Here is a 134929-nt window from a genome sequence, read left to right as displayed (position 1 = left end):
GGAACTGGTTCTCTGCTTCTGTTGTGGATTCCGTGGATTGAACTCAGGACATCAGACTTCCCAGAAAATGCTTTTCTTTTATTCACTAAACATCTCACTAGCTGAGGACCCAGCTTTTTAAACATAGTTCTGTCCATTGAGACTTTCTAGCATCACACCATGAAAGTAAACACACTCAAGATAATATTAAAGTTTCCCAGCATGCTTACCCTCTGTACCTAATAGTGATGGTGTCCTCATTCATGGTTATTAGCTGCTGGGTCTGCTAGGAGATTGATGGTGATAAAACATGCCTAGTGTATTTTCTTTTTCTCTTTTTGTTTTTTCCAGTTACTTGGAGTAAGAGCAAAAGGATGAACCAAATAAGATGAGCCAAATCACCCTTAGACACATCAGAGTTAGAGTTTAACATAGAGCTTGCTCCTCCTCAGTTTGTCAAAGGCCACCTGTGTTTCATTTGTGCTCATGAATCATTTCCCTTTTCTGAAATACAGAGGTCAAGTGACCAAGCACATTAGGTAGGAGACCATGGGATATGCCCCTTACATCACACGTCACTGGGCTGAGATAAATGACAGTTTTCTAAATAAAACCAGTTACCAGTTTTAAAAGGTAGCTTGCATTAGTAATCCCAGTACTTGAGTGACTGAGACAGGAGGGTTGCCAACTGGGCTATTACGAAACCCTGCGTCAAAAAAGATGGGAGCTGGAGCCCACAGTTAAGAGCACACACTGCCCTGACGGAGGACTGGAGTTGTTCTCCACACCCATATTGTTCAAAACCACCTGTAAGTTTCAGTTCAGGGAACCTCGTACCTCTGGCCTGCTCTGCAAGCACTGGTACTGTGTGCACATAGCCACATGCACACAAGTGATTTTAAAGTGAACATTTCAGTGTAGATAGAGCCTACTTTTTAGTGAACAGACTTACAGATCCTGTCTGCAAAACATCTACACAGAGAGACACACCTATTTTCTTGATTGAAATTAATATTAAGCAGGAACAAGGATAGCACGTTGTTTCTCTCCAGAAATTACTGAGTGATTCTTTTGTAGACAGGTATGCTAATAAAATAAGTATGTTTTATACCAAGTCTTTTTAGATTCTGACTTAGTCTCTACAGTTTAGGGGCTGAGGGGTTTAGATGTGTTGATAGAGTGCTCGGCCAGCATTCATGATCCACTGCACCATACAAACTGACCGTGGTGAGCTATGGGGAGGGGAGATGGAGAGTTGGGATCACCAGCACCCAAGTACAAAGCTAGATGTAGTAGCATACATATCTAATCTCTGTACCCTGTACAAAAGCAAGAGGTTAGGCACCAGAGAATTCCTGGAAACTCATAGGGCAGCTAGCTTAAAGCTAACAGAAGTAAGAAACCCTGTCACAAAGTAGGAGGTGAGTGAGGACTGACACCCAAGATTGTCTTCTGACACGAATATGCACACACAAGGAAACTGGCTGTAACGGCACATGTCTGTAATCCTAGCATTTAGGAATGGAGACAGGAAGACGGGGAGTTGCAGATTTGAGGACAGCCTGGGTTACATGAGACCCTGTTCAGAATTTAACCCATTCTTCACCAGCAGATCTACTTAGCACAAGTCAGTCCCTGAAGACCCAGAAATACTTTAATTCAAAACACCTTAGGACATTCAGGTTTTTTTAATTGTTGGTTAAACATATAAAAAGGAACCAGGCACTGATGATTTATGAAAATGAAACAACACTGAGGCAAATGTTACCAATCTTTAAATATTAAACATACAGAACAAACCAGTTATTTGCTTGTACCCACTCAGAGTGTTGACCATGAATACACAGTAATAATAATTTTTTGTCGGGAAGTGTCTTTAAGTCAGAAGACTTGGGGTATTACTGTCTGCAGTCAGTGAAGGTCACCTCAGTGGAGATCCTGAAACGAATCCTTGACCCACAGAAGGATTAAAAAAAATCCTATGATAAAACAAGACACCTGTGAAGAAATTTCTTGGAAAGTAAAAACCAGGTATGTGTGCATAGTCCTAAGTGATTTTTGTCAGTTACACTCTTATGACCTGAACAATAACTTAAAATACTCCTAGCACAGTGCTTCAGTTGAAAGTAAAGAGCAATGCATGAGTAGTAGCCAATTACTTTTAAACTCAAGCTAGAATTTCTGTTGCTGGAGGGAAAAGTAACTTGGCTGTTGAAAGAATAGAGATGTGTCAGCCTCAGGGAGGGCTCATTCCTCCTCTGTCTGAACTGCATTTCAGGCGTCACCAAGAACTTTACAAACTCCCCAGGGATGCCTTGCTGGGAAGCCCTGACCACTACTAAGATTCTTTTGTGCAATCTCAAGTAAACAGGTCCTATCTTCCTCCCCTCTGCATCCCTGACTGACTACTCAGCCTGGGACTAAAGTCCCAAGTAAATCTGGCCGGTTAGCTCCCTGTCTGCAGTGCTTATATCATTTGTAGACTGAGGTTCCTTGGTGTCTGCTACCTAAGAATAGCATGATGTAGTGATGTTCTGTGGCAGTGAAGTTGTTTCCAAAAAGGAGTAGGGTGCTTGGTCATCTCTCACTTGGAATGGCCTGGAGTTGAAGCACGGTGAGACACCATCTCACAGAGCTGGCTTTTGCCTTGATTCATTTGCATATGAACAACTTGTCATTTGTTTGAGGGGCTCAATTCACAGGCCAAGGTCCTGAATACAAGTTCCTGCCAAATAGGGTGTTCTTGGGGCTTAGCAGTCAGCTCAGAAGACTGGAGAAAAGGCAAGAGGTACACAAGTTGTCCAAGCCCTGTCTACACAAGCTTTCCCACAGAAAAGAAACTGGAGATAGGCAGTGCACATCTCTAATTGAAGCACTCCAGACACTGAAACAGGAGGTTAAAATTTTGAGACCATCCTAGGCTGCTGACCCTGTCTCCAAAATAAAGTGCAGACAGAAGAACTGAAACATCATACCTCACTTCTAGACTTCCAACTTCCTGGACCTTGTCCCAAAGGACTTGCATCAAAAGATGCTTGACTGCAAATTCAAAGCTTTGCTGCTGCTTATGTCTTGCTACAAGCCCTGTTCCTCAGAACTCTGTCCCTGCAGCCAGGCTGATCCTATAAACTGACACTAGACAGCAGTCCTATTTACATGTAGTTAACAAGAAAATACATTAGAAAGGGGGTCTTTGTCTAGCATCTAAGAGTCAGTAGTAAAGATAAAACTCCTGTTTATGACATGTCCATTTCAAACATAAGCCAGAGATGTTAAAAAGTGACAAGTGTCAATCAGACATTTTCTCTTCTGTTTGGGACTACCCACCAATATGCAGTTTTCACCTCCATTTGCCAGAATACCAAATTGAGAGAATAGCATCCCATGGAAGATTCGATGGGAGGGAGTGTCAATCCTTGCTATAGAGCTTGGCTGAGCCTCCTATAGCCAGGAGAGGTTTTATATCCCTGTGTATGCTGTTCACTGACCACCAAGGTCGTGTACCAGTCTCTTCCCCAGCACCCTGGAAATGAACACTGCCCGAAGTAGACCAATGGTCTAGCTAATTTGGAACTGTAGAGGCTGAAGCACAGAGCCTCTGTGTACAACGTAGTAGCTGCTTTAAACTGATGCACAGGTCAAAGCCATCCTGTAGTGCGAGTCCAAAGAAGCCACACAGCCATCTGCAACAGGCATGGGACTACATTCTCGGCTCCCTCGAGGAAGGAGACTGACCACCAGACACTCAGTTTAGGCCCAGCCCTTGAAACTTGGCAGTGTCTGTACACACAAAGTAAGTCCGCAGCTCCCCTTTGCCTTTGACGTTGATCAGCCCACGGCACTCACAAGAGTATCCCAGTCCCTGGAGGATGGTGCATGTCTCTTCCGTAACCTAAAATGACAAAGAGCCCTGTCTTCAGAGATGAAAGGAATGGCTAACGAGCAGTATGTCTGTTGTCTTCCTGATAATGTTGACCAGAACCATACAGCCAAGTGATGGAAGGGCCAGGTCCTAGAGCAGGATACCTCCTCTGGGGATTTCTTTTCCCCAGTCAATCCTTCCCAATGGACCTTTACCTGGATTTTCCCGAGCTCTCCAGTGCTCTCCATGCGGCTGGCAACATTGACTGTGTTTCCCCAGATGTCATACTGAGGCTTGCGTGCTCCAATTACTCCAGCAATCACAGGCCCATGGTTTATGCCTTAAGATGGTGTACAGTTAGCTATTTATAGTGATATTGAGGGAGCTCACAGAAAGGGGTAACAGCACTGAGGGGGTGCAAGTTCCTTTGGAACTATTCTTTCCAAGGCATGAAAGGCCCCAGCTGTCTCTTGTCCATACTCTGGACTCGTTTATTCTTAACCTAGTATCTGCTAATTTCCCCTTTTAACAAAAAGAAATAGGCTTTAAGTGCCTGCCCTTAAAGCTAACTATGACTAGCTAGATTTAATAGATTTGTTTTATTCTCTGTATTTTAAGATCATTTATTTTCAGCCATGATTTTGGCCCTACATTTTATAGTTAAATATTATTAAAAATTATAAAGGTAAGGGTTAGTGGTTGGCAAGATGGTACACCCAGTAAAGATGCCACCAAATCTGATGACCTGAGTTGAATTTCCAGAACCCACAGAATGAAAACCAACTTCTGTAAACTGTTCTCTGACCTCCACACATGCACTGTGTGTGTCACACCAAATAAGTGTAATTTAAAATTGTTGAATAAAAGGGGGTTGGAGAGGGGAGGTAGCTCAGTTTGTCACACAAACATGAGGACCTGAGTTGGATCCCCAGTGCCCCATGTAAAAAATGTGATGACACACACCTGTAACCTAGTGTTGGGGGTATGGATGCAGGCAGATATCTTGGACTCACTGGCCCACCAGCCTAACTAACCTCTTTAGCAAGCTCCAAGCTCCAGAGACACAGTCAGGAAATGAGTTACCCCTCCCCGAAGTAACTACATGAGATATGCAAGGGAGGTCAGTGTTAATGGTAACATCAGAGGGTCTGCTAAAACCTCATGGCAGAGGGAGGGCCCAGGACACCCTTCAACCAGGAGGTGTGGGCAAGTCTGAGCTCTTGTTTTTGGCCCTCACCAACTCGGAGGCGGAAGGAATTGAAGGAGTGCCTGTTGATTCCATCCAGCTTGCTCATCAGGGCCATGCTAAACTCTACCAAGACACCGATGTGCACATGCTTCCGCTCCAGGTCCTGAAAGACATGGGTTACATAACCTACTCTATGCAGCCTGAGGGCACGCACACACCCATGGGAAAGGGGTTCCTGTCCCTCCTAGGGGTTTCCAAGCTATGCCACAAAAGGCCTCTGCCACCTGACACAACCTTTAAAAGATGACAGAACTGGGGATGGCCTGTAGTATTTCCTTTGACGTGGGCCTGGAGTACCTGGTTCTCGTGTCCTGAGGGGGCACTGAGCCCTGCGGCAGCCATGTAAGTGCTGCCAATGGTCTTGATCTTCTCCACACCACTGAACTTGGGCTTCAGCAGCAGCTGCAAAACAAACAGAAGCTGCAGTATCCCTGGGGCTTAGAAGTGGAAGAGGGCCCTCCTCCCACCCTCGATACAATCTGAGTTCCTGGCTGCAGGTGAGAACATGGTTCCCATCGTCTTCTCGTCCTTTCCCTTGTATTCTGATCCTTTTCAGAGCACCATTTACTTAGAGGTGGGTTAGTATCCCCCATAAAGTTCAGTCCAAACCAACTTCCTGTTAGAGTTGACAGCACCAGCTTAGCCCTAATCAAAATTGATCTGGAAGGACTGAAATCTACCTGTTAGCATCTGCCCAGTAGAGATTTAATAAAAGTTTGCTTAATAAATAAGTTTGTCTCTTGGTATTTAACGGCCTACACTTCCCAGCTGGTTGGCTTCATGTTTTGTTTAGCTGCTATTTTCTCTGACAGGACTAAGGATCAAGTCAGAGCCTCACAGATAGCTGAGGTTGCATATTACCACTGAGCCTCCACCCTCCTCTTGCGACCACACAGGTAGCAGACTGGCCAGGCTATACCTCGTCAAAATCAGCGATGATCTCATTCAGCAGGCGAAGGCACTCCAGTCCTTCTTTGTTGACATCACACTCGGTGTAGAACACTTTGAAGTCCGGAACGGATGCAAACATGACACAGACACAGTCATAAGACTGATGGTACCAGTCCTGCAGCAGGGCAGAGGAGAAACAACACTAACCAGGGGCGCAAGTGCTGGTGGGGAGGGTCAGTCCAGGTGGTTGGCTGTGTGGGCTGTGACCTTGTGACTGCAGCTAAGGCAGAAGTCTAGTCAGGAGGTGGTTTTATGCTGAGTTGTCATTGGGCCTGTTTCCTACATTATTAGAAAGGCTCTGCCATATGCACCTCTTGGAGGTACAGACACCTCCGCATGTTTTTCCAGAATGGAAGTGAAGGCCAAGGAGGTGAGGCATCTTGTCCGCAACCCCCACCCCGGTGGCTGGCTGTAGACCTCTTACATGACTGCAAGCCTGCCTTTATACCTAGCAATCTCTCGGGGGGAGGGGTTACTTTTAAATAGCCCATGCTTTACTAGCACAGGGTAGCTCTTCCCACAGACTCCCTGCCCTTCATGTACCTCGGCTGCTTTGTCACCAATGAAGTGGGCAGCCACATGTGCTGGCAGCACATTTTCTAGGAGGAGGCGGTTCACATTCTCCATTGTTTCAAACTCCTCATGCTCCTTCTTGAACTTCTTCTTCCACAGACAGTCCAAGCGGCAGTAGTAGTCAATCTGCAAACCAGGAAGCCAATGTCATACCTGTGACACAACATCCAGACCTGGGACCTAGGGTGCTGGGCCAGCCTACCTCCAGTGCTGCCCACCCCACCCAGCCCAGTGTAGAACAAGACCAGCACCTTCATAAAAGGCCTCTGCCATGTTGGTATCTCAGACCCCATCCTCCCCCTGTACTGTCTGCTCAGCAGAGGCTGGGCAAGGGAGCCTACACACCTGTCTAGACAGCAAGATGAGGGTGGCATAGAACAGGATCAGGTAGAAGTTGATCATGGTCTTCAGGTCTCTCTCTAAACAACTGCTGGGGGAGGGGGCAGTCACCTGAGCCCCCAGAGCATGGGTGTGACTGTGCGTGCTTTGTGCAGCAGACAGGAGCAGATGTATCCTAAAGGGGGTAGGAAGTAAACAGTTGCAGCTGTGTAGGGAAGAAACCTCAGCAAAGGGACTTACGGGTCACTCCACAAGGCCCATCTGCTGAGTGAGGGTCCTTGTGAGTAGTGAGAACAGCCACTGTAGACTGTCGTAAGAACCTGGCCAGAGAAAGGCAGATAATTTTTTCCAGGTCCTCGAGCTTCTAACCACATGGGATGCAAGAGAGGTCCTTTCCTCAGTCCAAAGCGGTGAGGGCTGCACTTCACAGGACTGTACCCGCCCAGGAGGCAACAGACATCGGCACTTCTGACACTGATGATCCAGGCCACAGCTCATACTAAGCTGGCTCAGGGCTCCCTTCTCACCCCTTCACTGACCCAGGGCTTCCCCAAGAACCCATCAATAAGCCAAACCCAGCTCTGACTGCTAAGATCCAGAGCCTGAACCAGTCACTATCCCTCTGCAGAGCAGGAACTACACCATTTGCCCAGTGGCTGGTCCAGTGGGACGATGGACAGAGACACACCCTGCTCTGGGCAGGCGCTAAGTGAAAACAAACCAGCTTGCGGTAGTGGGCTACAGAAAGACACAGCAAGTCAGGCCCTACCTGTGTGTACCGTTGGTCTCGGTGCTGTTGCCTGAGACATGCCAGCATGGGTAGAGGTTGAAGAGCAGCAGGTAGGCCACCAAGGCCACTGTCAGCAACATGGCCTTCAGTTCCAGGCTCATCCGCAGGAAAACAGAACATGCAATGAAGCCCAGGATGCAGCTGCAGGCGTAATACTGTAGGTGGGGACAATGTCCTGTGTCAGTCACCAGGAGGCATGCCTGGAGCAGGCTAGCATTAACAGTCCACTGAGGCCAAGTGTCTGTACCAGCCTTGACCCTCTGCTCTCCTTCCAGCAGAGATCCACAGGGAAGCTGATGGTGACTTCTTGTTTTACCACTTCTCTTGACTTGTGCTTCTGCAGGCAACAGACCTTGCTTTATGTCAGCTGCCCTGAGCCTATCTCTTCATTCCTTTAAGGTCTCAACCTCTCTAAAGTGCAGGAAATGTGACCCAAAGACATCCTCTAGTGCAACTGCTGGTCTCCACTCCTGCCTACCCCAAGACTTAGAGCAAACAGCCAAGACCTAGTTTCTTGTTTCCCTGGCATTGGGGCAGGCAGGAACACGTTTGGCTACCTGGACCTGGCCTTCTAAGGATATGCTAAAAGACACTGAACCCCATTCTTCCTCTCCACAGTCTCAAGACTCAGGCTTCAAACCATGAGCTGTCCATTCTGGCCAGAGTAGACCAATAGAACCAGTAGCTCCAGAGGATTAAGCTGGGTGCTGGGGGAAGCCAGGATAGCATACTTACCGGAAGGAGTTCACATGGGGTCCCAACTCTGTTCCTTGCAGCCAGTGGGTTTGTCTCATTGTCTCCAAGCTGCTCTGGGCCTGGGTTAAACGTCAGTGGCTGAGGGGAGACAGGTTGCCACTAGAGTATATACAGGGACTCATCTGCCAGGCCCAAGGGAGTTGACCCAAGACAACTATGAGCACCAAAGGTAGCCTGTGGCTGGGTGCTGGGCTCTGCATTGAGCCCAGTGAGTGGCCGTGTCCACAGCAACCACCAAGTATGGAGTACCTGGGGTGGGGAGGGATACAGAGCAGAGGGTTGGAGCAGCAGCAGCCCAGGCAGGCGTGGGAAAAAGTTGGGGTAAGCCCTCTCAGGAGCCCCCTTCTTCTGGCCCTGAGAGACAGGCATGGGAGCACTCTCTTTGGACTGCAGAGTTCAATATCTGCAGCACTGTGGAGCTCTCTGCTGCAAGATCTTACAGGCTGCTCTGCAGCTACCAGCATATGACTTGGATCGGAGGGCAAGACATCCCTTACTTACAAAAACGAGTCCCAAAGCGGGTGGGAAGGAGGAGCCGGCTCCCAACACATACCTGCAGAGTTTCTGCATGCTTCAAGCCCTCCCTTGAAGTTGGTAAGGAGCTCAAAGCCTGCCCTGGGGACCTCAAGAGATCACTACAGAGCTATGAGGGAGTCACACTAGATGGAGCTGTTCAGGTAACAAGACTGGGATTCTGGAATCTGGGTTCCCCAGGTCAAAGGTCATTCCTTTCCCCCAGGAGATAATGTCCTTGGCACACACACAGCCATGCTGGCGCTTGCTGTCCTGGCCCCATAACTCACCATGTTGATGACGGCAACAGTCAGTAAGCTGCCAACCGTCAGCACAACCAGGGGAAGCCTGAGCAGGGGCTGCGTCTCCACGCTCTCCGAGATGGCCCGGAGTGTGCTTCGGGCGGGAAAGCACCTCTAGGGAGAGGGAAAGTCATGCAAAACAGCAGCTGGGACCAAGGACAGCCTCATTCAGGAAAGACGGATGGCACTAACCAGCCTGGGAGGCTGAGGACTTGGGGACAAGCTGTAGGGACTCAGTTATCCTGGAGGGAAGATAGGGTACCCGATGGCTGCCCAGAGCAAGGCTGCTGGGAGGGAGGGGTTATAGGGAAGAGGATGAGTCCACTGAACTCGGTCGGTCGGGCTCACTCACCGAGAACTCAATAGCAAAGCAGAAGCTTAGAACCAGCCCCAGTAGGCAGGCCACCAGCCCAAAGGACACGCCCAGAGTTGCCATCCTGGAAAAGAGGGAAAACTTGAGACCAGGTTCCTTCTACCAGTCCCAATTCTACAGCTCATGGTCACCTGTCCCTCCCCAGTGAATATTCTTTATCTAGCAAAGAAGACATTGGAAGAAAAAAAAAAAAGAAGAATCCAAATGTCCCACAAACAACAACCATGAAGGTCAAGGTTGTCATCCAAGTGTATAAGAAGTGAGTCACATCATGAGCCTCTGGAACTGCCTGACACATAAAACACAAACGCATCAGTACAGAGGGATGGAGAGATTGCTCAGTGGTTAGGAACACTTGTTGCTCTTGCAAAAGGATCCAGATCCAGTTCCCAGCACCCACATGGTAGTAGCCAGCCACCTACAACTCCAGTTCCAGGTGACTGGACACCCTCCTCTGAAGGCCTCAGGCACCAAGCACACATGTGGTACAAATACATACATGTAGACAAAACACACATAAACTCAATAAAAAGTATGTTTCCCATATATAATTTTTCACTTAGTTTGGTTTTGATACAGGTCCTTACAGCCCTGGTCAACCTGGAACTTACTGTGTGGGCCAGGCTGGCCTCAAACTTGCAGCAACCCTCTGCCAGCGTGCTGTGGAATCACAGGCCCAGGTCACCATACCTGGTTCCTATTTTAGCCTTTGTGTGTGTGTGTGTGTGTGTGTGTGTGTGTGTGTGTGTGTGTGTGTGTGTGTGTGTGTGTAGGCACCTGCATGTCATAACATGCATATAGAGGTTAAAGGATAACCATGAGGGGTGGGTAGCAATGATTGAGCTCAAGCTGTCAGGTTTGATGGCAGGTGCCTTCATCTGCAGAGCCATCTCACTGCGCTACTAAGCACAGCACCCTACTAAGCACAGCACCTACTAAGCACATCCACAGAGGCAGCTGTGCTTGTTTCAACTGCCCTCCGGAAGCTATTTGTGGCTAAGCTTGTTCCTTCTGGCCCTAGCCCCTTTGTCCCTGTCCACCCAGAACCCGAAGCAAGTATTTCAGGGCTTTGGAGTCCAGGCTAGATGCCACTGTCTCTGCCTCACTTCCCCACCTGAAAGAAGGACTGGCAGAGGCCACTGTTTCCAGAGGCCAAGACCACCCAGATAACAAGATTTGGCAGGAGACAGAGGAACCTGGCAAAGTTTCACATTCAGTCTCAAGGAAGGGCTCGGAACTCCAACTTTGGGGCCATCCCCCTGCTCCAGCGGTGAGGGACCCATAGCTGAAGTCCCTGCTAACCACAAAGCACACCTGGCCAGTTTTTGCTGGGTCACCAGTCACCACCCTCTAACCCATTGCCCATCTACCCCACCACAGGCTGACCTGGGCATCACTAGGAGGTGGACAAGCAGGATGCAGACGAAGACAAGGCTGGCACAGGCGAAGTCATAGCGAGCCCGGGGGATGGGCACCAGGCGGTACTGGAGGAGGGGAGGTGACATGACTGTGAGAGACAGCTATTGGCAGGGTCCCTTCTGTACCCCACCCCAAGTTCATATTCTAACATAAAATGCCTGCCACCTCTCCTGGAGTTCAAGGTGGCACTGCACACAGTCATTTATTTACCCACCAGCATTATATAATTCCTCTCTACATGGGCAATGCCCTGCACCCCACGAGGCTTTTGCTTTCATTTCTCAGGCCCCATGGACAGGAACCAAGCCTGACGTGAGGCTTTAACTGGACCTGACCTCACCCCTTACCAAAAAGTATTATCTGGCCTTGAGCCCTGACAAGTAGGGCTTCCCTCCATATGGTGTCGCTTTGTTAGCTCAGCATGTTCTCACAGCAGGGGAAACAGAGACTCAGGCCATGTGACCCATAGGCAGGGGAAGGCTCCTCCACTCATTTCCCCCTAGCTTCGCTCAGATCCCCAGGGAGAAGGGTCCCTCCCTCATTCCTGGACACCAGGCTCTGAAGACCGGGACCCTACCCAGCATCCATAGCCTAAAGCTAAGGACAACCAGCTTAGAGCCTCCAGCTCGCAGCCTCCTATCTCAGCCACCTGGCTGGCCACTTGGGGAAAAGGCAGATTCGACCCTGGCATGGGCCCAAGGCTTGCAGGGAGCCACGAGTTGCTCTAGACCTACGCAGTCACTAGAGCACAAAACGTGTCACAGCAGCAGGCTGGCGGTCCTACAGGTATATAACCAGGAGACTGAATTTGGGGTGTCGTTCTCCTGAAAGCCTAAGCACTCACTTGCCCCAAACCTCAGAGACAAATCTCTAGGGTGATGTCACGAAAAGGGGTGAAGTCAAGAGAAAGAGCCACAAACGGGACCGCACAGAACCCCATCCACCCCAACATCTTAGTGCAAGATCCCCAGAGGGCTCCCCACCCTGTGGGATTTGCTGAACCCATCAGTTCATACCACACTCACCCACCCACCCACCAGGCCTAGGCCTGTTCTCCTGTGGTGGCTGTCCCCCATCCTCACCTCACGCTCAAAGCCCTTCTCCAGGAAGATGGGACCAAAGGTATGGAAGTCATCAGACTTGGAGCAGCAGGGCCTGGGGGAACGGCAGCACAATGCACCCACAGAGCCCGAGAGAGCCACACCCTTAGAGGCAGCCCCAGTGTAAGGGGGGGTGGGGAGCTACTGGTCAGAGCCAGTTCTCAATACCCATCATGAGGGGAGCGGCCCTGCCATGGAAGGAAGGAGGTAGGGTCACAGGCCTCACCTGGTGGAGCTGAGCCCCTCAATGGCTGACAGCATCTCGTCATCACAGTCATCTTCCAAGCGCCCCTTGGGGGATGCACTCCTAGAATTAGAGCCCCAGCCTCATCACCCCAAGGGCCCACTTGCCCGGAGGCCAGCGTGTGGACAGTAGACTCACCAGTGGGGTCCCTGAGTTCATGAAGCCAGGAGATACTAAGTGAAAGGCCAGCAGTCCCTAACCCCCAGACCAAGGCCACCACTTCTGGACAGGACCAGCATAGAAGCCAGAGAAACACCTTTCCTCACCACCAACAAACACACAGCAACTCACTAACCCAGCCCTGGGGTAAGCATACAGCAGGCATTCCACCGCAGCCATTCAAAGAACCTGTAACTTGGAAGTCCTGCACCAAGAGAAGACAAACCCAAGGAGGTCCGGCCTGGGCCTGTAGGAGCTGCTCCAGACAGAGATTGCTCGGGGCACCTGCCTGGCACAGCTCCACCCGGTGAGCAGTGTGTAGGGAGGGCAGTGTACTTACCTATCAGGGGCACGGTGGCGACGCAGAGGAATGGTCTGAGAGTAGGGAAAGGGAAACGGTAATCAATCCCTGAACACTGACCCTCATTCACCATACGACTGGAAGAAGGACCAGGAGAGTCTAGGATATCCCAGGCCCCAGTGGAGCATTCGCCAAATACCCCAGTCCAGAAGGGAGGCTTGGCAGAAACTACCCACAATGCAGCTAAAGGAGCAAGGCTGGGACAGCACCTTTGTACCCTGCCCCTTCTCAGAAGGATCCTAACCCAGGAACCAGGTGGGAGGGGGCCTACCCTCTGCCTCCGTCCGTTGGGGATGGGGGTCTCGCTGCTGCTCACACTCTCCCGGTGGTTGAGGTGTGCAAAGGGCCGTGCTGCCCCCCAGGACTCCAGATAGCGGGTGACACGCACTGAAGCCCGCATCTTCAGAGTCGCATCTCCCTTGGGCTTGGGCAGGTGGTGGCTGGGTGGGGGCGGCTGCTGACTCTGCAATCACAGACATGACCTGTCCCACCTGTTCCCCTCCCGACCAGCCCTGGCATGCACGTGGAGCCCTGGCTAGTCTGGGAAAGGGAAAAGTGAGCCTATAGTGTTCTTCGAGCACGGGCTGGCCTGGGCCCTAGCTGAAGCTCTCATTTTTCATCCCTGTCCCAAGCCAGGAAGAGGCTGATGGCCAAACAGCTCAAGCTCAGTCCCTCTCGAGGAAAGGGGTAATCGGAAGCCCTGCTCTGCCCACCCACATGTGGCTCACACATGCTCCTTCTAGTGAGAGCTGAGGGAGAAAGATGTGTGCTGGCCTAAACCCAGAGACACAGCCACCAAGGCGCAGCAGGCCCACTCCAGGGCAGCCTTTGAAGGACTGCCACACCCAGCTTCAAGTTCTGCTTCACAAGCTTGCTGGATCCAGCACATGCTGGAATCTCAGTGGCTTAGCCAGACCCTGAGTGAGGGTCCAGGTCTACCTTCTGCCCTTGTACCTCTGAGCCCCAAGTCCCACTTAACACATGGCTGGGCCCAGACAGGGTGGCCAGGTATAGCAGGAAACAAGAGAGGAAAAGAAAGAGCCCGAGGTCATCAGACACTCGAATAGGCCACCTTGTGTCTGCTAAGACTCTTGTCTCTCCTACTCAGACACTTTCCCTCAGAGCCCGTCTCCTCATCTTGCCAACATCAGTAGGCAGCAGCCCACCTACAGCTTCAGACCCTGGCCAAAGCGTAATGGCAAATTTACTGGAAACTTCTAGCATCTCCAGGGACAGAAACCTCATTAAACCTTTACCGCCCACCATCTTTCTCTGTCCAGGACCAGAATGTGTAGTTCCACCCTTGGAAGCCCTAGGGTCCATTCAGAGGACAGCCAGGCCACACAGTGAGCAAGAGCAAGGTCTGGAGGTGAGGACCTTCCTCTGAGGCTCCTCTACTGCTAATAACTCTGGTCACATGCTGGCTGGAGACAGGGACGAAGAGAAACTCCCAGAGTCCCCTCTAAACTGCCAGCTACATAAAGGAACAGAGCTGGAGAGAGGGACCAGGTGGGGCGACAGTTTCACACTGCCAGTGGCACACACATGCTGCTGCCTCTCTGGAGCTTGGCTGGAGTCTGGCCAGCATCCTGCAATTCTACTGGCTCAGTCCAGCAGCCCTGGGGGTGGGCTTTGGAACTATATCTGCAGATGTCTTTGAGGTTGGGGCTTTATCCATTTCAAAGCCACCACGTGCATGCTCAGAGCAGAGCTGGGTGGTCCACAGGCTAGAGGGCCCGTGGTCCTTGGCAGCACAGAATGAAATAAACAAGGACGAGGATAAATAAACGGGAGCACGTGGCAGGCCGGAAGGCCAGGATGCAGGGATTCTCCTGTGTGCAGTTGCTGCCCTGGGGACATCAGCAAGATAAGGGGGACATGAAGGAGCCACGGCAGAAAGTGCAGGCTAGGTGGGCTTGTAGGATGCCCGAAGGCCAGGACCAGATGAGGTGGAAGAAGCCCCTGCCAGCATTCTTGAGCAAACTCCAGGATAATTCAGGAGGTCAAGAGCACAGACAGCAAAAAGCAGGAGGCTGCATGGAGAGATCAGCAGACAAACGCAGCTGCCTCTCCAGTTGGGCAACCAGGGAAAGATGGGCTCTGGGAGAAGAGGCAATGTGAGCCAGCCACCTAAGAGCCCCAGACCTGTCACTCCAGGAGCTGGCTGCCTGGCTATCACTGCTTCCCTGAGTCTTCACAGGGGTTCCTGACTCCTGCAATTAACCTCATGGAACTGCGCTAACTGTGCCTGGGGTTGCTGACACAACTCTTGCTCCTACACCTTACAGAAACACAAAGAGGCTGTTCCTTGATGCCTGAAAGTTCCCAGTTCAGGGAAGTACCCTCCTGTTTTGAGCTAGTCTCTACCACCTCAACAGTCTTGAGTGTCAGTGGCTAGTAGTTGGGACCCTGTTCCCAGGCTGCCCAGCCCCCACCCCCCCCCAAGCCCTCGTACCCGGGGGTCAATCACCAAGTAGGTTCGGATGTTCATCTCTTTCAGATAGGGGTCTCGCTGCTCCCCGTGCCCATCCTCCACCTCGTATGCCTTGTCCAGGTGATTCAGTGTCGCCTCTGTGATGTGCACCCGGCTGAGGAGACACACGTCAGATAAAGCAGCATGGTCCAGGAACCCGCTTGGGGGGGACACATAGCAGGTGGGGCTGGCTCCACCCCCTGCCTCTACACCCAGTTCTGATCATCATGGCCTCTGTCCCTACGCTGCTGAAACTCACCCAGGGACCCCAGCTGCCTCCATCCTGTTGGCCAGGGACACATCATGGGACCACACGTCATACTGCCACTTGCGGAGCCCGATGACCCCACACAGCACATTCCCGGAGTGAATGCCCACACGCATGCTGATGTCCACTCCTGTGGCCTCGCGTACCTGCCTGGAGCAGAGACGTCTGTCACCTACCGCTGCTTCAGAACCTCACTGGGGGTCTTGGGGATGGCAGGGCACCAGGGAGGGAGACAGAGCTTTCTCAAAAAGCCCAAGCATCCCGCTCCTGGGAGCGTGCAAGCTCATATCCAGGTCTCTAAGACTGAGGGTGTCACTTAGGCTGATAGACCTCATTCTGTCCCTGATGTTCCTTGCCTAGCAGCCCCGGTTGGCTCTGATGAGGCTACCAGGATATAAGTAGGGGGTGCTGAGCCCTACCCAAGACCCAGCATAGACAAGGACTCTGGGGGCTTCTCTATCCCAACTACAGGAATAAGAGCCTCACTCAGTACAAGGAGCCTCTAGGGTATCGTCTCCCAGAATGAGGCACCCAACCCACCTCCGAGCATGACCAGAGCTCTGTACTCCTCGGGCAAGCTGGTGGTAGAGACACAGGCCCACCAGCACCTTTGTCCACCACTAGCACTGGGGGTGAGCTGAAGCCACTCAGGCTAGACCCAGCAGAAGCAAAGCTGTCTCCATACAATGCAGAGTAGAGACCTGCTGGGTCACATAGTAGGCAATCTGCGCTGTGGACTCTTACCACCTGGTGCTGGGTCACATAGTAGGTGGTCTGCACTGTGGACTCTTACCACCTGGGGACAGTTCTGGAGGCACAGCAAAGTGGTATTGGATTGGTATTTCCTCTGCTGCTTGGACAGGCCACCTCACCTACCACCTCATGGTCCTTTCACCCGTCACGCCCCTGAGCACCTCACCGCCACATTGATAACAGCAGGACCCAGAAGAATCAGGTCGCCCTGTTGCTGGAGAGTGAGTTCTCTGGCACCAGAAGTTTCTCAGATGAACGGGAAGCAGACAGGATCCTGGAGCTGGACTTTGCCTCTGAAAGGCCTTCCTGCTATCTGCCCTAAGCAGCTCCTGCTGTCTCAGTCCTTGGCAGGGAGGGGTAAAGTCCAGCTTAGCTTTTTATTTTACATATCTTTGGAGACAGGGTCTCTCTAAATGTCCTAGAAATTGCTATTTAGACCAGGTTAGCCTCAAACTCATCCTGCCTCTGCCTCCTCAGTGCTAGGATTAAAGGTGTGCACCTCCATGCCTGGCCTAGCTTCAATTTTTTTTTTTTTTTTAAGATACTTCTAGGACTTGAAGTCACAGGTGGACCCAGAGGAAGAGAGGCCCACAGGAGCTGAAGGTCCTCCATACAGCATGCTGTGGGAATCCAGGTAAGCTCCACTCCCCACCCCCACCCCCACACCTCAGTTTGTAGTTTGGCAGGGGACATCATCCTGTGCCCTGGCCCATCTGCACCTACTTAATAGCCTCACATATATCCAGACCCATCTTCACACAGTTGCGGGCATGGGTGGGCAGCGACACAGGCAGGCCTGACACGCAGTAGTAGCAGTCACCCAGGATCTTGATTCGCATGCACTCGTTGGCCTGCAGGGTAAGCGAGCAAGGGGGCGTGCTCAGGGCAAGCCTGGGGTTAGCCGGATTCCTCCCCAGGAGGAGTGGAGCACCTTCAATTCTGGCCCAGCGGGGGGAGGGCAAGGACCGGGAGAGAGCTAACCAGGAACCCAGGTGAAAGCAAGGCTGGGTAAGGGCAGTGCAGGAAGGACTGACTGTCTTTGTTTGTCCATGCACTGTTTCTGCATCTACTGTATTCCTGGCCAGGTAGCGGGACATCATGGCAAACCACGGATTTAAATCCCGCTTCTGTGGAATGCATGTGCTGGCTGGAGGTTGGAACTAACTCAATACAACTGGGAGATGCACCCAGAAGATAAGACACTGGAAAAAAGTCTATGGGCCCAGGAGACCAGAGCCCACACAGCCCTAGAGAATCCCAACAGGTATGTGCAAAGGCTCCAAGGCGAGGAACCTACTTAAAATCAAACTAGGGCAACCAGTGTGGCCAAATCAGAGTAAGTCAGGCAGGAATTGTAGCAGGCATCCTATGCAGAGACCAGGAGGAGTTAAACTGAGGACGCTATGTTGCTAGGCCTAGGGGCAGGGAAGAGCAGAGAGGGAAAGTGTAGGGGGGAGCCAACCAAGGGTGAGAGTGGGCCCCCACAGGAGCGTTCAGGGAAGGTGGGTCTTGGATGGAAGTCAGCAGTCCCACAGTGCTGAAGCCACCAGTCCTCTCAGACCCCCAGCAGGGGTCACATGGAGGAGTCTGGTGCAAACACCAGTGTTTGCTTAGCATTTTCCTGCTCATCCCACTATCCCAGGTGCCCGGGCCGCCTGCTCTCTGGCTCTCACAGGGAGGAGTGCAGGGCTGGAGCAATGACATCTAAGTTCCCTCCCCCGGGGATGAGGGCCGACTGTGCCAAGCCAGCCCGTCTCCGAGTGCAGCCGGTGTTTAGCAGGCGTCTGATCCTTCTGCACCGCCCTTGAAAGCACATAGCTCGTGGGCCGTGAATGCCAGAAGGGCAGCCCCAGTCACACGGCTCAGCAGCAACATTCAGGAACCACAGAGAGATTTGGTAAAGGATGAAAAGTCACTCCCATGTCGTACTTCCCAGGCTTCTCAGCACTGGAAGGACAGACCCCACTCTTTGCCTAGCCCACTGTGTCCTTATCTGTCCCCTCACACTCTGTTCTGCACACACTGAACTTCATTCATGCCCTGAGGCTGAGCTTTGTGTCTGCTCCAGGTCTGTTCCCCTGCCCCACAGGCTTCCTTCCCAGAGTCTGTCTGCCCCCACCCCCCTCAAATGGGATCTCACTATGCAGTCTTGGCTGGCCCGGAACTTGCTATGTAGACCAGACTGTCCTCAGACCCACAGGGATTAGTTTGCCTCCGTGTCCCAAGTGTTGGGATTAAAGGCCTGTGCCACTGCGTTTTTTATGAAGGCTTCTCAAGTTCTCTTCTGTGCACAGTTCACCTAGAAATTGTCAAGCTGAGACTCTGAGGGATGCCAGGCATTCTGGCTACTTGCAGATCCCCAGGTAAGGGCAAAACTGCCAGGCTAGAAGCCATCCCCTGCAGGTCGCAAGTCTAAGTCCCCATCTGAGCTTCTGGACCCATAAATACCCTAGGTGTGCACTCTGTAACCCGTTCTCCTCCTGCTGAGGTGGGAACAAGTTTCTGTACCTTGGCATGCCACTCGCATGGAGTACTTGAGAAAACCACCTACTACCAAGACACTAAAATTCAGCCCCAGCCTCCACCCACCCCACCCCCCACCCACTCTCTGCTCACCTTGGCAATCTGGTCAAACTTCCCAAACAGCTCGTTGAGCACCACCACCAGCTCCTTGGGAGAGCAGTCGCTGGCCAGTCGCGTGAAACCCACGATGTCTGCATACAAGATGCTAGTGCAGGCGGACAGGACTCGGATCAGATCCCTGGGAGGTGGCTCTGCCTCTCCCCACTTCCACCCCAAAGGTCAGGAGAGGTACTGCCAGCCAGCTTGATCCATCCTAGTCCCAGAGTCTCCCACTACAGCTAGACAGAGCAGACCATCAGCTGGCATCGTTCAGCTCCCAGCATCCTTCACTCTCCCTGGACCTGCACCCAGGGAGTCAAGAGACCTGAACTCCTAAAACACAGTTTGCCCTTCCTTCCGATCTGCCCCAGGCCCTTGAAGAAGCACAGGTGAGAGAGCTGGACAGTGGCTCCTGACCTTCCTAAAGCCAGGACTCTTTCATAAGTTTCTCATGTTGTGGTGACCCCCAGCCATAAAATCATTTTTGGTGTTATTTCATCATAACTGCGATTTTGCTACTGCTATGAATTGTAATGTAAATATTTGTGTTTTCCAGTGGTCTTAGGTGACCTCCCCCAAAGGGGTCGAGACCCATGGGTTGAGAACCACTAATGCTGAGGTTCCAGGGGGTGGGAGGTAATGGCCCTCAGGCCTCACAATGTTCCATGGTCTGTAAGATCCCAGGCAGATCAATGCAACCCTGGCTGATGCTAATAGATGTCTGCTGGATTATAACGCTGGCCCTCAGGCAGAGACCCAGGTGGAACTCAAAGTAACCACCCTACACCTCACAAGAGATCCTACACCCTAATTAGTAAGGGCAGGTAAGGCCAGGAAGCACCTGATCACCAGCCTTGGGGTCTTTACCTTCTTTAGGAAGAACCATCAGAAAGATCCTCTCTGCAGTGTCCAGTTAGTTCCCGTGGACTGCTATCATTTTGGAGGGACACTGGGCTTTCTCACCCCAATACCACCCTAGACCTTTAATAGCCTTGATCTAATCCTCTCCCAGAAGAAACAAGAAGCTGAGGCCCAAGGAAGGGTCAATCCTGTCTAGACTGAAGCTCCCTACAAAGCACTATCTCCCTAAAACCAGGAGAGTGGTGGCCAAATCCCCAGAGGACACGCACTGTGCATTTGCGAAGCCCTACCCACCTGACATTCTGGTGCCGCTTGACATAGAGGCTATGAAAGTTGTTGTCAGGCATGTAGTGGCGGTCACCGCCCTCTTTGAGGCGCTCAATGATGGCCAGCTTCATGCCCATGGAGATGTGAGCTGGGAGCACTGAAAGCAGCAGATTCTCCTGAGCGTGGGAGGGCAGAGCAGTGGGAGAATTTGCGGAGGTAAGCAGAGTCTCAAGAGCCCTAAGCTAGCCACCTACGAGTTATTCTTCCCACAAGTTCTGCCCAGGAGGCCACTGTTTCCTGCTAGGTTATATCAACATTGCATGATGGAGTACACGCCCTCCCTGTCTCCAAAGCTCCCAGGACCAAAATCTGCAAGGGATCAGTCACATGGGCTGCATGGGCAACACTCAGCCCAGTGAAGGATGGGCTAGGTGGGGTATATAGCAGTTAGGGGGTGGGAGAGAGGATGCCGGTTCCTACCTGCTGGCGCTTCTCCACACGAAGCTTCCGACGGATCTGGATGCACTTGACGGTGTAGATGAAAAGATCCCTCGAAGCATCCTGCAGCTGGTGCTTGTGGAAGGCACCCGTGAAGTTCCCACCCAGGAGGATAACAGCGTTGGCCAGGAGCTGAGGGCAGCCAAGCGCAAGGTTCGGCACAACCCAGCCGGTACATTTGCTCACTACTTAACCCCACAGAGGACATGGTGGCATCTATCCCGTTGCCTGACTTAAACACTCCTTAGGCTGTCATTTGTCCAGGGTTAGACAGAAAACTGAAGCCCAGACAGTGACTGGTCCCTAACGAGTTGCTGTGACCACAGGACCAGGACCTGAGCCTTCTACCCTTCCAGACATGCCCTGGTTATTAAGAGTCCAGGGATGTTAAGTATTTCCAAGTGAGGTGGTCACTTCACTGAGCCGTGAACCCAGCCACAGAAGGCACAGCACGTAGCTGGCATCCCAGAACTCGTCTCCAGGAAGTGGACATCTAGGCCAGTCAGAAGAAAGACACATCTCTACACCACAGTGACATGAATGGGGGGGTACACATTCACTCAACAGAGTCACCGACACCTGGACTAGGATGCTATCAGCCTAGGTCCAGGCCCTGGGGACTGTCACTCAGCGTAGGATCTTACCACAGCAGGGTCCTGAGCAGTATCTAGGGCCTGAGTCCACAGAATATAGCATAGACCAGAAGTTAAGACAGACAGGACAGGGACCTGCCTATAGCCACCTGCCTGGAAACACGGTCTCAAATCTCAAGCAGAACCTGCTCCCACCCGGCCTGTGCCGCTCTCACCTGTAGCCCCAGCTGTGTACTGGACATGGATGTCTCGAAGGCTCTTGTCACAGCTCCAAACACCAGGAGGTGGGAGACAGTGGAGGCCACGCCCACCGCGATGGCTGCCCTTGTGCTGAGAGGCAGCAGAGCATACACCACAAAGACGATGAACAGGAAGAAAGGCACCTGGGGACAGGGCACCCAGAGAGTCACATGACCCAGAACCCTTATCTGAATGTCACCTGGGATGCCCCCAACCTGGAACCTCTCAACTCTCCCCTACACAGTGACAGACACATAGCAGGACAGGAGGACTTTGTTCGTCATCTGAATACTGAGTTACTGTGTGTCAGAGCCCTCGGTTGTTGGCCTGGTAACTGCTGGATGGGGCCGGGTTGTTACCTCCCACAGGCAGTGTAGCCCCACTCCCCTGGCCCTTCAGTCTATGATTTCCTGAACCTGACCCCACCCAACCTCAGCGAAAGGAACCGGCTGTGATCAGAGTGTGTTGTGCTACCTCATGGCGACTGAGTCTTCAGGCAGACTGGTGCAACTCAACCCCAAGGTTCAAGCTGGTTGAGAAAGGTTGCCTGCCTTTACCTGGGATGGCTAGCCTAGTAAGTGAGCAGCCATCTCAGCCTCCACTTGGGGACAGTAGAAGAAAGCAGAGTCCAAAGTGTCCAAGCTGCTAAGGTCAACACAACTTGGCTCTCCCTGGCACACCAACCCAGTGATGCCTTTCACCTCCTTGAGTTGGAATTCTGTCATCTCTAACCAAACAGGTTCTATCCAAAATGCTAGGTACTCAAGGGGGCACTCCTCTGAGAAGAGGGACAACTTAGGGCCATCTGAAATCCAGCACAATAGTCTGCAGGGAGGGCCACGGCTACAGGCTGCACTGGCCCACTCTCATGGATCACTGTCACGAGTGGGCAGAAGGTGCCAACTGCATGTTCCAGACACTGGTACCCAAGCCCAGTGATATCAGCTCCCACCATTACCTGCTCCCATTCGTAGGCTTTGTTCTCCAAGGAATCCCACATCAGCACGGAGCCTAGTGTCATGAGGCAAGCCCAGGTGAGCAGAGCCAAGGCCTGCAGCCACCGCCGTACCAGACACTCAACATATACCAGCACATAGAGAGCCACAAACAGCGTCAGCATGAAGAATGCAGTGCCCAGGACAGCCTGGTGTCTGCGGAGATCCTGGGTAGAGCAAACACACACAGAGTATCCAGACTTTCTCCAATAAAGCACCCATTCCTTCAGGAAGTCTACCCAAAATCATGGCGAGCACCTTCCATACAGCAGTGTTAGGCTCTCCTGACACCTGGGTCCCCCCACAACCTCAACCCTGTGTGCACTCCCATTTCTGCTTGCTAGAACTGCCTTCCTCAGTCACTGTAGCAGCTTAGTAACCCCCACCCTGCCCTAAGAGACCACAGGAGCCAGAACCAGGCTGTTCTCAGACAAAGCCTTGCTTAAGTGCCTGGAGGAGAAGAATGTATGCCTGAGGATTGGCTTTGGGGGAACACAAAGAACTGGTATGCCACACAGTGGCAGCACTGGAGTAGAGATGGGGAGAAGGGTCCAGAAGACAAAGGTACCCAGAGATCTTGGATTCCCCCACAGAGCCCAAGCATCATGAGGATGAAGGCACCACCAGCCTCTGGCAAGCAACAGGAAAGGGGTATCTAGGTTGTAGCTGTGAGGACCTGTTGTCCCTTTCCACTCCCCAAAGGGCACTGGCTTCCTGACAGCCTCTAATATTAGTTCAGGAACTTCCGATTGCATTTACTACAATCAGCAAGAAAATGAAGATAAACAAAAAACAGGTTCTCAGTCATACTGGACACATGCTGAGGGACCAACAGCTGTACGAGCTAGTGACTGCAGCAAAGCAAGGGCACAGGTCAGGAGCAGAGCCCGTTATATCTGTCCTGTGCCCGGCCTGGAGAGATGGCTCAGTGGTTAAGAGCACTGGCTGCTCTTCCAGAGGTCCTGAGTCCAATTTCCTACAACCATATGGTGGCTCACAACCATCTGTAATGAGATCTGATGCCCTCTTCTGGAATGTGTGAAGAGAGATTACTCATAAGCATAAAAACAAGCAAACATATATTTTTTAAAAAAAGATTCTATGCCAGCACTTAGGAGGATGTGAATTCAAGGCCAGTCTGGGTTACATAATACTACCTGGTCTATACATACATACATACATACATACGTACATACATATGTACATATACACATAAATGAGAAAAGAGGAAGAAGAGGATAATGAGAAGGAAGGAAGAAAAAGGAAGAGGAAGAAGAGAAAAGGAGAAGAAAAGGGGGGAAGAAAAAGAAGACGAGGAAGAAAAAAATTCTGAGATCATAAATTCAGCGGAATACAGAGATTGATTGGTGATGTCTGCCGTGGTCAGATAAGGGAAGTAACATACAAACTTGGATTTAGACTTGTTTTTGTTTGTTTGTTTGGGTTATTTTTGTTTCTTGTTTTTGTTTTTGTTTTTAAGATTTATTTATTTTATGTTTATAAGTACACTATAGCTGTCTTCAGACACACCAGAAGAGGGCATCAGATCCCATTACAGATGGTTGTGAACCACCATGTGGTCGCTGGAAATTGAACTCAGGACCTCTGGAAAAGCAGTCAATGCTCTTAACCACTGAGCCATCTCTCTAGTCCCCCCCTTCCCCCTTTTTGGGTTTTTTTGAGACAATGTTTCTCTGTATAGTCCTGGCTGTCCTGAAAGTCTCTCTGTACATTAGGCTGGCCTTGAACTCGTAGAGATAGATCTGCTTCCTCCTCCCAAGTGCTGGAGTTAAAGGCATGCACCACAACCACCGAGTTGTCTTGAACAATCTTTAACAGATTGAATTTCATGGTGAAAAAATTGAGAGTGATTTCTTTAGCACAATTAATATAATAGCTAAAGTCAACACCAGACTCAAGATCAAATTCAAATGGACTTGCTTTCAACCCACCTAGCAGTTCACAAAGGAAAAAGATGAAGCTCCAGGCAGGCATCAACATGAAGAAGCTTTCCTATCAGAGCAAGAAGGCTTGGTGCCACTGCCAAGGGCCTTACCTCATGGCTGAAAGCGATGCTGATAAGGGCAATGCAGGTAGCCACAGCCACCAGGAGGAGCAAGAGCAGCAGTGGCCCGTGCTGGCTGGTGAGCCGGTACTTCTCATAGAGCGCTGCCTGGTTGGGGCCTTCATCACCCTCATTTAGGAAGTAGCGTCCCTTGGCTGGCATCCTCTTCTCCAGTGGCTTGCTCCAGCAGCCTGCTCAGGAGCCCCACAGTCTGAGATGCATCTGTCAACTGATGCTTTTGTATGTGGCCTAGGCTTCTACCCTTCCTGAGGGTTGCAGGCAGAACTGGACAGAGGTACCCAGAGCCTGGAGTTCCATGAGCATGTGGCACCTGCTCCAACCACTGGGTCCTGCTCACTGGTGTCTTCAAGGTGTCTAGGATGAGCTGACAGAAACTTCCAGGTCCTCAGATCTGTGGAGACAAAGCAGACCAAAAACATTTAATGTCTTGGGCCAAGTTAGGGAAGGACTGGCATGAGGGAAGGTGGGGCCAGATGAGGTCTTCCTAGAACTACAGTTTAACACAGTACCTGGGCATATGTAAATTCAAAGTCATTAAAAACGGAATTATGAAAGCCAAGTATGGTGGCACACAAGGGACTGAGGCAGGAGGATTCTGAGTTTGAAGACAGTCTGGACTATATATAACAAGACCCTGTCTAATTTCCACGCCACCCCCCAACCACACGGTCACTTTCTAGGGGCCACATGTGCACCTTACTTGTGGCTACTATGGTGGATGGCACAGACCACAGTACCTTTATCACCCTGGAGACTGGCACAGTACACTGCCACTCAAAGCCTAGGTAAGCCACTTCCTGTTTGGTGACTGACTTTTCAGCATTGTGTGCATGGTGTGAGGCCAGGCCCTGTGCATTTCTTTTTTGAATTATTCTTTAACGATCTCCACAGAGCTCCTGGCTCACTCTTCCAGATCAGATGAGCCTGGTGTGGAATCTGATCCAACCTCTACTTTGTTCCCAGGGTCCCTGTGTGAACAGCACACTCTGGATGCCTGGGCTCGGTCTGTGTCTTCAGATTCAGAGAGTCCCAAACTAAGATCCAGCAAGCCTAGGATTTAAGGAGAGTCTCAGGATCCAGATGGTTTGGAGACACTAAGAAGCTGCAGGCTCAGCTTCCACACTGCTGGCTTCTACCAGGGCAACCCCTATACTAATGCCCTAGAGCAGCTGTGAGCCACTCAACGTGGTCTAAGAACTGAATTTAGGCCCTCTGTAAGAGCCTCAAATACCCTTTGCTGAGGATTGGTTCTAATGCTTCGGATTAATCCAGCCCCCCAAAATTGGGCATCTGCATGTTCAAACCCTGAAGGTCCTTGTCCCCAATTGGTTTTTGATCAGTCAACAAAGAGCCAACAGCCAGTGACTGGGCAGGTAGACTGAGTTTGTGTGAGCTAGGAACTGGGAAAAAGGAAGGAGGGGAGTCGTCATGATTCAGAGGGAGAATGTAGGCGAGAAGGAATTCCGCTGCCCCTGGAAGGGCTGCCCAGAAGTGTCTCGGATAGCAAAGACTAGAGAGCTGCCCAGAATGAGCCAGGACAACTAAGACAAAATAAATAATTAGAGAGCGTTAAGCCAAGAGTACTGGAGGGAAAGGTGTTCTAGCTGCAGGGAGGATTAGAACTGCTCAGTCTTTGAGCTGGTAAAAGCATTTAAAATTAACTGGCACGTGTGTGTGTGTGTGTGTGTGTGTGTGTGTGTGTGTGTGTGTGTGCTCGAGTGTACCTTTCATTTGTGAATCCAGAGAGCTCTGGTGGGTGGTTGGGAGCTCAGCCTGCTGGGAGCACAAAGTGGTTTAACTAAACTCACCGCTACAGCTCTAAACCACTAGGCCAGCTCTCCAGCCCCAGATGAGTTTTCTTGTAAATTGTTTCTGTTTGAGATAGGGTTTCTCTATCAGCATGGCTGTCCTGGAACTCACTCTGTAGACCAGGGTAGACTCAAACTCAGATCCCCTTGCCTCTGCCTCCCAAGTGTTAGGATTAAAGGAGTGTGCCACCACCGCCAGGCCTGAGACAAGTTTTCGTATAGGGACCCATAGACAGAAGTTTTTCTTGGTACAAGGAGTTGAACCTGGAGCCTCACACATGCTAGGCACTGTCACTGAGCCTTCAACTCATTCTGTAGCCCAAGCAGTCCTTAAACCTGCCATCCTCCTGCCTTATCCTCCTGTACAGCTGGGATGCACCAACATGCCTGGCCCACCAACATAGATTTATGAAGTTTGCAAAACCTACCTCGCAGGACAGAAAGTAGCATCTGGGAGGGACAAGGCAGCCTTTCCTGCAGATGGACTCCGGCTATCAGTGACAGGCCTAACACCATCCACCCATCAACACAACTGTGTATTCCCAAAGGGCCTCTTAGGCAGCCTGTGATGTGCCAGCCCAGGCTACCTGCTTGTGGTGCAGGCTGGTATAGCTTTTCTTGGTTGTCAACTTGACTACATCTGGATTCATCTAAACCCCAAGCAGCCAGGTAGACCTGTGAGGAATTTGTCTTAATTAAATTGTCTGGAGCAGGAAGACACTCCTTTAATCTGGACTTTTAAAAATAATTTCTTAATGGATTCGTTTTATTGTATGTGCATTGGTGTTTTGCCTGCATCTATATCTGTGTGAAGGTGTCAGATCCTCTGGAACTGGAGTTACAGACAGTTATGAGCCTCCATGTGGGTGCTGGGAACTGAACCCAGGTCCTTTGGAAGAGCAGCCAAAGGACCTCTTAACTGCTCCAGCCCCACATCTTCTAATGACAGCCGATATAAAGGGCACAGACGAAGGAAGCTCTGCTCTTTGCCTGCTGGCCCTCATTCTCACTGGCAAGTCCATTCCTTACCGGCACTAGAGCCTCCTTCAGGATTCCAGAATGTTCTGAAGTCCAGCTGAGACATCCAGCCTTGTGGACTAAGCAACTACTGAACTCCACTGATAGCCAGCCACTGGTGGACAGTTGGACCACAGCCTGTAAGCCATTCTAATAAATCACGTGTGTGTGTGTGTGTGTGTGTGTGTGTGTGTGTGTGCGCGCGTGCGCGCGCGCGCGCATGAGAAAGAGTACATGTATACATGGAATCTATTCCAATCAGTTCTATTCCTCTGAAGCAGTGGTTCTCAACCTTCCAAACACTGCAACCCTTTAATATATTTCTTCATGTTGTCGCTATTTCATAACTGCAATTTTACTACTATTATGAATTGTAATGAAAGGGTCATTGGACCCCCAAGGAGTCGCACCCCACAGGTTGAGAACCCTGACTAATCCACTGGCTAACTCCCCACCTCCTGACCTCCAAGAGGAGAAATGACTTTAAAACAGAGCGACCACACACAGACTCCACCTGGAGACAGCTGCTCTCTTCCTCCAGAAGCCCCACATAGAAGAGCCATCTCACACCAGGCATCTGATCTGCTGAGCCTCAGACTTGGGATAACAGGGTGGAGGGAACAAGGCAGGCAGCCTGCTGGTCATGGCAAAACTTCAGGAGGTCACAAAGGGCACAAATGGCCAGCTGCCAATCAAAGCTTCAAAGAAAGGTGTCCAGAAGAGAACAAAGTCTTCAGTGGCTTCAAGCCCAGGGTCCCTGGAAGCCCACTGTTAAGGGCCCTGGACACTGTTCCAGCTCTCTCCCTCTCTGACTTTATAGCACAGGCCCAGACACAGAATGGGAAAGGCCTAAGTCTAAGGCAGAGGGGAAGCTCCTATACCCAAGCAGCTGTCCGTAGGCCCCAATCTAGCCAGGGGTCCTCCCAAGTATGCACACTGCAGATTGCTACCTAGGAGAATACTGGCTCCTACAGGCTGGCAGTTCAGGTCTGTTAGCATCAACTCTTCTATATCTGGGCAGGCCAGTCTCAAATCTGCAGGAAGTGCTAAGTAAACACCGTCTGTGCCCAGATCTGTGCTGTGGGCTGCAGAACAGGACCAGGCCCTGAGCAGTACCCAGCCAGGGAGGACTGAAGAAGCTCTGAATTCACTGCCCACACATTCACACCATCTCCAAACAAATGCAGAGCTGAGCTCAGAGAGGCCAGGTAGCTAACATCACACACTGGAGGTGCGCGCCAGAAGAGCTGAGATTCAAACCACAGCTCCTGGGCCCTGGCTTCTCCACTGCCACTCTAGGGGACTAACCCAAATGCCACAAGCACACAAACAGCAGTCTTGCCTGACCCTCTGGTTCAGTGCCAAACACCAGTGGGCTGGGATTGCTGGGCTGAAAAACCCCAGACACCAATGGTCGAGACAGATCTCCTGAGACGCTACTCTAAGCACAGCCAGGCTCAAGCTCCACACAGGCACATCCCTCGTCTGGTCCCAGACACTACCAGTCTCTCCAAGCAGAGCCAGGTTGAGGAGCTGTGGCAAGAGCACCTTCCCCCGCCCCGGGCCCATGGGAAATCAGGCCTGGCAAGCATTTTTATTTGCGAATTTAATTAGGCCACTTCCTGGGCAACAGAAGCCCACGATGGAAGCAGACAATCGGATGCATCAGACTCAAGGATTCGGCCCACCCAAGGCTCCCGTTCAGCTTCTGGAACAGCTGGGCAGAGAAAAGCAGGCCTACAGCTGGAAGCCAAGTTTCCCTCTGGCTTGCTGAGAACACCAGAAATCCAGCAGCAGCCGCTGTTTCCCCAGACAGAGTTCTATCCTGAGTCAGTTCCAAGGCTAGACCTAGATACACCGCACCGGGACAGGGTTCAAGGTTCCTCCTTCCAACCACTGCATTCACTGGCTACTGTGAACTCTCGGCCATGGATCCCTCGAAATCCCTGCAGCTGAACCAAGGAAACAGTCCAGTGGGCAAAAAAATTAGCCGTGTGGGCACAAGGACCTGAGTTTAAGTGTAAAAAGTGGGATGTGGACTTGCACACTCCTGTAAACCCAACACTGAGGGCCGGGCACAGACAAGTGGCTCTCTGGGGCTCTGTGACTGCCGGCCTAAGTCAAAAAACAAAGTGCTCCATGCTCAGTGAGAGATCCTGTCCTGAATTTGAGCCCTCACCTGTAGGCCTACTGATTCTATTTCCAGAATGTGGGACATGTACCACCAAGAGGCTCAATCATTGCCATGGTCACAAAGCTAACGAGACAGAAATCTATGACTTGAACGCAGGCCATTTCTCACCCTGCCATTCTTTCTCACAGAACTAACAACCAGAAAGCCATACGTAATACCTCAAAGTGCCACCCCCTTTCCTGTCCCTATCCTGTAAGGCCAGGATATCACTATGTTTAAAAAGGGTTAAGTGGAGGTCATGAGATACTTCCTTCTGCCCTACAAGCAACAGAATCCAGGAGGGGTACCTCATCCAGGAAGCCCTCTGAGGCGCATACTTATTCTTTTCCGGTACTCCAGGCAGAGCCGGGACCTCCTCACCAATCCTGACTAGTGGTGTCCATGTTCCTGAGTAAGACAGCGACAGGAGGCATGAGGCCGGGCACAAAGCTGTGCTTTCGGGCTGCTTGGGAGACCCACCCCCCAATGGAAGACAGCAGCATGTTTTTAAACACCCCTACGTGTACCCACTTCCTTACCTAGACAGAGCCAGCAGGAACCCCAGTCCAGCTTCCTCAGCAAGAGCAGAGCTGCAGAAGGCTTGGGGCCCTGGTGTCCTCAGAAAAGGGAAGTGGGGGCCTTGAGGCATGAGAGGCCGCTGGGAGGAAGAGAGGCCCCACCAGGCCCCGGCCCCACCCAGCCTGGCAATCTACTCTTGCCACACCCACAACAGACCCTGTTCCCTTCCCAGGCCTTGGTGGAGCCACTGTGGCGCATCTTCAACAGACTCTTCAGTGCTGAGAATGTCTCACACCAAGCCATCTCTTCCAAAAGAGCCTGAATCTCATGTGTATGCGACTAGAAGATCAACAACACCCAGGGAATCCCAGGACCAAGTGATCCCTTTCTACGGCCTCTCTTCTTGTGCCTCCATTGCCAGCTTGGTCATGGCCGCAGAACCCTGAGGACCATGGCGTTCTCTCCAGCCCAGCATCTGTTGGTCAGACCCCAGCTTCTTCACTGGACCCAGACAGGATATGCTTTTCTGTCTGTCCTACAGAAGGTCCCAGCAAGTCTTTTGAAATAATGGCAAGTGTAAGCCTGGAACAGCTCAGGGTGGGGATACAGGGCCTTTGAGTGAGCGAGCAAAGCAGAGAAAGCAGCCATCAGCCAAAAGGCACGAACATAAGGGCGGAGGAGCAGAGGAACGTGGCCTGCTGCACTACACAGCTCCCGTGTGTTGAGTCCAGAAGCTCTGGACTTGTTGGTGGAGGGGCAATGTTGCTCATACTTTGGAAGGACCCTAACGTCCTCTGGATGGATAAGAGGTCTACAGAGTTGCAAGTCTGCTAGGCCAAGCTTGCAAGGAAAAGGAATATGTGAGTCCTAAGCTAGGAGCCAAACTAGACTGAGACGTCCTTCAAGACCAAAGCCGAGCACTGAGGCCCAATCTAGAGGGGTTACTGTGGTAGGATGAGGCTCCAGTGTGCCTTTCACCCACCTCCATCTCCTGAGGAGAGCCTGCCAAGCCCCAGGCAGAGCAGTCATTAGAGACTTCAATGCAACTAGCTTCAGCCTCCTGTTTCTTCCATGGCCCCAGCTGTGGTCCAGTCTGTCACACCCGTCCCCATTTGCTGTGTGGTTATGGGAAAGGTCCCGGCCTAAGTTGGGCCTCAATTTCCCCTCTTTGAAAAAAAAGCAGTATGTCAGTCCTGTGAGGTCTCAGTGTTACCTGGGCTCTGCTGGGCCTGGGGTAGAAGGCACCTCACTTGGTGAAGAATCTGAAGGCTGAAAACAAACCGGGGGCAGGCTGGGAAAAAGTGGTCCTGGCATTGCAATCCTCCCTTTCTCCCACTGCCAAACAGGAACCAGCATCCTCATCCTCTCCCACACCCTTGCGGCTTTTCTCCATGTGTGGGTCAGGGAGGGTTTGGGAAGCCTGTGGAGGCGGGGAGAAAGCACTGCATCTCGTTGCAAATGGAGTTACAGGTGGCCATGAGCCACCAGATATAGGAACTAAATTCCCGTCCTCTGGAAGAGCAGCAGAGGGCCCTTAACCACTGAACCATCCCTCCACATACCAATTGCTGGTAACAAGATCTTATTGTGTTGCTCAAACTGTTTCAAACTCCAGATCCTTCTGCCTCAGGTTCAGACATGCTGACCACTGAGGTCGCAGGAGTGAGCTAGCACTGTTAAAATGCACACGCAACAGGTATGTCTGCCAATCTGCTGAGGGCTGGTGGATCTGCCCTGAATTGAGTACCCTGCTGGTCATTCATTTGTTCCTTCACTGATTCCCTTGGCACACATGCCAAAAACAGTAAGAATACCTGAATGCCAGGCACCAGACCTGAGCCAGCAGAAGCTGCCCAGAACAAGCTCCAGGAAACAAAGGACGCAGGACCTCCATACCATGTCTGCTGAGACTGCACAAAGAGGAATGTGCTTGCTAACTGACACATGGCCAGCAGGGCTTCCCAAGGAGCATCAACTTTGCCCCCACCTCTTCTTTTCTTATTTTTTTTCACACTTATTTATTTACTTTGTTAGGTATGAGGACAACTTGGGGGAACATCTTTCACCACATGGATCCCGGGATTAAACCTAAATCATCTGTCTTGGTGACAAGTACCTCTACCCACTGGGCCATCTTCCTGGCCCTGTCCCCACCCTTCCATTACTCATGATTCTTTCTTTTAAACGTTGCCATCCACAGTTTAGGATGGAAACTTTCACACCCACGCAGAGCAGAGTTCTGATCCCCTTTCCCTTGATAAGGTTAAGAACAGAAAGGGGCGGTCTGGCTGGCCTCCGGGACCGGACCGCATTGGTTGACAGGCCCAGCCCACACAGCAGTCCGGGAGGCTGCCTGCTGGCTTCATGCTTTCTTTGCACAAGGCCCCACCCAGCCTGAGTTGCTGTAGTGCATAGAGAAAAGAGAAAAGCTGTTTCCCCAATAATCTAGAGGGCAGCAAAAATGAGCGCGTAAGCCTTTAATGAGGGCAGAGGGCTGGCCAGAGTCTCAATCAACACAGGATGAGTCCTGAAGAGCGCGGGAGGCTGCAAGCACTCCCCTGTCAACACGGGCATAGCCAAGGCCTGCCTTCCTTTCCTTCCTTCTTTCTTTTTTCTTTTCTTTCTTTTTTCTTTTCTTTCTTTCTTTCTTTCTTTCTTCATTTCTTTCTCTTTTCTTTCCCTCCCTTCCTTTCTCTTTCTTTCCTTCTTTCTTTCTTCATTTCTTTCTCTTTTCTTTCCCTCCCTTCCTTTCTCTTTCTTTACTTCTTTCTATCTTCATTTATTTCTTGCTTTCTTTCCTTCCCTCCATCTTTCTTTCTTGCTTGCTTTCTTTTCTTCCCTCCATCTTTCTTTCTTGCTTTCTTTCTTTCTTTCTTTCTTTCTTTCTTGCTTGCTTGCTTGCTTTCTTTCTGTTTCTTTGTTTGTTTCCACCCTCCAAGACAGGGTTCCTCTGTGTTTTCTTTATGCAGCCCTGGCTGTCCTGGAACTCACTCTCTAAAACAGGCTGACCTCAAACTCAGAGATCCACCTGCCTCTGCCTCCTGAGTGCTGGGATTAGAAACATGCACCACCATCACGAGGATGCCTAAGGTCCTCCTAACATGATTCAAACTCAAGAGTCATAAAAACTGACAGATTAAAATACTTAGATAAACAAAATTCACTATGTGATTTTTTAAAAGCACTAAAAGAATAATCAACAGAATAACCACACATGGGGAAATACGTGTGCAGCTCACACCACTTGGAGCTAATCCCCTTCATATATGAGGAATGCCTTCACATTAAAAAGGAGTGAATGAAGTAAGACCACAAACAGAAAGAACAGGAAAAAGCCACCTCTAAAAGCTTTTAAACATTTGGGGGGAAAATATGATGTCCCCTATACCACGTATAGAAAGTACAAGTTAAAACTACTATGAAAAACTATTTTATTTACCTGTCTGATTGGCAAAGATGAGCTTACTTTAAAGTCTGTGGAATGGGCTCATACACTCCCTGTCAGGAACACAGACTCCGTAGACTTAGCAAATCTACTGCCATAATTGACTGTGTACATGCTCTTGCATGGATGCAGGGACACATACAAGATTCCGTGTCCCATGGTTGGTGACAGCAAATGCCTGAAAGTGTGTCTCCCGTGGGCACCTCTTCCTGGGAAAATTCCACAGGGCCAACGTCATTCCTGGTACATACAAACTGAAACACATTCATCCCAACCCTACCTGCCCCCCTCCCAAATCTTCTCTGGTCCTAATGGCTAAGCCTCAGCTCTGTCTTACTTTCTTTTTCTATGGTTATATTGCCTGTGTAATTAAAAACAGTCTTAATAGAAAATGTGACTCCTGGCTCTATCAGATACAGCTGCATGACTGCTCCATGCCTCAGTTTCCTCTTTTAGAAATGGAGAAGAGCAGTCTGACCAAAAAGGCTTTGAGGGGGCACCATGGGCTCATGTAGAAAAGGTGTTGAGCAGCATCCGGAACCAACGGAGGACCTCTACATGACTCTGTTACTACTCCAACAGAAAGTACTGGAAGTATGGGAGGAAGTGAGCCAGGAAGAACTCCCTCCCCCAATCTTGTCTGAAGCCCACAGGGGCCTGGTTCCTGGAGAGGACAGGGCAGACATCACCACCTCAAGAAGCCTTTGAGGGTAACAGGCAGCAGCAGAGCTGATATCTTGGGTCAAGTCCAGAGAAAGTAGCCATACGGTGACTAGGGACTAGGCTGGAGACGCTGCTATGAGCGGGGGAGCTGGCAGGTGACATCCCAGAAAGTGCTGGACACTGCCCTATGCCTCCCAGGCTTGCTGACTGACAAGAAGTACTCTGCAGTCTCTGACCATGGCCAGGAGAAAAAGTGGTCTGCCTTCCTCAGAGCCTCCTGGGTGGGTAACCGGTTAGCTCTCCAGGGGCTGCTACTAGCCTTGGCATAATCCCTCTCTCTCAATTCATTTTTTACCTGATGTGTATGGGTGTTTGGCCTTCATGTGGCAGGGGCACCATATGTATGCCTGGCCTGAGGAGGCCCATAGAGGGCACCTGATCTCCTGCGACTGGACTTATGAATGGTTGTAAGATGCCAGGTGGCTGCCGGGAATCTGGGGCCCCCTGGAAGAACAGCCGTGCCCATTACCATCTAAGCCGTCTCTTCAGCCCCAAATTCGATGAATTAATATTATTTTATGCGTGTGTGCTGCCTGGATATCTATGTATGTGCACCATGGACACGTAGTGCCTTCGGAGGTCAGGTGTCAGATCTAGAACTGCGGTTCTGGATAGCTGTGAACCACCATGTGGGTGCTGGGAATCAAGCGCAGGTCTTCTGCAAGAGCAGTGTTCTTAACACAGGGCCTTATCATGGGCAGTGTCGAGTCGTCTCTCCTCTTCCCTTTAAAGCCCCTATACATATGGGTGAGTCAGCATCCAACAGGAGTGGGTCTCAACCCTCCTACCACTGCGACCCTTTTCTACAGTTCCTCATGCCAGGGTGACCGCCGATCACAAAGTTGTTCTCATTGCTACTTCATCACTGTAATTTTGCTGCTGCTATGAATCATAATGTAAATATTTGTAGAGATAGAGGCTGGCCAAAAAGGTTGTGACCCACAGGGGTTGAGAACCTCTGTCTTACAGGGGGGAAAAAAAAACCCCTGCTGGTTAAGGGGCCTCTCTCTTGCACTGCGCTAATGGACTTCCTTTAGGAAATGCTAGCTTTGGCGTCTCCCAGGCACAGTTTAGAACTCCTGCCCCAGGAAGTCTCCCCAGGCTCTGGTGGCAGCTTCTCCTGTCTGGCAGTCAGGGGCCCCACTTCCGGGATGGAGAGACCTATATGGACCAAGCTGACTTTGCCCCCTTGGATGGTGGGGAGAAATGAGGTCAAGAGCATAGGCCTGGACTCTGTGGCTCTCGTGGGTTCCACGGCTGCCCCCTGAAAGCTTCCAGGTAGAGACACATTCTTCCTTGGGGGAAGGAAGCAAGAAGATGGCTTCTAGGGCCAGACTGTGACCATGTGCCTCAGTTTCCAGGCCACACTGGACAGGGAACAATGTTCAAAACACGGCACAGCTCCACGGACCAGGCATTTCCTCACCCTCTCCTGGTCCGGTCAATCCAGGGTGTCTGAGTTGTCCTGCTTTTCCAGCAAGGAACTAATAGGTAGAAGTGAGCAGCCTACCTCACCAGAACCCAGTAGGCCACCTAGGGAGTCCAGAAAGGCCTCTGTCCCCACAGCAAGCCTGAGGCTACTACCTACCTCAGAACCTCAAGAGCCCACACAGCAAGCACCATCTGTAAAAAGGCCTCCCTAGCCCAAGGTTCAGAAAGACTCTCTTTCCAGGCTTCTTGAGACCCCTATAAGGCCAATAGAACCTGTCTGTAATGGGGGAGAGGCAGTCTGAGAGCCTGAAGAGCTAGCCTTCACAGAATACAACTGTGTTCCCTAAACCACAGCCTGACTTCCAGAGCCACACCCCCTCATGGGATCAGAGGTCCTTCCCATAGCTACCTGAAGCCTGGGTACCCTCCTCTGGTCTCCCCAAACTCCAGCGTTCCAGAGCTAGGCTGTAGGCAGGACACTAAAGGCACATAGAACCTTTGGTTCCCAGCAGGCCCTACTCCCTAAACCCTGGCCTCTCCCGAGGACAACCTTTAGGGACACCTGTACCTGGCTAGAACACAGAGAACCCCATCCCCTTCGCTTACCCCAGCCCAAAACTCTCTCGGCAACTTCTTGGGTCTTCCTGGTGGCTGTGAGTTTTGACTGATTTTGCTTCCCCAAATAAGCCCTGCCCTTTCATCATTGGGTCTGAGTGGCCCGAAATGCTGCCCATCACCCACCTCGTAGTAACATACCCACTTAGCTACCTCCTTCCCTGCTGAGCCAACTCCTCCAGAAAGACCACTTGGTCCCTCCCACCTGGCCCGTTGCTGCCTGGGTGTAAGGTACCTCCTCAGCATCTTGGAGAGCAGGCAGGCTTGAGGATTCTACTCCACACTGCAATAGAGCCGGCACCCAGTGGGCAGTGAGTGTAGGCAGGTCCAAGCGTGGGGTCCCATCTGACCTCCATAAAGCCCCTTCCAAGTCTACAAGTGCTAAAAGAACCCAGCCCCAGCACCAGTTCCTCCCTGGACTCCTGCCCAACACCAGCATAAGGTGCTGAAGCCACAAGAAGCAAAAAAGCACAGGGTTCCTGTGTAACACATGTGGGGGGACAAGGAAGCCACGTGACCAGCTTACTAAATGAGGAAAGGAAATGGGAGGGTGGACAAGGTGGAACTTGTGCTCACAATGGAAAAACAGCAGAGCCTAGAGGTTCAGAGTGCAAGTTCTGAGCTCCAACACCTGGAAGGTGCTGTGTGGCCTTAGGCACGTTTAGTAACCTCTCTGGGCTTCAGCCTCCAGGTACAAAGGATGAACTGGTAATGGTATCCATAAAAGGCAGCACACCATCAGCACCATGACCTCGAAGGGTCATGACAGTCTACTCTAAACATGAGGTTTGCAGCCTAAGAAACCTTGAAATACAAGGACCAGGACCCTCTTCCCAGAGGTATCCATCTCACTGTTTGACAGCTCCCACCCACCCCAAGCAGCTCTTTCCCCTGATCCCCCTGGCTTGCCTGAGAAATGGATGCAGCCCAGCCATTCTGCCTCAGAGCCTCTTGGCTCCACACACCTCCCCAGGGCAGAGCGACAGAGAAGGCAACCGAGGAAGGAGTCTAGGTATTTCAAAAGAGGCTGCCTCCCACCAGTCAGGGCCCCATTAGAGCAGTACCTCTAATCCACTTCAAAGAGAGCCTTCTTCCCAGGCAGGTGGGGTCCTGTAGACAGGTGTGGGAAGCAGGGGCAGGCTGCCTGTCCTAGCCCCTTGTGATTGGGAGCAGGGCTAGCCGGCCTGCCACAGAAATGACAAGATTGAAGCCCAAAGGACAAAGTGACATTCTTAGAAAACAGTGGTACCCAACGGGAGAGGGGGAAGGGACAAGGCGGGGAAGGAATTGTAAGGGTGTGACCAGGAATAGAGGAGGTTTGTGATCAGGATGTAAAGTGAATTAAATAACAGACAGTCAGTCAGTCAGTCAGTCAGTCAGACAGACAGACAGACAGAAAATGGAGAGAGGGGTTGGAGAGATGGCTCAGTGGTTAAGAGCACTGACGGATCTTCCAGAGGTCCTGAGTTCAAATCCCAGCAACCACATGGTGGCTCACAGCCATCTGTAATGAGATCTGATGCCTTCTTCTGGTGTGTCTGAAGTCAGCGACATTGTACTCACATACATAAAATAAGTAAATCTTTAGAAAGAAAGAAAGGAAGGAAGGAAGAAAGAAACAAAGAAACAAAGAAAGAAAGAGGAGAGAGATGGAATGCCCACCTGATGGGTCCCCACGTCTGAATTCTTCTTGCTGAGCTAGAACTAGGGAAACGAATGCTGGCCTGGTTGCTGCAGAGCCCCGTGGCCCTAGGTTGTCCCACCTGTGCTCCAGAACCCTGTGCTTCTCCCTACTTAGCCTGGGAAGCTGACGTAAGTCAGCACTGACGTAAGTCATCTGAACCTGGAACATGAGACTAGGTCACTTCCAAGGCAGGTAGCTGGGCAGTGGCCCTGGAAGAGAAGGGCCCCAAAGAGGACAATGTGGACCAGATGACCATCCAGGCTCCAGGCTCTAGAAGCATCACTAGTACCCTTCCGTCCCTTCCCAGATCCCAACCTGCCATTATGCAAAGGGGGCATAAGCTTCTCCTTCCAGAAGCCAGGCCTCAGTCCCAGGGCCAGGGCCATTCTGTAAGGACCAGCTGGGTGCTGATGTCCAGGTAGAAAGCAAAGAAGGTGACCCTAGTGGTTTAGAAAGCACTGCCAAGAAATGGCATACATTAGCAGAGATTTCAAAGAAGCAGGGAATTCCTTCTAGTGGCTAGCCCTGGCCGGGGGTGAGGGACAGGGATGGGCACGGGGGCATGAGGAGAGGACATAAGAAAGATGTCTAGTAACCACAGGAACCTGCAACAGAAAAGGGAGCTGACTACAGAGCCAAGGGCAGGAGGCAGCTGCCATGTAGACTTAGGGCAGACACATGGAGCTGTCTTCTTGGTAGACCCCAGGACCCCTGAAAGAGGGCCTCTCAAAAGAATGCCAACCAGGTTAAGTGCAGAAGTGTGGCATGGAGGCTTCGTAGGTGGGCAGAGAGACTGCACTGGCAAGCAGCCGAGAAATGTCAAGTCAGTGTTGTGAGCAAACGCAGGGGGCTGGCCAAGAGTGGACAAGAGGACAGGGAGGCCGGGGAAGCTGACAGAAATCTGCTGACCTCTGCAGAGGAGAATCTAATCTTAGTTACACGGTTAGGGGTCTCAATACTGAGGACCTACTATCCAGGCTGGCCACCACCAGCCTGTGCTGAGCACAGGATCTATGTCAAACCAACACCCCAGCCACACTACATACATCCTGCAAGGACAACAGATGACAGCAAGAAAGCCCTGTTCTAGGAATCCCTGAGGAAGGCCAGCTAAGGACCCAGAGCTCAGCCAGGAAGCCGCCCATTCCACCCACCACCTAGTCCACCTAGCAGAGGGTACAAAGAACAACAGACCCTTTAGCCAGGGTGGGTCTGAACCAAGACTGGTGAAGGCCAGCCATGACACAATGCTGAAACCCTGAGCGGGCAGCAGGTTGAGCCGGATGCCTGTGGTTAGCCGGAAGTACTGTGCCACCCCTCAGGGTGTCAGGGCAGAAGGCCAAAGGACAAGAGCAGAGTGTGTGAGCCATCTCTCCCCAAGCGACATCCATTACGGCGTGTATCAGAACTTTATATGTACCTTTGGGACACCATCAGCTCCATCTTACAGATAAGAAAACAGAGGAAAGGGATGAACAAGGGACACAGGCTGTCCCAGAGCTGCCCACTGGCCCTGCCTACCCTCATTGCCTATCTCTCACCCAAGGCAAAGGGGAACAATACCAGCATCTCTGGGGCACTGGGAGCCAACAGCAGACCATTTCACAGACACAGAAACAGGCTCTACTCTTTGCTGGTCCTATACAATGAGGTATAGTAGGGTTCTGCTAAAATAGAATGGGGTGGGACTGATGAAACCAAACCCCAGGTGATCCCCTTTCTCCGGCCACTGGTCAGACGTGGCAGACTAGCAGACAGAATTCCCTCCTAGCTCTGGTTCTCCACAGGTCTGTCTAGTTCCTTCCTGAGACCTGAAAGGCTTGAGCAGGGCAGTTGTGACTCTCGGTGACCCTTCTGCCTCCTCCCAGGAAAATCAAGACAATTCTCCAGCTGGGCTCAGCACCACCTTGTGCCAAGGAAGGGGAGAGAGAAGCTTTTCGTTTTTTTAACGTGACAGACCCCCCACAGTTTTGTCTTCGTGAACAGGAGGAATGAGAGGCCACATCAAGGGCCAGACAGTCCTCCTGTCACTCAGAATGACCCAAGCAACAGTGGAGGGGCTAGACACAACCATATGTCCCAGAAGGTCTGACCTGGTTAAGGGCTCAGGTGGTCAGGTATATGGAAAGTCCCATGTCACCCAGCATCTCACAGTGAGTCCGCAAACAGCGGTCACACTATTCACAGGCACCTGTCTTTAAGGAAACTCACCACGGCTAGTTTCCCCACGCATACGCACAGTTCTCTCCTTTGACCCTGTACCTCCAGCGTGGTGACCCACAACCCTTGTAGTGTACACGTGGGGTCGGGAGGAAGGGGGACTTGATCCAACAGAACACACACCTCAGCCTCTGGTTCTTCTGCAAGCTGGGCAGAGGGTGACTTTGACCATGTGAGCAAAGGAACAGTCAGAACTGTGAGGGTGTTCACATGTCCTCCAGACAGCAACAAGCTGGACCTCTGTCTTCCCAGAGAGACCTTTGTCACCACTGCCTTCCTTACCGTGTCTACCTCCAGTCCCTAGAGCCCCAGGCCCAAGTCCTAACATGGAGACCTTTCAAAGCAACTACCAACTCTCATGGTGTGGAGTTCCCTCCTTCCACTGCGACCTTCCTGCCTTCCCTCCCCACACAGACACCTGGTACAGGGAGCCCCAGAGCACACAGCACTCCACAGAGATGAGGAGACCTCAAAGCTGAACTTCCTGCAGCGAGCCTTGTTTCAGACTTCCTCTGAAACCCAGCCCTCACCACTGCGGTCCCCATTCTCCAAGACAATAACACATCTCACGCTAGACTCGCTATCTTTCTCAAAGTCACTCAAACGTTAAATACTTATTTTTTTTTTTTTTTTGAGATTCATTTTTATTTCTATGTTTACACTGTCGCCGTCTTCAGACACAGCAGAAGAGGGCATCAGGTCCCATTACAGATGGTCGTGAGCCACCATGTGGTTGCTGGGAATTGAACTCAGAACCTCTGGAAGAGCAGCCAGTGCTCTTAACGGCTGAGCCATCTCTCTAGCCTCTACATACTCTAATCTTAAATGTGTTTATTCACACATAGGCTGAGATCTCCCAAGCAACAACAAACGGTCCATGCCCTGGGACCCTTGGGTCTCCACCACCCCTCTCATCACTGAGAGCTGCTAAGGGCTGGGGATGGCGTAGGCCCTTCTAGGCAGAGCCTATACTATCGTCTCCAGCCCAAGCCCTTGAGGTCTGTCTTGACCCCACATCCAGACACCCTGCCACCGTCTCCCACAGGGAGAATGGAGCCTGAGCCACCCTCTGCTGTATGCATGGAACCCCCTCTAGCTGGCCCACCTGGGGCCTTGAGACAGACAGAGGGAGGTGAAGGAAAGACTCCCTTTTCTCTTAGACGTCTTGGATTTCTCTCTCTTAGGTGTGTATCACTTTCAGAATATGCTTTAAAATTCTTTTCTCTTTTATTTCTGGTGCTGTGGATGGAACCCCATGCCTCTGAGCTACACCTCAGCTTCTACATTCAGAATTGTTGTTGTTGTTGTTGTTGTTTTTGTTGCTTTGTTCAATAAGTTTTATCGATAATTTTTATTTGCTCTGAGAAGAGCAAGATGTACTTGTCAATGTAAAGAGCCGCAATCGTGAAAGAAGCCCGGGCATCTAAGAACAGACAGAATTCCAGGTAACAAAGCCGACAGCGCAGTGTCATTGCCTACGACCCTGACAGCACCGTGGTTTTGTTTTTTTTTTTTTTTTGCCAAGCTGGGAAAAGCCAGGGTTAAGCTGTCTGGGTTCCCCACTGAGGAACCGCCCTCCTCGCTGCCTGCCCAAGAAGCTGAGGAGTCCCCCTCTCCCCATTAGCTGGCCCAGCCCGCCAGCAGCCAGGCCTGGGCTCACCTCCTTCCCGCTGCCTAGGTCCCACGGCCTGTCCTGCTGGCCCCCCAGGCCCAGGTCAAAGAACAGGCAGCACCCCATGCCAGAGTCATACTTTACCTGGCTCTTCTGAAGCTCGGAAGCTGCCCAGCCCAGCTCTGTGCCTGCAGGGAGGTGTCTGGGACCTTGATACCCTGGCTCCAAAGGCGTCCAGTCTCACTCAGGGGAAGGCTCCCTCCACCGGCTACCTAGTAAGTGTGAGTCACATCTGGGACCCAGCACTTCCTGCTCGGCAGAGGCGGCAGGGTAGCGGCAGAGGGCTAGCTAGCTAAGGCTGGGCCCTCAGCTCCGCTCAGTTCTCGCTGTGGTGGGGGTGTGAGGAGGGCCCCTCTCCCAGTCTGCGAGCCAGCCACAGGAGTGGGGGAGCTGCCAGGCCAGGCTCCCAGTTCCAACAACTTCATGGAAATTTGAAGCTTGGAGCTGGAACAATTTTTTTAAAAAATTATAAAAGCTCCATTAGAAGCCCCAAGATGACGGCTTTCACCAGAGAGCAGATGCATCCGTAGCAAGCAATTAAAGCAGACAGTCTGGCATGAGCCTGAGGCTTAGGCTCAGCCACTCCCAGATAGGCCCCTTCCCTCACTGGGACTCCACCACAGTGAGGTGGTGGCTGGAGCACCCGTCTGAGAAGGCACAGATCTTTCTGCACTCCGCAGCTGCCCCAGTTGGGACTAGGGTAAGAGTGAGGCCCAGGCTCAGCCTTACGATTCTGATTCCAAATCAGCAGAGCCTTGGCCTGAAGACAACCATGGCCATCGTGAGCCCAGGACTCAAATCCGGCTCTTCTCTGTCATGTCAGCCCTCACTTCTTCCTGCAGTCACAGGGGAGCTCAGGAGCAACACAGCAAACTGCAAAGGGCTCGGAGGCAATCAAAAGAAGCCTCCAAGGACAGACAGAGAACACCCGTCTGTCCCTCAGCAGCCTTCCCTGCACCCCAACCTGGAGTACTGTGATGATTGTCTACCTTTTCTCCAGAGACCCCCAACTCCACAAGAGCTCCTCAAGCAAGTCATGTTTCCCCCTCCCCCAGTGTGGGGCATTCCTGGTATAGACCCCAACCTCTATCCTTCCCCCTTGTGGGCTGTCTTCCCTCAGGCGGCTGTATTGTTGAGAGCTACATCCTTTGTGTCCCTGCATCCGGAACACACTAGACAAATACCAGAACATGGCTGGGATTTCAGAGGCAGTCCCTGTGCTAGTGTGTAACTGGGTGGCCTACAGGTCTGCTGTTGAACCCACACAGGATCCAGGACAGAACATACAGGTGGACAGAGCAACCAGACACTAGAACACCCCTCACGGAGCAACTGTCGCCCAGGTCTGGGTGCTCCTAAGCAAAGAAGAAACAGGTGTCACCTAGGAAGAGAGTAGGCAAAAGCCTGTGCCACACATACAGCTGGAAATGACGTAGGAAGATTATACTAAAATCACCCATGAAGCCAGCAAGATGGCTCAGTGGGCCAAGGAACCTGCTGCTAATCCTGACAAACTGAGTTCAACCCTGGAAAGCCCATGGGTTGTCCTCTGACCTCCACATGTGTACCACGGCATATGCATGTGAGCACAGCACACACACACCAATAATAATAATAATAATAATAATAATAATAATAATAATAGTAAAAAAGACAATTGGTCCCATTAGAAGATAGACTCCACCCAATCATGGGACATACTTGTAGTCCTAGATACTCTGAGGACTGAGGCAGGAGGATTGCTTCAGTTCAGGAGTTTCACGTCAGCCTGAGCAACACTGGTAACACAATGAGGCCCTGTCACAAGCAAACAATAATAAAAAATAAAATAGACAAAAGATTGAACAGCTATGCTACTTCAGTGATCGATATGTGCCTAAAATGGTACTTAATGCTGTGAGCCAGCAGAACGTTAAAGTCACAGAGATTCTACTGTACCACTGGGACAGTGATGCTTAGAAGGAAAATGTGTGTTGACAAGAATGTGGCTCAGTGCCAGCTCTGACACATGCCACTGACAGGGAGGAAATCCTGGAAAGGTGACTGGGGTGCAGACGTTCCCCCATGGCTCCACATTCATGTGTTAATCCAATCAATACACTTTCATGATTGCAAACTGAAACCAGCCTACCTGCCCTGCGACAGTGACAAGCCTTCATGGACCTGTACCGCACAAGCTACTCTGTAGTGAGAAGGTGGCCCGCTCATCAGAGGTCACCACACAATGACCAGAGTGAGAAGCCTGTTGCTCCCGGGGCAGTGCTCCGAGGGAGCCTTCTGACTAGAGGACACAAGGGACCTTCTGGGATTGCTTCTCCCTCTGGTGTTGACCACACTGGTGTAACTCTTTCTCTACCCCTTCACACCTTTCTCTGATGGTCCCTGATAAATGACCATTTTATTCAGGAGACTGGTGCTGGACACTCTAAGACTCACAGGCCTGGACTACAGCAGAGGACAAGACCCAGCAGAAGGAGGATGCAGCCAGGATGAGGGACCCAGACCAAGAGCTTGAGAGCAGGAAGAGCCCGGGAGAAGATGGGGGTTGGCTCCACCCCTCTGGCAGGGAAGACCCAGGGGCCTCAAAGTTCTCAGACTAATGGAGGTAGGAGCCCACTGCCCCATTGGTAACTCTGAAAAGTGACCCCAAAAGCAGGGGCGAGCATACAGAAGCTTGGTCATTGGTGAGGATCCTCGAAGTGGGAGGGAGTAGAAACCCAGAAGGCTGGACCATCCAGAGAAGGCAGGATAGTGATAATAAATTCAGCAATGCTTCCTGCTCTCCTTGAGCCCCTGTCTATCTGCCCTTGAAGGACATGGCACCCCCAAGCACACCCCTCACCCCATACATCATCCTCCCCTCACCTCTTCTCAGCACCGACCCCTGGTGGCCTCTGTGGTCACATCTGACACTTTGCTGTGTTCTGGGCAGCACGCTGACTACACAGGAACAGCTCATTCATTCCCCCACTGCCTGACCCCACCTCCTCCTCAGAGGAGGGGTGTAGATGTACTACAGGGCTCTGAGAAACAATGCTGGTAACCTACGTCACCTCTGCCTGACTCCACAGCCGTACCCTCAACCACCTCTCTCAGCCCTCCCTGGGAGTAAGGCAGGACAGGTCCTCAGGACCTCCAGACCCTGAACCATCGGGCCCCCAAACCTTCTGTGAGGGTGTTCCATCTTCCTCCAGTTCCCCCAGAACCCAGTGTTTTCAGGCCTGGGAAACAGCCGACAGGCAGACTGGTTTCTGCAGGTTCCACCACTAAATTTTCCTGTCCAGGGCTCCACCCAGCCTCCTCTTCAGGGCTAGACACAGCACTAAGTTAGGGTACCCAGACTAGGAGACAGCAGGATGGGGGGACAACCACACCACAAGCAGGGTACATGGATCTGAAAAGCTTCACAATGAGATTGGGGTCCCAACTCAGGAAAATACTCTCCTCCACTCCAGGAAGGGTCCCAAGATGGGGTTGCCACCACATGCTGGGTGGGCAGGGGTAAACAAGGCACAATTGTCAGTCAGCCAACCAACAACTAATACAGAGAGCGCTGAGAAAACGATGTGGAGCCCTGCCCCCACGGGAGAAACCCCACAGCACCCCCAGTGCCTCTCGAACTCTGGGCAGCTTCGGCAGGGGCAGGCGGGAGACGAGAAACTTCACTCTGACCCTGAGCCTCACAGCTGCGGTCTTCCTCTCCTGCCTCAGGGGTTCAGCATCCTCAAGGGACTGACCACACTCTGAGCAATCGGCTGGAAGCTCACGCCAGCCCAGTTCCTCACCCTAGAGCAATGAAGCTTCACAGACAGGGCTTCCGTGCGTGTGACCTCACCCAAGCCACAGCATTCCTGTGAGCCTCTGTAAAGTCAAGACAATCCTACACCAATGGCTGAGAGTCTGTGAGGGTTCAGTTAAAGAGACAGGCAGGGGTGCTGGCTAACGTTATCCTCGCAGCTCCAAACCCAGGAGCCTGCCTCCTGCTTACTCTCCTCATGGGCTTAACATGGCTAACATGTGACTCAGGATCAAGCCTCCTTTCTTAACCCCTCAGACCCCAACACTCAGCCTAACTCCTTTTCCACCCTGTCTCCCTTAGGTTACCATCCAACCAGGCCCCCTTCCATCCTGGTCATGTCAAAATACTACAAATCCTGTCAAGTCAAGTACAGGAAGCCTTCTTCTGGGTCTCAGGTCTACTGCCACAGGTCCCTCCACAGAACACAGGCGATACTAACCAGTGCAGGTCCCCAGTCCTGAGGAAAGCAGCCCAAAGGTGTACTTGTGTCCAGCGAGAGCCAAGGAAAGGACAGTCATGGGTGGGACTTTAAGATGAGCCACAAGGTCCTATATCAGAGCTATTCATAAGGCTTTTGGCCTGTGAGCTTCCAAGGACCCTGCTTCCTGGTATTCAAACCTGACATATCTTTTATTCCCTTCATAACCACTAGGGTTAAAATTACTAAAATCACATGGGACCTCTGAAGTCCGGGAAGCGATCATGGCTTCCCTCTTGGATTAGCTCCTTAAAGGTAGCCACTTTGGGAGCAGATCTCCAGTCTTCTAGCGCACTTGCAGCTTCCTGGGAAGTCTGGCTACATACAGTCTCAGCTGACCCCAAACCAGAGCCTTTAGGCCTGAAGGTCTGACCACGGAAGTGAGAGAGCTAGAGTGATCGGTCACTTACATGGCAACAAGATAGCAAGTACCGTGCCCGAGAAGTGTCACAATAAGGACTGGAGAGCTCCACAGAGCAGTCATCAGAGCCCCTGGATCCAGCCACGCAATGCTCACACTAGAGCTCTCCCGGCTCCAATTCCAAGAATGTGTGTCTTCTTTCCTTCCTTTACCTTGGAAATCCAGCAGGAAGTCTGACATACCTCCAAAAGACTAGTCTCTCTCTCCCTCTCCCATGGCAGCCCTGCCTGTTCAGGAGAACCCAAAGCCCTTCTAGCCTCTTGCCTTAGAGCCTCCCAGAAGGAGGTTTTTCTCCAGCAAGGGCAATTTACAGGACCTCGAGGTGTTTCTGTCAGACTCTTCCTGAGACAGTGCAGCACAGGCGCATGGACCCCGCTCTACAGCCAGCAGCTGGCTTGCCTCCCGTCCACTGTCTCCTTCCCATCATTCCATGCGCTGGCTTGTCACCCTTGTGGTCCCGACACTCCACCTCCCTGCAGATGGATTTTCCCTGAGGTCCGAGGGGCATTCCAATGCTTAGACTCACCTTTTCCAAACCAACTCCTCCCAGCCTGGGCTCAGGGACACAGAGCGATCCCTTCCTGTCCAGCCTGGGCACATGGACAGTGTTCTGGTTAACACCATCATTCCGTAGGCAGACAGCAGGGGTTTCAGAGGGAAGGGACTTATTAGGGTCACACAAGCCATGAGCTAAGGAAAAGCTAGGGCCTCAGGGCTTTGAGTCACTGATGGTCCAAAAGGGTGGACTGCTGGTATGCCTCAGAGCTGCTTCAATTGTCCATCTCTCTAAACAACATGCTTTCCCAAATGCAGCCCCATCTCCTTTGTCTAGGCAGAAATGCCACACCTGCCGCTTGGCCTGATCTCACAAGAGCTAAGAAGAGAACCCTACTGCCCTGATAGCTCCTGTGATCACCAGATGTTGGCCAGCCTGAGTGAGAGACGGGGCTTTTGCTGAAGGAAGAGGGCAGCCCAGGTCACAGTATGTTGAGTAATAGCAGAGACGCCTAAAAGAACAGATGTGAAAGCGATAGCGCTGCCAGCCAAATGTCTGATTTCTCTTTGAAAGATTTGCCAGCAGGGCCCCGCCAAGTGCTTGACCTTTCCTGTACCCAGCCCAGAATGACCTTGGGAGGGCAGAAAGGAAGCCCACATCCCTTCAAGGAGTGAAACCTGGTGTGCACCAGGCCTTGGTTCACACCCAGCTCCATATAGAAAAAAAAAAATCAGAAGATATTCTAGGCTTTAAATTTTTTTTACTGTATGTCAGCAATTAGCCTGTTTATTTTACGTTGCCTTTTAAGAAAAGGTCTTTAGCCCAGGCTGGCCTTGAACATTCTATGGTGCCAAGTGTGACCTTGAACTCTTAATCCTGTGGCCTTCCATACCACACCCTGTTTATGTTGTACTGTGGATAGAACCCAGAGCCTCCCAGACACTAGGCGAGCATTCCACTACTAAGCCATCAGTGAGCTGGGCAGGAGATGAGTGTCCCCTACACACATGCAGCCAATGAGAAATACAGCAGTAACAAGACTCATCTAGATCTGGGCTTTCTTTTTGTTTTAAGATGATTTTTAAAGATTTATTTGTTCTGTATATGTAAATATGCTGTCACTGTCTTCAGACACACCAGAAGAGATTGTTGAGCCTATTACAAATGGTCGTGAGCCACCATGTGGTTGCTGGGAACTAAACTCGGGACCTCTGGAAGATCAGTGAATGCTCCTTTCCCCTGAGCCATCTCTCCAGCCCTTATTTTTGTTTTTTTCAGAGGATGTCTCACTATGTAACTCTGGCTGTCCTGAAACTCACTATGTAGACTAGGCTGGCCTCAAACTCACGGAGATCCTCTTGCCTCTGCTCTGCCAGAGCACCTACAATACAAGCAGTGGTGTACACCTCAGGATTTGTTGCTTTTCCTGGTAGAGCATTTGAAAGTTCCTGTAAGCAGGACATGCACATTATAAACAGTAGTCACTGCACTGGACCATTGCTCTCTTGAATAAAGTGTTCCATCTAATCAAGAGTTTGTCCCCTTTGGCCTGCTTAACCTCCCCTTCCTGCTTCCGAGTTTATTTTGTACCCCACAAAGAGGTGCAAGTGGGCAGTATTTGTGCTCCTTGACCTTTCCTAACTATTGTGAATAATAAAACGTCCTCCTCTTATAGGCTACATAGTACTTCATTGTGTAACTATGTAACAAATATCTCCACCATGTATCCGCTGATGAGACTAGGGGCTGCCTCTGTGCTTCCCTATGGTGGATGGAGTTGTTACAGACATTGGAGTGTTGACAGTGTCTCTTCAGCAAACCCATTTCAAGGCTTTGGCTATATACCCAGTGACGGATCATGTGTTAGCTCTGCTCCTAGTTTCTTGAGACGCCTCCTTTCGGTTTGCTGTAGTGGCTGCAGTGACTCCGTTCCCACCAACACTGGACAAGGGTTTCCTACCTCCATATACTCCCAACAGTCATCTGTCATCGTTTTGCTAACAGTCATGCTGACAGGTGTGACGTAGCCTCTCCTTGTGGTTTTGCACGTGTGCTTCCCTGATGACAAATGAGCATATCGGTGTGTGTCCGTTGTTCACTTGTAGCCTGTCCGTGCACGCCCTTTGCCCATCTTAAATAAGGCTCTTTAGTTTCTTGCTACGATTTTTCTATCTCATCTGTTTTGGACACCAACCCCTCATTAGATGTTCACCTTGCAAATATGTCCCCTCGTTCACACACCATCTCTTCCCACGGCTGCCTCCTTGCCGTTCAGAAACTTTAGTCTGATGTGATCTCATAACCTGATATTAAAATCCAGATTTCCCAGAGGCCCCTCACCCACCCACACAAAATACTTTCTCTTCTTCAAGAAGTTTTGTGGTCTCAGGTTTTAGGCCTCCAGACCTTTGGGCTGGGAATTTCATGCTCTTATAGGCAAATAGCTAGTTTTCACTGACCTGGTCCCTTTGTGTATTTTTGGCATCTGGTTGGAACCAGTGATAATACATGGGTTCACAGGGGGGCGTTCCCTATCTAATTCCATTGTGCCAGCATCACACCACTTTCATTTCATAAGCTTTGTAGCATAGTTTAAAATCAAGATGTGGAGCATCTTCAGCCAGAGTCTTTTTTGCTTGAGATAGCTTTGGCTCTTTGGGGTCACTTCTGGTTTTACATGAATTCTGCAGTAATTCTTTTCCTATTTCTGGAAACTGTCGTTGGAATTTTTATAGAGGTTATATCCAATCTGTTGATCACCTGGGGTGATTTGAACATTTCAACAGTATGAATCCTTCTAATCCATGAGCATGGGATATATTTCCATTTATCATTATCATCATCATTATTATTATTAGTTTGGTTCAGTTTCTTTCATCAGTCCTTGATAAATTTCAGATGTCTGCAGAACTTTCGTCTCCTTTATAAATATATTGCTAAGACTCTTCTGGGCTGTGATGCTATTACCGAAGGGACTTATTTCCTCTCTGGCTAGGTCCTTGTGAGTGTGTAGAAACACGGCTGATTGCGGTGTGTGTGGAGTCTGCAGCCTGAACTTCACTGCACTCCTTTTTCAGTTCCAACAGATTTGAGGGTCATGTGTGTGTTCCAGAATTGTCTGTTTGTAAAACGGAACAGACTCCAACTTCTACGGATGAAGCGATCCGTTGTCTGGAGGGGGAAGTGTGTGGGTGGAGATGAGGCCAGCCAGGCTGCGGATGAGTCTGTAGCATGAGCATAGTATTTCTGCATGTTCGTTTGCCCATAACGAAATGGTAAAGCACGTCCTCGTCGGAACTCTGGTACCTGCTGTCTCATCCCATAACGAAATGGTAAAGCACATCCTCGTCGGAACTCTGGTACCTGCTGTCTCATCCCAGAGCCCCTTCTACAGGTGAGGAATGTGTGGTCCTGACAGGGAAGGTGGCCCAATAGGATCTCAGCCAGTGTGCCTTACTCCCAACTGAAGGGAAGACAGACAGACATAGCCTCCCCCAGCCCTCAAGACCCTTTTTCTGGAAGTAATAGCAAGCTGCAGAGCCTCTGCCTCTCCATCATCTGTCAGTCAGAACACACTAACTACCTTCCCACCTCAACTGCTGGGCTCAGATTACAGGTTCCAGTCCTGACAGCATCTCATGCCTGTCCTGGCAGAGCCCTCTCTAAGGAGCTTCTCCTCCCTGCCTCATCCTCCAACCACAAAGGAGTTTACCAGGTAGCAGAGAGCCCTCGGAGCCTGCAATGTCCACACCCCAGACATAGCTTAAGACAAACCCGTGTTTGTCTGTGGCCGTTGCTGTGTCAAGAGAGGGACCCATTTTAACTTAGCCTATAAAGGATTTCCCACTGCACACAGAGATAGGGCTGCTGGCTGTCTGAGCAGAGCTCTAACTACAAGAATACTGGGGGAGGGGGGGTTGAAAAGACAGCTCAGCATTTAAGAATGCAGGCTGCTCTTGCAGAGAATCTGTGTTCAGTTCTCGGCATACCTGTTGGCCACCCACAACCATTGTAACTCCAGCTCCAGTGGATCTAATACCTCATGCCTCTTGCCTCCGTGGGCAACTGCACTCACATGCACAATGGCTCCCTCTTACCACCACCACAACCACATATACATGAACATAAATAAAAATACAAATTTGAAAAATATTGGGAACACTCTTAACGTCCAGCTGCGGGGGTCAGGAAAACCAGTAAACTCCCCAGTTGAATGCTGGTCTGTCTAAAAACCCTTAGTCTCCAGTCCCCGACTCCACAAAGAGCAGTTACGTGGCATTCTTCTTTGAGAGCCGTGAGGAAACCTCCGGTGTTCTTTTCCGTCCTTTGTACTGGAGACTGAACCCAGAACCTCACTCGTGCTACACAAGCACTCTGCCACCAACATTCCCAACCCTGCTTTTGATTATTTTGTTTGGTGTGTGTGTGCACATATTCATGTGGGGGAGTGCACATGTGCTAATTAATGTCAATTCCATGCATACACATGTGCTCCAGCGTGAGGCTTATTGGCACTGAGACGCCTTCCGAAGCCACATTCTCACCTTACGTTTTTGAGACAGTCTCCCACTGAACGTGGAGCTCACCAATTGCTGACCAGCATGCCCCGAGACCCTCCTGTCTCCAGTATCTCCCAAGCAAACTCCGGCATTACACGTGTGTGTCCCTGCACCTGGCTTTTTATGTAGGTGCTAGAGATCCAATCCCAACCTCACACTTGCACAGCCAGCACTATGCTGACAAAGCTTTCTCTCTAGGCTCACTTCTGCATTTTTAGTCAAGTCAAGGGTCTCACTAAATTGCCCAGACTTTTTTGGAACCTGTTCTCTAGCCCAAGCTGCCCTTACACTTGTGGTCTCCTGCTTCAATCTCTGGAGTAGCTAGAACAGGGCTCTCTCCCTCCCCCACCCCTCTGTGTTTATGTGTGTGCGTGCACGCATGCATGTGTTCATGTGTACAAACATGCATGTACTCATGCGTACAACTGTCAAAAGTTAAGAAGAAATGGGCTGAAAGGACATATCCCAATATTCAACATTATTCTTTAAAGAGTAAAGACACAATGCTTGCATGCTAGCACACACCTGTACTCCTAGCTCTTGGGGAGACTGAGGCAGGAGGATCAAGAGTTCAAAGCTAACTTGGGATACATATCAAGTCCCTCTCTCAAAAAAAGTCACTCCAAAAAGGAGGGGAGCGAAGGAAGGCTGTAAGGTTTTATTTCCACGTAATTACTATAGTTTCTGATTTTTTCAGTTTTAATAATCACATTGGGATGAAAGCCAACCCCAGGTAAGGACCATGATACAAAGCCTTCCAGCCAGAAGATGTTCTAATATCCACTCACCATACTGTGGCCTAGTTGAGGACCTCTGAGGGTCATGAAACCAGTTTCCCAGTCTGTCACACCCCACAGCCACCAACTTAAGCCCCCTTGTCATTTTCCACAGCAACTGGTCCCTCCTCTGTGAGGTAGAAACTGAAATGCGCACACATAGGGTCACATGTGTCATGCCTGTGTGCACCTTTCCTCCCAGGAGCCCCTTTCCTGCCTACAAACTCAGTTCCCAGGCTAGACCAGCTGCGTCCGAAGCCATTCTTTCCTGGTTGGCAGAATGGTTCTTGAAGGAGGCACCAGATGTATGTGTCCCCCCTTTACAGAGAATAACCCAGAAGCTCAGAAAAGATGTGGCTACTTCCTATGTGAGCCAAGGTAAGGCAAAAACCACAGCCTGCTCTGTAAGCACCAGCCCAACCCAACCCTGAAGAGTGACCAGGGACTAATAACCTCACATGAGTCCTATATAGGGAGATAAGTATACAGTTTCAGCTGTGGTGAGGACCAAAGAACCGGGAATGCAATACTCTCCAGAACCCATCTCACTCACAGCCAGCGAGGGAAGACAGCTCCTGACTGACCAGTAAGACAGGCTGGGCTTGGGTAGGGGCCTGGGGATTGGTAGGGGTCCACACACAAAACTCTGGCTAGCTAAAGCCTGGTTGTAAAGAGCCACTGCCACTGTGTTTCGGACAATGACTGCATATTCCAACATGGCTGAGAAAATGGTAGTTTTGTATAAAGTTGTGTAGCAATCAATTCAAAGAAAACCCCAAGCACTCCTGTGTTCCTCCTTCGTTTGTCCTGGAGTCTGCTCTGTGGACCTGAGAGCAAACCATGTGAGTGGCTGTAACCCGGAGAATTAAGATCTGCCTCTTAAGTTATTTTGACAATGAGACTGGACATACTTAGCCCAGACTAGTGGTAAAACACTGACAGCCGGTGTTTCCCAAGTTCAAGGGGATGTTATTGCGTTCAGACCAGTCTCGTGGGAAAGGCATTGTCTTAAAGTTTATATTGCTGGCTCATGCCTGCTATCCCAGCATTCAGCAGGTAGAGCAAAAGATCACAAATTTCTCAACAACTCATGATGTTTTAAAATTAAGGAGAAAAAAAAAATTCAGGGAAGTCTTAAAGAATCCTATCCTCTTCCTCCTGGTTTGTGTATATGCTCCGTCTTCCTTCTTGACTGTCTGCACAGATCTCTTTAATAGCTGTGTGTGTGCTTATGTGTATAGCTGTGTACATGTGTGCGTGTGCTAGCTTGGCACAAGCTGAACAGATGCTTGCCGTCACACCGCCCTTAACATGAACACATCCGTATTTCATTTCCAGTACACTGCTGTCGTAACCTTTCCAGTCTTCTCACTCTCGGGTCTCTCTCTTCTCCTTCAATTTAATTTCTACCGTCTCCGCTCTACAAACGAGAAGCCTAGATCGGAGGGATTTGCTTGCCCAGTGCCACACTACAAGAAAAGAGGCATGGGGGGATTAAGCTCAAGGGGGTGCCCCTCTGAGCTGCACACTTGTCTCCAGGCCTCAGCGTGCAAACAGCAGCCTCTGTTGTAAGCAGCTGGGACCGAGCTCTCTGTGCAGCAGGTGGCAACTGGGCAGACATGTCACTCAGCGGGTGGCCATTAAGAAGCACCTTTCTGGGCATACTACCTGGGGTCCCGCTCAGCTCCCATGCTTGGCTATGGCCCTGGCCATATGCCACCTCCTCATTCTGTGTCCCCAATTAGCCAGGGGAAGATAAACACTGCACCCAGGCAGAGAAGACTCTCACTGGGACAAAGGGGTCTGAGGGAGGAGGAATGGGTCCAAAGATACCTGCCTTTTCTTGTTTGGGGGTGTGATCAGTACATACATGTACATGCAAAGGACGGAAGTCAAGCATGTGTCTATTTCTCAGATCCATCTTGTTTAAAAAAGAATTTTCCACTGCTCTAGAACCCCATATTTGGCTAGACTGGATGGCCAGCAAACCTCAGGGATCTGTCTCTACGTTTCTTGTGCTGGCTTTACAAGTGTGTGTGTGACACATCACTCAGCTTTTTGGTTTGGTTTGGTGTTTTTGTTTGTTTGTTTTTTGAGATGGGGTCTCTCAGGCAGGGGGTAGTGGTGCACACCTTTAATCCCAGCACTTGAGAGGCAGAGGCAGGTGGATCTCTGAGTTCAAGGCCAGCCTGGTCTACAGAGCATGTTCCAGGACAGAAACCCCTGTCATGAAAAACTGAGAAGGGGGATGGGGAGGCTTAAACATAGCACTGTTGGGCCTGGACCTCCTCTGTAGACCGGACTTACCCAGAACACAGAGATCCACCTGCCTCTGCCACCTGAGTGTGCCACCACACCTGGCCCAGCCAGCTTTTCTAGTTCTGAGGATTAAACTGAGGTCATCATGTGCAAGCGCTTTACTGACTGGGCATTCTCGAAAGCCCTTGCCTTTTCTCTTCCCAGAACAGCAACAACAGTCTAGGCCACTATGTTCAAAAGGCAAAAAAAAGGAGGAATGCCCCAAGACAGAGCCTAAAGCTCTGCCCAGACCATTTTTTTTTTCCCTGACCCACAGACCAACCAGGCTGAAGGGATGCCAAGGCCCTCTCTGAAGCCAGGGCCTGAAGACAAAAAAGCAGGCCAGGGATGCCCAGGAGAGGGGGAGAAACAGAGCAGAGGCTGGGAGGGAGACAGGAAAATAGACATAACTACAGAGAGCATGGAGAGGTTCAGCCTGAAGGAGCTGGGGAGAACAGCCCACACATTCAGCTGCCTCAGAGAGGGACTGTGTGCCAGCGCCCAGAGCCCAGTGAAGAGGGCAAGGTCGTCACCCCAGAACCTAAACCAGACCCCCACTCCTCATTCTCTTGACCAGGAAGCACTGGCTCTCAAATGAAAGCTGTCACTAAGCTTGTCACCTCCATCCTTGGCCTTGTCCCCAGGAAGGAAATCTGCCTGCTGGTCATCTCCCCATCTACCTTCTGCCCAGCCTCCTCCCAGCAGGGAACACAGCACATACCTCAGATCCAGCTCTGCGGGTGGACCCTCAGGCTAGGCCTTCTGCCTGTGTCCCACCTCCTGACCTCACTGTGGGGGGTTCAAGTGGATATACCAGCTTCCTGCAAGGCCAAGTGTCACATGCCCAGGACTGCAGAAGAAAACTCACCAGGATGGACTTAGAAGGAAAAAGATTGGCCTCTCCTCCCTACTAGGACATTTTGAAAACACCACATGAAACAGATAAACGACAGCAACAAACCCCTTCAAAGATTCCTCCACAAAGATCACCCTCCACAGATAAGCCAGCCTGCAGTACAAACACAGGGGGCAAAGACAAGCCACCCTGCCTTCCCTGCCATCCAATGGCCTTTGAGGGGGACCACCTGAGACTAACTTAACTCACCCGGCTACCCTGCTGGTAGGACAGGTAGGTCCCTTCAATGCGTTCAGGAAGGAGACAACATAGGCCAACCCCCTGTGCCGAGCCACTAAAGAGGGGTACCCAAGAAGTGAGGTGCAGTGAATAGAAGGTACCGGAAGAAGGGAGAGGTGGCCACACAGGCACTGTGCAAGCAATATGGCCTTCCTCTCCTCAGGTGACCTCAGCCCCACTGGAGACCCTGCCTTTGGGCATGGGAGTTTGGTTCACTGGTCTGACAAGCCAGCATCATGACCGAGCTAGATGAGAAGGCCAGAAGACTAGGCCTTACTCCTAGCTCCTCTTGCCTTGACACTGGAATGGCCTCAGCCTTCCCAACTGTCAGTGGGGCTGCTGATTCTGACCTCCTCCAACTCACAGTAAACTGGTACAAAGCATGTTGAGGACCCTTTGGTATTGGAGGACTCAGCCTCCCCAAGGCCTCCTTTGTAGAAGGCCCCAGAAGATCATCCCAAGGACATGGAACACCAAGGGGACCTAGTACCTTTTTTCAGCACCACAGGAGATGGTGCTGTCCACACAGTTAATGACCCAACTCATCCAGGGGAGGGGAGCCTGCCAGTCTGCATGGGCCCAGCAGCTGCTTCTGAGTGGGCCTGTCTCCTCAGAGCGCTAGGGACTGACCTTCATTGTTCGACCACACTCCTCCAAGTTACCAGTGTACAAACTGCCCTACTCTGGAGGCCAATGCCACTTGTAAAGGCAGCGCCTGCTCCAACAGTTCCCTTGTCCGCCGGCCTAAAGCTGGCTGCCCAGCCGGTCCCCTGGGCCACTCGGCAGGCCATGCGGTCCTACTGGTTGAATCCTGTGTCCAGCATCACGGGCTCTGTTCCTACTCTTTTCTCCAGCTTTGGCTCTGGGTGGGGCCTCTTTTAGGAGAGCAGCTACCCTGAGATAGACACCCAAGCACTAGCCAGGTCCTCAGCACCTTGCCATTTCCTTCCGGTGGAAAGAATGCGGTCCCCATTCAGCTCACTCCGAACCCCAACCCCTTAACGGGAGTGGTGGGGTGGGGTGGGGTGGGGCAGTTTTCTGATGGCTCCAGCTGGATGATTGCTCTCCATGAGCGTGTCCCTTAGTCACTCTAGGCAGATCACCTAGACCCCTAGCTACCCGCCCCCCCAGCCATAGAGCAGATATTCCCTACCACCAAGAGTCAAGGGAGGGGTGTGCGGGGACCGGCACCCCGGTGGTCCAGAACCTCGTGTGTCCTACGTCTCCCCCGGGCTGGGAAGAAAGCTTCAGAGGGGAAGCGCGGGTCGGAGGCGGCCTGCCTGGGTCCTGCGCCCCGGCCGGAGAAGCGCGGGCCCAGCCTCCCATGACCACCCTGTGTGACCTGTCCCGCGGAATCGGAGGCAAGGACACCACAGCCACTCCCTTCGCCCGTGCCCCGGGCCGTCCTGGCCCGCGCTCGCGCTCACCTGCCGCCACCGCCGAGGGCCCGGGCGCTCTGGAGTTCCCGCCGGCGAGCGCGAGAGCCCGTGCGCCCCCAGCTGGTCACACTGACCGTACGGGGCGCGGGCTGGGGAGCTCGGGAACGTCCCCACACTGTCCCCGCGTAGACGCCTCCGACCCTGTTACCTGCGGCGCTCGGCCGTCTCCGGGGTCCCTGAGGCTGCAGGAGGGAGCCACGCCCGCAGCCTTAGGTCACCAGCCAGACCTCATCTCCGGGTTCCCAAAGTACCTCTCCCACGTGGTCCACGGCGCCCGGCCCATTCCCACCTCCGAGGAGACCAGAGAGTGATGTCTCAGCTGCTTTCTTCCAGATCTCCACTGCCCTCTGGCCACGCCCCTGTTTCTGGAAGGCTCCAGGCTGCAACTAATGCTTTCCTGCTAAATGAAGACGTTCCGACCTTAATCTCCCAGGACCGACCGTTTGAGGTGAGAACCATCCGCTACAGGCACAACTCTACTGATCTGAAGGACAAAGCCAGCAAAATAAGGTAGGTGTGCAACTTCGTGATGACCCCTATAACCTGAGGTCGGGCACCAGAACTGGAAAGAAAAGAAAATCTACCCTGCTTCTGAGGCTGGGCAAACAAGAAGGTGCTACTCTGAGTCACCATCCAGCCTACACAGCAGGTCATTCAGCTGTGAACCCTCCCCAAGCCTGCTGTCCCCTTATGTGTATCTATGAATGACTTTACAAGCTGATGGAAGTGCCTAGGGCATTTGCTAGTCTCTTTCTTTCAGAGCCAACTCAGCCTTGGTGGGATTTGCCCAGGGGTTTCCTGAGCTTCTGGTTTTCAGCACAGAGGTGATCCTGGAACAAAAAGAGGGGAGGAGCCTGTCTGGTCTCCTGGGACCAGGTGCCCTTCTTATAGAAGAAGGAAGACTCCAGTGGGTCACAAGTTTGAATCAGAAGTGGAATCATCTGGAAGGTAGAAACTGACTTCCACGCCGGGCGACATGAGGCCCAGGTGGTTTATACTGCCATCTTCTGCAAGCCTGCGGCCTCCCCGAGACAGGTCAGACATTGCTTCTGGCATGCCATAGGGACATGGCCAAGGTGACACTTGCTATCTAGACTGGAGCCTACTAGGTTTTCCTCACTAAGAGCCCTGGCCTAGGTTCCCAAGAGACAGGCCCCTGGCAGTGGTCAGATGGCAGCCCCCATCTGAACCCCAGCAGTTTGGTGCTAAAGGATAAAGAAAGCTCTAGAAAGTTGTGAGCAGAGCTTAATGGGCCATTGTGTCGTGTATACAGAAGACCAGAAGGCCAAGAGAAATGTGAACATGGGAGAAAATAACCACACTAGTGGGGAAAAGACAGCTCCAAGCCCAAGAAGACATGGGGTGAACTCTAAGGCTTCAGCTGCCTTGTGAATCACACAGGAGACAAGACTGTAGATACAGGGGCCACCATGTTCCAGCTGTCAACATTTCCACAGCAACCTTGGCTTTACCTTCATGAGTAATACGAATGCAAATATGTACACACTTAGGCATCGGGGCACAGGACAGTTTTCAGGAGTTGGTTCTCTGGTCCTCCACTGGATTCTAGAGACCAAGCTCAGATTGGCTGCCATCTCAGTGTCTCAGGCCTGGTTTCTCCTCGATGTCTTCCCATGCCCTCTTGAGACGGGAATGTTAGCTTTGTGACACTAGATGTCTGTAACTTTTAATGGCACATGGCTTTGATCTCGACACTCGGAGGCAGGCAGATCTCTTAAAGTTTGGGGCAAGCATCGTCCACAGAGTTCCAGGCCAGCCAACTCCATACAGGGAGATTCTGTTTCAACAGTCCCCCTCCAAGAAAGGAAGTTTGTAGCTTGCTGATTATTACAAGGGCTCACAACTGAGTTTGCCCCGAATCTCGGAAGATGCTTTGAACACTGTGGGGACTTTTGATGTTGTACTGGATTTCATTTACATCATGAGATGTCCGTGAACATATGGGGAACTCAGGGGCAGAATGTATAATCTCAAATGTCCCCGACAGGTTAATGTTTGGGGTACTTTGTCTCTGGCTGGTGGCACTGTTTTGGAAAGCTGTGGAACACTCATTGGGTGGGGGCAGGGAGGATGTGCCAAGAGGACACTTGGAGGCCCAACCTGGCCCAGGATCCAACCTCCCAGTTCACCAAGATATAGGGAGCGCCCAGTGCTAGGCCTTCCTCACGTGACTGAAACCAGACGCCAAGACAAACCTTTTTCCTTTGTGATGGTGATAGGAGAATCTTTCTTTTTCTTAAAGACAGGGGTTCTCTGGCTGTTCTGGAACTCCCTCTGTAGACCAGGCTGGCCTCAAACTCACAGAGATCTGCCTGCCCTCCCTCTAGCTCCCAGGTGCTGGTAGATACATCTTCTTAACAAGAAATATCAGGGGACAAAAAGTAAAGAATAAAAACAGGAAAGCAGCTAGCGATACAAATCAAAAAGCCAGAGATGGAAAAGATGGAAGGGAAATAGACAAACAGAGGCTCTCTGTCCAGGTCACCCAATATTTGAGCAAAGGTGGAATTCCTGGGAAAGCAGTAGAGATCGGAATAAGGAAGAACTCAGGTTTCCCCAGTATCTGAAGGATGTGAGCCACCAGGTGGAACCCGCATCATGTGAAATACCCAGTGCAAGAGACTCAATGTCCATAGCACAATGTTTCAGACATGGCAAAGAGGGGGAGGTCCTAACAGTTCCGAGAGGAAAAAGTATCAAGCCAATCTGGGATGCTTAAAGACACTGAAAATGATGCTTTCCCAGCCAGAGCTCTGTATCCACTTTCAACTGAACACAAACGCAGAGCACTTTTCAGATGTTTACGGCCTGTGCACTGGGTTTCAGGAAACTAGGTGGGTAGACACCCAGCCAAGACTCTACGAAGAGGGAGACTCAGGAAACAGAGAGGAACTGTGGTGTGAACAAGTGAAGGCAGGCTTCCGGGGTGTAGGGGGACGTCCAGCCAAGTGAACACCTGCACTTCAAGCATACCTGGCTGAAGCCTCGGGCGACCGAGGTGACTGTGATAAAACACCTGGTGCAGCTAGGTTATTTGCAGGGGTTTCACATACCCACGGGGTTTAGGCGCGGTTGCTAAACTAAAACTCCCAAAAAATAAATAAGTAAATAAATAAATAAAAATAAAAAACACTTGCTCAGGAAAAGAAATCAGGGCTTAGGGTGTAGCTCAGTCACATAGCATGTGACTCCAGGCAATACATCCATGTCCCCTGCCCGACTCACTATATCACAAGCTCAGTGATAAGAACAGCCATTTAGAGTCAGAGACGGAAATACTGAGCACTGTACTTAGGAAACTACTCAGAAGAGGCATGCATGGGGACTTAAGGGTATTGGGAAGTTGACAATTTCAAAACCTGAAACTTGAGTAGTGGTGGAGGCTTGTCACTTAAGAGGCAGCAGTCAACACTCCCTCACCCCTAGGTATAAACAACTCACCACTTTGGAAGTGGTTACCCCAGAAGTTGAGGGTGCGTTAAAACAACACTGGTACCATGTCCCCTGCCCCCAAGTATTTGCTTTTTTTGCACCTTCTTTGCAGGGACCAAGACCCTGCACCCCTCCCTTGCTCTCTACCACCCTCCAGACAGGCCTTTCCTGTCTCCTTGCCTGTGGGGACGTCCTGAGTAGTTAGGCCTGGTACTTGGAAGCACTGCAGTGTCGAAGTGGATTTTAATCTGAGAGGCCTGGTGCAACCCTCCTTACAGTACTTTGAAGAGTGCTCAAGAAAAGCCACATTCCTGGCGCTCTAAGTGCAAGCTGGTGGTATGCAGCCCAAATTGAGTGGTCAATCTTCTGAAAATTGATATTCCATTTCAAGAGGCCACTTCAGCTTTTAATCAGCTCCTCCTTCCCTTTTAATGTTAGCATTAAACATTAAGACACCTTCCTAGGGGTTGAAGAGATGGCTCAGTGGTTAAGAGTGCTTACTGCTCTTGAAGGGGACCTGGACCTAACACAAGACAGGTGGCTCACAACGGTCACTCCAGGTCCAGGGGATCTGATGCCCTCTTCTGGCCTCGCTGAGCACCGCATGAGCACAGTGCATACACAAACCAAAACACACACAAAAACTAAAACACATCCTTTATTTAAAAAAAGAAAAAGAAAGAAAGGAAGGAAGGAAGAAAAGCATCATCTATTTGTATCCATTCTTAGGACAGTTCCTCTGAATTTCACAACTTCAAAAGGCTTCAAATGTTACATGCTTTAAATGTACACACAATTTAGAATGAAATTAAGTCTCTCTCTCTGTCACACATACACAAAGACAGACAGACAGAGAGAGAGAGAGAGAGAGAGAGAGAGAGAGAGAGAGAGAGAGTTTTACCCAGGTAGGTTTTTCAGTTCCCTAGTTCCTTGGGTTTTAAAAATGGTCTTAGAGAAACAAGGAATTTAAAACATTTTACTTTAAAGGCAAAATGTTCCCAATTAAAAGCCAAAACTCTCACATTTCTTAGTTAAGCTGGTCAACCCAGACTTGCTCAGTACCCAATGCCAGCAAGGAGGTATTACAGCAGACTCCAACCACAAGACTGGAGGACGTGGCCCAAGAAAAACATCTTTTAAAATATTACTGTGCACCAAGAAGATTCTGAAATTCCCCATAACCAGACTGGTTTTTGTTTTTTCCCCCCAATTAATCCTCAGGAAACACACAGCAGCTCTGGCCTGTCTGCTTCAAATAGATGGAATCCAGTTATTCTGGCTGGGAGCCCTTCCTCCTTATCCCAAAACCTGTAATGTGAGTTCAAGGTCAGCCTGGTCCACATGGTGAATTCTGGGACAGCCAAGGCTACAGAACAAAAGATGGATTTTTACCAGGCAGGTGGGTAGAAAATGACCAAAGAACTGGCCCTTCCTTCCCTTCAGGTTTGCCCAAACGGGGTGCTGTTTGGGAGGACTGTGCTGCACTGAGACATTTAAGGCAAAGAACCAGAAGACAGGCTGGGAACTTAACTTAGTTCAGCTGTAGAGTGTCTGCCTAGTATGTACAAGGGCCTGACTTTGATTCCCAGCAAGGTTAACTGGGTGTGGTGGAGCATGCCCGAATCCCAGCATTTGAGAGGCAGCCAAGGGAATCAAAAGTACAAGATCATCTTTGGATATATACCAAGTTTGAGGCTAGCCTGGGCTACTTAAGATCTTGGCTTTAGGGGCTGGAGAGATGGCTCAGCGGTTAACAGCACTGACTGTTCTTCCAGAGGTCCTGAGTTCAATCCCCAGCAACCACGTGGTGGCTCACAACCATCTGTAATGGGATCTGATGCCCTCTTCTGTTCTGGTATGTCTGAAGACAGCTACAGTGTACTCATATAAATATAAATAAAAATCTTAAAAAAAAAAAAAAAAAAGATCTTGGCCTTAAAAAAAAAAAAGACAAGAAACTTCCCAAAGCAATTTACATTCTCTGGTAAGAATGTACTACTAAAGCAGGTGTGGTACACACCTATAATCCTGACACGAGGAAACAAGGCAGGAAGACCCAAGTTCAAAGTCATCCTTGCCTGCATAGGAGGACCTTGTGGAAAAAAAAGAGGGATTTTTTTTTTTTTTTCTTAGAAAATTTGGTTCAGGAGTGTCATCCAAGCAACTTCTAAAGCCTGTGTTTAAGGAATGCTGAAAGCTCCGGGGAACTGCACAGAAGCCCACAGGTGTCTTAGTGTCAGGGCATTTACCAGCCAGTAGAGTATGCCGTAAGAACCGTCTGCCCATGTGCAGACCGAATGGGAGCTCGGTGCTGTATGACCAACTGTAATAGAGGTACTCCCACATCCCAACAGATATTGATATATGGGCAAATGCACAAAAATTAGCTTAGGCTACTTCCAATACTAAAACTTGTCCCAAGGATGACTCAGCAGGACTAGGGAGTCAAAGGGAAAAAGATCAAGACTTGATTTAGATATTCAGCTGTATCTCTTCCCCAGGAAGCAAACATATGCATTAAGCCAGTGTCTAGGTAGACCGGTAGAACTGCCCTGTTTTAATTAGCTCGTCCTGCTAGAATTTGTTCAGGTGACACTGAAAAGGATTCGTTTCTCAGGTGCTCTCAGTGAGAAGGAATCTGTGGGCCACTGCTGAACAACTTGACACCATCAGCTTGGCTCTCAGTGGGGTCAGAGGCGGTCAAAGGACTGCAGCCTGACTACTGCCTTGCACAACCCTAAAATCAGTCAATAACCGTGCCTCTCAGTCCACCATTTTGGTCCCTCCTTCCGATCCAGTAATACTGAGGCTCGAACCCTGGACCTCCAGCATGCTGGACAACTGGTCCATCATCCAGCCCCATCCACAGCCCTCCCCCTCCCTGCTCTGTCCAAACAGGCTGTGTATGCCTTGCTCCACCAAATCTACAGCAGGGCAATGCAGTTCCTTGGAGTAGTTAAGTTTAAGGAGCAAGATAAAACTGGGCATGGTGAAGCATGCCTTTGATCACAGTATTGGGAACTGGGTTCCAGATCAGCTAGGGCTACATAGTGAGAATTCTATCTCCAACCAACGAACCAAACCAAACCAAACAAAAAGCTGGGCCATTATTGCAAATAACCAAATGTTTCCAGCTTCGGTACTGGCGGTGGCATAATGTCTCATTCTTTTTTTTTTTTTTTTTTTTTTTATAATGTCTCATTCTTAAAAGGGGAGTTTTACCATCAGCAGTTACGAGCAGGGAAATGTCTACTCTAGCTAAGTGGCTGTATTTAGACGTTTTCTTAAGTAGCTATTCAGGTTTTACGTAAAAGCTCACACCCACGGTTCTGAAGATAAAGGAAAGCACAAAGCCTTTATTGAACTGCACATTGTGAATAATGAGCCCCGTGGGGTGGGGTGTGTGCATAGAAGTGCAATTTATAAACTTTCAAGGCAAACAACTGACATCTTTGAAGACACTGTGAGCTTAGGAGAAAAAAAAATGCTTCCAGGTGTGAAATTCACTGTTTTCGTCACTGGTGCCCAGTCACATGGCCTCAGGAAATGTCGAGATTTCATAAAGCATTTGTATCAAATCTCTTTCTGGTAAATTCCTTTAGTGCCTCTGCATCGGAAACTAGACAAGACTGGAGAGTTGAGGACTCAGACCTCCAGCACCTCATGGGCGTCTGCGTTGCTTAACACTGAAGGCAATGCTATCAAAGAAAATAAACAGAAAGCTGGTTAGACACAAACCAACTTCACCCGACTTTAAGACTCTAAGCAAGTCTATAGGATACGCTAAGAGAGAGACGTGCTGATCCCAGTGATCTTTCCACTGTGTCCGAATCCAACATGGCTGCTATGGCTCCTTCAACAGTGCACACGGAGGCAGCACTCCTTAGCACTGTGAAGTGTGGAGTGTCACAGGACTGCTGAATTTCAGTGTAATGTAACAGGGAATCTTAAAAGCCAGAGTCTCGGTTTAGAGACCAAGCTTCGCTATCTCGGAACAGTTGTAGACGGCGTGAAACCAGGAAAGTAAGTTTGCGCTCCAGTCCAAGACTAACTGACAGCCCATGAGTACGGAGTCCTAGGAGGCAAGCTCTACATCCCAATAGGTACCGGCTACAGTGCTTCTCCAAGCCTTCAGCCCCACCCCACCTAGGAGCAACCACTGTGAGCCCCACCATCCCCAGGGCGCTTTGTAAAGTTCCTCCAGACTCCGGAGCGGCAAGAGACAGGAACTGAAATAGGAATGTCAGTCTGGCTCAGACTACAAATAAACCCACTTCCCTATTTAAAAAAAAAACCAACTACCAATAAGCAGATTCACTAGAGTACATGATCTCCTGTTTCACCCTCGATAAGTACAGGCATACTTAGGCCTCACACTACCAGGGCAGCCAGCCGAGGCCCCTCTGCCACCTCTCTCCCGGTTGCTTCTTCTGGACTGGGGATTAAGGGCAAACTAAGTGGGCCTTTAGTAGGAAGCTAAATACTCAAAACAATAAGCCTCTGATTAGAGTGATCAGAGCAATCTGTTAACTGAGCAGACTGTCTTCAGCAGGCTTCTACAGAAAAGCTCCAGGGTCTGAGTTATGTGAAATACTGAGGGACAGCCTCAGTGTTCTTTACCGTTTATTCTACCCACAGACACGATACAATAGCAGGAAACCACTCTGGAGCTCTTGAGGTCAGAAGACACAAAATGACAACACTCCCAAGGAACCCCGCTCCCAGGTTCCTGCACCGACTCAAAGATCCACTGCCACGTGACAGAAATTAAAATCGACTGTAACCGGTCAAGCTTAAAAGGTGATCCCGACAGAAGCCTTGGCTCACTAACTGCTTCTGGTGGATGCTGCTTTCTCAGTAAGTCGGTTTCAAGCCAGACGCGGTGGCACACACCTTTACCCAGCACTTGGGAAGCAGAGGCAGGTGGATCTCTGTGAGTCCCAGGACAGCCAGGGCTTCCCAACGACTGTTTCATGGGCTTTGAGATGGCCAAGTTAACATTTCCATGCCTATCAGCGATAATTGGGGTCATCTAAGAGTTTAACAGTTTTTTAACAATTTTTAAATTTAACTTTAATAAGATATTATCATGGTGGTAATTTCCAGAGAACGTTTTTGAACCTATCCGCAGTCATCACGGAGAGTCCTCACCGAAAGCAGGCCACAGCATCAGGATCCCCTGCTACCCGTTTCTACCTTTTCTTCTGACTCTCTTCCCTTTCAAGCACTAATGCAAAGGTGGCCGGACACCAGGCACACTCACTGATGCACAGGAGGGAATGAGAAAAACACAGGAAACTACAGATTCCAGAGCAAAAGAGACCATTCAAGATGCCCTTCTCAAGCAGAGGACAATAACACACACCTTTTAATTCTGGCACTTGGGAGGTTGGGACAAGAGGATATCAAGTTTGAGGCCAGCTGGACTACAGCATCTTCCCAGGACACAAACCCTAGCTCTACCCCACAGAGACATCAGCTTCCTATGATCCATGGGCATTATCCATAAATATCTGGGATGAATTAAGCAACCTGTGAGAGAGGCTCCCAGTGTCAACTGAAGTAAAATGTTCTCTGAACAGGACAAACATATAATGTGGTCAGCTGCTTGAAGCCCGGAGGGAACACATATGAAGGCCAAAAACCTAGAGCTGCAGTAACAACACAGCAATCGAAAGAGTGCTTGCTGCTCCGAGGGACCCATGCTCAGTTCCTAGCACCCACATGGTGATGGTACAAACAGCTCCAGGGCATCCAACATGATCTGGCCTCTATGGGTTCCTGCACATAGATTATTATCGTACTCACATATACACAGTCTTCTAAAGTTTATTTTAAAAGTTGAAGATTCTATAGATGAGAGACAGATTTGAAAACTTTAAGTGTAGAATCCTCAAACAAAAGCCACTGAAGAGTAGGGACTATCCTGGGCACACTGTAACTCCAGCAACAAAAGAAACTTTCTTTTGGGTGGATTTCCCCAAACCACACTAGGATACCCATGGATACCTCTCCAAGCCACCAGCTACACAATAGGGTTTAATTGTTCCTTGGGAAAGGTACACAAGTGTGACCACCAGCTAAACATCACCACAGGGAGGCAATATTTGTAAAGCTCCCCTCTAAGAATACCCAAGAATGCTACAAATTCATGGGCACTGAAGGACCAACCAGTATGGTTAAGATTCATTTCAGAGATAGCTACCAAAATCTTCATCCAAAGTATTGAAATTCAAGACAGAAGAAGATACAATGTAAAGAACAAATGAGCAGGCAAACTGAAAGTTCTTCAAAGTATTTTACTTCAGATTGGAAAATGAACAGCTTGCACGCTGCTCATTCGATATACAGTATTCACGAATACAATGCTGGTCATCTGGGGAAATGCACACCTCAACTCTCCTTCATGCGTTTCTCTTAGAAAGATACTGTTTACCAAAAAGAAACATCAGCAGTACAGGAAAAACTATTTTCCCAATAAATTTACGAAAACCTAAGATTCCCAATGGAATCAAGATTATCTTCCCGCTACCACCACCTTAATATAATCACATGCGTATTGGACACTAATAACCCACCTAAGAGTACATTTACTTTCAACAATGAGGGTGATTCTTTAAAAAAAACTTCAGTGTGGTAAATGTAACACAGATCTCTGCAGGTGTTAAGTGTCTGAAATAGGCAGCTAATACTGGATTTAATATTATTTCATAAATAATTGTTCCCTTAGCAGTAAACATAAATCTACACATTCACAAGCCCTACAAAATAAATACTGTGATTATGCACAATATGTTATGACAAACTAGTTTCAAAACAACAAAACTTCAACATCTTGATAAAAATTCTGATCAGAATAAAATGTGACTCTAAAATTGAAAACAGTCAAAATAACATCACATTTAAAATCTTCCACAGTTTACATAGTACTGCGAGTTTCCAGTTGTGGAACACATTTTTTCCCACTGTTGAATTAAAATATGAACATATTGAAAAGTGTTAATTTCAGCGATGACACCGGCTTTGGTCTTACTTTACAGCATTATTCTCATTATAAAAAGTTGCACTAAGTGTCCATTAATGGTCTGATTGGTCTGCAGTATGTCCTAAGTGTATAGAAAAGAAATCCCTAAAAAGCCAACAGTACTTCACACATACACATATAAAAGAACCCCATCTCGGAAATGGCCGTACTCAACAGAGCCACACACACACTGATGCTAGACATGAGGGCTTTCACCTCCAAAGACCACTGACAACGAGCACTGTGTACAACCTACTGTGTTAAATACCCACCTGAGTCTCAAGACTCAGCAGGCAACGAGTAACAGGATCACACGTTTGCACTTGTAGCTGACCACAGCCAAACGCTACAGGATGATTAAAACAAGCCAGTGTTTACAAAGGTTTAATTAAAGACAGCAGTTCCATTAAAGGAGAGGATAAAGAATGGGATGACAAGAAGTATTTGGTCTTAATAAGGCAATACAAAATCGATCCATTATCAAAGACCATTTAATTTTTAAAGATCGACAATACCAAAAGCATAAAGTGAAGTATAAGAAAATAGGTTTTTTTATAAGTATGATTTAATTAAAGCTGTTTACAGTTATTCTCTCCCACAGTAGTAAGCATGAACCTAAAAATGATGAGAGAGGACACCACAAGCACACAGGACGCAGGGTCAGAGGAGCCAGCATGCGAGGTCGCACTGTGACAGGAACAGCCCAGGCCCAGGGAGGCCTTTTGTTTCCTTTGAGGATGAAGGGGGGAGGGGAAGAAAAGACTGCTAGGAAACACACACAAGTCCTGCTAAGGCCCAGCGCCCAGGAAGACAGCAGTACTGTAGAGAGCAGGTGCGGTAATTCTGAGAGATGACTAGAGGTTGTTCAGTGTATACACAAATACATATTACATTTTTCTCTTTTTTTTACAAAATAAAATAAACATCATTTGCCACCATAAACCTTTTCTTTAGAGAGGAAAGAATTTTGAAGCAGGTCACAAGGGTTCTATGATGTCATTCAATGCTGAAGAAAACAAACAGGACTGGAGCTAATCTCTTCCCTGCATGTGTTAGAATGACAACTCAGATTATTCTTCAAACTAATCCTGAGAAAAAAATCTGTTTACAATTCAAATAGTAATGTTATGTAAAAAGTATTAACAAATCCACTATTACAAATATCAATTTCCTATATGGACTTCTATATATACACACAATAAAATGGCAAATATATTCAAAATTATTAAAAAAAAAAACAAAAAACCCATGCACAAATCACTTTCCCTCTTGGAATCTGACTTCCTATGAGATGCTCTTGTTGGCCTTCCCACCCATCTCCTTGAACTGCTCTTTGTTCCTATCAGCTACCCACACTGAGCACTATTCCCTATAACTCTGCATAAAGCCAATGAGAAATATATTTATTTTACATTCAAGCTTTAAATCTTAAAATGACCCTGTTGTAGCACATGACTTATCACATAAGCAGCCTTTTCCCCCTTTTTTGCTTGCTTTTTGTTTTTGCAGTTGTCAGTCTTCATGATCCATTCCGTGGCGAGCTGGGAAAAAACGCAGTTGCTAAATCAACGTCTGAACAGTGTGAGGCTCCTGCCGTCTCAGGAGTCCCTGTGCAACTGTCCTGAGCACGAGATCATTGCACACAGAAGACAGTCCGTCGCAGAGTGCCGACTATCTACAAAGCTCCGAGAGGGGCGCGTCCCTCTTGTGCCTCCTCTTTTTGCCATGGTAATACTGAGTATTGGATGTGCCTTGATGCTGTCTGCTTGTCATCAAGGCACCATGGCTGGTTTGAGCTGTACCTTGGAAGCCTTTGCTGGAAGAACGGAAGAGCCTTGCTGATCCATGCTGCAGAAGAAGAAAGCAGTGAGAAATACAGTAGAGCTGTCCACCAGCAAGCCTGAGTGCAGGGGCAGCTCCCAAAACTAGAAATGGGCAGGCATGCCACTTGCATGGATCCCCCACCTCCAACTCACATATGTACCAACTTGAGTCTCACACTGTCATCCTGGCTGATCTGGAGTGTCCTATGTAGTTCAAGCTGGCCTCAAACCCTGAGAGATCTGCCTGTCTCCCCCTCCCAGGTGCTGGGATTAAAGGGCTGTGCCACCACACCCAGCTATCTGACTGTTCTAGAGGCCAGTAAACGAGTAGTAACAGGACAACCTCTCTAAAGAATAGGCCACTAGCTTCTCCTCCTGCAGCATGTGTACGACATGAAAGCTTCCTCAAGGATCCTATTGCTCACACAACATGCTAAGTAGCACTGCCGGAAGAGGCTGTCAGACCTAGGCAGCTTAGAGCCAGCTCAGGGGCACTGACTGCTCCTTTCCTGTTTCCAATGACAAGTCCTGTGGCTTCCTACCAGTCTCTGGTTAGCCCTGTCCCTCCCTGCAACTGCATCTGGTGCCCATGCTAAGGCTGTGGGGTACACTGAACTGGGCAAGTCAAGTCACAACCTCCAAGAAGCCTTTTCCCACGGTCCTTGCTAACCTGAGGATGGGAAAGATAACTTATACCACAGACCAGTATCAAAAACTTCTTCCCTTGCTTGATTCATTATTCTTAACTAATTAGAAATACTATTTGGGAACTAAAAATACTTAAGTAAGTCAAAGCTGATGTTAAGCAACTGTCTCCCAGCTACCTGGTAATTGTCATAAGCAACACATATCAAATATGGACAAAGAACTGACTGTTTTTAGGGATGCTGTAGCCATGAAGACTACCACGCACCAGCCTGCTCTACACTCAGCTACATCCTCAGCCCCAATGCTCAATGTGTTAAAGGGGCCTGGCTGGCACTAAGATCTGTTACAACCATTATCTTAAAAGGAGCCTCAGGACATCTGGTTTGACAAAACAGTTTGTTCTTTAACCAAGAGAGTTCTTTATTGCAACTGTGCATATGTAAGAAATTCTAACTATATAAGATTTAATACATGCTAAACTTTTTCTAATTGTTCTAAGCATTTTAATAATTAAGATAGTATTCATTATAAATTTAAAAGGTATGCTATTTTTGCCATCATTTTATAGATAAACCCATCCAGCAGACGAGACAAATAAAACAGAGGGGCTAGACGCAACGTTCAAGGCCACACGCCCCACTGCCGATGACCATGCTATTAAAGATGATCTATGCAGTCTCTTGATTCAGGTTGGGTTTCATTATTTATTCTTTCAATAATAGTATTAGACAAGAATTAAATTTTAATTATTTAGAATAAGTTTTTGTGGTTTTCAATCTGTAAAAACACAACTGTTATCTGTCCAATAACAGTAAATGCAGCAAAATAACCTATTTTCTCAATCATTAACAAGTGTTGAGAAAATTCACCCCTGTGAAATATTAGTGTTTAGTAAACGCATGAGAATGCGTGGGTCTGATGGCACTTATAAACACAGAAAGCAGCAATGCCCTGTAGTAAATACGGGTAAGTTATTTATTCATGTTTGTAAACGCTTTAATAAATACACATTATAAAACTAAAAGAGAAAAAAAATCTAACTATCTGAAACTGAACACTAACAATGACAAACACAAATTCTACCCACCTGTGATTTGTTGGTGTTGTTGGGTGTGTTAGTGGTTTGGGTGCTCTGCATTTTCCCAACTGCCTGAGAGACCTCCAAGGAGACATCCTGTGAGCCTACCCGGCTGACAGTGGGTGGGCGGCAGAGCAGTTGTTTGGGGGTTTTGCATGGCGTTGCATCAGAATCCTAACACATGTCACACGGGTAAAGCAATTTATTAGTAATTTTCATATTCAGAATTCAGGCAACAATCTCAGCTAAGTACTTTCTAGTCTAAACAGACACATCTGAGAGCTGAGGAGGCTTCCTTTGAACACTGTATGGGAGAAGGTGTGTGCATCCACAGCATGTAGTCAGAGACCAGACAACATTTTTTATCTTCCTCTATCCCTCTGCTTTATTTTTTGAGACAGAGCCCTTCACTGAATAAGAAGCTTCTGTTTCTGCATCCAACAATACATGCCCGTTTAAACAGTCATGCCTGTTTAAAATGGACGCAGGGTCAGGGGACACAGGGTGTTCACACTCGGGTCCTCTTGCTTGCGTAGTAAATACTCTTTCCTGAGTCACTGCCCAGGACCTACTCCAAACATTTGAAATGGTCCATTTCACCATGTGCTTCTATTTATTGCCAAGTCACTGACCACATCTGACCACATCACTGATTTTTAAATCAAGTGTGAATGGGCCTATGATATGAAATTTTATTTATAGCAAGTTATAAAAACAAATGGAAGACCACCTTTATAAGACCACCATAAAGGGAGAGGGACCTAGGACCCAGACATGGTCCAATATCTTCAATCAAAGCAAGATGGCAGGTTTAAGGGGCACAACTGAAGTATCTAGGATACTTGCTGCTTTATGCTGGCACACTACCTGGCAAGCTAAACTTTTCATTCCAAGGCAGTCTCTACCTGGGACATCTAGCTTAGCATTCATTCCGTCTCCCAAAGCACCACTCCAGAACCCACAGACACAGGGTCCAGTACATTAATATTTAAGACTCCATACCGATATGCCATCATTCATCAACAATGAGAATTCTCTTTCTTTTTTCTTGGAGACACAGTCTCATTTAGTTCAGGCTGGGCTCCAACTCACTATGCAGTGGAGCATGCCTTTAACCCCTGCTCCCCACCCTCCCTAGTGTTAGGGTTATAGGTATGCACCAGCAAGCCTGATTTATGCAGTGCAGGGGACTAAAACTCCAGGGCCCATGCAGGTAACTTTGAGACCCTAAAAGGACATTTTGTAATCACATATTAAAGTCAAATTTCAAAGAAAAGACAAATGTACCTTAAATTTTAATTAAGTAGACTCAAGTTTTTGACAAAGAAAATTTAACATGAGATGTACTCATCATAATAGAGACAGAAAATAGACCAAACATTATGGGAAAGGAGAGCTGGGAGAAGCTGTTAAGTAACATGGGTTTTTTTTGCAGGGGAAGGGGGTTGAGACACCATCTCTCTATATGGCCCTCACTGAAGATTGTCTCCCACTGCCTCCCAAGTGCTGGACTGAAGGTATGTGCCACCATGCCTAGCTGGAAATATCTTTAAATCAAGAGCGAAAGTAGCTTGTAACACTGAATACATTAAAAACTCAGACTGAGCCTTTAGTACCAGCATGTGGGAGGCAGAAGCAGGCAAATTTTATCAATTAACAATTCAATTAGGACTCTCAAAAACAAGTAAAAAAAAAAAAAAACTTAAGGTGAAAGCTGCCTTACAAATAATATTCTATACCAGAGAATCCCAGTTCTATGAACCCTACATAAAAAACTAACATGGGATATAGAAAATCCTTTACAAGGACAAGGGTGCCCTCTGGGGGCCAGAGTGGGGACTTGGTTAGGAGGCACCTGGAGTGAGAGGACACTATCTTACTAGCGCGTGGGCGACAAGAGTATGGTGCTGAAACTTAGTGAGGACATGACAAGGTTCCTTTTACAGTCATGAAACAGATCGAAGAGTAAGAGAAACTACTGGGCAGAGGGTTAGAAATAAGCAGTTAATGTTAACGGAGCACCGAATGCTAAAGACGTCAATGATGGTTTCTACCTTCACTAGATTTTTAATTTTCTCTAAAAAAAGAATGTTGAAGAAAAAGTACAAGAATGACAGGTATTGAAAGTTCCCCTGGTGCTCCTGAGTCCCCCAAAAAGCAGGCCAGCAGGTTGGGGCAGCGCGTGTCATACTTACGACGTCACTAGAGCTCGACTGCGTGGCAGAGGAGGAAGACACTGGACCTGATGAAGAGTTTGAAGAGTGTTTACTAAGAGATTCCGAGGCTTTACTTCTACATTTTCCAAGGGCTTCATTTTCTTCAGACAGATTATTATTACATTTATCTAACTGCTGAGTATCTACTATCAAGGTAACACCATTTCCTGAAAAAGTGGCAAAAGATTGGAAAACGTTTCTTCCCATTAAATACACACAACATAGAAAATGCCCCTAAGACCCAGTCCACCTTCAAGGAAAAGGTCTTACCGTTGCAGGATGGCTCGGGCCTATTCTGCAAGCCCCACTGTTTCGATATCCAATCTCTGTATGTGGCAACTTCATCCGTCACTCTAATTATTCTACCTAATATGCTGCACAGGTTAAGAAAACAAAAGGTGTCATTAACCTTAAGATAAGAAGTTCCGACCACACACATATGGGCTGGCCGGGGCTAGACTTTTACCTCTCTGTTTCATTGTTGGGATAGTACTTTGCAATCGGCGATACTGCATGACTCAATACCACATAGGCATAATCAAAGGCCTGTTTCACCTGCATGGCCCCATAGGAACTCCTTCCAACATCATTACCTTTAAAAGAAAGGGATACAGAAAGAAGTAAACCTGGCCACTGGTTCATATGAACTGGTTGATAGCTGATCATGGGCGAACCACCATGAGTGGGCTGTCAGTCATTTCCTCAGCACCCCGGCCTTCAAACATCTGCTCAGTGCTTTGCTGTGGTCCACCCAATCCACTACCTGCATACAACTCTAGCCCAGTGAAGACTCTCCCATCACATATACAAAGGAACATAAAGCCACACTACACTAAATAGTAGGAAGAAAGGGTACTGTCTGACTATCCTGTGTCTATATTAGCTATGGACATACTTCTCCACATAAATACACAGAGAACTTCATCAAAGTGAGAAAGAAGTTTTCACGCTGCTCACTTTCAAGTCGCTCTCAAAGCTAGAAAAGTACAGGAGGGTGACACAGAAACAAGCAGTCAGAACACAAATAAGAGCGATCTCCTGGAGCCTTTCTGCCTATGTTCACTACTGTTTGAGAACTTCCATCTTAAGCCCTGCTGACAACTGGCTAGAAATAACAGCCCACAGGAGAAGAGATGGCTACAAACCCACTCCAAAGTGGATACTACCCCAACTTATGTGGAAGTATGCCACCAGGTGTTTTTAGTTTTTTTTTTCCTGGAGATGTATCTTAGTGTAATGTTTTGTTAAGTAGAAATATGCACTTTTCATCTGAGCAGAGTAAAGCATGAGTGGATGGTGATGTTCCCGCTGAAGCCCACACATTCCCCCCGCCTCAGTACCTGGTTGTAAAGGGTCTTCAATATAAAGCATTGATGGCCGGTAGCCATCAAGCATATTTTTCTGTACTTCATCTTTGGCCACATAGGAACCACCATCCTTTATCCGGATGCCAGTCTTTAAGTAATTAAAGTGCCGTCCATATAATTCAAAAAACTCTATTAAGAGAACACCATAGTTTGTGTTGGGGATGCAAGCATCTTCCCTGGGATGTAACTAAGACAGAAAAAAAGGGAAGAAATTAGTTTGGATTTTCTCTGCTAGGAAGAAGGAGCTATAAGTGAGATCCCAACTTCTATGAGCACTCGCTATCACCATCATGACTGTGTACCAGTTGACAGCTATGCTGCTGCTACAACCATGCAATGCACGATGGGTACAGACCAGGCAAGTAAGGCTGAGTGTGACCCACATCAGGAATTCACCTCACTCAGCAGTGCCAAACAGGCAAAACTAGAACTCTTATTCAAAGAACATGTCTCAATTATAGCTGAAATTACATGGCTAATTGCTTTAAATGTATTCTTATTTCTAGTGCGTGTTTGTATATATACATATCAAAGACAGTAGTTGATGAGACACCTTTCTAAATCACTTTCCACTGTATGTATGTATGTATGTATGTATGTATGTATATATGATGTATGCGTGTATGTATGTATGATGCATGCATGTATGTATAATGCATGCATGTATGTATGTATGTATGTTTATCAAGACAGGGTCTCACTATGTAGCTCTGGCTGTCCTGAAATGCACCATGTAGAGCAGGCTGGCCTTGAACTCATAGAGATCTTCCTGCCACAACATCTGGCCACTATACCTGGCTTTTTTTTTTTTTTTTAAGGTGACAGTGCTAAGGAATCAAACCCAGACTTTATGCAAAGGGTCTGCCACTGAAGTACTGAACACAGTAGGCTAGACAGGCTACCTCTGCTTCTCTAGTGCTGGGACTGTAAGCACCTGCTGCTGCCTCCAACTTGTCAGTGGGCTTTAGTGATCCAAACTCAGATCCTCATGTTTTCAATGGCAAGTACTTTACTGACTGAGCCATCGCCCAGCCCCTTTGTGTGTGTGTATGCTGTGTATGTATGTATGCATCCATGTATGTATGTGTATATACACACAGTGGTATGTGTACTTGTATGTGCAAATGCATGTCTAAGTGTAAGCACAGAGGCATGCGGGAATCAGAGGTGTGCTGCTGACATCTGCTGTCTTCCATAATCATTTTCCATCTCATACTCCGAAATAAGGTCTTTCACTGAACCCAGAGCTTGCTGACTGACCAGTGAGCTGCAGACAGCCCTGTATTTTTGGTTATTAGAATTCACATCTAGAAACCAGGCCAAACATTACATGTTAACATACCTAGTGAAAAGTCTCAATCTCTCTCCTAGGAATGTTTAAACAATAATCTGCTAAATTATATGAAAGGTATCCAGTTTAAAGAGAAGCACTGTAAAAATTCCTGATTTTAATTTTTCCCCCAAATGTCTCTGCAAGTAGTTTATCTTTTTTCCAGTGCACACTGATATAGCACACCCATACAACTTACCTGAAGGAAACTGACTGCCATTAAAAAGAGACTATAAGAACCAATTCCACCTGTAAATACTTCATTAAGGTCCCTCTGTAATAAGAATTGTTTCAATACTAAAACCAAGTATGGCAATACAGGATATTTCTGAAAGAGAAATGAAATTACATTTTCAATGAATTCCTATATTGTAACAGCCCAAAGCATCACCAGGGCATAAATTGGTCCTTATATTACAAAATTTTGTAGATATATGTAATATATTCAATTTTCAAAGTAAACTTTCTAAGTAACGAAAGGCTTTCTCCTCATGGTGACGTAAATAATGGCGGCCACATGCTGTCTGAACAGACGTACTAACCACCTAACCATATTATGATGAGAGAATGGTCTCTTACAAACAGACAACACAAATAGCACAGAGGCCAAAGCACCTCAACATTTAAGGCACTAGTCCAGTAAGAAAGTCAAGAAAGAAATCATTTGTAAATGGCTTTCACTGCACAGCAAGGTCCCCCATTCCATTCTGCAGCTACCTGAACACATATAGTTTTGCCTGCTATCATTCAATGGACAAATCACCACCCAGACCTTCTCTCCCTCTCTACTTCACAGAAGACGGGGCAGGGCTCTGGGAGCTGACAGATATGACCCCTCCAGAACCTAAGGCTCCAGGCACAGAACAGAAGGTCCTGTTATTCATGTCATCTGCTACTGCTTCTTATTAAGCAAACAATTTGAAACTTCTAGTGTCTCTTAATGAAAAGTTAAACACATATACATAATCCCGCCAAAAGAGATCTTTCTCTTTTTCTATCTTCTCTATTCTTTCATGCCCAACAGGGAAAGGGAAGCAAGGTCCAGCAGGCAGGGAGCCACAGTAGGACACAACTATGCTTTAAGCAATTCCAGATACTGTGCTAGAAAGATTAACAGCTTGGGGCCAAATAACAAGCAAAAGGCTGGGCAGTGGTGGCACATGCTTTTAATCCCAGCACAGGGGAGGCAGAGGCAGGAGGATGTCTGTAAATTCAAGGCCAACCTGGTCTACAGAGTTACTTTCAGGACAGCCAGGGCTACACAAGAAACCCGATCTTGAAAATCTATAAAACCAAAACCAAAACAAAACAAAACACAAAAATCGAAATAACTAGGAACTGGAGAACTGCTTAAGAGATCTGAGTGCATAGAACAGCATGTTTTCAGCTCTGTGGAAGCCACAGTCGCTGGCTGGATCTACAAAATGTTCTGAGTGTGATGCTGGCAAGTTATTTATTAATAAATAGCATTACCTCGAGATAAAGTAAGAAGACTTGCAAGTATCTGTTGACAGAGAATCTGGGATTTAAAAAAGGCTCCCTAGGAAAGATTCTAATTTTAATCTAAATGAGATTAAAAGCTGACAAGAGTCACCATGTAGCACCATCTCAGCTCCCATGTCACTCAGCCTAAGGAACCAGAGCAGAGGTGGTCTTCAGAAGTGTCCACAACCATTTATAAACCCATTCACAGGAAGCACAAGAAATGTAAAGTCATGTGTCAGCAGCATGCACACGATAGCTGAGCAGAAGACATCACAGACAGCAGTCACTTGAGAAAAACTTTCTTAATAGTCACTATACAGACTGTAGCAAGACTCTGACCTTAGTAAAATCTTTAATGAGGTCTGCTGCTCTCACGCCATTCTGGACATTAAAGCTGATATCAACTTTCACTTCAGTAAAAGAATCTGTTAATTTAATAATAGGAACCTAGAAAAAGAAGACATAGAAGTTTAAAATAGTCTCTCAAAGTAAGTGGCAAAATCAGGATGCACAGGTCACTTGTGAGGCTTGCGACATCTACACTTCTCATGAGACCACAAGACCATGAGTTGCTCTGAGGACCAGGCACTAGCCAATGCAGTGAGTAAAAGTGTCTGCTGCCAAGCTTGATAACCTGAGTTGGACCTCCAGCCCAAAAAGTGGAGAGAACTGTACCACGTTGTCCTCTGACTCCCACATCTACACAGGGCATAAGTGTATATGTGTGTGTGAGCACACACACATAAGTAAAATAAAAAAGTTCGTTAAAAGCAATACATAAAATACATTTTATTCTTAAAAAGTGTTTTCATACAGAGCTTCTCTGCGTAAAGCATGACTTCAGAGGCGACAGAGATGGCTCCATGGCTAAGAGTCATCACTCAGAGAGCGTAAGTTCAATTCCTAGCACCCACATTGTGGCTCGTAACTGCCTGCAGCTCAGCTCCAGAGGGTCCAAAGCCCTCTGCTGTGCCCCCAACACATACACAAAACAAAAACATATCTTTAAAAAAAAAAAAGCCTTCATGTACAAGATCACAGATGCAAAAACAAGAGAACATTATCTTCTGTTATAACTAGAGATTAGTTAACAGAAACAAACTCACACTGCAGACCAGGCTGACTTCAAACTAAGAGATCACTTCCCTCTGCCTCCTAAATGCTGGAATGACAGGCCTGCGCCACCACTGCCCAGCTAGTAACCTATTTTTATACTGAAGTCCTGACCATATTATACATGAAATTTGGCTATTATTCTTAAGATATATAGCCAGGACAAGTTATTTTGATTCGCTAATAACAGTCTTTATTCATAGTCACTGTGACATTCACAAGTGGAGTCACATCCCAACTGTGCTTTGCAAGATTAGAATCCAAGTCTTTTGTGCAGGTAATACGGCTCACTCAGTGCTAAGAACTTACCGTTGCTTTGTCTAGAACTTTCACGGAATCCTCGTCAGCAACTTTGTGTTTTCGAAGGGCTTCTTCTAGGGTCCAGAGAGGCAGGTTCTCCCACTTCCCAAACACCACAAGATCGATGTCACTGTAGGGACACATGATGTGAGAAGGTTCTTTTTTGTTTTGTTTTGGTTATTGTATTTTTTAGGTTTATTTATTTATTATATATAAAGCACACTGTAGCTATCAGACACACTAGAAGAGAGTATCAGATTCCATTACAAATGGAGGTGAGCCACCATGTGGTTGCTAGAATTTGAACTCAGGACCTTTGGAAGAGCAATCAGTGCTCTTAACCACTGAGTCATCTTTCCAGTCCACGAGAAGGTTTTAAGAAATATCAGTCAGGTCCCCATTGTAGCTAACAATTATGCCTACCAACTTTAAGTTAGGGCAATGAGAACCCTTTTCTCTCTCTGCTTCAGAACATCAATGTGCTGCTGGTAATAAGTTTTGGAAAGGAAGCCGAGAAGAGGAGAAGCGGGATGTCAATTTTAGCCACCTCATACCCACAGCTATTTCATGGAACTCAGGTGCCAGGACACGGGATAATGTTAATAGAAACAAAACCTCAAACATATTATATCAGTGAATGGCTGGTTTTTTGGTCTGTTTATTCCTGAAGCTTTCTAGTATTGAACTTCAGGTGTGCTGTCTCAATGAGAATGTGACTTGAATATTAAGCTGTATAAATCCTGAGTACCAAGGTATAAATACACATACTTACAATTTTATTACTTATATATCTTTTCCATATCTCAATTATAACTATTCTAACCAAGCTTTAGGACAGCCCAGACTATATAGAAACCCTGTCTCAAAAACAAACAAACAAGTCCCATTTCTACTCAGACACATTCAATAGCCCCAATGTACAGTAATCCCTTCAAAGCTTCATAAATATACTAACCTAGTAGGTAAGTACAGGCCAGTTTTAAAACTTCCAAATATCTGGACCTAGAAGACAGGGGGAAAAAAAAATCACATTAGGTACCTATAGAGAAATGCATGTTCCTCATGCCCTCTACTGGTGTTTTAGAACGGCAGGAGGTCCCCAACCCCAATACAAGGTTTTCCTAAAGTAGGTAAACCATGTCTCACAGACATTCACTCAGAACGTAGCACATAATCTAAAACAGAGACCTTGAGCCACTGAGATGGCTCAGTAGCTAAAGATGCTCACTATGCAAGCCGGATACCCAGACCACATATAAAAGTAGAAGAAACCTGACTCCCACACACGCGCCTACACATACATATAATAATATAATGTACACAGTATATACAAGTTTCACAAGTTATGTTCCAAAGGTTAGTAATCTCTCACAATACAAGGAGGGTCACAAATCCTTAATGCTGATCTCTCTGCAGCTCTCTCATTAATTCAGAATATTCAGCTGAAGACCATGTGCTGGTGTGTAGGTCAGTGCAAGAGAGTACCAGAAACAATCTTCACAAGATCTTGACGTGCAATCAACTGAGAATCTCTGAGATCTTCGCATTTCTCTTTGTACGGGTATAATTGCCTACCTCAGAAAGGTCCAATGATCGGGGCATCTTAACCTTAACCTTGCTATAAGGTCTGCGCTGTTCACTGCACTGCTAGCAGTTCCCCTTCATACCCACTAGATGTCAGCAGTGCTCACCAAATCATGCCAGGCGGAGCCATCTCTGCTTTGCCCCAGGGAACACAAGCGGCTGGGCAGGGGAGTACAGTGCAGTGAAGGGCAGCTGCTCACTGGACAACCATACCTTCCCTTCTATTTTTTATCTACACCTGAACCTCTTTCTTTTGCCAAAAGGACAAACATACCCCTGGCTTCCCTTACATCACCTCAAGAAGGTCTAAGGAAACTATGCAACACAAAGTCAGTTACTCTTTGAACAGTGAGGATTATAGAACAGACCTGAAAAGTGAAGAATTAATGCTACTAAGAGATGCACACAAGTGGAGACCCAGGCAAAAATTGTGCTCACTGACTGAGGAACCAAAAGAAGTTGGCCAGGGGACAGAGTGGTTTGCAATGAGAGGCATACACCTGCCTGCTTTGACCCTAGACAGTCAACTTCAAGTAGCAAAAGAAATGCCGTCAGCTATGAGCAAACTATAATGTTTGCACTGACAGGCTAGAATAAAAACAAAGATGAAGCCTTGATAAATCCCTTCTAAAACAAACTACTGTCCTGAGGCTGGACGTATCTTTTCCTTGCATTAATGAATGTAAGTTTCATCCACTTTATTAGGTGCTACTCAGGACTGAGAAGAACAGGGTTAAGGCAAAGCACCTGAGTGGAAGAAAGACATCAGTAAATCCTAGTCTAAAGGCTGTAGGACACTGTTTGCCTTTAAGATGTGACTTGACCAAAGCTGGGCATGGCACGCCTGGGAAGCATAAGGAGGCTTGAGTTCAAGGTTAGCCTTGGGTACATATCATAACACCCTGCCGCAACACAGAGTGACTACCCTACAAAAGCACTTACAGTGTGAGTGAGTCTACATGAGACAGTCGGAGGCAGGGCTCTGCCTCAAGCCCAGGTCCAGGACAAGTACTCACGTCAGCACTGGGCCAGAGCTCCTTAATCACACTCTCGATCCTGCTCACCACCTCCATCCGCATCTTCTCTTCCTCGGGTCTGGGAGACATGTACTCATAAAAATCACTGATTTCTTCATGCAGACTGAAGAAAAAAGCAAAAAGCAAACATGAGCAGGACCAATCCAATAAGAAGTCAGTTTCTTGAGTAATCTGTCTTACAGTTCAGCTGATGAATTTATACTTGCAAATTTTTGCCTTCTTTTATAATCATACAAGTGAAAATGGTAATATACAGAACTTAATTAAAGGAAAGTAAGAAATCCCTTGTGTAGTCCTCTACTAAGCTGTAGGTGAGTTTTTGCCTTCCTTTTTCTATTTAAAAACTGAAGTCATGCAGGCCAGGTCTCAGACTGCAGCCATAAAGCAGGAAGGAAGACCCTGAGCTCAGGTAGCATAGCTTTCTGACCATCGCATCTCTCCACAAGGAGCAAAACAGTATGGCATTTGCTTAAGGAATTAACTGTCAAATGAGCAAGCTGGTCAGTGAACCCCAGCAGTGCCCTGAGAAGAATGGCCCACAGAGAAGGGCTCTGAGAAGGTGCTGCAGGCTTCCAGAGACTGCAGTGGGCAGGGCAGGAAACCAAATGCACAAGCACATCAAGTAGACAGGCACGTCTGGAAGGGAATACAGATGTGCATCTAAAGGGGAAGTCAGGCTCAAGATAATGACAAAGCTAAGTTCAGGCTAGGCTGAAGGTGTGGCTCGGTAGTAGAGCATGTGCCCCTGGCATGTTCAATGGCTGAGTTTATTATCCCCAAGAACCACAAAGGAGGGAGGGAGGGAGAGAGAAAGGGAAGGAGGGAGGAGTTAGGGAAAAAATAGAAGGAAGGGAAAGAAAAGAAAAAGGGAAATTAAAAGGGAGGGTTGGGGAGACCTTGACTATAATGTGGAATATTTAAAAGATCCCCCTGACAACTGTATCAGATGGACAGAGCAGCAAAGCCTAGAGCACATCATCACAGAAGAAGATCTAGGAAAGAAAGGAGCTCAGAAACACTGGACATACACAGACAGCTGGCTGGGCCCTGTGGGGTAGGCAGCACTGGATAGGACTAAAGGACAAATGGGCAGTGGGCAGAAGCCAAGCCATGCTGTGCAGCAGAGGGCATGAAAGCAGCTCTCCTTGCTTCCAAGTCCCTGAGAACCTGGGAAGTTATCCTGGAGAGAGGAAGTGGAAAGAGACCCAAGAGAAGTACCCACTAAGCTCTCCCTGAGATTGGGATGGTGAAAGAGATCAGGGGTGCCCTAAAGGGGGTGTCTACAATTAGAAAGCCCACTGGCCCTGGAGCAGGAAGACAGAAACTCTAGTAGACCAAAACTGGCTTTGAGGAAATAAAACTCCTTTCTTTTTCACTTTCACTGGCTGCAACTTCTACCTCATGAGGCACTGATGACTTAATATGACCAGTGGAGCAGCCTACCTTTTGTTCTTGCCACTTTTGCTGCCTAAAAAAAAACTCGAGTTCTAGCTCAGGCCGTGCCTGAAAACAGTTATGTCCCCTGGACATGTGGTTCTAGGGGTTATGTTCCCTTGCCCATGTGCCCATGTGTAGGGCAGACTGCCAAGCAGGAGTCATGTAGGCCAGAAGAAAAGACAAACACATCCTGCTTGTCATGCAATATTAGGTAATGTCTGGATCTTAAAACTCCCAAGGTCCCAAGGCTGAGGCAGGTGGATGCCTGTAAGTTTGAGGCCAGCCTGGTCCATACAGCAAGCTTCAGGTTAGCCAGGACTACATAGTGAAAACATGTATTAAAAATATAACAAAAACTCCCAAGAGGTCAGGGGTTCATTATGAGAGTTTATCTGTCTTTGAGATAAAGCAGTTCTCTGCAGGATACTGGGGTGTGTGTGTGTGTGTGTGTGTGTGTGTGTGTGTGTGTGTGTGTGTGAAAATTTGACTACCTCTACCATATAAAGGCTCCTTCCATGGTTTCTAATTCAAATGCAGGCAGAAACACTGAGTCCACCTGTCAGTTAAAGTTTAGGTCAGATGACACCAGTCAAGAGAGTCTGTTCTCTGAACCCTCCTGAATGTGCACATTGGGAATGTGTGTAAGATGATAAATGGGGCTTGTCAAACTGAGCCTTGCCCTGAGCCATCTCTATCCAGGAACAGAGAAAAAAACTCATCAATTCAGGTTTTGTAAAGGGTGCTAGTGGTCTGTTCTGCACTGCTGTACCACAGACAGGTTTCACAGGTCCTTGTTATTACACATGAAAACAAACTAGACAATCATAAGGCAAAGACCCTACAAGAGGGATTTCTGAACACAAACAATGGTTAAGGTAGAGAAGATTCTAAAATTTGCTTTCAGTGCTGTAGTGCTGTGATCCTGGGCTTTCTGCCAGCACATTAATTTGAAGGGAAGTTATTCAGGATTCTACAAGTTTTAAGACAGGATTTCCCTGAGGGATAGGCTGCAGTTTAGCAGTAAAGTATTTGCCTAGCATGTGATATGGAGGCTGGGACTGGATACCCAGCACTATAAAAGAAAGAATTACTCAAGTACTTAATAGTCTATGAACTGTCATCTCCCTTCTGCTACCAGAAGTTACTGTACTTCTTTAGCTCCTTAAATTGCTAGAAGAACCCAGGGCCCTGTGTGTGCTTGTCAAGAGAATCCCTACTACAGCTTTTTGTTTTTAAACCAGGGTCTGGTTCTGCAGCTCAGGCAGGCCTGCTGTCTTCACTTCTCCAGTGCTAGGGTTATGGATGATCATGTGCCAACACAACCATCTGTGTGTAGAAGGTAGAAGGCCAAGCTAATAAAGCAAAAATGCCCTTCCTCAGTAAGAAAAGGAGACCCATCTCAGGTCTGCTAGATCCTCTTACTCATGCCAAACACACCCTTTTTCTATGCAACTAGTGACATGCACAATGCATACAGCAATATATCTTGGCACATTTTTCATAAACATTCAAAGCAGACTTTTCAGTAGCTTTGAGAGTCTCCTTGGCCTGTTTGACTTTTTTCCTTTTTTTTTTTTTTTTTAAAGAAATGTTTTTAAAGATTTTATTTATTTATTTTATGCATATGAGCACATCACTGCTGTCTTTAGACAGCATCAATGACACTGGATCCCATTACAAATGATTGTGAGACACCATGTAGTTGATGGGAATTGAATGCAAGACCTTTGAAAGAGCAGACAGTGCTCTTACTGCCAAGCCATCTCTCTAGTCCAGCCTATATGACGATGCTAGCACAGAATCACACGAGTCTAGGTGCTTACTGACTAAGTACTGCAGAGACTAAGTTCTGTGTCTGAAGTGTCCACTCTTGGCTGGGTATAAGCTTGATATCATGACATTAGAATAAATTAGGATAGGGACAAGTTCTGTAGGCTGTCTTTCACACCTCAATGCAACTGTATGCCTCTAGAACCATCTAACTATGCATAGAAAACAATTTCTCCAGGGTCTGGATGACAGTAACACCAGGAAGCTCTGTGAAACACCACACACCCAGTGCAGCTCAGATAAAACTTATAAACTACAGCTCTTGAGAACTGAGCTCTGTGACAAAACTACACTATGCAACACTGCCTGACCGTGAGATATGTGTAAGTATACGTGACGTGTATATGCTTCTTTTGGATATGTGTACATTTCCCTGTTCCCACAAAACAAAATTTGGAACTTACTTTAACAGTGATTAAGCTCAGACAATGACTTGGAAGAGAAGAGATTTACCATTTTTAAATGTATACATTTGGGGCTGGAGAGAAGGCTCAGTAGTTAAAAGAGCACTGACTGTTCTTCCAGAGGTCCTGAGTTCCAATCCCAGCAACCACATGGTGGCTCACAACCATCTGTAATGGGATCTGATTCCCTCTTCTGGTGAGTCTGAAGTCAGTGTATTTTTATATAAATAAAATAAATCTTTAAAAACAAACCAAATATATATATATATATAAATAAATATATATATATATATATATTACATGACCTGTTTTTTAAATGTACATGTTAATGGCATTGTATATTTTTTAAAACAAAATCTTTGTAACAAGAAAATATATCTAATAGAGAAAATTATTTTAATAATCCTTCCTTGTAGAGCAAAAAGTTCTACCTGTGTAACTAGGGAGCCTGAGTGACTGAAGAAGGGATTCTGTGGTCAAATCTGGAGCAGCACGGCCACCAGAGGGCAAGGAAGACCCCAAGCCCAGGCCTCAGTGACAGCACTTTGGTACAGACACCACTAACTAACAAGTCATAGCTTCATACACGTTCAAGGAGTGTCTACTGGTATCAGAATTACACACTCAAATTTGATACAAACTTCCAAAATCACTACAACTGCTGGTGGTATTTTCCTCCAGGGTGAAACTGACAGCTGAGGTCAGGAATTATAGCTTTCTATGCCATTGAATTTTTCTCAAAGATACCAAGACACTAAGAGAACTGAGCAATCAAGTCTAACAAAACTCACAAAGCAATATGAGTGGCTCCAGAAGATTCCAGAATTCATGGTAGAAACAGAGACAAATTTAGTAGTTCAGGCATTCCAGCTCAATGCCAGACATATCTGCCAGCTGTCACTTCAAATGCCACAGGCCCAGAACCAAAGCTCATCATACTTCCTGTCCCAACTGTCCCCAGGACTTCCTCCTCTAGTCTCTACTTCCCAAGTCCACCTTGTTTCACATGCTGATCTGATAGCTTACCAAATTCTTCTACTCAAAACCAACCAAAGGCATGGAGAGACACCCGGGCCCAAGCACCCTGGGCTACATGCCCCAGGCCCTCTTTCCTCCTGAAAGTAGCAATTTTAAAACTGAGCTTTACCCAGCCAGCCTGAGCTGGGGAAGCATTCTACATAGTCAGCCTCGTTCCCACCTGCTAGGTGAGGAGAGCAAGAGTGCAGATATTGGACAGCTTCCGTTATAACAGAACAAGGGTTACTGTTCACTAAGCACAAAGCAAACCCTCAGGAAATAAGCTATCACCATTAACAGACAATTTCACAAGACAATTCCATACAGGCATAATTTAATGTGTGTACAAGTCTGATCCCAGTCACTGCGTCACTACCCACAATCTGTGTTGTTCTTGTCATCACTAATATTTTGTGTATGCTATTTGCCTGCATGTCTGTGTGCCGTGTGCATGCAGTGTACTCAGAGGCCAGAGACGGCATCAGATCTCTTGGGACTGAAGTTATAGACAGTTGTGAATCAACATGTGGGTGCTGGAAATAGAACCCAGGTCCTCTGGAAGAGCAGCCATTGCTCCAGCTTCCACAATTCTTTGTTTTTATCCTTTTGATGCATGTTTTAAAGGTTCTGGGGAAGAAAAAAAAAAAAAACATGAAACAGGAAAATATTTAGAATAATGAAAAAAAAAATTAAAGAGAGAATGAAGTGGTGGTGCATTCCTCTAATCCCAGCAGAGGCTAGCAGATCTCTGTGAGTGCCAGGCTAGTGAGAACCTGTCAATCAATCCATCCATCAATCAAAAGACAAACATCCTCAAAGTTTATAATCCAACAATCCAGGAAGCTAAAAACATGCTCAAAAAAGCCTACACCAGGACATATAGAGCTGGACTTTCATGGCTACCCAGAGGGAAACATGGCCTTCAGCAGAAGAAATGTATAATCTAGTGCAATTGTACAAAGGAATATCACACAGCACCAGATGAGAGCTACCAAGTCAGGAAAAACTTACAAGGGGTCTTAAATGCTGGCTGCTGAGTGAAAGAAGCCAAACTCAAAGGCTGTAAATTGTGATTCCAACTATAAGACACCTTAAAAAAAAAAAAGTCAAACTGAAGACAGGGGAAGAAGGCTCAGTGGCTGCCAAGAATTGAGAGACAGAGCAAAGAATTCGGGGCAATCAGAACAACTCTGTGATGCACAGTGGATCCATCATTCCATGGAGTGTGAGAAGTTCCAGCAAATATTGATATGTTGAGGATTTGTCTGTTTTTATATAATGTACTGCTAAATACTGGCCCTGGTTGCTCCCAGGGTAGAGATTCTCATGGTGACCCAAGTAATGATATGTAACCTTGCCCCCCAAATTATCCCTGATTGGTGAATAAAGATGCCTACAGCCCAAAGCTGGGCAGAAGAGAAGAAAGGCAGAGTCTGTTCTCGGGCTGGGGGTAGGAGGCAAGGACTTGGAGAGGGAGGTGGAAAGAAGATTTGAGGGGTGGGTGAGGCATGAAAACCTGGCCATAAGGGCTGGCCAATTGGAACATGGCAAATTATAACTCAGGGTTATTGACAGAGCAGTAGACCTAATAGCCATAGAGGGTAGACAACTGTCCAGCTCTAGTGATGATTAAGGCTTATTGTAAAGGTTGTATGTCTTTTCTCTGGGAACTGAATAATCAAGGCGGGGTAGAAACCCACAACTGAGATTAAATATTTAATACAACACCGATACATATCACAGACGACTTGCTAACAGCGTATCAATGAAGATTAACAAATATGCTGCTCTGGGGCAGAATGTTACCAGGGGGACTCAAGAGGCTGCTGGGATTATACAGGGAATCCCTGCACCTTCCACTCAGTTTTGCTATAAACTCTGTAAAGCTAAATATAAGCTCTACAGAAAAAATTTCAACTATATTTTTATTTTCTTCCAACTGTTTTTTAACTAACATTTATTTGTGATTATTGTGAAAGACAGAGAAATATGACAGTATAAGTCTATCCATGGATCCATTCCAAGAACCCTGCAGATATCTTAAACCATAGACAAATGCATATACCAAGTTTTGTCCTAGACACATACATCCATGACCAAGTAACTTATAAATTAGGCAGTGAAAGGTTAAAATAGAATAATTGTGGCAACACAAGTTATGTGAATACAGTGATTTTTGTTTTGTTTTTTTCGTCACTTTCTCTCTCAATTTCTTTAACTGGGATGGTAACACACACCTTCAATCCCAAAATTCAGGAGGCAGAGGTGGAGGTGGAGGCATCTAAAGTTTAAGGTCAGCCAGGAGACTGTTCTTTTTTGTTTTGGTTTTGTTTTCCAAGACAGAATTTTTCTGTGTAACCCTGGGTTATCCTGGAACTCACTCTGTAAACCAGGCTGGCTTCAAACTCACAGAAATCTACCTGCTTCTGCCTCCCAAGTACTGGGATTAAAGGCTTGCTGTTTGTTTATAAAACAGCCTTTCTACTATATAGCTCTGGCTGTCCTTGAACTCACAAGGTCTGCTTGCCTCTGCCTCTCAGACAGTCTTATTTAAGGAAAAAAGGATTTTAATTCTTACAAGGCTGAAATACAGTTAAACAGCAGAATGTCTGTGCAGCAGGAATAAACCCTCAGTTCAATTCCTAGAAGACAAAATCTGTCTGACTTTTTAACTTTCCACTTTACATCTTATCTTTAGCACATCTAAACTGCCAGGTGAGTCCTTTGTATTTTGTGGCCATTTCTAAGTCAAATAAAGGTTATTTAAAGGTTGCCCTAAGAGCCTGTAACCAGCCATGTGAGAGGGCAGCTAAGTGGCTGTCTGCTGAGCAGTAAGCACACTATGGACTCACTGGATGAAGCCATGGTCCAAGTGCTGTCCAGAGTGAACTTCAACCTGCTATGTACAACTAAAAACCTAGAAATTATTTCTATCATTTCCCAGTAAATGTTTTCATCTTCACTGACTATGGAAGACGGATCTTTCTCAGCTAAGTGTCCAGCACTCCAGACAGAATATTCTTTTTATGTTTTCAGATACTGAGTATATATTGCTCCTCGTACAGTACACAATGGCATGTCTCCTACTTCTCTGACTCTACACCAAACTCTTTCCTCAGGGAGATAGTTTTACTTCCAACTGCTCAATAAGATGTTGGCAAGACCATACAACAAAATCCACTGCATGGTTCTGACAGGAACATCCATAGATGACCCCAGTTAGTGAACCACCCTTTTGGTTGTAGTCCACACATGGGTCAAACAAATACAAAACTAAGGAAGCAACAACTATCACAAAAGAAAGACCAGAAGTGGGGCTCCTGGACATCCACTGGGTCCCTGAGGCAAGTATCACCCAAGGCTGATCACACAATAAATGCTTCTAGTTTGTTATTATGTTTCTCAGTTTCTTTTCCTCGTATCTATGTATCTTGATTCATACACAAAACCTCTAATTATACATAAACTCTCATTCACATTCATTTATGTGTTACATCTTTAATTTTCTTTCCAGTACACAGCTCTATGTTCTATACTTTAGGACTGAAATTGTCCTTTAAAATTGGAGCTTGGAGAGATGGTTCAGTGGTTAATAAACAGCACTTTCTGGACTTGCAGAGAACATGAGTTCAATTCCCAGTACCCACATGGTTTATAGATACCTGTCATTCCAGTCCCAGCGGACCCAGTTCCTTCCTCTGACTTTTAAAGGTACCAGGCACTCAATGTGGTACAACACATACATGCAGGAAAACATTCATGTACACAGGTAAAACAAATGCATATATTAAAACAAAGACTATTTCTATGTAAATCTAGAGTTGCTAGTACAAAACCAGTGTGTCATCAAGCCTTTAATTCTCACAATGCTCTTCTTTCTGTTTCTTCTCCCAGACACTCTTTACAGTCATTTCAACAAGTTTTGCCTACATGCCTGCAAAACTGGGGTTTTTACCTCAATTACATTAAGTAACAAACTCATGAGTTGATTTAGCATCTTCAGTTTCAGTCATCCATTTAAAGAGTACGTTAGTTTTAATTACATTTATTTGGAGGGGACTGTAGAAGACATTTCCTGGGATTAACCTCAGGCTGCTGAGACTCAGCTGTCTCAGCAGCCTCACTGTGAGCTTTTATTTTCCTAGCCTTCATAACTTCATTTCAAATTACTCATAGTGGGGAGGTTGGTGCACATGTCAACAAGCTATGAACTTTTATATACGTCTTTTATAGACAAGCAGACAATTCTCCCGCTCTATTATACTGGTTAGGATGGCTAAAATAAAGTCAAATAGCAACACTGACTGGCAGCAAACTTTGTCCTTTGCTCAAGAAGCTAAGATTTTAGCCTCTAAGTAGGTAGCTTCCTCCAAAAGGAATTTCACAAATAAACCACAAATTTATTTTTAAAAAATTTACACTAAAACAATAACCTACAACATTAACATATCAATTTTCTTTCATATCCCCAATCAAATAGCATTCTCCTCCCAACCTGCCTCCCCTAGACAGTGTTTCTCTATGTAGCCATGGCTGTCTTAGAACTTGCTCTGTAGATCAGGCTGGCCTTGAATTCAAGAGGTCCATCTGCCTCGGCCCCCCGAGTGCTGGGATCAAAGGTGTTTGTTTTTAGAAGAAATGACCTCCAATGTTCACCACTTACTCTGACATTGATGAAATGACGGCTGGATGCCTGGCCAGACAGCATTTATACAGAAATGGCAAACAAAAATAAACAAGTAAAACGGCATACCTGGTACTTTAACTGAGCAACCAAATAGCAGATAGGAGACATTTTTTTCTAAATATGCATAATACTTAAAAGCATTTAAGTTTTTCCAAAATTCCATAAAATTTACTTAGACTATGTACTCTTTCATCTCATTATATATTACCTTAAATACGTGCATAACATTTACCATCTAATTTGTCTCAAAATCTATAGTAGTTATATCTAAACATGCTAGCTTGTGAAGCCTTTCCTTTCCATTGCTTCCTCTCCCCAGCAAGGTCTGGCATGATTACTATTCCAAAGGCTATCTGCTGTGCCCACAGCCTATGCACACCATCCTCACAAAATGGCCATCAAAGTCACTGTGAACTGAACATGGGCTTAGACCTGTAAGACCCATGAGCATAAGAAGAGATCTCCTATTCAGCTCTTAGAGCTTCTTTCTGAAATATTCCCAACAGGAAGGTCCATGCCTAAACTGCTTATTCCGCAGATGGTGGCACCATTTGAAGTGGGCCTGGTCCCTGCTGTCTGTCTCTGTTTCCTGATCCTCCATAATAGAAGGAACCCAGGCTATATACTCCACTGACAAATCTCTGCCATGCCTTCTCTGTGTGGACTGAAATCTCAACAAACTCTCCCTCTTCAAGTTGTTTCTGCCAGGTACTATGGCAACAACAATAAAAAAGACATAGCCTGCTAAATTTGTAAAATATTTTCTTTTATTCTAGCTGTTTATTTTTTGAAGACAGGGTCTTATTTATATAGCCTAGTGTCTTAGATACCATGACCATGGCGACTTAAAGAAGAAAGAGTTTATTAGGAGCTTGCTAACTGTGAGACCACAATCACGGCGGCAGGCAGGCAAGGCATGGGATGACACTGTAGCAGTAACTGAGAGCTTACAGCTTATTGGCAAGATGAAGGGAGAGAGCACCTGGGCCTGACATGGTCTAAGTCCTGCCTAAGCAAAGAGAAATCCCAGCATGCTGTGCACAACTAAAAACCTAGGAATTGTTTCTAACATTTCCCAGTTTTCACCTTGACTGACTATGGAAGACTGGAAAAGGCACAGAATCTTTTCCAGCTAAGTGTCCAGCACCCCATACGGATATTCCAGCTACTGAGTATACATTACTCCTTGTACAGTCCACAACGGCCTGCCCCCTACTTTCCTGATTCTACCACCTAATCCTTCCTGAACAGTCCACCAACTGGGAATCACATTCAAACGTATGACCCTATGGGGCCATTCTCATTCACACCACCAGAGCCAACCTCAAAGAACAGTGAGTACAAGCAAGTGCCATCACACCTGCTTTGTTTTTTCCTTTATATTTTTAACATTTTTCCCCAGACAAAAATCTTTCTTTGTATCCCACAGACTGACCTTGAATTTGTGATACTCCTGCCTCAGCCTCCCAAATGCCTGGACTACAGGCCTCTGTCACCTTACTCTATATTTTAATATATACATACATATATGCATATGCATTTATTAGGAAAACTATGAAAAGAGATCCCATAATAACTGCCTCATTTAGTCTTCTAGTAGAAAATTAAAAATTAAGTATTGCAGAATGTTCTTTCTATGCTAAAGTTTAACTAATGATAAAAATATGCTAAAGATATTTAGGCATGGGTACGTACCTACAATTCTAGAAATGGAGGTGGGAGTACCAGGAATTCGAGTTCACCCTCAGCTACAACAGTGAGTTCAAAGTCAGCCTGAACTACATGAGACACTATCAAAGAACAGGAAACCCTGCGATGAGGGTTGACCTAGCTTCAAGCCAACACCATCATTCAGAGCAGCTTAGGGGTCTAAATTTAGGCTCTGTAATTGGTTCCTTTTGATGATATCATTCTGATTTCTCTCCATCCACTTTCAGCTTTTGTTCTGCTCAATACAGTCACTAAAGAGACAACAAACTCACAGAGCATCTAAAGTTTTCACACAACAATCAAGCCTATACTTCTGTTGCTGGTTCAGAGAGTTACATGGAGAAGGAACACCTTCCACACTCCTGCCTATGCTGTTCAAAGCTGTGTCTGGACTGGACAAGCCTCTAGCTATGAAAAGAGACTTTATCTTGTCCATAAACTTAGGTACTCTCTGGTCCCAGTACCCATAATGCTATTAATATTAGATAGACTCTGCAAAAGTTAATTTTAATTATAAGAACTTTTATGAAGGCCAGTATCGGCATCCCAGCACCTTCTGCTTCTAGACAGCCTGCTTAGGGATTTCTGTCCAGAACCACATAAGCTCATTTTCCTAATAAATCACTGGTCTGCCTAACTACATTTCTATTGTTTTTGCCTCTGTTAAAACTCTACTACAGATTTGGTACTCAGAGTGGAGTTGCTGCTATAACTATCCGAGGTGCTGAAACACCTCTGGAGACAGGTAACGAACCGGGGCTGAAAGAGGCTGGAGGCATGGGATAAAAGTGCTTCAACTGCTATGAACAGAGCACCAAGAATAATTCTAGTGAGGGCTTATAAGACAAGCACGGGAAGCAGCTCTGAATCTGGCATGGGCCCTTTGACTTTGGGCTTTTAAGCTCCAGCTAAATGAAAGCAATCTCTGTTCTTGGTAAATAACCCTGTCTCTGGTGTTTCATTACAGCAGAAACAGGAAGACAGCACCTTCCTTCATTTTCAGTCCCCATGTGTGTGTGGAACAAAGCCAGGAGGCTCCACCTACTGCCTGTCACTCCATATGCTTTCAAGTCCTGATGTGACTCTCAAACCTCAGCTCTCACAGATCTTCATGGACTCGGGCACAGAACAATGACAGTGTGTCTCTGAGATAGGCCTACCAATGCAACAATCATTTAGCATGTTTCCTTCTTGTCATTATAGACCCTCTTGCCCACCTATGTCCCATAAAGCACTTAATGGCAGACAACATGCTGAGCACTATGCCAGGTCTTGGTCCCATCATTACAGACTCGGTAATTCCAGGGTCTTCTACTCTGAACGTAGCACTTCTTGCCATCAGCTAAATACTGTACCCTTTGCCTTAACCAGAAAACGAATTTACAAAAAAGTTCTAACAAACAGCATTCCACTCCCATCCCCCAACATATACTCAGCTTTTTGTAACAGGGGTCACTCCCAAAAAGCAAAACAAAGGCATCTGCATATACCCCACAAGTTAAAAGTGCTTTTATATTTTCATTTTTAAATGGTTGAAAAGAAGTCAGACTTATACTGGGACACATGAAAGCATATATAGTTTGGGCTAGAGTTGGATCAGTGGTTAAGAGCACTGTTGTTGCACAGGAGGGTTCAGTTCCCAACACCCACACAAAGGCTCGGGGCCTACTCCAGCACCAGGCATGAATGGGGCACACATTTATACATGTAGGCAAAACACTCATACACATAACATAGCAAAAATAAGTTTTTTAAAAGTATATATAATTTAAGGCATATATGACTAATTTTTCTACAATACAATCAATACCCCTCACTTCTTTCCATGTTGACTGCAGCTGCTTATCCCCAGCACAGCAGCGTGCAGCAGCTGAGACAGAGAGACCACAGACCCAATAAGGAGTATGTATTGTCTTTACAGGGAACACCTGCTGACCCCTGCCATCTATAGGTTCCATAATGTCTTCAAATGTAACACGACAAACCAAGGTACAATGTATACTTCCCTGTGCCACCTTGATATTTGGGAGTAAAGAAAGCTGAAGAGACTGACAGTTGTCAGCTTCCTCCACCCTCCCACAAGGGTTTAGAGGTAACTGCTGTTCAGCTATGCATTTGGACCTAGTTTATACACCAAAATTTAAAATACATTCAAATTTTATAGTAGCTATTAGGAAGATTTCTACAAAACAAATGAAAATGTGTAGCATGTAGACAAGCACGTGACACAACTGGACCCATGTCTACTGCTTCAGAAAATATAAAGTGGGACAGCAGGGGAAGAGAATCATGGCAATTTCTTAAAGAAAAACAAACAGAATTATCACATGGGTACATCCCCCAAAGAACTGAAACAGGTCTGCAAAAGGCATTTGTTCACGGCAGCATTGTTAGTACTGGCCTGAGGCGGAGAAAGTGAGGTGAGCCTATGGGTGACGGACGAGTGAGCAAAAAAGGAAGGGACCTTGAGGACACTGTAATGCAGAGGGAAACCAGCTGACTCAAAAGGATACTATTTGATCCAATTTTTATGAGGTCCCTAAAGAAGTCAAAGCTCAGGAACAGACAGACAGGACAGACAGACATAATAGACAATCATGGCTATAAAGGCAAGGATAGAGGAGAAATTACAGCAGTATTTTCAGTTTTAGTTGGGGAAGATAAAAATTTCTAGAGATGAGCTATGATGACGACATAAATTGTGTAATTTAAGCTTTCAAATGGTTAGTTATTAAAGTGTGTGTGTGTGCGTGCACATGCATATAGAAATATAAATGTGGTAGCTTGAAGAGGAACAGCCCCCACATGCTCATATGTGTGGATGCTTGGTCTTTATGTATGGAATGGCACTACTTGACAGGGATTAGGAGGTGCGGCTTTGGGAGTGGGTTTGAGGTTTTCAAATGCTCAAGCCAGGCTCAGTGTGTGTGTGTGTGTGTGTGTGTGTGTGTGTGTGTGTGTCTTTCTGATGCCTACTAATCCAGATGTAGAACTCTAATCTCACCTTCAGCACCATGTCTGCCTATATTCCACCATGTGTCCCAGTATGAGAACCACAGACTAAATCTCTGAAGATCCAAGCCAGCCCCAATTAAATGCCTTCTTTTGTAGGCAGTGCCGTGCTCATGGTGTCTTTTCACAATAATAGAACACTGACTAAGACAATATATTTAATACATTTTGGTGTGTGTAACTAAAAGATTTGTTATTAATAAAATGTGATCTATCTATGCAATAAATATAAAAAAGAATGAAGTGCTGAGACACACTACAACATTAACATAACACTCATGGTTTGGTTATTAAAAAAATACTATGTGCTTAACTATCACTTGATACAAACTTAGAAAAAAATGTTGTATGCTATTATACTGAATGAATCCCACCCTGAAGTCATACAAAAGCACCACACTTCCTTACATGCATTGCATACAAGACAAGCAACACTTTATCTGGGGTTTTGTACAAGAGCCAACCCACTTCACCAGAGCCTGGGACTCCCAGGAGATAGGCAAAGTTTCACTTCCTGTTTCAGCCACTTGCCTTCACCACCTAAAAAGCAGAGACTCTTTGCTCAGAATAGCATTAAAAAGACTCCATCTTCAAGCCAGGAGGTGTTGGTACACACCTTTAATGCCAGCACTCAGGAGGCAGAGGCAGGCAGATCTCTGAGTTTGAGGCCAGCCTGGTCTACAGAGGGAGTTCCAGGACAGCCAGGAGGACACAGAGAAGCCATGTATCAAACAAACAAGCACCAAAAAGCAGACTGTAAAGACCCTCTCTCTATCCCCAGGGCATGATGTCCTGGCACGGCAGCTTTCTCTCAGCAGGGCTCGTCGTCGTCAATATTTAAAATCAAATTGGCACAGTCTCCCACTTGAAACAGGGACAATTCAGTTAAGAATTTAGTTGTGAAGAACTCTATGGCCATACAAACAAAACTGATGTAGCGAAACTTCAACCTGACAGTATCTTGGCAGTAGAATCAGCGTTAAGAACAAACATCCTAATCCTATGTAAGACTGGGAATACAAGCGCTGAATCTAGCTGCAGTCAGAGAAGCTGTGGTTACAGTGGAACTGAGGCAAAGGTGGGTCACTAGCTGTGAGGAAAGCACCCTAACCAACCACTGAGGGAGCACAGAGGGAGACCCTGTAAATAATGCCTCTGGAAAAAGCACACTACATGTAAATAACTCCCCCTTAACTGCTAAAACTTGGAGGAAATTAACCCTCAGGCAGCACAAGAAAGAGGATGGTAGCATAGGAAATCTCATGGTTTCTGTTTGGGCTGCTAAGAACTAGCTAGCCTTCCTTGGAAGCACATACCCTGCTGTGCTTGCTCAGGCCCGGCAAGAGAATTTAACTGATCTGCATTAACAGACAAGGTCAAAGCATGACTTGGTGACCCATGCATGCCAAGTAAGAGCAGATGACACTGCTGCAAGGGTCAAATTTTCATAACTGAAAGGTGAAGGACTGTCACTACGGCCAGGACTAAATGCACTTCCACATCACACACCACCACCATGCTCACTACAAGTGGCATCGTGAGTGAAATGCCAGGAAAATTAACACCTCTCACAATTTCAGTAACATCTATTTTTAATCTGTAGATGTGTTTCCTTTTTAAATCATCCCTGAACACAAGAAATTTCTATTTCCGTGCATTCTTAGTTAACATAATAAAAATAACTCAAACTAGTGAGCAAAGACTGTTCAGTAGATCATGCAAACAAATGATGCTGAGGAAACACTATCCGAATACAAAAGAATAAATAAGGCTAGACAGTTACCTTCAACCATAAGCCATAATTAACCCAAAGTACCAAACAGCTACGCTTAAAGCCTAAAACTCTGGGAAGAAAACCCACAGGAAATACTTCACATAACACTACATTTGGCACTGGCTTTTTAAGACATGACACTAAACACACACACATATAAAAGGAAAAACAAACTGAATTTAATTAAAAAGTATAAATCTTTGTGCAAAAGAATAAACTATTAGGAGAATAAACTATGGGGCTAGAAAAGATGGCTCATGATCAGGAGAACCTCCTGGTCTTCCAGAGTACCCAGCATTCAATTCCCAGCATCCACATGCTTGCTCAGAACCATCTTTAACTCCAGTTCCAGGAGGCTGAATGCCTTCTTCTGACCTCCTTGGGTACTAGGCATGCACATGGAGCACAGACATGTAGGCAAAACACATAAAAATGTTAAAAGCCAAATTTTTTGTTTCTTAAAAGGAAGTAAAAGAAAAACCTACAGAATGAGAGAGTATATTTGCAAATTATACATTTGATAAAGAAATACTATCCAGACAGATTATGTAAAAACCACAATTCAACAATGCAGAAAGAAAAAAAAGACTAAATAAACATTTCTCCAAAGAAGAAAGACTGCCAATAGACATGTAAGAATACCTTTCTAGCCATTATATTAGATAGGGTTTTATTGCTGTGAAGAAACACCATGACCAAGGCAACTCTTATAAAGGAAACATTTATTTGGGGCTGACTTACAGGTTCAGAAGTTTCGTCCATGGCAGCATGCAGATAATGAGATAACTGAGAGTTCTAAATCTTAAACCTCAGATAGTAAGGAGGAGACATCAAAGCCACAGTGACAAACTTTATCCCACAAGCCTACACCTACTCCAGTATGACCACATCTCTTAATAGTGCCAAGCATTCAAACACATGAGTCTATGGGAGACATACATATTCAAACCACCATAGCCATTAACTAATGAAAACCACAATCAAATATCTATTCACACCTAGAAAGATAGCTACATTAAAACAAACAAACAAACAAACAAACAAACAAGTTGCTAATGGGATGGCTAAGAGGGTAAAGACACTCGCTGCCAAGTATAATGGCCTGAGTTCAATCCCTAAGATCTACATAGTGAAAAGAGAGAAGTAACTTTCACAAACCATTCTGGCCTCCCTCCATACATGTAGCATAGACCCCTCCTCCCTCATTCCCCATTAAATAAATAATAAAACAAACAAACAAACAAACAAAACAGAAAACAGGCTGCAGCAGGAAGACTGTCTTTTCTATAAGCATCTTTTAAGGGCCATTTGCCTCCCTGACAGCTATTAGAGCTCTCCCTGGTACCCAGTCTGCCATCAATCAGCTGCAGGAGTGTCCTCACATTCAACTGGCTGTGGATACTGCCTTGAGGTATCAGAGGAAGTTCCTCAGCTACCACACTGCTTGCTACACAACTGCAGCTCCAAAAAGCATGGGCCTGCCCTGTGTGTAGCATTAGACATTGCCTTAGACATTTTACTATGTAAGCCTCAGGGAAGTTGGACAGTTTACCTCGAAGGCATTTTCACACAAACAAGGGGAAACAGAAAGCCTGTCTTTAGTGCAAGATGAGTTCTTCATTTGCATAAGAGATGGTGCCATTTTTTGGTTCACACAGTTCTTCCTTTCCAAGAAAGTCAGAGGTAGAGATGTCTGCCACTCCTACCCATTTCTGGTCACACTGAAGGCTGCTTAGCTCACTGTTAAGCAGGCTGGAGACAGGCTCCTGTACTGGTATTGCAACACTGGGCCCAATAAAAGGCTTGTTGTGCATTTTTCCTGGCTTCTAACTATATAATTTGCAGAGGTGGCTAGGCTGCTACCATAAAAAGGAAAGGGTGGAAGCAGCCATTGCAGAGACAGTGACAATAGACACACAAGGGCAGCTAGGGTGTCAGGGCAGAAACAAGAGGCAGCAGAAACAATGAGGGCTGTGAGGAGACAAATGTAAGCCTGGTCTGGGAAGCATCAGAAAGAAGCCTCTCTCTAGAGAGAGAGTCTACAGGCCCAAGAACTGCAACACTAGCTTCTGTCAAAGGATATACATCCTGACATCCTAGCCAGAGAGAGCTCTGACACGTGTCACCATCAAGGGCTGTGGGTTTGGACAGCATAGGCCCCCAAGACCTGTTACACCTGCTGCTACAGGGCAGGGGGTCCCAGTAGTTAAGGTCTGTCTAAGACCTGTAAGAAACACCTGCTGCTGTCTGCTGCTGCTCATGATGTATGAAAGACAAGGACCAACCAAGCTGCTAGACACTGGCAGTTAAAGTGTAAAGCATATGATGAACCACCAATCTGTGTCTTAGTCATGTTTCTGGATACTTAATCTTTTTTTAAATTTTTTTTTTTTATTTTATATGAGTACAGTGTAACTGTCTTCAGACACACCAGAAGAGGACATCAGATCCAATTACTAGATGGTTGTGAGCCACCATGTGGTTGCTGGGATTTGAACTCAGGACCTGTGGAAGAGCAGTCAGTGCTCTTAACCACTGAGCCATCTCTCTGGCCCGACACATCTTTTAAAACAATTTTTTTTACTCTGTTCGCGTGCATGCATGCGTGCGTGTAATCCCATGTCCAACATGTGCCATGTCACCTAAGTAGAGGACAGAGGATAACTCTATGGAGTTGGTTTTCTATTCCAACTTCACATAGGTTCCAGGGATCAAACTCACATGCTTGTATGACTAGCCCTGGCTCTGGCTTCTAAAGCCTAACACAACTACACTTTAAAGTCTAGAACAACTAGCAGTTAGTCCTTAAGTCTCTTGTCTAACAATCCATCTAGTAGGGCTTGGGAACTCAAGGTCCTGAGTAATAAAGGCCCTACCTAAAAATGATTAAAAAATACATATATAAATGTAATTTTAGAACTTAAACACAGAATTGCTATCCGACCTGACAATTTTACTCCTAGATGTAAATACAAAGGAGCCGAAAGCAGAGATATTTGTGCATCAGTGTTTAGCATCATTCACAATAAGCAAAGAACAGAAAGAACCCAAACAGCCAGGCATAGTGGTTGCACACCTTTAATCCCAGCACTTGGGAAACCAAGGCAGGTGTATTTCTGTGAGTTTGAGGGCAGCCTGGTCAAAGTGAGTTCCAGAATGAGGGCTACAAAAAGCAAAACAAGCAAATGAACAACCCAAATATTTAAATGTTTAAAAAGGAATGCATGATAGCAGGGCTTTGACAGGGTATTTGCATGCAAGGGTTCAATCCACAGCACTGAACGGCCTAACATTTAGCCCTGACGCTCTTCTAGAGAACCCAGGTTCAATTCTTTGTACCAACACTGTAGGTCATAACCATCTGTAACTCCTGTCCCTCTGCAGGCATCACAAACACTTGTCACACGGGTAGAACATCAATACACGTAAAATAAAAATAAAGGTTAAAAAACAAAAAAGGAAGGTTTACATAATAACATAAATGTGCTGAATGCCACTGATGTCATATTTAACAATTTAAAAACTCAGTAGGTAAAGTATGTGCCATCCATGCAGGCATGAGAACCAGTGCTTGCTGAGACGTATGTGGTCCTACTGACCACAGGCTTCCTGGAAGCACCAAGATCGCTCACTATAGTCCCTTGATCACACTGCAAAAGGAGCCTTGCCTTATAGATTCTATCTGACACACATCATATAGAGGGGCCCTATACCTCCTTCAGCCTCACTGTCTTCATCTATCAAACGGACATAAAGACACCTGTCCACTAGAGAGGGGTAAGTGGCTTGAAAACAAGTGGCCAATGTTAGCATTCTGGCCCAACCTTGTAAGCACCTGGAGCTCCACGCACATTCCACCAGGCCTGGCAATGCATGGGTTTTAAATTTCTATTCTGCAGCCACAGTCCTCGAATTAAGCTCTCCTAAAACACAGACGCACATAAACAAATTCCCTCAAGTTTCCCTCTGAACCACAGAGCTGTACAATATGTACACATGCATGCTCACACGGTTAGTGTTGTAAAGTAAGAGAAACCACTAATATAATGTCTGTAAGTACAGAATAGAGAACACACTGCTCATGGATCTAAGCACAAATTATGACATGTTACTTGGGAGGCACACATGCCCTCCCTGCCCTCCCTGTGGTGGCAATAACCCAGGAAACAGGAGTGTGCCACACAGTGTACAATATATCTAGAAAAGCTGGAGACCTTAAGGAAAGGAGGGCAGGAGAAAATAAGTTTAAAAAGGAATTGGAGTTTCTGAAATTCAGTGGTAGATGTCCAAAGATTCAACATTACTTTGTATTCCTTACCACATACTTGAAATAGCACAAGTCAAATTTTAAATAAGTCTGGTGTGACGGTGCACACCTGTAATCCGAGCACTTGGGGGGCAGAGGCAGAAGGATGTCTGTGAATCAAGTCTATCCTGCTCTACATAGCAAGTTCCAGGGTAGCCAGAGCTACATTGGGACACTGTCACAAAAAAAAAAAAAAAAAAAAAAAAAAAGGTAAAAAGAACTGACTTCAGAACCTGTTTTCTGATCTCTGTACATTCATTAAATAAAGACACTGTCCTTGCATAGACTGAGATTCTATTCCTGCACCCAAATGGTGGCTCACACTTATAAATCCAGTTACAGATCTCTCTGGCCTCTAAAAACATTAGGCACAGATATAGTACATTTACATACATCCAGGCAAAACATTTATATATAAAGTAAAATAAATCTTTATAAAAATATGACTAAATATCAAGCTCATACAAGGAATTAAAACTGTCCTTAGAAAGAAAGAACCCAATAAACAAAATTGAAAGGAAAAGTGTTAACGGAAAACAGAAAAGACAATCAATAAAATTTAAAAATAAATCTGTCCTGAGTCATTCTAGGTCAGCAGTTTTCAACCTGTGGAGTGTATACAGCTAAGCTTAAGCTCTCCCCTGGTATTGCTGTTTTCACAGGATAATATTCAATAATCCTCACAAGCTCGAAGCCCCTTCCTACCACTAACTTCTTCACCAATGTACACACTTACCCTAACCCAAAGAGCTCCGCTTTATTTTATGGCAGATTGCTCACTGGAAGACAGAGCTGCTGTTTTTAGAATTAACAAGTTCCCATTAATTTGCTCATTTATTCAACATCACTGAGGACCGAACCCAGTTTCTGGGGTATAGTAATAAGCAAGCACTCTACCACTGACCTGTACCAACCCCTATCTAATTCCTGTGCATAGGATCTTATAGCCAAGGATAGACACTTTTCTAATTTGGTGGTACCAAGCACTCCTATTTCTTCACCTCCAGTTTGAGAGTGATTAAGTACAAGGGAAAAAAACTAACATACTAGTCAAACTCTATAGCAGAATGGACAGCAAGTAACTCATTCCCACTGTGAAACACACTCCCAACAGTCCGAAAGGCAAAAACCTGACAAGCACTATCCCAAGAAACAAAGAAGTGAGGCTCTACTCTTCATGGGTAGAGGCTCCCTCCCTCACTGCTGGGCCTCACAAGTTTCCTGGCAACATTTAAAAAGAAACCCAAGAAGCTTACTCCAAGCAACATACACGGAGATAATAGCTGCAAAGCCAATGCTGTGCATGTTTCTAGAGCTTCATTTACAACTGACAAAAAGAAAGCAATTTAGATGTCCACTGTAAGGGGTGCTTAAGGCATGGTGTAGTCAAGTAGGGGGAGACAAAAACACTATATATTAAAATTTTAAGCCTTCTCTTGATGCTTGATGCTTTGACACAATCAAACTACCAACATCTGTCAACCATTTTCATATCCCCATCCTAGCATTTTAATAAATATCTTTACGGTGGTGGAACCTGTACTGGTCCTGCAGACCTGCTCCACCTCTGCCCCTGCCCTCTCCATCTTCCCAAGGGGTGTGGAGCAAAGTCAGTGAGACCCAGAAATCTCCTGAGTGTTGCCTCTATCATCTTTGCTGCAGGGTACTTAGGCAGACCCTGTTGGACATTGAACTGTTCAGCCCTGTTCTAGAAGCGCAGAGGGACTCTAGGAGGTATACAGATGGCCACAGCAGCAGCAGGAAGCACAGAAAGACTTCAGCACTCACCCCTGGACAAGGGGCTGAGCAGAGCACTGTCCCGCTCACTCCTACCCCTTACCTCAGTTTTCCTTTTAGTGGTTTCAGTTATCCATGTTCAACTGCAGTCTGAAACCTAAACAGGAAATTCCAGAAATACACAGCTCATAACTTTTAAATTACTTGGCATTCTATGCAGCCAGTATTATTCTCTATAGTGGATTAAGAGACAAACAGATGTGCTGTCAGAGCTTAAATTCCAACAGCCCTAGTCACAAAGTACAAAGGTAGGGGTGTGTGTGTTTGTGTATCCACACTCAAAAAATAGCCTTTCACGGAAAAAAAAATAGTTGAAAGTCTTTGGCTTTGGGAAAGAAAAGAACATCTGCCTAAGTTGCTAAGAACTCGCTTGAAATTGTAAAGAAGAAAAGGAAACTGCCCCCAGGTCTGTTGCTATGAAAGAATCACAATGTGTAGATTTGTGGGCAGGAGACATGCATAACATGTTCCAAAATGCTGGAGAAGTAGCTCAAATGGAAGAACAACTGCCTAGCATATAGGAAGCCTCGGTGCAATCCACTGTACCACACACCAGGAATGGGAGCACCTGTGATCTAGCCCTGAGGTGGAGGCAGCACAAAGCAGTTCTCTGCTACATAGCTTGAGGCTGGAGAACATGAGATCCTATCTCAAGAAAGGAAGAATAAAGAAAGGAAAAGTGTGAAAGGTGTGGGGGACTGAAAAGTTCCAAATGATGCCAACATGCTGCACCAAAAAAGCTGAGACACTGATTTCCACAGAGATCCTCCCGGACGAGCAACACCAAACCACTTACTACAAGTGAAATATGGGTGTACAGCTTCAGGAACAGGCTTACACGGAACATTTGCCTGGTTTAATTTTAAGTTGTGCGAATAGAGGTTATATATACAGGTGCCCAATGAAGCCAGAGGTGTTGGATTCCCCCTGAAGCTAGAGTTACATTTGGTGTGAGTCACGATACATGGTGCTGGGAACCAAACTCAGGTCCCAGGTCTCCTGCAGGAGCAGCAAGCATTCAATCTCTGTGGCCTTCTGCTTAATCCCACTGTGCTATTCTGAAAAGCATCACAGCACGGGAGCATACGCTTATGAGAAAGCAGAGGCTATGGTAGAGACTTCAGATATCAACTGGGGGTCTTAGAACAACCCTATAACTGAAGTCTACAAAACATTTACATGATTTCCCCATGGGGAAGGGAGGAGGACTAAGATAGGTTACATGTGAAGAAGTTTAAAAATACTACATATATAAATTACTAAATAATGCCTTTTCTTTGGTTCCTGTCTGGTTTACCTGGCAGGTTTACAAGACTCCTCAGAACACTGGAAACGATTACCACCTCCCAAGATGAGGCCAGAACTCAGAATGGTGGTTATATATATAAGACTCCAACCCTTCTTTTTCCTGTTTTAAGTTTTTACAGAGATAAACTTTAAGAAAAATCTCCATCCAGATCAAAAAGCATAAGTAATTTATCTAAGATTCCATTAAAGAGATTGAAACCATGAGTGTGGATAGTTTGGATTGGTTAGTAAAGAGATCACCACACACAGTGTTCACAGGTAAACAGCCAGGTACACCCTCTTCCTCTAACTCACTGTCTCACATAAAAGTAAACCCAGCCAAAAGGAAACAAAAAGACCCAACACTTTCACTGCAAGACCAATTCTTCAACATTCAAAGACGAAGTCTCACTATGTAGCTCTGGTTGACTTAGGACTTGCTTTGTAGACCAGGCTGACCTTGAAACTCTGCCTACCTCTGCCTGTTAAATGCTGGGACTAAAGGCATGCCCTGCTTAAATACCAAAAATCTTAAGAGCAACCTTGCAATATATAATATAATATATAATATAACCTTAAATTCCTTAATAAGTATTTTTACCTTTAACTTTAAAAAGCACGGTGTTAAGGCCTGAACCAATCCACATCATTAAAACAATCCATTTGCCTATGTTAAGATTTGAAGTTGACCTCACCTGGCCTGGTCTTAATTCAGAAAAGTGAGATGCTGCATCCTGAGTGGAATTCTCAGCCCCCACTTCCACACTAGCTCCAGTCACAGCGATGAGTCTGAGGCATCTAAGCCGTCCACATGTTCTTGACAAATGGCCAGCTTTGGGATCCCGCTAACAGATCCTTGACTAGTAGTTCTCAACTTGTGCTCCATGACAGGTTATAAAATACAGTGTCAGAACCGCCACACCCTACACGACCTTCTCTCCAGGAGAAGGTCCCAGTCCTCAGCTCCAGTTATCAATCATAACTTAAACGGCATGAAGAAGTATCAAGCCCATCACACAGGGCTGTGAAAAAGGCAGCAGGCATAGACAGAGGCCCCAGGTTCTATGTTAACACAGGCCTGGACTGACAGGACCAGATGCAGGTGTACACAGGGACTCAGCAAGCTGGGCAAAGCGGTAGGGAAGGGCACTATCAGCTTCTGCACTTAGTAAGGAAAAACCACTTAACAATTCTGAGGCTTAAGTCACTTATTTTGGTGTTCTGCTGATTTGAAGAGTTGGGGATCAAACCTAGGGGCCTTTGAATGGTGAGCAAGCACTCTAACACAGCTATGCTCCACTGACCCCTGAAGATCCTTCAATCTCAAAATCCAAATCTCAAAATCTGGCTACAAATAAGCAAAGTGGTGAAGGCATATGTTTTACAGTATCCAACTGGGAGGACATAACTTATTCCATTTTTGAATAGGCAGCCATGTTAGGCCTTAAGCCTCAAATTCACAGGACAGCCCAGAAAAGGGGCAACCAATCATCTGGCCAGGGGCTTAAAGCAGATATGGAAATCGTCCCTATAAGGTAACCCCCTGCCCCCATGGTTGCCATTTTGCCTAGATGGCTGACCATCACCTCCAGTCCCCCACCCATTCTCTACCCCCCCTTCCTCCCTTGTGCTGGCTGTTTCTACAAAACACACACTCTTTGTCTTTGCATACTAGAGAGTTTCGGGGTCTTCTTTCAGCGATTCTTGGACCCTTACAAGACTCAGCCCAAACAAACAATTTTGTGATTTGCTCATCACACCACAAAACATCCTAACTAAACATTTCTATCAAAACAGTAGCGAATGAAAATTAAATAATGCAAACACTAGCAGTAAGTTAAACATTTGAAAGCTGGAAATGTAGCTCAGTAGCAAAGGCCCAATATCCCCAGTCACCTCCCACCACGAAAATTAAAAATTTCAAATAGCTTTCTTTAAAAACTTGCCACTGTCAATACCACACAGATTTTAAAAAATACCAATAAATCATCCAGGCTGGAGAGGTGGCTCAGCAGTTATGAGCACCTACAGCAGAGAACCTGAGGTCTGTTCCTAACACTCACACCAGCTGACTCATACCTGTCTGTAACACCATGGTGCCAACACAGGTAAGATACACATAAGACACAATAAACTGATTTTTAAATCTTTCTCATTTTTAAAAATTATGATAAAATAGATGTAATAAATAATTTAACATTACAACCACTATTTCCCTCCCAATACAGGGCTCAAAGCCAGGACCCTGTGTACACTCACCAAATAGTGTGCTGTGGGCAGCACCTCCAGCTGTCAGCCATTTTAAATTATACAACCTAAGGCATTAAGTACATTCAATCACCTGAGGTTTAACTATTGCCACTGCCTGTCTCAAGTCTTTAACATTCCTAGTTGAAACTGTTAGGGTTCGTGGTACTCAATTTCCTCTTCCCCCCAGCCTTAGGCAATAACCATAATGATTTATGTTCCACTGACTAGGTGGTTCCTATAATACGCAGCAAGGTATAATACTTGTCCTCTGTGCCTGTCTTTCACACAGCATAACACAGCATAGTTTCTGGCAGCACATACCAGAATCTCTTCTCTTAGCAGTGCACAGTACCCACTGTGTGTCTACACCACGGTGTTTATTGCCTCACCCATCAATGGACCATGGGACAGATCATTCTCATTGGTCCTTTCCTGGTGTTGTTCTTTGGTTTATTTGTTCAGGATTTTTTGTTTTGGTTTGTTTTTTTAAAACAGGATTTCTCTGTGTAACAGAGCCCGAGCTCTCCTGGAACTCACTCTGCAGTCCAGGCTGTCCTCAAACTTAAGAGATCTACCTGCTGCCTCTGCTTGGCAAGTGGTAGAATTAAAGGTATCCGCCACCATTGTTGGCCTCTGACTGTTTGAAATGTTTGGCATTTGAATCCACACAGACAAAAAAGAGAAACTGATGTTGCCAGCACTTCTTTTAAAAAGGGGGGGAAAGGCATATTTTCAGCTATAAAACCTTAATAAGTTAGAGAGATGGTTCACAGGCTAAGAGCACTGGCTGTTCTTGCAAAGGGTCAAGAGGTCATTTCCCTGCACCTATGTAGTAGCTCATCACCATCCTTAACTCCAGTTCCAAAGGATCTGACACCTTCCTTCAGCCCCTGCAGACACTGCATGGGAATGGTGCACAGAATTACAGACAGAAAATAAAAACATAAAATAAAAAATAACTTTAGAGATACATATGCATGTTTTTATTAAAAAGAAAAATAGTCAAAAAATTAACGGGGCTGGAGAGATGGCCTGGCAGTTAAGAGCACTGACTGCTCTTCCAGAGGTCCTGAGTTCAAATCCCAGCAACCACATGGTGGCTCACAACCATCTGTAATGGGATCCAATGTCCTCTTCTGGTGTGTCTTAAGACAGTATACAGTGTACTTACATAAAACAAATAAATAAATCTTTTTTAAAAAGTAAGTAAATAAATAAATGAAAGGCAAACAATCACTACTGGTCTTACAGCCATTAATAAGATTGTCATGAAGAACACCATCCCACAGATTTGTTAACCTAAATGAGACATACCAATGAATGAAGGCCTAACTACCAAGACTTAAATGAGACTGGGCTGGGTGGCACACACCTGGTGTATCAGCACTTAAAAGGCTGAGGCAGAATAGTTAATAAACATAACCAAATGAACTTACTCCAGATATGCAAGGTTAGTTCAAAAGTCAAAATTAATATCCATTACTTCAACCAGAGAAGAAAAATTCTATAATTGTATTAATATGCAGGAAGGGTTAAACTCTAACTTCTTTCACAAAAAACTCAGCAAATTAGAAAAGGGAAGTTCAACCTCAAAACAATCTGCAAAAACCAATGGTGAGAAGTGAGATGCTTTCCCACCCATTCCAATTAAGAACAAGGCACGACATGCATTTCTACTGTCTAGTTCAATGTTATAAGAGAAGTCCAAATGATGCAGTAAGAAAATAAACAATAAGAGAAAAATAAAACCAAACTGCTGATTTTGTGTCCTAAAAAAGGGACTATAATAAGGTTGTAAGATAAAAGGTATTGAGGCTGGAGAGGTCCTGAGTTCAAATCCCAGCACCCACATGGTGGCTCCCAACCATCTGTAATGGGATCCAATGATTTCTGGCATGCAGGTGTGCAGATAGAGCACTCATATACATAAAACAGAATAAAGATACAAGGTATTAAATCTAGAATTTGAAGCTTAAAGCATAGTATCATTTATACTACCACATAAACAAATCTAACTCTGAACCCTAACAAAATATGCAAAGGACCTATATGAAGGAGACTGTAAAACTTTTTTAATGAAACAAGGATCTAGAGCAGTGGTTTTCAACCTTCCTAATGCTGTGTGACCCTTTAATACAGTTCTTCATGTTGTAGTGACCCCCAGCCATAAAATTATTTTCACTGCTACTCCAGAACTCTAAGTTTGCTGCTATAATGAATTATAATGTAAACATCTGATATGCAGAATTTACAATATGCAATGCCAATAAGGATCATGACGCACAGGTTGAGAGCCCTGTTCTCAAGCTGAAAAGATGGCTTGCCACTAAGAGCATTTGACTGCATGGTTGCGCCACCTGCAATACTAGTACAGGCTCTCAGCCTGGCTTCCAGGCTACAGGATTCACAACTGCTGTAGATCTAACACTCTCTTCTGGCATATGCCATAAATAGAATTAAATAAGAATGCTTTTTCTTTTAAAATTTTTTCTTTAAAAGTTAGGTGTCTTAATTAGGGTTTCATTGCTGTGAAGAGACACCATGACCAAAGCAAGTCTTCTAAAGGCAAACATTTTACTGGGGCTGGCTTACAGTTTCAGAGATTAGTCCATTATGTCATGGAGGAAAGCATGCAGGTAGACAAAGTGCTAGAGAAGCTTGGAATTCTACATCTTTATCCAAAGGCAGCAGAAGGGTACTGTTCCACACTGGGTGTACCTTGACCACATCTAAGACCTCAAAGCTCACCTACACAGTGGCACACTTCCTCCAACAAGGCCACACCTACTCCAACAACACCACACCTCCTTATAGTGCCACTTCCTACGGGCCAAGCATTAAAATAGATGAGCCTATTGGGTGCCATTCCTATTCAGACTGTCACAGTAAGTCTAAATAGAGAAAAATCTGTTCCTAAACAGTATAGCTATAAAGTCACTCTTTTCCTCAACTTCATTTTTAAAGTCAACAAAAATGAAATAAAATAAAATAAAATAAATAAAAACTTGTGTATAGCAGAAACTGATTCTAAAATTAACATAAAAAAGATGAGACTCAGAGCTGAAGGGATGGTTCAGTGGTTAAGAGCACTACTCTCCTGAGGATCTTGGTTTAATTCCCAGCACTCCAGTGGCAAGTTATACCTGTCTCTAACTCCAGTTCCAGGGCTTCTGACACCTTCACACAGACATTCATAAAGTCAAAACACTAATGAACATAAAGTAGTAAATTATATAGATATATTAGATATATGAATTATAGATGAAGATACAGATACATAGGCGAGACTCAAAAGCCAATGTAATACTAAAGGAGAATAAAATCAGAGCACTACTAATACTACTTAATCTTAGCCTTCAGTGAGCTGGGGATTGTGACAGTGTCAAGAGTTCAGCAGGCCAGGAGTTGAATCCCTAGGGCCACAGAACCCTATAATCCCAGCACCTGGGAGGCTGGAGCCGTAGAGTTCAGATACACAGTGAATTCTAGAGCACCCTAGGGTCTGTCTTAATTTTTAAAAAATGTAATATGATATTCTTAAAAAAACAAACAGATTGAACAGATTAATTAAACAAAATATAACCCAGAAACATACATACACAATATAATCAACCAAAATTTGGCAAAGAAACAAAGGCAATTCATAGGACACAAGACAAATCTTTCATTTCAGCAGGTAACAGAGCAAGTGACCTACACTAGAAAATGAGTCTGAAACCATTAAGGTGGTTCAACAGGTAAAGACATTTGCCACCAAGGCTGACAACCCAAGTTTGATGCCAGAAATCAAAAAATTAGAGGGAGGGATCCCTGCAAGTTGTTCTCATTTCTACCCGTGTGCTATGGCACATGTGCATACATGGGCACACACACATGCACACACAACAAATGGACAATAAATACTTTTTAAAAAGATTCTAGGGAGCCTAGCATGGTGGTGCATGTCTTTAACCCAAGCATTTGGGAGGCAGAGGCAGGTGGATATCTGTGAATTCAAGGCCAGCCTGGTCTACAGACAGAATTCTTAAACAATCAGAGCTACATAAAGAAATCAGGGGTGGGGGAGGTGCAGATTCTAGAGGCTGGAGAGATAGCTCAGCAATTTAGAGCCTTTGTTACTCTTAGACCCTGATTCGATTCACAGCACCCACACAGACTCACAAACATCTATGACTCCAGTACCAGGGGATCTGCATCCTCTCTTGACTTCTCACGTGCATGATGGCATACAGACATTTTTACAGAGCACTCACATATATAAATTAAATAAATAAACCTAAACAAACAATTATAGGTACACAGATCTTATACCACACACACACACACACACACCACTTAAACAACTTAAAATGGGCCACAAACTAAAATGTAAAATACAATATTATAAAACTCCAAAAAATATGGGTATGGTGGTACATGTCAGTAGTCCTATGGAAGGCTATCAAGCCATAAAGTCTTGGAAGTACCAGGCGGCGGTGGTGGTAAATGCCTTTAATCCCAGCACAGAGGCAGGGAAAAAAGAAAAAATAAACAAGAATGGAGGGAGGGAGGGAGGGAGGGGGAAAAAAGACATGGTAGAATCTTAACCAGCTCCTGCTAAGTGAAGACAAACTAAAACACTGTATCATCCTATGTGACATTCTGGAAAAAGCAAACTTGAGGAAACAGTGAAGTGAGCAGTGTTGCCAAGGGCTCAGGAACAGAAGGGGACAGTCACTTGAGAATGTAGAGAGCAAACTTGACAATGCAGTAAGACACCTTAGAAAAAGTGTCTCAGACCTGCAACTCAGCACTTGGGCTGAGGTAAGACTGCGGCTTCAAGGCTAACCTGAACTATTCTAGGCTAAATAACACGACCTGCCTCTAAACATTTAATCAATGGAGTAACTTCTAAATAATAAGAAAAAGTGTGGGTGTTCTTGGGTTTGGAGATGGCACTTTAGACATAATACCAAGAGTACAAACTCTGAAAGAAATTATTTGACTACACTGAAATTAAACTTTTTCTCCAGGTATTGGGGTGTGAGGGCAGGAGGTTTGGGGGGGGGGTAATGTAAGCTATGACTGTAAGAAAGTATCTGCAATTCCCTTATCTGATAGGGCTGATATCCAAAACATACAAAGAATTCTTAAAATTCAACGGTAAGAAAACATCCCAAATAAATTATGGGCAAAATATCAGAACAGATACTTCAGTAATTGTATGGGGTGGGAGTAGCTTTTTGCTACACTGGTGCTCTTAGTCTGTTTATATAACTACAACAGACTTTCAGACCAGGTAACTTATAAGCCACAAAACTTTATTTGGCTCGTAGTTCTAGAAGCTGGAAGAATAAAGATGATTTAGCACATGTCTATAATCCCAGTGCTGGACAAGTTGAGGCAGAATTGAAATTCAAGGCCAGCCTGAGCTATACAGCAAAAACAGCTAATTCACCAAAGTGGGGGGGGGGGGATAACTATGCCTCACCTGGTGAGCCTTTCTACTCCCTCATGACAGAGGCAGGACATGGTTGAAAGCCTATGAAAGAGAAATTTCAACAAACCCACTCTCAAGACAGAAAGACAGCAATGTAAGAAAGCTAAGGAGGGGAGCTGGAGAAATACCTCAATGGTTAAGAGCACTAACTGCTCTTTCAGAGGTCCTGGGTTCAACTCCCAACAGCCACATGGTGGCTCATCTGATGCCCTCTTTTGGTGTGTCTGAAGACAGTATACATACAATAAATAATTCTTAGAAAGAAGGAAGAAAGGAAGGAAGGAGGAAGCACGCAAACTAGCTAGGAGATGGTTCAGTGGTTAAGTACTTGCCCCACCATTGTAAGGACCAGAGTTCATATCCTCAGAACCTATGGAAATGCCAGGTGTGCTCAGTGGCCTGCCTGTAATTACAGAGATGCCCAAGCAAGAAGGCTAGTGAGACTAGTAGGCACATCAGCAAGCTAAGGGCTTAACTAAGAGATCCTGCACCAAAAATGTGGACAAGCGACTGAGGATGACTCTCAGCCTCAGCATCAGGCCTCCGCATATATATGCATACATGAGCATGCACACACACGTCATAGACAACATACATATACATGCATACAATAAACATGAGAGTGGAGAAGGGGGGTGGGGGAAGAACAAGAATAGCATCAATCTAGTCTTGAGGGCAGAGCTCTCATAACTTAACATTTATTTATTACTAATTTACTTCATCTTGAGACAGGGCCATGGGCTGGGATGTATCTCAGTGACAAGTGTGCTTGCCTAACATGTATGAGATCCCAGGTTTGGTTTAGAAAACCCTAAAAGGCAATGTCTTACCATAAAGCCCAAGCTGGCCTTGAATGCACCACCTTCCTGTCTCAGCAGCCCCGCTCCTTCCTGGCTGTCTAGTCATCTCTTATAGACCCCAACTCTTGACTTTGATGCATTCAGATGATACTTCCAGCACATGAAGGAAATCTGAACCACAAATTAAATTGCTATCACTACTCATCTAGTAGAATGGCAAAAAGCCAAAACAATAACCGAGGAAGAAATGAAATAACAAGAAACCCCATTTTCTGTTTATGAATGCAAAATAATGTTGACACTTTGGAAGACCCATTGGTAGTATTTTTAGAAAACGAACATATTCTTACCATACAATGCAGCAATTGCTTCCAAGCTTGGCATTTGTGCACAAAGCTGCTGTAAACATCCACCTGTAAGTTTTTGTGTGGCCATACTTCTAGTACCTTTGAATAAGCACCAGGAACACAGTGGGCAACAGAACCATCCTATCACAGATTTCCTGAGCTCTAGGATCTGCACTGCCGAGAGTGAATCCTACTGCCAAACTTGACCACTTAACAGCACCTGGTCCATCGAGACATTAGTAATAGGAAACTAGGAGCAGGGGAACATATGGAAACTGAACTTCCTACTCACTTTTTCCATAAACCTAAAACTGCTTTTCAAAACTCACTGACGCACATATACCTTGAGGAGGAGACAAAAAAGAAGAAAACTTCTTTATTTAGACTGTAAAAAATGCATGGGGTCATCTTGCCCATGACTGACTGCTGCCTCCCCAAAGAACTCCTGAGGAAGCTAAAGCTGATCCAGGGCTAAGGGCCAGAGTCCTCAGAGTCCTGCTCTCCAGGACACCCTGCTGTCAATGATCTTGCTCTACTGTTTTAAGTGTCTGAGGGGGAAGGGGTCACCTCACAACCTTACTTCTATCAGCCTGAAAACAAGAATGATTTGCTTCAAGATTAAAAACATTAGCACAGACAAGGAAAAATAACCTAAGGCTAATTTGAAAGAAAAAAAAAACAAAAAAACAAAAAAATACTGTTCCTGAATGCTGAATTAAGGCTGTGTGAACTTTGTCTCCTGGGCACAGGCTCACAGGTCACAGATCTCATATGGCTTCCCTTGGCTTCCACAGATTAAAAGCTGAGGCAGGGCAGCAATGGGCAAAGGGCTCTCATGTAATTTCTAACCACAGACCAAAGGCCTAGTACAGTTCATTCTCAGAACTACTTTCTCTTTTCACACTGACACACATACACACACACACACACACACACACACACACACACACACACACACACACATGCAAAAGCGTGCACGCGCGTGCACCAAGCTTCCCAAAGCCCATTTCACTTTTCCATGGTGGTCCTTACTTCTCCCTCGTGCCAGAAGTCCAGAGGGAGCCAAGGAAGGAGACCTCCTCTTAGAAGTACCAGCTACCAGCTAACAAGGGAAAGGGATCAAGCAGAAAATGAGGTTACAATTCTAGTGCATTAATATCATCAAGCAAACAGGATTAATGGCTACCTATATCACAAAGGCCATTCAGATTTGGCCTTTAAGTGGTTGTTGTTTATTGAGACAGGGTCTCTCAACACAGCCCTTGCTATCCTGAAATCAGGAAATATATAGACCAGCCTCCATCTACAGTGAACCTAAGGCGCATACCACCACACTCAGCTGGTGTTGGATCCTTGCTGGGACTGGAGTTACAGCCAATTATGAGCCACTAGAGGGGTGCTGGGAATTGTACTTAGGTCTTTAGAAGCTTTAAGCAACCAATGCTCTTAACCACTGAGCCATCCCTCCAGCTATTTCCCTTTTAAAAACATGTATAATCCATTGTAAAGTATTCATGAAAAAACAAAACAAAACAGTCTCTAGTTCCAATTATGAATTTAAGAGAACTATCTAACCAAACAAAGTAAAGTAACGTAATGGAGACAAGATCAGAGAAAGGGAGAGTGCAGGGCAGTTTACAGAGGGCTGCAGAGATGGCTCAGTTAGTGCCTAAGCATGAGAATCTGAATTCAGACTGCTAGCACACATGTGAAAGCTGAATGTGACCCTACATGCATGTCTGCAACCGCTGCGCTAAGAGACAGATCCCAGAGATTTTCAGCCAGACAGACTAACCGAAAACACAGAAAGAATCTATCTCAAAGGAATTAAAGAGAAAGCAAAAGAACAGGACACCATGTGTCCTCTTTGGCTTCCGCATGTGCGCACACAGGCACACATGTCCAAATACATAAATATACACACACAACACATCCAAAAATCTCAACTAAAACAAGGAAAAAAGTAACCTAATTTCTTCAACAAATTTAATAGAGAGGGAAACAGATGGCAGAGAAACCTATAGATTAAAAGATTTAAATAGCAGGGAAAGAACCGTATTTAGATCATGCTTTGAACAAGCTGTTTTTAAGAGGTTATTATAGGACAATTGGAAGACAAATAGTGGATGTTTCATTCCACTTAATGACTACAGGCAGGCACGGTAGCCATCACTGCCAAATCCAATATTCAGGATGCTGAGGCAGGAGGATTGCCGGTGTTCAAGGCATAGTAAGCTACATAGTGAGACTCTATTTAGTTAATTTTTCCCTTTATCTTGCTATTACATTTATTTATTACAAAACGAACAAAACCCACAACCACTAAGGGTAGTACTATGGCATATAACTGAAGTTCCCACTAGGGGAGAAGCTGACCAGCCCCAGTTCAAGATCAATCTGGTAGACAAACCTAAGTAAGACACCACTGAGGAGGATTTCAAGGACATGTCCCTTCCCCCCCCCCAAAACCTAAGCCTTGGGAATTCAGACTTTTTCAATGCCAGGATGGAACACAGGGGCTTTGTGCATATAAAATTTTTTTAAAAAAAGGGTTCTACGACCAAGCTGCAATCCCAGGTAAGACTGAGACGGAAGGTAAAGACATGACTTATCCAGCAGGGTTATTCCAAGAAACCTGGTGTGAGCATAGCACCGTAAGTGCTGGAGAGAGATTCTTGACCCTCACTCATACTGCCACTTGGCACATGCAGCCACTGTAGAAAATGGCTTGGTTTCGTTTCTCTGTCCCCTAACATCAAGTGTAGAAAGTGGAGGGAGTCTAGGAAGACGTCCTAGTGAGTACAGTGATTGGTATGCAAGCATGAGGACCTGAGTTTAGATCTGAAGCTCTTAAGAGGTGGATGGTGGAGTGCCTGTCTGTAACCCCAATGCCAGAGATTGATGGAGACAGGTGGATCCTGGGGGCCTAATGGCCAATCAGCCTAACCAAAACAGTAAATAAATTCCAGGTCAGAGAAATCCTGTCTCAAAAAAAAGGTGGAGAGCAAAAGGAAGACATGTGATGTCGACCTCTGATCTCCAAATGCATGTGATTACACCACATGTACACACACAAAGAAGAAAATATAAAAACTAGTTAGCAGCTTCTTTCAACTAAACATGTACTTACCACATGGTGCTTTTGGGCATTTATTCCCCCAAAATGAAGCCTTATGTTCACATAAAAATATGTACATAAATGTTTATAGCAGCTTTATTTGTAACAGTCAAAAACTGGAAAGCACTTTTCTGGAACATCCTTCATCTAGTGCCACCATACAATGGAACACTACTCGGTAACAGAACAACTGCTGGCACATAAGGCAAGCTGAATGACTCGCAGAGAGATTTCAGTGACAGGAAAGCAGCCAACGGTACAGAAGACAGGATTCCATTTACACCACATTCTCAAAAGGGCAAATTTACAGAAAGGGAGGACAGACGAGTGCTTGTTAAGAGTGAGGAACGAGAAGGCTGTGTCTGACTATGGACATCAGAGAGATCCCCAAGTAGATAGAACAGTTGAGTCTTTTCTGTTGTTCTCCATGAAGGAAACATGATGAGTATCCAAGCTGAACCTAACCTACTTCTGTACCTTCATTGTGGTGGTGTGTATGAATCTACAAATGCCGTAACTCTGTACTCAACACACACTTGCATGGGAAACTGGCAACATACAAAATGTCACACATTGTGACAATGCTAGTCCCTTACTTCTGAATTAAAATAGTAATTGGATGTTACTAGTTTACAATGAAACTGAGCAAATAAGACTACAATAATCACGCTACTAATTTCTATAACGTCCTACTATCGATTATCTCAAAAGAAAGAAATGCAAGTACATATCAAGAGGTTAATTATGGTAACAAGTACAAAAGTTTTGTTGGTTTTTGAAACATGGTAATAGTCTCTATTTTCTTGAGCGCTTCTACTTACTAAGCTGCTGATAGGCAAGCAAGTACTTCTGCACTAATTACAACCCACCATTTCAGGAGGGACCTAAGCTAGAATTCCTACGTTTTGTTATTAAATACTAATGTGTAATCTCTGGGCAACAGATACCATAAATAGCCCCATGTTCAACTTTTTGGGCCCAAAGTTCTTAGTATAAAAGTCTTACTTATATCATCAAGCAGTTTCTCAGAATTTACAGGTGATTGTGAATTAATAAAAAGCCTAGCTCAAAGCCATCTTCAAATTCAATATATAATCATTCATAAGAAAATCATTCTGTGTAATAAATATATACAGTGTAACAAATGTGAAGCCTTTTTGATGTTTCACAGGTGCTGAGTCCTTAGCAAATATTCTCAAATTGAAAGAACATTCTACTGTCTTCTCAACTTCTTAGGAAGCTCTGAGCTATCTAGTCAGCTCTGTAGAAACAAGTACATATGCTAAGGGGACCAACAATTTCAAAAGCAGCATCTTCCATGGCCTATTATCCTATCAAGAACACCCCACACCTATGTGTAAGAGATTTAATCTAGTGTCAGTGGGTGTGATTCTGAAATAGTTTCTGCCACTAAACACTACTCTATCAGTCAGAGAGCAGAAATGAAAGCTGTGTGAAATCATACACCAGCCAGCTTCTCTACATCCCACAGGGAAGGTGCCCATGAATTTTCTCAGCATAAGAGAATGCCTACTATTCACTGCTTTCATGTCTACCCCATTTCTACAATTCTCAGACTGTCTGAGAAAGAACTCATCAAGGAAGACATCTATCTGCCCAGTCCAGTCACCAAGGAAACCCATACCATTCCTTCCAAGAGCCTTTCTGGGCCTGACGCTAGGACAGGTAGCTGTTTCATGAAAGCATGAGATGAGGGCCACCCAGTGCACAAGGACCCTGACCTCTCCCTCACTAGTCTCACGTCCTTTTCCTTCCTCTCTTCCTTCTGGTGTCCTAATCTCCAATGAAAACACAGGGCAGACTCTAAAAAACTCTGGGTGATGCTTCCCTTTGCTTCTCAACAGCTAGCACAGTAATAGTTTTAAAGGACTACCTGTGCCAATGACCCAAAAGAAACACTCACCCACCAGTCACACAAACTCTCACATGAGGCTGTGGCTGGAAAGAAACTCAGTTGAAATTAGTATACCAAACTCTCAGCAATTCTCAACTATGAATTATGGGTAGCATAGAATCTACAATTTGATGTCTTCCTGAAAATACATTTCTGTATTCCAATCAGTAAAACTAAAGAGTCCAAGAGTTCGGTTCACTGAAGAATTACAGTAGGCTGCATGTTCAAACACACAAAAATTAAACTGAGAACAAAAGGCAGAGATAAAGTCTTCTAATTTCTTTCCTACCAACCTGTGTTCATCTGCCTGGTTGCTCAAACGCCCAGCAGGAACAGCAATCCCACGGTAATGCTAAAGAAACAAGCCACAACAGCAGCACTAAAGAAACAAGCCACAACAGCAGCGCTAAAGAAAGCCACCAGCACTGCTATATAGTCAATGGTGACCACTAGAATGGAGAATGGGTGTGGCAGGAGAGTACAGCCCCTTAGCCCCTGACTTTCAAAGCTCTGTAGTTACTAAACCCACCACTCAGCCAGGATCCTTTTTTAACCTGTCCTTCCTTTCACTTACACTCTTATCTCTTTAACTTAAAAACTGATTCCTTGGGCTGGTGAGATGGCTCAGTGGTTAAGAGCACTGACTGCTCTTCCAGAGGTCCTGAGTTCAAATCCCAGCAACCACATTGTGGCTCACATTATCTGTAATGGGATCTGATGTCCTCTTCTGATGTGTCTCAAGACAGCTACAGTGCACTTATATATAATCAATCAATCTATCTATCTATCTTTAAAAAAATAACTCCTTAAACTTGCAATTTCCAGAAGCCTGGGGTGCAGCTTGGTGAATTATGAGTCCTTAGCATACTATGCGAGCCCAGGTTCACCTCCCAGAACAACCCAAATATCCCAAAAGTGAGGCTATTTCCCAAGTCTATTTGATATCTCTTTTGTTAATTCATGGTCTCTAACGTGACTGAGAAAGTCACTGAAGCCTTAACAAACTACAGAGACCTCCCAGGGCAGCCTCGGTCTCATCCTCAGGAAGTCAGAAGGTATTAGACACCGTCCACAGAAGTTTCTCAACACCAGGTCAGGATAGAGGGCTCCGAACCACTAAGTTCCCGAGCTGGTAGCTCTATATATCCTTCCTTCTCTACCACAAATAAGCTAAACCTCCAAGAAAAGGGTATCTGGCTCATTTCCACGGACAAGAGACAGCATCCTGCAACACAGCCAGCCCTAGAAAAAGGGCACATGAAAACAATTGTAAATAAATAAAGAAACAAATAGTAAAAAGAATTTAGGCCTGGTGGCTCAGGTGTTATCCCTGACACTCAGGAGACTGAGCCAGGAAGATCACAGGATCCAAACCCACTTGGGCTACAGAGTGTATTCAAGGCCAGCCTGGGTAACTTAGTGAGACTCTGTCTCAAACATTAAAAGAAAAAAACTCAGAGGATACAGCCCATTCAGAGGTCCTTGTATAACACACACAAGGCCCTGGGTTGAATCTCTAAAATAAATAACAGGCAATGCAAATATTCTCTCTGGACTTGGGTTTATGGCTTCAGGGGGACAAAGGCTGAGAAATAGTAAATCCAGACTAATTTCATTTTGAAAAACTAAAAAGAAAAAGACTTTAGGATGAAATCCAAACACTTGTTTTCTTTCTTCCTTTTTCCTTTTCTTCTTCTTCCTCCTCCTTCTTCCTTTACCCTTTAGTGGCATTACTAGAGATGAAACCTAAGGTACCGTACAAGTGATGTACCACTGGGCTACACTCCCACCCTATGAATTGTACTCTATACTCAAGAGTATTTCTATCCAGTGAACAGAAGGGAATACGTACATAAACATAGGGTTAAACATAAGCTTGCACTTGCAAGAACATGAAGCCTGTTGAAGAAGAACTAAAAGAGTCAAGAGCTTGGACACTGAGGAGTCGGGCTCAAATTTTAAGTCTTCATGAGCACTCAGGAGTTTAGTCAACCACTGACCCAAGAGACACAAGACACAAAGGACAGAGTTCTAATGCGTTGTTTCAAGTCCCTATCTGGAGAGTCAACTCAAGAATCCAGGAAACGTAACTTGTTCATCTACTGGCACATTACCAGTTAAATCCCAATAAACATGGAAAATACTGGTAAGAAGCACACTAAATTTAATGTCAGAACAGTGATGGGCTCAGTTGCGATGGGCTCAGTTTTCTCTGGGGCTGAAAAATTCTATTCTACAAGGAAACTCTTTAAACAGGAGGTAAACAACTCAAAACAGCTTCTGGATGTCCCTAAACTGACCAGATTCACTAAGCCACTCCCTGAAAAGGTAAACAAAACAAAACAAACAAACAAACAACCCCCCCCCAAAAAAAAAAAAAAGCTGAGACACACTCAAAAGAGCAGAGTTCAGCTGTAAAGACAACTCTGAGACCAGACCAGGTAGCTACCTGGATAATACAGAAACCTGGCAGATGTTTAGACAAACTGGCGTACCTAGAAAGGACACTCAACCTACAGTTAAACTGCCTGCCATCTATGCTATATGCTCCGGGTTCCTAGCTTTGTGAGCTATAATCCATGCTGGATAGGCTTTGGTTATGCAGGTGTCATTTCTGCTCCAATAAGTAACCTTTCACCCAGATTCCTTTAAGTAACCCCCAAAAAGTCACATTTCACCAAGTTTTGGCTTTTATGGTATCCATACTTTGGTCTGTTTTGAGTTTCCCCGTCTAAAGTGAGTAGACATGTATGTTATGTCTCCCCAGGGAAAGTTTTGTCACACAATGAATAGCACCATACTGAGGTACACTCAGAAGTCCTACTGTTTACATACCTGTAATTAAAATAGCAAAACTAGGCTGGCAAGATGGCTCATAGGATAAAGTTGTTTGCCATCAAGCCCTGGTGAGTGGAGATCTACAAGACTCAGAAAAGGAATGCCAGCTCCCAATATACTGTCCTGTTGCTTCCACTACCCCCTTACTTACGTATGTCCACAAATGCAAGTGAACACATGCACACACACATACAAAATAAGTAAATGAAATTTTAAAAAATAGCTAAACTCCCTTAAAAGCTAAGAAATTAGACCACGTAGATCAAGAAAAGAATCACTGAGAACCCAGAGACTTAGCAAACCTTAGAAACCACTCGCTGCATCTCTGGACGCCAGGAAGGCGATTCCTAACTGCTGCTGTCTTCTTCAGGGAGAGGGAAAGAATACAAGTCTGATGGAGTGATAAGCCGCTTAGCAAGTTTACAATCAGTTTTTAAGCAGTAATCCCTCAGGGAAGTGAACATTCCTCCCAGATCCTTCTGAGGGCAATGCAGTATCCGAAGCTTCTGCGTGGGAACTTTTTCAGGATTAAGGGGCAGCCAGCACTTTGGATGTATAATGTATCTTTTCTAGAAACAGTCCAGAGGCTTCAGTAGAATGCAGCTAGGGGTCTTCCAGGTATTATTTGACAGTGATTACCTAAGCAGAGCTCACTCCTGTAAGACAAGACCACCAAGACCCTCAGCATCAAGTTGTCACTAGACCACAGGGTTATGCTTTGCCTTGGAAAGGCTGACAGGATGGACTCACAAATCTTTAATCAAAGGTGATGACCATGGAGAGCGCCCGCCCTTGAAGCTGGGCAAAAATGACTGATCCATGAAGGATCTCCTCTGGAAAATGAGGGCAGCTAGGAGGCATTCCCCAGCATCACTCCTGAACCACATGACATACTTTTCCATAAAAAGTGGGAGTTGTAATAGTAGTGTACCGAGTAGACACCAGCCCACTCCAGCAGATGGAACCCACCAACTCATTTTACCAGACCTTCAAAAAGGTACACAAAACTATCTCTCCTTGCCAAAACCAGGTCAGAGCTGAATGGGTGAATCTACGTTCACACAGGATTACTAATTGATTTCCTGAGGCCTCACTACTGATCAGCACCTAAAAATAAGAAACAATTGCAAAGCTGATTTTCCATGCTAGAGCTACACAAACCACACACCATACTTCTTACACACACCACACCAAGGTCCAAAAGCCTAAGTTTACTAAAAGAAGAAGAAAAAGAAAAAAGACTCGGTAACCTAATCCAGCCAACACAGGGGCTCTTCCCAAAGGGAAACCAGGCTGGAAACATTCCCAGCTTATGTACATAATTCACTAGGGCTCAGGTAAGATTCCATTTTGTAAGAGCTGAACTTTAAACACAAAGTCACTGGTGGAGCAACATTCACATGTGAGCACCAGCACCCCTAAGTGAAAACCACTGCTACCTCTGCCACAGTGACAATCTCACAGTGAGGAGTCACCGGCCATGAACTCCTGCAAAGTTCTGTCAGGGTTCAGAAGAGCTCACCATTTATGACAACCTCAACATAGCTGTCACTCGGTGCTTTCCGCTCACTACAGACATCGCAAACACTAGATTGTTTTTTTTTTTTTTTTCTTAAATAAATATAAAAGATGGGCCAAAGGATCAAGAGCAGGTAGTGTCTTTCAGGGCTGACAAGATTTTCATCGTGGATTGGGGGAGGGGAAGGAGCATTCTGGATGTTTCTATTCTTGGCAAGAAGAGTACCTCCTGGTCCTAACCATCTAAAGACACTAAGGCAGAAATGGTCTCAGGAAGTTAACTACCCAATGCGTAGGGGCTTCATCTTGGGGTGTGGTGATGGGGAGCAAGGTGGGGAGGACAGGAAGAGATCAGAGGGAACCTGGGAGAAGGACAAGTGATAATACATCGGAAGGTGTGAACAGTTAGGAGAGAAGAAAGGTAAAGAGGACTGCGAAAAGGAGGGGATAGCTGAAAGGAATTCCAAAAGAAGCTCGACCGAGGCTGGTTAAGCTATGAAGAAATGAATGGCCACCAATGCTCTGAAGGCTCCACTGGGGCTCCCCATCCCCCCCACCGCCCACCCCCCCCCGTGGGCGTGTTCCCCGCTGTGCGGGTCTGCCGACCCTCCAAGGCACAGGCCACGACACCAGCACTCACCCCACGACTCCCTGGTTGTAGTTGCGTCGCTTCCACGGGGTCCCGCTGTACACGCCCCCGCCGCCGTCCGCCCGTCCGCCCCCGGCCGCGCGCCCTCCGCTGGGCTGCAGCAGGCTGTAGTTGAGTCCGTAGGTGCTGGCCTTGTTGTCACGTTTCCTCTTGTTGCTGCTGCCCGAGGCCGGGTCGGCAGACTCAGAGGCGGGGAGTGCGGCCGCGGGACGCGGGGACGAGGGCGCCGATGGGACCGGCGACGCCGAGGGGCCCGCCGCTGCCCGCCGTGCCCAGGCCGCCGGCTGGTGGTGATTGTTGTTGTTGTTGGTCGTCTCCAGGGGCAGGAAGTCTCGCTGCTCCGCGGGCACGGCGTGGCCGCCCAGTGGGCGCTCCCCCGAGCGGAACATGCCGGCCGGAGCCGGGGCCGTGCCGCCGGGGCTGCCGGGGCCGCTGCCGCTCCCGCCGCTCGCGCTGCTCGCGCCGCTGCTGTGACAGTGGTGGTTGAAGTAGAGGTTCCTCAGCCCCTGGGTCGTCTCCCAGATCTGCATCCACAGACTATTGGACGGTCCGAGCTGCTCTGGCTGGAACCAGGCGATCCTCGGATCCATCAAACGGCGGCGGCCGCTGCCCCCGCCCCTCCCGGCCGCCCGCAGGGCCGCCGCCGCCGCCGCCTCAGGCGCACGCCCGCCCTCGGCCGCCGCCGCCGCCGCTGCCACCCGGGTTCCGCCACGGGCGGCGCGGTAGCGCAGGGAGCCTGGCCGGCGCCGGCGGCGTCGCTCCCGCCCTCGGGGCTCGCAGGCCCTCCCCCCTCCCTCCGCCCCTCCGCCGAGCCCCTGTCACCGGGGTTCCCGTGCAAATGGCGGCGGCGGCTCCCGAGAAGGGCGAGTGGCAGCGGCGGCGGCGGCAGCAGCAGCGGCGGCGGCAGCGGCGGCGGCGGCAGCGGGACGCGCCTGCTCCGTAGCGTCCGTGCTGCTCGGCCCCGGGGCGGGGCCTCCGCCGGCTCCGCCCCTCGCTCCGCTCCGCCCCGCCCCGCCGCCGCGCTCGCCCCGCCCCGTCCCTGCTGCCAGCCGTCCGCGGGCGCCCCGAGGCCGCACCGCGCGTCACAGAGGCCGCGGCAGGCTGCGGGCAGCGGGGCCGCAACCGCCCGGTCAACCGTCCCGCGCTAGCTTAGCTTGGGTCGCACGTACCTGGGCCTCCGGGCACCTCGGACGCGCGCGCCGCCGCACAGCTCCGTTGCCGCTCAAGCACCGCCGAGGCACACGAGGCGACAGCCGACTCCGCGGAAAGTGACTGATTTGCGCCGCCCACCCCGCTCCGGACGGCCCGCTCCGCCCCTCGGTCCGGGCGCGGCCCCGGGGCTCCCGGCCGCGCGCCGCGCGCGCACTAGAAGGGCGGGCTTCCGCTCAAAGGCCGGGTTTGCACGCGGTTGCACGCGCACCTCGGTTCCGGAGCGGTCTCAGCGGCCTCCGCGTCGCGAGTCCTGGCACCACTGTCCGGCTCGAGGGCCACCCAGTACGGCTGTTCCAAGGTGCACTCACGTGCTCCAAGCCCCTCAACTTTCATAACTAAGAACACCCGAAGGCTTTTAAGCCTAAAATGACTCCACGGTTGCGGTTAGTGGTTGTTTTCCATACAGTGCTCATTTGTGTAGCTTTCTTCTGGCGCGAAAAATACCCCAAAAGGGGGGTGGGAGGGTGGTTTTCAGTACTTTAAATTATCGAGAATGGAACACTTAACTGTGCGCATGCTTCAAGCTCGCTGCAAATTCCAGAACCAAGTCCCTGACTGACACTTGGGCTTTGGCTCTGTGCCCAGTTCAATATCCTGGAAAGTTTGGAGAGTTGTTGTTAGTTTTGTTTACTTACTTATTTTGCAGGTGATTAAAAACCTGTTTGTCACGGAATGAATCATTGCTCTATGTATTTTTCTTGCTAAAAAAGATTACAGTGACCACTGGCTGAGCTAATTGTAACTCATTAGCATGCACACTTTGAGAAACCCTGAGGTTCCTCAGCACTTTATAAAGCAGGCAGGAGAATCAGAAATTAATTCATGGTCATCCTCAGCTGCATAGCAACTTGGGATACGTTAAGACACCCCTACTCGCGCGCGCACGCGCGCACACACACACACACACACACACACACACACAGACACACACAACTACTATAAATAGCCACTGTAGTGAAGACACTGTTAAATGTTCCCATTCTTTCCCAAGTCTCTGTAAAATACATGTCAAAATACTAGATATTCAGTTATTTTGCACATTTCCACACATGCCATGTTATACGTCACTGCCATTGGTATTTTTAAAATTTTTGTATATTTAAATTTTTTCTATTACAATAGTACCTTAACACAAGTTATTATTTGTTGTGTTTGAGCTAATTTTTTTCAGAAAACATGAACTACTATAGTGTAGCTAAAATGATCAAATAAGATAATATACGAGAGCACTTTATAGAGGCTGTAGAGATGGCTCAACCTTTAAAGCCTTTAAGAGCACTGGCTACTCTTCCAGGGGACCCCGGTTCAATTCCCAGCTCCACATGGCAGCTCACAGCTGTCCAGTTCCAGGAGATCTGACACACAGACTTACATGTAAGCAAAACACCAATGTACATTAAAAAAATGAAATTTAAAAAGTTCTTTATAAAATCAGCCGTGGGTGAGCTACCATCCGCAGGGATTTTATGCAGCCCAAGAAATGCTGGCTGCTCAACCCTGCCCAGCCTGCCCAGTCCTGCTTGTACCTTAACCACTCCTGCAGGCTTTCAGCAGATCCTGGGTGTCTATCCTCCACAAAGAGCTAAGTTAAATGACCTTAAAGAAGTTAACCAACCAGGGCATTTGGCAGCTTTCCGTCAATTTACTGCCTGGTTGAGGAAGCAAAGAGAGGTAAATATTCAAACTCAGATTGCAATTCATTCAATTAATTTAACAAATATGTCAGATGCAGTTATATGCCAGGTCCTGAGAGCACAACGAAGAACATGATGATAAGGTCCTTGCCTTCGTGGGCCTTGTGTTCCAGTGGCTGAAGCAAGTGAGTAATGAGACTCTGGTCAGTGCTGAGGGGGAAAAAGCAGGCTAAAGGGATCCTATTTTTAGATGAGCTAGTCAGGGAAGGCTGCTCTGAGGTAGTGTTATTTGAGGAGGGACTTAGGTAAGAGACTAGGCCATGACCATTTACAGAATGATTTATTTGATGAAGTAGCAAGTCCAAAGGTCCTGAGGTAGAAATCTGATTTGTGTATGACATAATAAGGCGATTTGATTAAATATTGAATGTATGGCATAAACACCTACAGTATATATTCTGAAAGATCTTTTAAAAAATTATCCAACCCAGAGATAGCTTGTTTGGTAAAGTACTTCCCATGAAGACTGAAATTTGATCCCTAACACCCATATTAAAACACACACACACACACACACACACACACACACACACACACACACACACACACCAAAAAGCAGGACTAGTCAGGCAATAGAGACACACTCCTTTAATCCTAACACTCAGGAGGCAGAGGCAGGTGGATCTCTGTGTTCAAGGCCAGTGTGGTCTACAGAGTGAATTCCAGGACAGCCAGAGCTACACAGAGAAACCCATCTCAAAACAGCAACAACAACAAAGCAGGTATAAGTGGTTTATATTTGTAATCCCAGCACGGCAAGGTCAACCTAGGCTTCTTGGCAAGCTCCAGGTCCTGGTCAGAGTCTCTGTCTCAAACCACGAGGCAGAGCTGGCAAAGATGGGTCAGTGAATAAAGCTGCTTGGGTCCACATGGTAGAAGGAAAGAAACCACCTCCCTGAGTTGATCTCTGATGTCCACATGTGTGCAGTGCCATGTGTACCACAGACAGACAGACAGACACACATCAGCTATACGGACACAAGATTAAGTCCAGCTACTTGGAGGACTGTATTATTCAAAACAATCTACATTATAGGAAAGAAAAGAATACAGCTATTACAAACCAAGTATTTTTCTCCATATTCCAATACCCTGTTTGTTTTCAGTATGCTTTTTCCTATAGGGGACAATGTTGAGTTGATTATCTTAACTTGGAGGATCTACTGAAGCACTAATGTTCCACACAGTTCAAGTGGAGTAGAGAAGTGAAAATTACCCAAGAATGAGTTAGTGAGCAAAATGGGCAAAAACCATGCATACAAACTGTCACGATAGTCTCGTCATTATGACTAAATCTATGACGGGATGTGATTAAATTACTCCTCTCTGGCTGCTAGGGACTGTGAGCGAGATGGGCCTCCCAGTATGGGTAGACCTCACCCAGTCTCAGTCTCATCAGCCATTGATTGAGCACCTGAGTAGGAAAAAAAAAAAAAACTGAGGAAAAAAAGATTTGCTATCTATGTCTGGCTGCTCCTGCTGGGACATCAGACATCTGCTCCCCACTGGGACTGCGGCACTTTTGCCTTTCTCAACCACCATTTACTATGGGCCACGACTATCTCCTCTATCCAGAGTCAGTTCTTTGCCCTACTCTGGGACAAATATCCCACCACCACCCCTGTTCCCTTCCCCTTTCTTCCTCATCCTCTATCTCCTGTCTTTGTCTCATATTCCCTGTCCTTTGTCACTCTGGAGCAAATAAATGTCCTTTGTGCTGAGAACTTGGTCTTGGAGCTCCTGAGCCAAAATGGATCCCTTCAATGGTGGAACACAGGAGAACCAGATGTTCAAGACCATCTTCAGCTTCATAGTAAGTTCAAATGCAGCCTGGGCAATAGGAGACCCTCTCAAAGAGGTGGGGGGGGGGGTAGGGAAAAGGAAGTATGAAGCTGAGTGTATATGGTGCTGCCAAAGTTCAGCATGGAGCTGGGGAGATGGCTCCGTGAATAAAACTACCAGCTGCTCAGGCATGAGGAGTCCAGATGTCCAGAACCCACCTCAAAAGGTCAGGTGGCTGCACACACCTGTAAGTCTCGACCTGGGAGGCTGAAAGAAATATTAAGACAGGAGGATCCCTGGAGCTTGCTGTCTGCCAACACCGTTTCAGGTTCAGTGAAATGCCTTGTTTCAAGGAATAAGACAAAGAATAACAGAGTGGGAAGCCCCACATTGTCCTCTAGCTTCTCTTCATACACAGATGTACGAATGTGCTGTGCACACACACACACACACACACACACACACACACACACAATTCAGAAACCAAATGAATGTAATTAAGTTAGCTGGATACTGCCAATCTGACTGGACAAAGCAACACATGAAATGGATGCTGTTCTATGACAAACCACTTCCTAGGGAGACACAACACACACACATCTACTCACCCCAGAGAGACATCACACCACAGACCAAAATATAGATACCACCAAAGCCCAACTTGGCAAACCAATGAGTTTTATTGGGGTTACTTACCAAAGCAGAATTGGCTCAAAGACAGCTGCATCACCAAGGCTCACCCCAGCATGGGTGATAGCTCACAAAATCTAGAAAACCTGGAGCACATTGAACAGACTACAGGCAGCTCAACAGATTAGACAGTACCCTTTAAAGTGTCTCTGATCTAAGCTTCCAGGCACCTTGGCTGGTTTTTACTTCTTCCAGGCTGTCAGTCTAGTATCTGAATCTTCTTTGTAGCTTGGCTTGTCTGAATCTTTTTCTTAGCTTGGCCTCTTTCCATCTGAAGAGGATTCTCCATACTTATTGCTTACTGTGGCAGGGAGGAGCCTAGTGAATCTGATCAGTTTCAGGAACTTCCTGAAGCTATGTTGAATCTTTTACCTTCCTGTTTAAAGAACTTCCTTGCAGGATAGAATGTTTCAATATTGGTGGAAACTGTTATATAACAGAAGCCCTTCAAGAACTCAATGAACAGTTCCTGGAATAAATGGCCTACAGTAGTAGTTCTCAAGCTTCCTAAAGTTGTGATCCTTTAATATAGTTTCCCATGTTTTGGGGACCCCTTAACTGTAAAATTATTTTGGTTGCTACTTCATAACTGCAATTGTGCTACTTTTATGAATTATGATTCTGGATACTTTTATGAATATGATATGCAGGATATCTGATATGTGACCCCCGTGAAAGAGTTACTCAATCTCCTCATCCCTCACCCAAAAAAGTAGTGGTCCCGCAGGCTGAGAATTGCTGACCTACAGGCTTCAGTGTGTACCCTGAAGGAGATTTACCTCCTCCTGTAGGTGTACGCTGAGAAGAATGAAAATCAAATGCTGGATTTTGCCCTGGGACTGGCTGGATTCTGGGGCAAACTGAATGCTCAGCCTCTACATGTGTCTACTGTTAAAGTAATATCACCAATTAGGGAAAGGAAAAACATGCAGTAATTTGAAATGCATTTGTGTAGGACTACCTTGAGCAGGAACATTAGCCCTGTATCCTGACAAGTCTTCTTTGCTAGGGGCCTCTCCACTCAAAATAGAATTGGTTCTCTAGCCCTAGTGTTCTGTTTACTCACCTCATCACTCCCAGCCAGGCAAGTAACAGAATTGCTTGAGAGACCCTGGAATGACCTCCCTTGAGTCAGATACTGTGCAGAACCCCACTCATCCTCCTCAGGACGAAACCCACTCTCCCTCTTTGCTTCTAAGCCTATAACTAAACTGAAATTCTGGCAGGCCACTTAAAGGTGAAGTACAAGTATGAACCATGAAGAAGTGTGCCAATGTAAACCAAAAAATAAATAAATAAATAAATAAAATAAAATAAAAATAAAAACAACCAAACAACAACAACAGGGGTTCTGCTGCCTTTCCCTTCCTTCCTTCTTCCTCTTTCTTTGTAGGTGTGCATGAGTGTACCCACGGATGTAGCAGAGATTGGATTCAGAACTTGACATTTGCTAGAAAAGCTCTTTGCCACCAGTGGATGTCCCCCATTCTGCCTTCTGTGTTGCAGTTTGCTTGGGTTGCTCAAACACGGACCAAAATAAGACCCAATGGAGTAAGCTTTAAAAAAAAAAAAAAAAAAAAAAAGTGAAGGAAAACACCAAAAGCCTAGAGAGATTGGAATGTTGGTCCAAGCATGTGATTTCAAATGAAACCTGCACTGTAAGGGCACAAAGGAGTATGCCAATACTAGGAGAAATAAAGAAGGGGGAACAGCCCAGAATCCTTAAAGGGCTCTATTTGTTTTTCATTGTAGACCAGAGCTTCTGAACAGGGGGCTGTCATCACAGAATTGGGAATCCTAACACGGTGTGAACACAGCTGGATTCCTCCTTCCTACCCAGGTGTCAGTATGGATGCTTTACCATCAAGGTGAAGGGGAGGAGGCTTCCCCAGTAGAAAGCAGTGAAGACATCCATCAGAATGGTGGCTCATAGGTCATGTTGTTCTTAGAAGTAAAATAGGAGGGGCTGCCATGTCCTGATCAACTCTGGGGACTGTCCTGTCTGGGACTGCAGGAGAGTGAAGAAAAGATGGACATAGGAAGAAGTAGGTCTCCTTTAGGGTAAACACAGGGGACATTGGAATAGGCTAGACTAGGCTGTCTGATGGGGTTGCAAGCCCCTAGATGCTCAGCATGCTTATTATATATATACAGAGAGGAACAAGGAGGCTGCCTTGGGGGTGAGGCACTGGAATTCTTCATATATATATATACTGAAATTATATATATATATACTGTAGCTGTTCTGTTTAAGCCACCAAAATGGCTTAACAGATTGAGATACCTTTTGTCAAGACGTCTACATGGTAGAAATTGAAATTTAATTTTTCTCAAGTTGTCCTCAGACACACCAGAAGAGGGCATCAGATCCCATTACAGATGGTTGTGAGCCACCATGTGGTGGCTGGGAATTGAACTCAGGACCTCTGGAAGAGCAGTCAGTGCTCTTAACCACTGAGCCATCTCTCCAGCCCACTGGGATTCTTGATATGGCCATATCCATGTTAACAGTGCATGTTCAGTCTGGGCTTCACTTCCCCCTACATGGATGACTAACTCTTGGAGTCTCACTTGATCTATACAAGCAGGAAGTTGTAGGTGAAACAATCACAAGTCTACCTTGAATCTTAACAACATGAAGTACAGCCCCACAATGACTCCTTGACTTTCCATAGATCCAGAGTCCCACTGAGAAAAGGGGAGAGCTGGTCCCCTTAAGGAAGGTCCCATCTCATATGAATCTTTGGGGGCTGGAGAGCTGGCTCAAAGATTGAGAATATGTACTGCTTTTGAAGAGGACCTGGGTTCAATTCCTGTACTCACATGGCAACTCACAACCAGCTGCAACTCCAGCTTCAAGACATCTGACACCTTCTTCAGACCACCAAAGGCACTAAACGTACAGGTGTCAAACATAGATACACACAGGTGAAACACTCATACACACAAATAAATTATTAAACTGAATTTTTGTTCTTTTTGGTTTTGTTTGATTGTTTCTGAGACAAGCTTTCTTTGTGTAGCGTTGGATGTCATGGAACTAACTCCCTGTCCTCAAACTCAGACATCCACCTGCCCCTGACTCCTGAGTGCTGGGATTAAAAGCATGTGCCACCACCACCTAGCATAAACTGAAATTTTATAGTGTAACTTTTTCTCCAGCCGTCCTCAAAAAGACCTATATTCCTTTTTTTAAAAAGATGATTTACTTATTTTATGTATGTGAGTACACTGTTGCTCTTTTCAGACAAATCAAAAGAGGGCATCGGATCCCATTACAGATAGTTGTGAGCCACCATCTTTGAATGGGAATTGAACTCAGGACCTCTGGAAGAGCAGTCAGTGCTCTTAACAGCTGAGCCATCTCTCCAGCCTGACCTATAGTCTTTTGCCAGAGGAAATTAGAAAGAATGAAATAGATAGATATTTCTTGATTGAGTGAGTGAAATAAATATTTCTGGATTTACTGAACCTGGCCATCAGCTGATACTGTTCCAGTTTGCCAATACATCAATGGTGGCAACCACTGAGGGGTGGAGCTACCATGGCAACCACTGAGGGGTGGAGCTACCATGGCAACCACTGAGGGGTGGAGCTACCAGAGGCCCAGTTATCAGTGAAATCTTAATTCTGATCTGCCTCACAGTTTGGTCCTTAACCCATCGTGTTATTTTCTGGTTCTAGAATGTGTAGTTTAAGTAGACGTACTCAGCACCTACCAGGATCCTTATACTGGTTCCCATTCCTGTGAAGTAAGAGCCCTTAGGGTAGGGAAGGCCAAGCAGAAGCCAGTAGAACTGCCCCAAATTAAGAAAACAGTAGTTTACACCTTTAATCCCAGCACTCAGAAGGCAGAAGCCAGATCTCTGTGAGTTTAAGGCCAACCTCTAAAAAATGAGTTCTAGGACAGCTAGGACTGTTATAGAGAGAAACACTGTCTCGAAAAAGAAAAAAAAAAGAAAGAAGAAAGGAAGGAAGGAAGAAAAGAAAGAAAGAAAATGTTCGTTTTAAAAAAAGAAGCATTGAGCCAACTACTGGGCTTAGTAGAGAATGATCTCTCAGTCAGGGTCATGAAGGTGGCATATGACCTGAACTGTCCATTAAGAGCTGAGTGTATTTAGGCCACCAAAATGGCTTAGCAGATTGAGATACCTATTGTCAAGACTTACAGTTTGATCCTGGGATGTACAAGGTAGAAAGTGAAATTTAATTTTTCTCAAGTTGTCCCCTGAACTCCACATGCCTCCTACAGCATGCTTGCATCCATGCACATAAACACACAGAGGAACACAAAATAAATAAAATTAGTTTTTACACTTGATCTTAGCCAAAAGGCTGAGAAGCTATATAAAATTAGTTTTTAAATTATCTTGGAGAGATGGCTCAGAGATTTAGAGCACTTGTTGCTCTTGCTGAAGACCCAGGTTCAATTCTAAGCAATCACATCACAAGCATCAATAATTCCAGTTCCAGGGTTCCCAACGTCCTCTTCTGACCTCCAAGTATTGTGTGTGAACATGGTGTTCACATCTATACATCTGGGCAAAAACATTTATATTATAAAATAGACTATTTTACAAAAGATATTATAAAAACAACTCAAAATGCCTAGCTATGGGCTGGAGAGATGGCTCAGTGGGTAGAGGCACTTGCCACCAAGCCTGACAGCCTTAGTGCTGGTATTACAAGTTTGTGTCACCATGTTTGACAGGAAATAAGACTCCTTTCAAAAAAAGACACGGAAAATAGATTTTTCCAGACTTATTTCATCTTACAACTTAGAGTGAAATGTGGACACCTAAAGTGGCAATGTTCCATTCCATTCCTATGGCTTTACAGTTTGTTAAATTATAAATTAATGTACGAATTTTAATGAAAACAATCGTCTGATGTGACATTATCCCTTCCTTCTTTCTTTCCTAGGCTGGCTTTGAATTCACTAATAGTGGATGATGACCCTGAGCTCCTGACCTTCCTGCCTTTACCATTCTGTGCTGGGGATGGAACCCAGGGCCTTATATTCTACCACTGAGCTAAATCCCCAACACTAGCCCCAGTCCTGGGCTAACAAGTGCACCATCATGCCTAGCTTGCAGCTGTCTGTTTCACTGAAGGATATAATATATATTTTTAAAGATTTATTTATTATATATTAAGTACATTGTAGCTGTCTTCAGACACACCAGAAGAGGGAATCGGATCCCATTACAGATGGTTGTGAGCCACCATGTGGTTGCTGAAATTTGAACTCAGGACCTCTGGAAGAGCAGTCAGTGCTCTTAACCACTGACCCATCTATCTCTCCAGCCCCAGTATATAATATTTTGAAAGACTGTTATAACTTTAAATTTAATATCCATCTTTGTACATTCTTGAGAGAGAAAAAACATGGGAAAGTGCAGAGGATTCTTTGAGACAGTCTCATGAAAAGCACTTTGCCTAGAGCTGTTCTGGGAACCTACAAAAATGAATTGGTTACTCCTTTACTTTGACAACATTCATTCAAAAACACGACAACTGGGTTGCTTCCTATTTTACATAAATAACTTTAATTGTGTTTGTGTTAAACAAACTCGAGAAATTG

The 134929-nt window shown here is 46.6% G+C and overlaps 2 protein-coding genes across 4 annotated transcripts; both read right to left on the bottom strand.

Annotated features, from left to right (window-relative positions):
• Positions 1-3668: 3668 nt before the first annotated feature.
• On the bottom strand, positions 3669-24767 carry ADCY7 (adenylate cyclase 7; the record flags this gene model as incomplete). 2 transcript variants are annotated; one of them, XM_080936909.1, is made up of 25 exons in its annotated part: positions 3669-3871; positions 4057-4181; positions 5079-5193; positions 5388-5492; positions 6010-6156; positions 6585-6740; positions 6960-7128; positions 7723-7898; positions 8479-8577; positions 9303-9428; positions 9667-9751; positions 11074-11171; positions 12189-12261; positions 12433-12513; positions 12950-12984; positions 13242-13433; positions 15426-15558; positions 15703-15861; positions 17188-17315; positions 19081-19192; positions 20242-20390; positions 20695-20844; positions 21521-21688; positions 22504-22707; positions 24597-24767. In XM_080936909.1, 25 exons carry the CDS (start codon positions 24765-24767, stop codon positions 3725-3727), a joined length of 3303 nt encoding a protein of 1100 aa, XP_080793035.1. In that variant the 3' UTR covers positions 3669-3724. The 2 variants fall into 2 exon arrangements, with proteins under 2 accessions (XP_080793035.1, XP_080793036.1); XM_080936910.1 differs by having other exon boundaries at positions 6960-7044.
• A 42304-nt stretch (positions 24768-67071) lies between these two features.
• On the bottom strand, positions 67072-124572 carry TENT4B (terminal nucleotidyltransferase 4B). 2 transcript variants are annotated; one of them, XM_080937480.1, is made up of 12 exons: positions 123959-124572; positions 81772-81895; positions 80127-80173; positions 79181-79301; positions 78098-78205; positions 76473-76601; positions 74917-75130; positions 74043-74169; positions 73847-73950; positions 73556-73743; positions 71370-71534; positions 67072-69659 (listed from the first exon to the last, which is right to left on the bottom strand). In XM_080937480.1, the coding sequence occupies exons 1-12, from the start codon at positions 124555-124557 to the stop codon at positions 69483-69485; spliced, it is 2103 nt and encodes a 700-aa protein (XP_080793606.1). In that variant the 5' UTR covers positions 124558-124572; the 3' UTR covers positions 67072-69482. The 2 variants fall into 2 exon arrangements, with proteins under 2 accessions (XP_080793606.1, XP_080793607.1); XM_080937481.1 differs by having other exon boundaries at positions 73556-73602.
• Positions 124573-134929: the final 10357 nt, after the last annotated feature.

This window comes from Micromys minutus (assembly GCF_963924665.1).
Source record: "Micromys minutus genome assembly, chromosome: 24".
NCBI classification, from domain to species: Eukaryota; Metazoa; Chordata; class Mammalia; order Rodentia; family Muridae; genus Micromys; species Micromys minutus.
The sequence above is the reverse complement of the archived record's forward strand: the minus strand, read 5'-3'. Positions and strand labels throughout refer to the sequence as shown.

What these genes read in the sequence shown, in the direction of transcription:
- TENT4B (XM_080937480.1), bottom strand. Translation starts at nt 124,557, where the DNA reads ATGGATCCGAGGATCGCCTGGTTCCAGCCAGAGCAGCTCGGACCGTCC. An exon ending in AAGTTCTAGACAAAGCAACG is followed by an intron (nt 78,206 to 79,180) that starts GTAAGTTCTTAG and finishes TTCTTTTTCTAG; the next exon opens with GTTCCTATTATTAAATTAAC. An exon ending in TGAAGACCCTTTACAACCAG is followed by an intron (nt 74,170 to 74,916) that starts GTACTGAGGCGG and finishes TTTCTTTTAAAG; the next exon opens with GTAATGATGTTGGAAGGAGT.